We start from the raw sequence: 132,318 nt of genomic DNA on the forward strand, positions 1-132,318 counted from the left end.
TGAGAGTCGTTTGGTGATTTTTAGTTCTCTCAGAATGGACTCATTTGTTCTCATTGCGGTCCATGGGATTCATGGGATTCTCAGTCATAGCTAGACAGTTGAAATTTTCACAGATGATGTATTTCTGTTGCCGCTATAACAACAAATACTCATAAAAACAGAATAATATAAATATTTAAATAAGGCTCCCATACAACAAACGTGATTTTTTTGTTGTTTTTTCCGTAATGGTACGGAACCCACCGTGCGCGAGTCCGACTCGCACTTGGCCGGTTTTTTATTATTGTTATTTTATATTCCTTACAAAATTGAAATTCGTTTTTTTTATGAATCATTTAATGAAAACGCCCTATTCCTCAATATAAAAAACCCGGCCAAGTGCGATTCGGGCTCGCGCACCGAGGGTTCCGTACTTTTTAGTATTTGTTGGTGTAGCGGCAACAGAAATACCTACATCATCTGTGAAAATTTCAACTGTCTAGCTATCACGATTCATGAGATACGGCATGGTGACAGACAAACGGACAGCGGAGTCTTAGTAATAGGGTCCCGTTTTTACCCTTTGGGTACGGAACCCTAAAAAGTACTTACATGGTAGGTGTACAAACTCACAATTTCACTTACAATTTCATTGAAAGAAACAACGATGTGGTTTGAGCTATGTAATAGGTACCTATACTCTGTACCTTTAGGTATTTAAATAAAGGTAAACAAAATCTACCCTCAAATGGCTCCTTAAGCCAGTTAAGGGTAGTTGAAAACATTACATGATCAAATAATGTAGGTTAAAGCCAGGTTGTTCAGTGACAGATCCAAGCGGTTTTGTATTTGGTTGGTTAACCAATAAATAATTAATTAATTATTTGGCACATATGTAAATAATAATATGTATAATTTTAGATTAAATAAGTATGTTTCCCTATGTGGAACTATGTTGCCGTGCCCTAACAGGGCGTCACATGAACAGCTTATATTTAAGAACACGTGTACCTGCTATGTGATATGCAATAAATGATATCAATTTCAATTTCAATTTAAATGTTATAACTACCCAAAAATGTATACATTGTCTGTTTACTTTTATTTAAATACTGTTAAAGTAATAAACCAATCATCATCAAATAAAGGATTTAATACAATAAAAACAGACATAACTTGGGAAACTCCACTAGGCGCCGCCATTACGGCGATGCTAACTGCAACTCCAGAGGAGTTACATGCGCGTTGCCGACGCTAAACTCCTCTCCCTCGAGCTCTGGCAACCTTACTCACCGGCAGGAACAAAACACTATTAGTAGGGTCTAGTTATTTGGCTGCGGTTTTCTGTAAGGTGGAGGTACCTCCCCAGTTGGGCTCTGCTCTAGATCTGGAATGACATCCGCTGTCCTGTGCCCTACCACACAAAGCGAGATGTCATTCACAGTACCCATACCTCTCTTTTGGACGTAGTTTAAGGACATACCCGGGTCCAAATTAATAAAAATATGTTAAAAACATATTAACTTCAATTATTTTTTAGAGGACGGCTGCTTCTCCATACGAACGTAGTCCCCATTTTCCTCTGTGGATGAAAAATATTTTAACATAATTGGATGTATATTAACCATAGCTATGCCCCTACGTTTGATTTATATCTCTGGTCCACAGTTAATTTGTTATTCGATTTTTTTTTGGGGCTCCGTCAAATATTTTGCTTTCCAAAAGGGTTCCCTCGCCAAAAAAGTTTGAAAACCGCTGATGTAGAACAATAAGACTGATGTAGAAGAGAAGGAGACTTTAGAACGTGAACTGAAGAGACATAGACATCTAACGTTCGGAAAATAATTCCAGGATGGCAGTTACTTTTACAGCGTTGTTTCATCCGCACCTATAGGGCCCCTCCACACTCATGCGCAAATCACGGCGCGAAGCCGCGAACCCGAATGTGGAGCCTAGTTCGCTAATAATTCGCGCATGAGTGTGGAGGGCCCTTATTGCAAGAACATATCTATCTTTGCAAGAACCAAGCAAAAAAACCGGTCAAGTGCGAGTTCGTTTGACTCGCGCACCGAGGGTTCCGTACAAACTTAAAATTTTCTCATGTAACTATAAATATCTGGGAGAACGGGCTTTGCTTGGAAAACATAAAAACTCAATCATTCCATGTCCTAATTTACTATGTGCGCCTACATTATCAGATAACGGTAGAATTTTCTTTTAATTTAGTATTTTAGTAAAATGTATTTCTAAGACAAAGGCACTAAAAAGACATCAAAATAAGTAATATGCAGATTGGCTCTAACTTCCAGTAATCCACATTTTTTCAGCAATCCGGCTCTTTTGTGTCAGCAATGTCAGCATTAGTGCCGGATTAGTGAGATTGTACTGTATTTAATTACCTATTATAATACCATATTTTTTTAACAAACTTACTATTTTAATTAGGTACTTACTTATGTATAGTCATCAACCGAATATTAAGCATAGTCATTAAATTAGAGCATAGATAGATATAACTCCGTAATAGATGGATACAGTCATAGAGTAACTTATACTAGAGCGGTACTGTCATAGTAAATTTTGTAACCCCAGTAAATTCACTGCCATCTGTCGACACACTTTAAAACTAAAAATAAATATTTACAAAAATACGATAAAATGTATTTAAATATGGATCAATGATTTTTTTTATTTGCATTAATTATTTTTATGATTTTGACCCATGTTCTTTCACTGATATGCGTTAAAATTGTTAAATAACAAACGAAACCGTCAACGCCATCTATACGACAGTAAGCCAAAGCTAGTAGCGCCCTCTGAACGAGAATCAAATTTTCATGATTTTCGAGGCACGTTTTTTCCTTAGACTGTATCCATCTATTACGGAGTTATATCTATCTTTGATACAGTCTAAGGAAAAAACGTGCCTCGAAAATCATGAAAATTTGATTCTATATCAGTGAAAGAACATGAGTCAAAATCATAAAAATAATTAATGTAAATAAAAAAAATAATTTATCCATATTTAAATACATTTTATCGTATTTTTATAAATATTTATTTTTAGTTTTAGAGTGTGTCGACAGATGGCAGTGAATTTACTGGGGTTACAAAATTTACTATGACAGTACCGCTCTAGTATAAGTTACTCTATGATTAGAGTATCACCTTCGCGTGCTACCGCCGATACCTGATGTATCTTTCTAAAATCCAAAGATCATTCTCACTATTCTCAGTTAACGGACTTGTACGTATTATTTACTCGTCTGGGTATATATGTATGTTTAGAATATTTATTAACTTAATACATAAAAACTAACGACAGGTCTGTGATACATACTACCCTTTGCTGACACACTTTAAGACGAAAGTGGAGCTGGAGCCGCGCGAAATCGCCTTTTCATACAAACGTAGTCCTCATTTTCCTCTCTGGATATACACATTATTAAAAATATTTTGACACAATTTGTTGTATATTAACCACAGCTATGCCCCTACGTTTGATTTGATTTTTTTCGAATGTTTAATTATTATTATGAGTTAGCAGCTAGGAGGATTATATAACTCAGGGACCGGGCAACCCTTTCCGCGATAAAACCCTTTCAATGGGCGACACTTAAACACGGCTAACACATTGAAAGACTTTCCCTATTGAACTGCAAGCCCATTCATACCCTTACCTTTGACTAACCCTTACCGAAAAGCTAACCAAAAATAAGGCTAGCTCTTAATAAGGTTTACCCTTATCTTTAAGCGCTTTTTATAAAGGTTTCCCTTTGCGTGAAAGAGACAGGATTAGTATATATCTACGGTAGTGTATGAAAAGGAAAGAAAATACGTGTCTAGTCAAAGAACGCCGCCGTCGCCGCCGACGATCGCTCGGATTCGAAGTAATGTGTGCTTTATGAATAAGGTAGACGACTTAAATTAGCACGCTTATATGCTAAAAGGGAAGCCCTTTATAAGGCTAACCCTTATAAGCAATATGCAAGGTGTTGGTGAGCGGATGATAAGGGTTTTGTAAGGGTATTTGGGCTACCGATTACTCAAATGTGGTAGCTTTATATAAGGGTTTTTAAAACCAAAACAAGAGGTTTCGTCTGGCAAAGGGTATGGTGAGTTAAGCCTTATGCAATACCCTTATAAAACCCCGATAAGGGATAGCGGGCCGGTCCCTAATATAACTATAACCAAACGGAGTAGTTCCCCTCTGTCGAAAATAGTCGTCCAATCCAATGGTCATACACAAACAAAATGTGAGCTCGCTCCAGACTATGCGGCGCGAAGCCGCGAACGCGAGTGTGGAGTCGATTTCGCTGATTAGTGAACTAGGTTCCACACTCGCGTTCGCGGCTTCGCGCCGCGATTCGCGCACGAGTGTGGAGGGACCTTATGGACTGACGTTTATGTGACATGGCACATGGCTATTTTCATGGAGACTATATAAAGGAGCCAAATCTCTATGTATGAAAAGTGTCCATCAAAAAACAGTAATTAGGCAGCGCCACCATACACCGAAATACTACCAAAAACAACCTACGTAATTTGGTCGGATTATTTGTTGCCTTATATGGTTCATGTTATACTCATGTCCCAGAGCCTAACTAGCGCCATCGGAGAGATTAGGAACTATTATTTACAGCTGAAAGCTGGTCACTTTTGCAATAGTTCTGCCATAAGAGATTGTCGTCCTTTCTATACCGTCCATAGCTATTTTTACGTTACGTCATAAAGTAATCATATATGTAGTCTGTGGTTACGTATACATTTGACGTTCCCCTCCCCCGCAAAAATCGGCAGACTTTTTTGTACAGACAAATTCCAAACGCGGCGTCTCCGTTTGGTTATATCCTGATCCTGACCTAGACCATTTCATTTCATTATTATACCTCTATGGTTCATGTCATAGAGTCTCCTATATTACAATACTTTTTGGTCTCAGAGCCTACCTAGCGCCACTGGAGAGATTAGGAACTATTATTTAAAGCTGAAAGCGGTCACTTTTGCAACAATTCTGCCATAAGAGATAGCAGCATTGAAAAATTTTGTATAGCTCTCTCCACACTCGTGCGCGAATCGCGGCGAGAAGCCGAGAACGCGAGTGTGGAGTCGACTTCGCTGATTAGCGAACTAGACTCCACACTCGCCCACGTATCAGCCAAAAACTTACACGGCATAAGGCCTTGTCCGGTCATACAGGGTGAAACTTTAAGAGGCCGTAGTCGATTTTGGAGCAAAAATGAAAAATTGATAGATTTAGTCGTTGAAATTATACACGTTTTGTTACGTAATATCTAAATGACAAGTATTGGCTTCTATTAGCACGTCTTCTCATCTTGCCTTTTAATAATGAGGTCGCGAGCGTGCGTTACCGGTAATATATGAAGAGAAAGGGCAGTTTTAAAAAAATTATCAAATAATAATGGTGGTAAATCATACAACTTGACGTATAAGAATAGTTTCAGCAAATGATGTAGATTGTTTAAGTATCAAAATTACGTTGAAATTAAGTCGATTTTCAGAGAAATTGTCACTTGTTTTGAAGGAGTTTCTGGAGAAAATTGAATTTGTTTAACTTTCATTTCCTCGAACTCTAAGTAATTTAACAAAAATGTAATCTGATAAAGGTTCGCGGCTTTTGCGCAGCGTAGTCTGGAGGGCCCTTATGAAATCTGTTTTTCGCTCCTAATTTTTACCATAATCAAAAAATCTAAAGTGCGCTCCAGACTACGCGGCTAAGTTAGAGCGAGAAAGAGATGCTTTGACTGCACCAAGGTCGCGGTGCGGTGCGGTAGTCTGTTACGCTTTAAAAGTCGTATCTAGGCAAGACAATTTTTCGCACAATCTATTTAAATTGACAATTTAATTGTGTGGTCAGTATAAATGCTGGGAATGCGTGCGTGCAGCACTATTCGTTTCGCTATGTTGGCACTTACGTTGCTTGACTCAATTTTGACGTAGAGGGCCCTCCACACTCGTGCGCGAAACGCTCAGAATAATGACTAAAGCAAAGAAGCCGGGCAAAAATAAAAGCTTGGTAAAAGATATCGTATTCACAACACGTTATTACTTTTTGTCTATGAGTGAGTGAGACAACAATCCGCAAGTTCTTTCGTTTTTTTCAGTATTGTCATAAGATGAACTGTGGGAAATGTCAAATGGTCCTATGTGGTTCTATAATATAATCCAGCCAAATAAAATATAAGTTCGTTATTTCACAGGTAGGTGTCAACTGTAACAACTTGACATAGTCGTATTATTTTAGTTGAAATATTTCGGGATGTTTCAGCGGTCATCTTGGTTTATTTTAATTATATTCTTGCTATTCCTGAAAGATTGTTGGAAAACGTGTTGAGTTTTTATTTGTAATGGTTTGAAGTTCCCTTTGTGATAATGTCTTGTGTGATCGAGGGCTGTAAATCGCATACAGGAAGAAAATAAAATACGCACGAACCGATAACCTTTAATCGGTGAGTTTTGTTCAATTTTGAAGAAATTAATTTATAGGACCTGACCCTAAACATAGAAATCGATATATTGTTTATGTAATTATTACTTGCATTCAAGTCTATATAGATTTTTGCATAAATTTTCGAACTTTTCTGCTAAGTATGAAAGGTTATATTTTTGACATAGTGATGTATCGACCTCAGATCAATAACCTATCGACATTTACAGCTTTCTTATAGTTTGGCCCAGGACTGTCTCATTTTAATTGATGAGTACAGTCAAGGGCATAAATATATATACATTCCCAGTCTCAAAAATATGTGTACGCTCAGACAATAAAATCGTGTTCACATATTTTTAAGCCATTTGTCTGGATCGATATTTTTGCCTTCGACTGTACCTATAGTTTTCTTTGTTCTTACTTACTGACAGATTGTGTTTGCCAGACTATAGTTTAATACTAAAAACCGGTCAAGTGCGGGTCGGACGCGCGCACCAAGGGGACCGTACTTTTTAGTATTTGTTGTTATAGTGGCAACAGAAATACATCATCTGTGAAAATTTCAACTGTCTAGCTATCACGGTTCACATGAGATACAGCCTGGTGACAGACAGACGGACAGCGAAGTATTAGTAATAGGGTCCCGTCCTTACCCTTTGGGTACGGAACCCTAATAAAAAAGACATTAATGATCATTGATGAATGTTCCTTTTATTAATATTGTTGGTCACAAAACTCAACTTATTATTTCAGATTTCCAAAGGACGAGGAATAGGGGATATTACTGCGATGTTCTGCCACCAGAGTGCAGCACTAGCTTTTTTAGTGCACCGTAGAGTAACTTATTCATACTGTACCTTTAACAGGTTTTTGACAAGTTTTCAGGGGACCTACCGGAAAACTCGAATCCGAAATTTCGTTATCTAGCTGCCTCTTTATCGCTCGAATACGCAAGAGTGACAGAGATGTTAGATAACGAAAGTTCGATTTTCTTGTTTCGCGATAGACCCTCAGATTGTGATAGTGGCGCCACCTACGCCGAGTTTCGCGTAATATTCCCTATTATTAAATAAAAAAAAATATTACACGAACGTTTTTTTTTTTCATTTCCTATTTGGTACAGTCAGCTGCAGAGAAAAGGTACCCCACGTCCATACTAATTTACAGAACTTTGTATGCAGGGGGGGTGCCTTTTCTCTGCAGCTGACTGTACATGACTAGAAACTATACTTAGTCTTTTAGCATTAGAAAAAACGGTAAACCATTTCCACGTGTCTTTTTATTGACAAGTTTTTTTTATAAATATAGCAATATTTTACTTATGAAAGCAAAAGTATGTAAATGATCGTATATTATATTTGTTGTGACTTATTTTCAAAGTGTTTTGCGATAAAACGACACGTTAAGATCGCTCGCCTTCTTTCTAATGATAAAAAAACGAGAGGTATAGTTAGACGGTTCTGAGTGGTAGACTGCAAATGAGATAAAAGCTATATTAGGTACATGCATTAATCCTCATATCAGGCGGCTCTTTGATTCCAAGGATTGCATAATTTTTATACTTTTTAATGATTTTTAGAATATGAAAATTATAAAAAGTATAAAAGTTATGCAATCCTTGTATTCCACGCATTTCATTTCATTTCAACGAGCCGCCTGCTACAGATTTCTTGAAATTGCCGCGTTTTTTCAGGTTCAACTTTCATTAGCCAGACTATTATCAATTTGCCAATTTCGTGATTATTCTTTTACACGGCACATAAACTTATGCATAATTTATCGATATAAAAAGTCGACACAGTCACATCCCTAGCAAATTATCAAACTTATGACACCGTACGTAAATGAGAAATAACAAGCATATATGCATCTCTTTTCGGCACATTATCTAATTCGTAAGGAAGTAAAGTACGGGTATACATATTTGCGAAGCATTTTTGCCCGGCTTCTATGCTTTAGTCATTATTCTGAGGCGAAACGCGGCGCGAAGCCGCGAACGCGAGTGTGGAGTCTAGTTCGCTAATCAGCGAAATCGACTCCACACTCGCGTTCGCGGCTTCGCGCCGCGTAGTCTAGAGCGGCTTAGGATGTGTGTCACTAGACGACCTAGACGTGTGCATAATTGATTCCAGCGGCCAGTAAGGAAGTCCCGTCTCTTAACGTAGTGCTTCTGCATTGCTTCTGCATAAAGAGCTCTCCACACTCATGCGCGAATCACGGCGCGAAGCCGCGAACGCGAGTGTGGAGTCTAGTTCGCTAATTAGGGAAATCGACTCCACACTCGCGTTCTCAGCTTCGCGCCGCGTAGTCTGGCCTTAACATAGTCTATTAATTTTATCCTATCTGTGGTTCTGATCTGTAATGGCGAATAGCGCATCGCGTGTTTAATTTTGAGTTACTGTTTAGCTAATTCATGTTAATTAATTAATTGCCCCCAGAATAGTTTCCTGCCTTGCCTAGTGCGTTTTCAATATTGTGTATTAGCCGAAGTCAAGCCATGTCGTCCGACAACATCGAAAAACTGTATCAAAATTACGGTATTTTGGCCGACGCCAAAGAAGACATCTCCAAAGTAAGCCTTCATAATCTCATAATTTATAACACAAATACATAGTGTTTTTTGAATTCTAAAACGAATCTAATTTTTGTATTGTTTTAGCATGAAAAAGAGTACAAGGAAATTTTAGCCGCTGTCAAAGGTACAGATAAGGAGAAAAGACTGGCGTCACAATTTATTGCGAAATTCTTCAACAGCTTTCCTAACCTCGCGGATCAAGCTATAGAAGCTCAATTTGACCTCTGCGAAGACGATGATGTGGCTGTGAGTAATTGCTATTAATGTAACTTAAGATTTCGAGTTGAAAATTATTTTTTTGTAGTAACTATTTTTTAATTTGCGAGCACCCCGCCGGCGTCCGGTTGTTTGCTATAAATCCCCATGCTTTGATAAATACTTGTCTCAACAAAATTTTCAATAAACTGGCAAATATTACTATGACTAATACAATTTTTTTTTACTATTAAACATTTACAGATACGCAAACAAGCCATTAAAGATTTGCCCACACTTTGCAAAGACCATAAAGAGCACACTCAAAGAATTGCCGATATCTTGGCACAACTCCTTCAATCTGAGGATGCTACGGAGATCAATATCGTCCATAATTCTCTGGTAACAATAGTGAAGGGTGACCCTAAAGGTGCCTTAGTGGGACTCTTTTCCCAAATACACCAGAATACTGAGACGGAAGTGGTGAATGAAATCGTCCGAGAGAGATGCATTAAATTTTTGGCCACAAAAGTGAAACAGCTTGGAAGGGAAATTATAAACAAAGAAGTAGAAGAAATTATTATTACAGAATGCAAGAAAATACTTGAGGTATGTTGGTTTCTGTTAAAGAATATTTTTTAATGTTAATTGGCTCTGAATAGATAATGCAGTGGGACCTTTTTAACCCGGATCCCATTCCGGTGCTCTATAGCCCGGACAGATTCGGCACGGGCGACAGCAGAGTTGATCCCCGTGCAGCGCGGACGTCGGTTAGGATTTGTGGGATAGGAGAGGAAATATGTTAACCAATTTGTTAATATTAAATAAAAAAATTGTCAGATATACACAAATCATTTATATACTAATTAAACACTATAAAAAATTGGCATCTATACTCCGGAAACCTCTTTAATCTGTTTTCGGACAGTTTTTTTGCCCGTCCGGATTAAAGAGGTCCTACTGTATGACTATATAATGGAAGTACAATCAGAAAAGTTATTAGCTGCAGATCTCATATTTAACATGTATTAAGTTTATTATATGTCAGACCAAAACTCGGCTACTTCTTCAGAAGTATTATTAAGTCCCACCTTGGCCACTTTTTGGTGAAATGGCAGTGCTTGTGTGGGGAGCATTTCACTGCCCATATTTAACATGATTTTATGTTTAAATTAATGGATGTCAAAAAAAAAACCGTAATAGATGTCATATATTACGGTTTTTAATTTATATATAGTAGTGTGACTACTTAAAAAAACACAAATCAAAATATCTAATAAAATAATTTGATTTGTTCCCAAACTTGTTAATGGATGTCAGTTTGTAATTATATTAAATAACAAAATGCTCATAGCATGACCACTCTAGGGTTAAAAGAGTAGTATTATGTGTCCTCCAATCATCTTTGAGAAGAAAAAGTTTAATTTCAGGATATTTTTTTCATTTTCCACATCTCATTTTAGGATGTGGTGGCAGAAGAGTTTGAACACATCATGGATCTCTTGACATGGTCAAGGCTCGGTAAAACCGCAGCAGGCAAGAAGGAGCTGGTGCAAATTGTGGTGGCATTAGCCTTTTCCCCTGATGATTGGCACCCCGAAGATACGGAACATGTTGAAAGAATCATACAATGTACTCAGCATGCATTGCCACTGTTCTCAGTAAGTTTAATTGTAAACTGTAATAGATGTCATATAATAAAGAAAAAGTGACAATGTTACGATTTATATATAGTAGTGTGATTACTTAAAAAAAAAAACACGAATCAAAATATTTAATAAAATAATTTGATTTGTTCCCAAAAATTGAGTCAGTTTAATTCTATTTTCGTACAAAACCTAGAAATTCAGCAATATCATCAATCAACAGCAGAACATATCCGAGGTTGAAAAATTTCATCATCAAAATTTGGCTCTACTAAGCATAAGCATACTCTGGGGTTTTGGGTGTGGGATTGTTTGACACCAGCCAAAAAATAGTTATTTGTTATACAAGGGTGCAAAGTTGTATTTTACCCGCGAGTGTTTCAACACACGAGAAGTAAAATACATTTGCACCCGTGTGTAACACAAAACTTTTCACCTCACTAAAGCGAGGAAAGTGCAACATCCACTGGCGTTAGATCATGTTCATCACTGGAATCACTAATTTTTTTACGATATTATAACAGAACCTCTGGAAGTTGTGTATTGTTACGTAAGTCTGAGTAGGTGAGAAGTTTTAAAAGTAAAATGTTTTAAGTTGACAATGTTGACATTTCTGACAAATTGGGTCGACTCAACTTGTGCGTTTAGAATTATTTTCAACATCATTATTAAAAAAAACTTATGGAATTTTAAGGTTTATGACTTAAAATCATTAAATAAAGCTAAATTTGGTATTTTTTATTAAATTCTCAAACCATTTATTTATGATAATTAATATCGAACGAACCATTATTATGAGCGGTTTACGTTTTGTTATCTGTCAAAAGCTACTTAGACACGCTCCATCCAAGGTCAAATTACTTTCCCCACCAGTGGATAAAATGCGTTTTTACCCGCTTGTTTTAAAGGATAAAGGACGGCTTTCCGTGAGGAGAAAAGTATTTTAACATTTCTAAGCTCATATGGAGCTTATTCTAATTAATTCATAGATTGGTAACCATTTTACAATAAACTAAGTTATAATATAAATTCACGAAGTCATTCTCGCATCAAAAACTGGGTATGTTGATAAGATAAGCACCAGAATGTCAAATCTGGTAACAATTTTGTAGATGCTGATCTCCTAACCTTTATTTAATATGATGAGAAAACCACTTTCTGTCACAAAATCCATGAAAATTACATGCCTTAGTAACTTTTTAGAGGTTTATGTAGTGGGCACATACAGTCCTACAATGCGATTAATTTTAAAATCATGTCTCTACAGCCTCAAGTGGATTCCACACAGTTCGTGAACTTCTTCTGTGACTATGTGCTACCGAAGTGGAAAGAAATAGCTTCACCAGAAGGAGGCTCCGACTACAAGCTGGAGCTATTGAAGATATTTGCTGAAATTACTGAACATTGTGGAGAGCTGGAGAAGGCACAGGAGAAGATTGATGCAGTTCATGACTTGCTTATTGTAAGTAATGGTAATAAGAACAAAAAACCGGCCAAGTGCGTGTCGGACTCGCGCACCGAGGCTTCCGTACTTTTTAGTATTTGTTGTTATAGCGGCAACAGAAATACATCATCTGTGAAAATTTCAACTGTCTGGCTATCACGGTTCATGAGATACAGCCTGGTGACAGACAGATGGACAGCGGAGTCTTAGTAATAGGGTCCCGTTTTTACCCTTTGGGTAAGGAACCCTAAAAAATGACTTGCTTATTGCTTTTCCCAAGCTTAACTATAACCTGAGGACTGTTATATTATAATTGCATCTGAATAATAAAACTACGGGGAAACAAACGTAATAACAAAATTATCTAAAATTATTTACCAACTTAAGGCATTTGTTACTTTAAAATCGAACCAACCCATATTTGCAAGTAATTTATCAATTTCATGTGCTTTCTTCATATTTACAGAACTATTTACCTGAAGCGCCAGTCGAAGAAGAAGAAAAGACAGATACAGATAAAACAGAAACTTCCACGGCTAAACCTGAAGATAGCAAGCCTACCCCGTCACTCCAGTTCTCTCATGTGGAGTGCGCCTTGTTCGCCCTTCACTCTCTTTGCCGGAAAGCACCAGAGGCACTCGGCGCTGATGCGGCAAGGCTAAAGGCGCTTCGTTTGCGTCTACAATATACAGCACGTTTAACTCAAGGATACATCAAAAAGTTGAAGGAAGTTACTAAGGTATTGATATAAAACTTTTTAGATAGACACCACAGACCACTAACTACTAGACGTAGCGTATGACAATCGAGGTCACCAGTATGGCCAGGGGTGCGAAACTCCTCCTTTCGGGTATTCTCGGCTCCGTTCTGCTCAGCATTGCTCCGAGCAATTATTAGGGTTGACAAGACTTGACGTCCCTTTGCGTGCACGACCATAGATAAGACAATGACTTAAATTTTGACAACCCTAATATAGCCGAAAGGGATAGTGCCATATATTAATTCTGTACGGTAGTACTATAATTTATTCTGTGGTATGGAAGCGCGACCGCTTATTTCAAGTTATTTCTGTTGTGCTTACAATACAAGCAAAATTGCACTTATGTGTGGTGACCGCGTGCTCTTTGTAAACGCTTCATAATGCAGTGTCTATATTCTGTTTTTTTTATTCCGTAGACTAAAATTACATTTCATGTGGTACTAAGAAATGTCATCTCATACACATGAAACGTCATTTTAGTCTACGGAATAAAAAAACAGACCTTATGTAGTCTGTGGATAGACAGGTCATTCTTGCAATATGTAAACGCTTCATAATGCAGTGACTATGTAGTCTGTGGATAGACGGGTCATTCTTGCAATATGTAAACGCTTCATAATGCAGTGTCTATGTAGTCTGTGGATAGACAATTCTCGCAATACTCATCAGTGTACAACAAATGGCATTCTTTTAGTTTCTGGGAAATAAGTAATTTATTTATTATTCTCTTTATTTATTATTTTTCTTAAAGAGAATAATAAATAAATTACTTATTTATTATTATTATTTGTAATGCAGGCAGGCAGTTTAAACAACTGATAATGCCTGTATCCAGAGTCATAAAGCAAGTTCTCAGTGTTGAGTAGAATTTGCTTTGTGCTTATCTAATTTATTCTTAAACTCATTGACACTTTGGGCCGCTACTACATCCCCTAGGAGTTTGTTCCAAGCGTTGACCACTCTGTTGCTAAAGAAGTGTCTATGAGGATTATTGTAGGACCTGTGAGACACCAGCTTATACTGATGACCTCTCAGACGGTTGTTACTATTGCGTTCTAGCATCTTATGGAAATCTTTAAGGTCGTAGTGTTGGGTTAGTATTTTGTATGTCTCAATCAGATCTCCGCGTTCTCTGCGCTCCTTCAAGGTTGTGAGCTTTAAGAATTGTAGTCTTGTGTGTGTGAATTGTTTATTTGTTCTGTTACAGGGTAAGAAAGGAGATGACGCTAATTCTGAAGAAAATAAGCTCAAGGTTGTAGCGTTGAAGACTACGTCCAACATTAATACATTGATCCGCGACATATTCAGATCCCCGCCAAGCTTCAAGAGCAGAGTACAACTTTCCTTTTTGTCTAAAAAGACTGAAAAAGAGGTAAATAAGATAAATTGCTATTGTATAATATGATCGCTATTTCGATCAACATATATATATATATATGTATAAGTAAATTTAAAAACTTGTGAAGTAATAAACGTCGATAAAAGATTAATTTTTTTTCACAGGAAAAACGGTCAGAAACCCCGGCAGACAAACAACAGTCACCACCGAAAAGACATAGACCCATCACGTTCGACAACGGGGAAGAAAAGTCATCACCAGAAAAGCGGGCGCGAAGCGGCGAACGAAACCAAAAGATGTACACTCCGCCCTCCGGCAAGTACAGCTCCCGCCTCCAGCAGCGCGGGCGCTTCCACGGACCGCCCGCGCCCCGAGGCCGAGGCCGCCAGGACTTCCGCGCCGGGGGCGGGGGCGCGCCCTTCCGCAGGCGCAGCAATTACTAACCGCTCAGTGGGAGAGTGACTAAACACTTACATTATTTAAGTGTACGCAACCCACCACTATCAAAATGAAGAATGAGAGATTCAAACTATTAATACTTAAATTTTGAAAACGGACCTGCGACATATTTAACTGACGATTTTGGCAAAATGATTCAAATTGCCAAGCTACTCCGTAGAATTTGACTCTACGAAGAAACTGAGGATTTCTTGTGGCGCGTTGCGGGGTCATACATCTGTTCGTTTAGGATTGTCTTCCTTTCTTTGTAGTAGGCGGACTTCTCTACATTGGCCGGGTGGCGAGTTGGCGACGCGACGGCGCTGCTGTTCACTTACAGGTGCAGTGCGGTGTCCAGCGGGGGCGGCAGGTCTTTTCATTTATTTCGTAATATTGTTTCAGCTCTGATCGTCCGTTTTAAAAAGCGGTCAACGTTTATGATGGTATGTAATGAAAGTTCCGGAACTTGCTGATGTGTATCTTAGAGCTCCCGTGGAGATTGGAGTCGTGGTGGCCCCTGTATTTATGTAAGTATTATTTTAATTTGCACTCATTTAAGCTCTGCTGGTGATATTCAGTATTTGCACAGAATCGTAAGTACGTAACATAGTTTCAGTCATATTTTGAGCATTTTACTAAATTTTTTTGCAGTTAAAAATTAGTATATAATATAATCGGAGCTTATGTTGTATCTCAAAGGTAAGGCTCATATTTCTTCAGTTCAATTTGTGTAAGTCCATACATATATTCATGATAAATGACCTACAAGTCGTATAGGTGTTTATCATTACACTACGCTATTATAGAAGTGCCAGCGCAGTACAGCTACTTAGCATTACATTTAATTTGACATTGAAAGTAAGAAGTATGGACTGTTCTTAAGAAATTAACAGAAGGGAAGTGTAGTCAAATTCAATTCAACTGTCAAACCTAGTCTACATGGTTTGCCTTAGTTTTAGAACTCTATAATAATTAGGCGACGGTGCCTGCAGCATATTCGGAAGAACTTCTTTTGAGACATAGAAGCGTATGGCTCTATATAGGTGATTTACTTCAAAATAAAAATAAAACGTTTAATTTACTTGTTTTATTTATCAAATCGTTTGAATCCTATCCTATCTTACTTCTCAATGAGGTTGTTTTATTAACAATTCTTTTGACAAATTTCAACCCAATTGGAAACTGGGGAGTCTAATTAAACTCCACATTGACATAGTTTTGATGCATTTCATTTTCTACATATAAACATAATAAAATAGAAATTGGAAACATGCTCCTAGGTAGAACATAAAATGTCATCACACTGGAGATATCCAAGAAACAATGAGACTGTAAAATACACTTTCAACTTTGACTAACAGATCAGATACGGATGGGAAGAGGGTGACTGTAAAAAGGAATATGATATATTGAGACAGTACTCAAGTTTAGTGTATTGTTGTGATGTGTGAACTTACAATAAATAAAAAATGACAACCTTTCGTATGCCTTGTCCCATATACTACATCCCAACAATGAGGGCTAACGCGTATGAATTCGCCGCTAGGGGCGCTAGTGTGGACGGTGGTCTTCGCCACAGACCTAAAATTTATGCTTATGTCATCCTAGTTCTGTGGTCTTCGCAGTTCGAAATGTCACTTCAATGACTGACAGCTGTTCTTTAGTCTTTTGGACCACCATCAACAGAGGCGCCAACTGGTGAGCAAAAAAACGATAGCCCTCATTTGGACTGTAATAAGCTTTGGTAATAAGGCATAGGAAGGGTTAACCTAATTATCAGTTGTTATAATGTATCTTATGTATCAATACTAAATCAACTTAAACTATCTCATATTATCCACAACATTACACATAAGGCGATCAAGTTCATAACAGGGATCAGCATTTGCTCCATCACCAGAGCCCACAGTCATTTGATCCAGAATTTCTACAGGCACTTTGAAATTAGATTCAACTTCATTCTGATTTGGCAAGCCTTGAAGGGCATTCTGCAAAATATCCTGGACCTTGTCTAAATGCTTCTGAAATCTGAAAAGGAAAAATAACCAAATTTAACTATTTGAAAGGGGTTTATTGCATCCATGTTAGGTACACAGGTGTTACATAATAGTTGGTCTCACATGGGCCCTGGTAGGGCACGGCGTATACTTAACCCTTAAATGCATGATTTATTATTTTTGGAACCCATTTAATTTTTTTTGAATTTTTTATTTTTTGTTAAATCTGAAGTGAGCTGTCCAATGCTTTGTATACATTTGGCAACAATATGCGTTTAAGGGTTATATCTAGAGATTGTATGTATGTACAATGATTATCAATATCATTATTAATTAAAATTAAATACATTCATTGCCACCCATACACACAAGACATCCTCACCAGGCCACAAATATTTAGTCATATAAAGCTCAATACGACTATCCTCCTGTTGTCCGGCCTGGGAACGAAACCATATAATACCCGATTGTCGGCATTGAATGAGTTAATTTCATCACACAAAATTTCGATTTTTTTAGCCCCCCCCCTCTTGTCACACTTTTCTATACGAAAAAGGTAGGTCGTTAATAAGTACTGTCACAAGTGTCCCACTTGGCAAGACCCTCCCCCTGTTGCTGTGACGTAATATGTGGATGAACCCAAAGAGTAAAACCGGCCAAGTGGGAGTCGGACTCGCGCACGAAGGGTTCCGTACCATTACGCAAAAAACGGCAAAAAATCACGTTTGTTGTATGGGAGCCCTTTGGGTACAGAACCCTAAAAATTAACAATATTAAACAGAAATCGAACTAAAACTATTGTGAGACATATTTGAAAATATTTAGATCAGTACACAGTGTAGATCAGTAAGAATCCAAAACATGCCGCCAAAAGCGACTAAAAAAAAAATAGTGAGTGAAACCGTTATAATTAAACAGAAATATTGACTGATTAAATGGTTATTCATGAAATAAAACTATTTAACACATTTACTCTCAGCAACCCACTATGCGGGTTCTCAGTTTGTAGGCACTTTTTGCTACATACAGACTTTTCCATGTTATCCACTACACTTAACATTCGTACAGCGTAATCGCGCTGGCACTTAATGTGTTAAAGTGCTGAGCAGCCTACAAATAAAAAAAAGGCAGGTTCAATAATGAGTTGCAAGATACCTCAGTGTAGTTTCTACTCTTTGACGTTTTTGCAGCTCCATCATAACTCTTAAAGTCTCCCGAGCCTGGTGAGGCCTGAACTCATTGAGCAGGTGATGAATGTGTATGAACAACAGACTCAAGTCTTCAACCTTTTCTGCTCTCTTCGGTGAATCAGGACAGTGAACCAGCAGATCTAATAAGTCCAAGAAATTCACTAACAATGAGTGGTTGAGTTTTTTCAACTCTCTTCTTCTATCAAAATGCATTGGATACAATCTTCTGAAGCCCTGATGAAAAGATAGGTTCACTTTAGTTGCTATGTGTCACATTCTAGGCTCAAATTATTCTAAGGAGCCAAATTACATTTTAATAATAATAATAATAAGACGTTTATTCAAAGCAACTACACGATAAATTCTATGAAACTCACCTGACTTTCCAAGGATCTTATAATTGTATCATCAGCATTGAAGGGGTGGCCAAACATTGAATACGAGTCATGAATAGGCCTCGGTGGTAGAGGAGCCCTATTTCGTCTCACATTATCATCAGTGTAAAAATTAATGTATTGCATAGGGGGTAATGGCAAAGAGCTCACTTGAGCTGTTTCTGACGACATTTTGAACTAATTAAATATAATAAAAAGAAGAAGTTTTAATCTTGAAACAAGAAATTAAAATATAACACAATTTCTTGTGAATGAACTAAAACTATAAACGCAACAATCACGAATCAATGCCCACAATTTATACTTTTAGACAGTGACATTATATTAGAGTAGTGACAATCTAACTCAGAGGGTTTGACAGCGAAAGGGCTCTATAGTTGTGACAATTTATTATCCGTAACAGACTACCGCGTGTTTGCCGCTCCCGTATTGGCTTACACCAAGGGCCTGACACTCTTTGATAGAGAAAGATAGTCTTATTGCGATTCCTATAAGAGGAAAGAGAAAATAGTGCCATGCTTTGTCCTTATCACCGACCGGGTTTTTTTTCATGGTCGGGTTATGGCAGCATTCCTAGGTGCGATGGCGAAATACCAAAATTTATAAGTGAAAGAGAAAAAGGATTATGCTGCCATACATTAAACTGTCAATACATGAATATGTCTTTCTCTTACCCCTAGTCGCTCGTTTCATGTCCATAACTACTATACCACCTACTATACTATGTCTATGGCTTACACAGTGTTACACAGACACAGCCACGGAAAATGTTGTCGCCCTATCTGACACCATTGATTGATTGATTCAACAGACTACCGCACCGCACCAAGGTCACGGTGCGGTGTGGTAGTCTGTTGTCTACGGCACAGATTATATAATAGTTCTTACGAACAGATACTTATCTTGTATTTATCTCTCAAAGAAAACGCAAATATAGCTGGTCAAGCAAATCTTGTCAGTAGAAAAAGGCGGCAAATTTAAAAAATGTAGGCGCGAAGAGATATCGTCCCATAGATAATTTGAATTTTGCGCCTTTTTCTACGGACAAGATTTGCTTGACCAACTATACCTACCGTTTTGATACCTACACAAAAATACAATAGAGTAACCTTCAACGCGCCGCTCCACGCACCGCGCGCGCCGACACAACGCTAGGGTTGCCGACGCTTCTTTCAAATACTTAGGTATCTTCGGTAGATATCTAATTATAAATATCCCATAAAAAACATTACCTACATCTTTAAAACAATTAGTACCTACGTAGCTTGTTACTATCGTAAAAATAATAACAGTAGGTGTACCTATATTGAGAATGTCTACTTACTTTTCCTCATTTGTCGGAAGAGTAAAAAACGATAATTTATTATTATTATATTAGTATATTACATTGTTTTGGTATTCCTGCATCCACTCACACTACAAGCTGACCTATTTTTTCGTTGCGGAGACATTTCTTTCGTATGATCTCTGGCGTATTCGAGCGCGCGGTGACGTGCGTGCGTAGCGCGTGTGGCAACCAACCGGCTTCCTGGCTTGGTACTTGATGTCATCTCAGTACTACTTTGCGAAATTTGGCTTTTTAACCTGAGTTTTAACCTTTTTAACGCCGTGTCAAACACAAAAGCTGTCACTCAGACGTCACGTCACCGAAGTGTCAAAACTGAAATTGAACTGTATGCGTATGCGCGTACATAGTGCTCTGTGGTCTGTGACAGATTAATCCGTCGTTGGCGTTGGACCTGCGGTTCGGATATGTCCATCGTTGCCGTCGAAAAGGTGAAGGTTATAATATAATTTATAGTGAGTCAAGCCATTTCTGTCAGTAGAAAGAAGCGGCACATTTAAGAAATGTTGAAGCGAAGGACTATCGTCCCATAGAAATTTATTATTTTCTACTTACAAAGTTGTTTACAGACTGTATATCAAAGACTGTATATGGAGATGACACCTGTCACCGTACCCTTCAAGTTTAAAAACTATAGTCTATATAGTAGTGGCCGGCTTCTACGAATGTTTGCTATATATCTGCCCAACAGAGTGAGATGGAGCGATAGTTAGAATGAGACAACGTATCGCAGCCGCCCTTAAAGCCGCAAAAGGTATAACAGGCTGCCGCACCGCGACCTTGGTGCGCTCAAAATATTTCTTTTTTGCTCCAACATAGCTGCGTCCTTAAAGCACGTACGGCGACCACCTTACATACTATCACAGCACACTATCGATACGTGCGCCGCACCGCACCAAGGTCGTGGTCCGGTGCGATAAACTGTAGACACTGCTGTGGACACTTTTAAACCGTCCAGACGTTCCACATAGATAAAGGCAAATATTGTGACGTCTGTAGAGCCCATAAATTTTTATGACAAGACAAGACAGGTTTTGTCTATGCTCATATGCTGAGGGCCTACCGCGAACCACGTTCGACATGTTGCCTCTCTGTCGCACTTGTAAATTCGTGCGTAAGTGTGACAGCGAGCCAATACGTCCAACGTGTTTCGCGACTTTCGCGGTAGGCCCTCTGCTCTTGTTGTCCGTCTTTCTTGTTCATGCACTCTTCATGCAAAAAGCAAAGCAAAGGAAATCTATTCCTAAGCAGAGCAAGTAAGGAAAGGAAAGCTTTTAAGTATTATTTCTGGTGTATGACGAGGATTTAAGGAATTTGTTCAAGAAAGTGGTGTGGTGTGGTGAAAGAGGTGGAAGTGGTTATGGACTTCCACTAATTTTGGTAGGTTTCGATCCATTTTTATTTTCCCGAGTAATTTCGGTTCTTTCTATTATTTAAAACTAGCCGGTTTAATGTCTTGTGTTATTCTTATTTGGTAAGGATGACATCGTTAAGGAACTTGTTATGCTTAATATCTACTTAGTCTTAATCGGAGTGAGAAGTTTAAGCCTTCATAATATAATTAAAGTTTGGTTTTATTCTTTGTTGATCGAACAGTTCAAAGTAGGAATGTCGGTCTACGCTTCAACTATTTCTGTATCATATAAAGTACTTAACGTATTTCGTACTAATAAAATATTCTTAGTTTAAATTTCACTGAAACAAGTATAAAATTATTATCTATGATGAAGGAAATAGTTTTGACCGAAACAAATATGCAAATTAATTTTTATTGGGTATGGTTCCTGGTTCCATTATTGGTGTATATTATATAGGTAAAATACTGTATTTATTACAAATTTTTCAAAAATATAAATTACTTCCTAAAATTATCCTATCGTTTTGATAAAGATTGTTTATATATATTACAGAAAACAATGGAAAAGAATGATGACGATGAGGTTATTTGCGAGACATTTATGGTGAAGAGATCTCAAAACAAGAAGTATTTCACGCCCATTAACTACAAGGAGAGGTGGTTGGTGCTCACTCGTCGGTCTCTAGTTTACTATGACAATGCCAATGAGGTTAGTCTGTGCCATGATCACCATTATTTTAGCTGGCCTAGTGGGTAGTGACCCTGCCTGTGAAGCTGATGGTCCTGGGTTCGAATCCTGGTAAGGGCATTTATTTGTGTGATGAGCACAGATATTTGTTTCTGAGTCATGGGTGTTTTCTATGTATGTAAGTATTTATATATTATATATATCGTTGTCTGAGTGCCCATAACACAAGCCTCCTTAGGTTTACCGTGGGACTTGGTCAATCTGTGTAAGAATGTCCTATAATATTTATTTATTTATTGTCTATGACAACATATTCACTGCCAACATGTTCATAGCCGAATTCATCATTTTTCCGCTTTGAAGAGGCAAGTGACAACAGCCAGAGGACCCGGCCGCCAGTCTGATTCCTGGCACTCATGTGTTAATACAAGGGCGGATCCTGATTTATAACCTGGGGTGGGGACCTGACCAAAGTCAGAAGGGGGCGCCAGTTTAGAAAAATATCTACTGTTGTCCTAGACCCAGCCCTGGCCCAGGGGGGTCATGACCCCCATGACTCCGGGCTTGGATCCCCCCTTGTGTTAATCCACAAAGAATTAGTTAAAGATAACATTCAACCATTTAAAAATAACATGAAATTTGACATAAACATTCAAGTAACATCTTGAGATTTTGTATGTTTTCTGAGCAAAGCTCGTTCTCCCAGATATTGGTTATAATACTTATAATGTAGGAACAAACATCCAAATAAACTTTAACATTACTAGGATGATCTTATCCTATCATATGTAAAGTCGTCGTCAATAGAACTTGCAAATAATGTAAACAAATATGACAGATTTTGTTAGCGTTTGACATAACCTATTATTTTTACGAAGGTTTTTTTCCCTGAAATATTAATAATTAACGTTTAATTTAACTAAAAATTTATATACTTACTTACTTACTGCTGTGGTGCGACGACCCGAAGTGGATCTTGGCCTCCGACACCAAAGACCGCCATGCTACTCTGTCCAAAGCCGTACACTGCACGGTACGGGCACGTAGTCCGGATAGAGGGAAGATCGCGCAGTCTGGAGGGCGTACTCTGGAGTACCAAGTTGCCGAAGACCGTCTGGACGCCCTAGGTACCGCTGGAGAGACGAAGTGCAGAAAGACCTCAGCGAACTCGGCGCCGTCGACTGGACAGAAACGGCTTTGGACAGAAAAATTTATATAAATAAAGTATTTAACTATATACTGTTGATAAGGTCTATATGGTTATCCTTTTAAAGAGCAAGATTACGAAGGTAAAATGGTTTGTTTACATTATTTGCAAGATCTCTTGACAACGACTTTATATGGAAACAGAAGGAAAAACTTTATATAGAGTGCTATTTTGTATTGTGATATTTCACCTTTGTAGTATTAAAAATCAAATTAGCTTTCCACACTTAGCCCTTAACATGTATAGTCAGCTATACAATTCGCTTAGCACCTTTGCATACAAACTTCTTTGCAGGGGGTTCACTTTTCTCTGCAGCTGACTGTACCAGATTAATGTAGAGTATTGTAGAGAATACATTTTCATATGTATGTAAGTATTGTAACTTAACCCCTGGAGCCCCAGTTTCACAGTATTATGGAGGTCCTGTACTAACTACAGACACACATGTGACCGTAGGACGCTCCACGGGTTAATATAAAAAAATTATGTTGAGAACAAACATTCTTGTAAGATAGAGGAAGCACCCACCATAAACAAATGTGCCATTTTCAACCAAAAGGGTACTCATTGTCGCTTGTCAGTAAAGCGCTATTTCCATATAGCTTCAATTAGGAATCAACCTTATCGACAAGCGACAATGTGGTACCTTTTGGTTGAAAACGTCACAAATGACGGCAAAACAAATAACCTACTTGTAAAAGGTGGTACTCAATTAATTGTTTCTTTTTAATATGTACAGTCGAAGGCAAAAATATTGATCCAGACAAATGGCTCAAAAATATGTGTACACAACTTTATTGTCTGAGGTGTAAGAGCGTACACATATTTTTGAAACTTTGGGAATGTATATATATTTATGCCCTTGACTGTATGTTTCTCAAATATTTTATCACCGCATGCACTATTTGTTGAAAAAATGTTATTTTTCTGTTAATATTTAATTCAACTTTAAGGAGAATAATCACATTGTAGATGTACTAACTTACATCATTTCTTTATATGCTGCTCAGGAGATCTATTAACATACTATAAGGTAAGTGTATTGTTATTAATATTGATTAGCTATTGATTAGATATTATTAACCGCGCTGGTGGCCTAGCGGTAAGAGCGTGCGACTTGCAATCCGAAGGTCGCAGGTTCAAACCCTGGCTCGTACCAATGAGTTTTTCGGAACTTATGTACCAAATATCATTTGATATTTACCAGTCGCTTTTCGGTGAAGGAAAACATCGTGAGGAAACCGGACTAATCCCAACAAGGCCTAGTTTCCCCTCCGGGTTGGAAGGTCAGATGGCAGTCGCTTTCGTAAAAACTAGTGCCTACGCCAATTCTTGGGGTTAGTTGCCAAGCGGACCCCAGGCTCCCATGAGCCGTGGCAAAATGCCGGGACAACGCGAGGAAGATGGATATTAGATATTATTAATATTATTACAGATCTGAATATTATTAATATTATTAGCTATTGGCGGCGGTAATCGTTACCATCAGGTGATCCGTCTGCTCGTTTGCCTCCTATTTAAAAAAAAAAATCCTAATAGACATCTCTCTTCCTTGTCGTATCCTCGATGTCTGTGGGACGTGAAGTGTCGTGAGTGTGGACACTCTTCACCAGGGCTCTCCAAGTCGCTCTGTCTTGGGCCCGGTGCATGCTGGATAGCCTACAATGTAGCGTTCTTCTTTTTCGTGTTAGGGACTATTGTATTGTATTGTAATCGTTTATTGCAGACAAATAGTCCATATTATGTACTTACACACTATTTACAAGTAGAATTAAAAATAATTAAAAATAATCAATCACAAAATTCATAAACCAAGTCAAATAAATATAAATAAACGAACAATTAAATCATTAAAAAAAAAATTAAATTAAAATTGAAAAAAAAAAAAAAAAAAAAAAAAAAATCAAAATTACAAATTTAAAATGATTATACTACATATATGTATATGCATTTGTATTATATGATCTTTTATACAAATAAATATAATATGGAGTCAAGTAAGGACTATATACGGCTCCAAAGCCCTATGTATCACTGCGACCGTCTCTGATGTATTGTGATCGCCACCTACTACAACTCAATCCAAACCTGCAACTTCAAACAGCTGCAGGATCTTTTTGATCTCATCATCATCATATACTTAAGAGTAAGTCTCTTGTCGGTGGAGCAATTTCCATGTTTCGCGGTCCTCTGCCTTCTCTTTGACAGCCTGATACAACACGACGTTGAGTTTTTCCTTTATTTGATGCATGTACGCTCTCCTTGGTCTTCGCTCCTTCCTCTTTGCTTTAGCTTTCCCTTCTATGATGTTTTTGATAAATTCGTCGTGTCGTTCGTATCAGGTGCTCAAGCATCTTTCCTCTTCTATTATCTATAGTTCTTAACAAACGTATACGTAAAACCTCATCGTTGGTTTTGATCTCGAGAGACTTTAACTCTAGGGTTTGCTCCCGGGAAATACCGGTACCGAAAGTACTGGTAATTCCCGGGATTTCAAAATTAAAATCCCGGTTCTTTGCTTGCCTCTAAATCCCGGAGCAAACCCTAAGCAAAGATAGATATAACTCCGTAATAGATGGATACAGTCTATGGAAAAAACGTGGCTCGAAAATCAAGAAAATTTGATTATCGTACAGAGGGCGCTACTAGTTTTGGCCTACAGTCGTATAGATGGCGTTGACGGTTTCGTTTGTTTTTTAACAATTTTAACGCATATCAGTGAAAGAACATGGGTCAAAATAAAAAAAATAATTAATGCAAATAAAAAAATCATTTATCTATATTTAAATACATTCTATCGTATTTTTATAAATCTTCATTTTTAGTTTTAAAGTGTGTCGACAGATGGCAGTGAATTTACTGGGGTTACAAAATTTACTATGACAGTAACGCTCTAGTATCAGTTACTCTATGCCCTAAGTGTGGCCGATGGTACCGATGGTAAGCGGGAATTATAAGGGGCTGGTGGAGAGAACGGTCTGGCTAAATCAGATTTTGTGAAAGCGTTATTATACTTATTATTCACGGCTTTCTCTTCAGTATTCGCAACAGAATTTTTTGACCTTTCATTGCGTTTTCGGTTCGCGTTGAAATTATTGAAGATATAGGAATCGTACAAATTGTGTTATCGTATATCATTATGGTATCGTGAGCCGTAGTAACCCGATGTAGGGTTAGCTAGAGGGTGGGTCGGCTGGCGCATGCGCGAGCTGGGTGTGTCGCCGTGGTCGCCGTGCGCCCGGCAGTTCCGCACCGGCCTCCGTGGCGACGCCGCTACCCCACGCAGCTAATACTGGTAATTACAATTACATTATACACGCGAACACAACACTACCATTTTGACCCCTGCTTAACCCAGGCGCGATTAACCACGTATTGTGGGCATCCCTTTCACGGTATCCGCCAACGCCATGCCAATTTTGTAATCTTTTAGTAATCGTTTCTCTTATTTCATTGGTGCGACGATAATAAAAGTAAGTATAATTTTTCTCCTTCAAAACTCATTCACTGGTAATCATTGTATTTGTTAGATATGAATCAAGACGGCAATGTTTATATATTCACCGCACATTTCCTTAGGTATATGGCAATTGGCAAGGCGCACGGAAATTTCGTTCCCATTCATGATTTCTAGTGTGATAATACTGTGTATTTCGGTTTTTTAATCCAGATTTTTTTATTACATGTTTACTTATCGGATTCTCCTTGACATTTAAAATTGTTAGCGAAATGTAAGTGTAATCCACTTTTTCAACTCACTTTATATAATATGTACGTATTTTCCGAACATGAATAGAAAGAAAAGCTTACCAACTAAATCCAACACGCAGACCACACATCTCTGTAAAGCATTTGCATATTTGTGACGTTTTCAACCAAAAGGTACCACATTGTCGCTTGTCGATAAGGTTGATTTCGAATTGAAGGTATATGGAAATAGCGCCTTACAGACAACCGACAATAAGTACCCTTTTGGTTGAAAATGGCACATTTAATGGCTCCGTGTAAAAATTGCAATACAATACGATAGAGCACCATTCACGAAAACATGCAATAGGGCATATTTCCTCGGTACTTATGCGCAACCGTGTTTACTTAATCAAAAACTCGTTATAAAGCTTTAAAGATTTTTTTTACAATTAAATAAGTTTCTAAGTAAAATGGAAATGACATACGAACAGATTGACGCAATGAAACCAAGTGAACGCAAAGTATAAGTTACGGCACCCTAAAAATAAACTGAAGTGTTTTTAATATAATTCATCAAAATTTAGGTGTTTACGTGTCCCAAGCGTTATTCTTCTGATTCTTTCCGATGGCTTTTACGCAGTACTCCGGGGCCGTGAAGTGTACACTACAATCACTCTCACAGTGGAGGGAAACACCCTCACTGTTTAAGAGGCAAGGGGACGATCAGTTCTCCATACAAACAAACGTAGTCCCCATTTTCTTCTCTCGATATTGTCATTATGCAAGTCGGACTCGCGCACCGAGGGTTCCGTACTTTTTAGTATTTGATGTTATAGCGGCAACAGAAATAAATCATATGTGAAAATTTCAACTGTCTAGCTATCACGGATCATGAGATACAGCTTGGTGACAGACAGACAGACGGACAGCGGAGTCTTAGTAATAGGGTTTCGTTTTTACCCTTTGGGTACGGCTACGGAACCGTAAAAAGATGTTTATTACCTACCTACCATACCTATGCAACTCTGTATGAGATTAATAAAGTCTAAGGAAAAACGTGCCTCGGAAATTAGGAAAAAGTCATTCTCGAATAGATGGCGCTACACCTTTGGCCTATACTCGGCTAGATGGCGTTGACAATGTTGACATATCAGTTAAAGAACATGGGTCAAAGTCATATAAAAATAATAAATAAAAACATTACACTCTTTTCTTTGGGCAGTCGTGTAATAAAACATTTATCTTATAATCTTTTTGATATTTTTTTTTATATATTTTCATTTTTAGTTTTAATAGTGTGTCGATAGATGGCAGTTTACTTACTGTGACCAAAGATAAATATAACTCCGTAATAGATGGATACAGTCTAAGGAAAAAACGTGCCTCGAAAATCAAGAAAATTGGATTCTCGATCAGATGGCGCTACTACCTTAATTGTATGCACAAGCGGTCGTACACTATCGTTTTAATGTATGTGTAGTCACGGCACTGTACTCGCGCGTGAGCCGCCCCTTGTTATTCGAGCAATTTTAATGGAGGGCCCTCCGCGACTCGCGCGCTAATTGTTTCAAAAAGACTCGCGCTCTGTTGCTTTCGGCGTTTTTCTGTTGCGGGCCTTTTGAATAAGCAGAGGTTTCCAGTCTTTTGTTAGTTTTATGTCATGTGTTTGGAAAAATCTCTTTGTAGTTTGTCTCTAGACATGAATTTAAATAGTTTACAGGTTTTCTTGTAATTCCATGGACACAATCTACTAAGTACCACATTAAAATTGACCAATCAATCAAACAACCCACCAAACAACCGCCCACTGTTGAGCTTAGGCTTCTTCACTTTCTATTCACGTTGCATTCCGTGTTGCTTCTTTGTGCTTAATAATTTTGTAAATGTAGCTACATTTAACTTGAATCATTAGACGACCAGTCTGGCCTAGTGGGTAGTGACCCTGCCTGTGAAGCCGATGGTCCTGGGTTCGAATCCCGGTAAGGGCATTTATTTGTATGATGAGCACAGATATTTGTTCTTGAGTCATGGGTGTTTTTCTATGTATATATGTATTTTCTATATAAGTATGTATATCGTCGCCAAGCACCCATAGTACAAGCTTTGCTTAGTTTGAGGCTAGGTTGATAGTGGAAGCCGCTCGACCCCAATTTCAAAGAAAAACCGCAAATCAATGTACCTGTTAGCCGTTTGGCACACGCATACTAGAGGTCAAAACAAAATTTTTGATCCGCAGTTCCTAAAAAAAATTCCCTTAGAAGGGGTGCTGAAACATTAAAAAAATTGTATGGAATTTTTTTTTAAAAACCTATCGCGATTCTAAATATATATACCACATCATTGCATTTCAGCCATTTTTTTTAAATTAAAACAAAAAGAATTTTCAATACATACCAAGTTTGGGCTCCTCCAGCCAGATACGATATGGCCGATTTTTTTTGGACAATATACCACAAATGATACGTGATATCCTCATATCCAATCCAACCCCAAGAAAGCAATTTTGAAAATAATATCATTAACAATTTTTCGAATCGCCTCAAAAAGCCCTTTCGTATGATACCACACACGATAGGTTTTAGAATTTTTTTTTTTTCAAAACCTATCGATCGATTCGCGCATTCGGCATCGATTTGCGGTTTTTTTATGCCAACAGCTTACACTATGATCTGTGTAAGTTGTCTCCTAATAATCCCCTAATTTCTTTTTTATGGAATCTAACTACCTAATTGTTATATTAGTTTGCATTACCTCTATGACATTTTGAGCTCTGAATTATTTTATTGCCCGAACGAGTACAAAGCGCGAGTGAAGAGTCTGCGTTTCAGCTGGAGAAAAAAATGTTTCCGTATCACCTACCAAACTGCCCCGAATGCAATAAAATAGAAGATGTTCACCATGACGTGTTGATGGAATGTGTCCGCAACGAGGCGCTGAGTAGTGACCAGGGACCGGACAACCCTTTCCGCGATAAAACCCTTTCAATGGGCGACACTTAAACACGGCTAACACATTGAAAGACTTTCCCTTTTGAACTGCAAGCCCATTCATACCCTTACCTTTGACTAACCCTTACCGAAAAGCTAACCAAAAATAAGGCTAGCTCTTAATAAGGGTTACCCTTATCTTTAAGCGCTTTTTATAAAAGTTTCCCTTCGCGTGAAAGAGACAGGATTAGTATATATCTACGGTAGTGTATGAAAATGAAAGAAAATACGTGCCTAGTCAAAGAACGCCGCCGTCGATCGCTCGGATTCGAAGTATGTGTGCTTTATGAACAAGGTAGACGACTTAAATTAGCACGCTTATATGCTAAAAGGGAAGCCCTTTATAAGGCTAACCCTTATAAGCAATATGCAAGGTGTTGGTGAGCGGATGATAAGGGTTTTGTAAGGGTATTTGGGCTACCGATTACTCAAATGTGGTAGCTTTATATAAGGATTTTTAAAACCAAAACAAAGGGTTTCGTCTGGCAAAGGGTATGGTGAGTTAAGCCTTATGCAATACCCTTATAAAACCCCGATAAGGGATAGCGGGCCGGTCCCTGGTAGTGACATTACATGTATCAAAACTGCCAACATTGGTAGCTGCAACATCATCCTGGCATCGCCACTATCAGACGAGGCCATGATGATGTGCAATCTATACTTAAAAAATAATGTAGTAGCGTTGGTATTTGGTATACTGCATACTGCATTACTACATTATTACTATTAGGCCAAGCAATAAGAATGTATAGAGGGAAATGCTAGGAACACAATTTTTGACATCGTAGCTTTGTTTGGACTAGTTAGGAGATGAACATATCAAAGATCCCCGACCGTAACCCTGGTGCTGGGGGGGGGGGGGGGAGGGGGGGTTTGAAGGTTCAATTTTTCGGTTTTCGATTATATCTCGGAAACTATACGTCTGAGCGAGAGATAGCCGCTCTCGAAGGTTTATTTAGGGCTCTCATTTTTATTGTTATTATCTACATCAGTGAAGCTGCTAGGCCGGGTTTGGTTAAGTTTTCGTATAAATCGGGGGTGCTGAATTCATTTATGGTATCAACATTGACACCTTTCTGAAGTAAAAACATATAAACTTTAAACAAATAACTTTTTTTTAACTCCTCTTCACGCTTAAACCGCTGAACCGATTTAGTTGAAATTTGGTAAATAGATGTTTTAAGTCCCGAGACAGGATATAATATAATTTTTATATGTGTGAAATTTTGTTATAGCGGCTACAGAAATACATCATCTGTGAAAATTTCAACTGTCTAGCTATCATGGTTCATGAGATACAGCCTGGTGACAGACGGACAGACAGACGGACAGCGCAGTCTTAGTAATACCCTAAAAAAACAACTCCGCATACAGGGTGACCTTAGCCATTGGACAAACCCAGAAATCCTACGTAGGGTTACTTCTCAGGAATGCTCTAACGTTAATATTTTTTTAATTAGAACAAGAGTAAAAAAAAAAAAATTCAAACAAAAGATTTCTAATAATCGACAACAAAAAGAAGCATATTGTATTAATCATTGGCAGTGTTTTTGACAACTTATTCGAAAATGTGCGGCAATGATGACATTTGTCAAAAGTCAGAATATCATAAATAAAAAAGATAATCAACAAGGTCGAAGAAGGTTTCATACTATTTATTACCTCAGGAGCTATTAACACATACAGGCTGCTCCAAAGTAAAAAATCGTAATTTGTTCATTTCTTCTTAACCGCTACACCGGTTGTTATGATACTTGGTATAATGATTCTAAATACCCTAATGCATATGTACATTAAAAATCCTACCGTACCATCGCCCACACTGTTAACTGACAGTTCGTAAACCTTTTGCAATTTTGTAATAAAGCCATAAGGTCCACCGATGGACAGTTAAGTGTTGCTGTTTGTACTTGGATCGATTTGAACGGGGAATGGGATCGGTCGGTCCAGCCTCCCTGTCACAGACGCTTCACCTCCCGCAGGGAAATACTCTTAGCGACTTACTTTACTGCTCTCCGTGTTTGAGTAGGCAACCTCGTTACCGGCAAGTCAATATTACTTTGAGATCATATCGTTGGATGTTGGATAGACGAGTGACGATTTTTTTTAAGATTCAGAAAATACTCTTGCTTAGTTGATCGATTTTTACACCTCAGTCAAGCTTTTGTATGATGGTTTGATTTTGTTTAGTTTAGACGTAGATAGAAATCTGGAGTACGATCAAAATAAAAGGTCTTAGGTTTAATATGCTTACTTAAAACTTCTTCGTAACTATTACATATTTTGATTTTAAAATGCTTATTAAATCACATTTACAATCGGGTCTGTCGCGAATTTATTTTGTTACCTTTATTTACCGACGTTTCGACACAGGTTTCACTGGTCGTGTGGTCGCGGCTAACTGACGTCCCAGCAAATTGTCCGATTGTAAATGTCATTTAATATGTGTTCAAAACGCGAAAGTTTTAAATGTTTTAAATGCTTGTTCGTTACTATTTAAAAAATACATTATTGTATCAAAATACTTTTCCCCTTACTAGCTCGGAAAGCCGTCTTTTATCCTTTAAAACAAGCGGGGAAAAACGCATTTTATCCACTAGTGGGGAAAGTAATTTGACCTTGGATGGAGCGTGTTTAAGTAGCTTTTGACAGATAACAAAACGTAAAACGCTCATAAAAATGGTTCGTTCGATAATTATTATCATTAAATAAATGGTTTGAGAATTTAATAAAAAATACCAAATTTAGCTTTGTTTAATGATTTTAAATTATAAACCGTAAATTCCATAAGAAACATTTGTTTTTTAAATGATGTTGAATGTAATTCTGAACGCACAAGTTGAGTCGATGCAATTTCAAAACGCATCGTCAGAAATGTCAACATTGTCAACAAAAAATTTCTCACCTACTCCGACACGTAAAAATTCATAACTTCCAGTTTTCTGTTATAATATCGTATTATCGTAAAAAAATGAGTGATTCCAGTGATGAAGATGATCTAACGTCTGTGGATGTTACACTTTCCTCGCTATAGTGAGGGGAAAAGTTTTGTGTTACACACGGGAGCAAATGTATTTTACTTCTCATGTGTTGAAACACTCGCGGGTAAAATACAACTTTGCACCCTTGTATAACAAATAACTATTTCTTTAGGGTTCCGTACCCAAAGGGTAAAAACGGGACCCTTAAACCGTCGCTCTCTTCAGAGACGAAATCCAAATAAATTAAGATTCAATTTGATTCACGATTGCGACGTGATTGCGACACGGGTACTCCGCTACGTTACGTGGTAATAGTACCTAATTGATGTGATCTCTGTTACGGAGAGAGGTTTGCGGTTGGCGGGCGGCCAGCAATCGCTTACCTTATCATCCGAACTGCACATTGAGCATGCAAGTGATACAAAACTTGTAGGTTAAGTTCTGAGTGCGTTTTTAAGTGCTGTGTAATACCAATTGGATAACCACTGGCTGTTGGTGTGCTGAGGCCAAGACTTTTATTGGGGAAGTGGGCAGACGGTTGCGGGAGAGTGGTCATGACCCTCGCTCCGGGTCGTTCCTTTTGCAAAGATTGTCCATCGCTGTTCAACGTGGCAACGCGGCGAGCGTGATGGGTTCCTTTGCATCTGGAGGGGCGCGGGGCGCATTTTGTGAATAGTTTTTGTGTTTGTTAGGTTCTAGTTTAGGTTAAGATTTTTGTAATGTTTTATTTTGTATGACATGTATGTATCCTTGAAGTAACAATATTAATTAAGGTAACATTAACATAATAAAATTTGACTTTGCTGTCATTTGGATAAATGGAAATACTTGTGGAAACTGTATTGCGTAATTGATGTCATCTTTGTTACGGAGAGAGGCTTGCGATTGCTTAGCCGCAGTAGTCGCTCACTTTATCATCCAAACCGCACATTGAGCATGCAAGTGATACAAAGACTTGCACGTTGAGTGTTGCTGAGTGAGTTTTTAAGTAAAATCGTAGTAATCGAAAAAAAGTTTTACTTCTCAATGACCCTCATGCTTAAAATTAGATAAAGTTAGTTTATTTTTCAACAAGGATTTTCTAGCTTGGTCCGACCCTATCCGTTTAGAATAGTGGTTCTTAAGCTTTTGAGTTACGTGGTCATTATACGACAGCGAATTTCCTTTTGGAAGCGGATAAGTAAACAATTGGATGTTTGAACATTATGGGCGTAACAAGTAACAGTTTTGCATGAATGATTCACAGTTGGTTTCAGACTTATATCGACTATCGACAAAAGGTAAACAGTCCACATATCCCGGTTGATATAAGTCTAACTTAATAAGTACTCGAATCGAAACAAAAGTCTACTTCTCAATCACCCTCATGCTCGGAACCTCCAACGTTACATCAACTGATGCATCTATATTGACTACAGTTTCCCTCTCAATTACCCCAGCCCGGATCCGACCACATACGTCAACTATTCACTAACTGCTTACTCTGCATTCGAGTTTCGGTACTCCGCCAATTTATAAGCTGGGCTGCAAACTCGTTGCAGCGTGAATGTTTCACGCCGACGCCCGCCTGACTCATTTAAGGATTTAGATGTATCTTTTTTCCGCTCGTTTCCGCTGGAAGTTTTGCCATTTTGAATTGGCACGTTTTCAGCTTTTAAATTAGTAACAGGGGCCTTACTTAACCCTGGGAAACTTTAGATATTATATATGCCAAAAATTATTACCACATCATCATATTTTTGTATTCTTTTCTTATACCTACAGATTTTTGGCTTTTAGGAGGCGATGAGGCTTGAATCGTGTATTTGTTAAAGGCTTTTCTTTGTCAGGTCTGTCGGCTTATAAATTTCTACATGAAGAGGCCGGTGTCGATTTTAGTCTCAAAAATGTAAAATTGATTTTTTTATTTTTATTTTTATTTTTATTTTTGGGAAGCAGTCATCGTCGCCCATGGACGTAAGCAACATCACAGGAGCCACTTAAGCATTGCCGACTCTTGAGAACCCTAAATACCCGCTTCTTGAAGAATCCCATGTCGTAGCACAAAGGAAATACCTCAGGAGGCAACTCATTCCACATTCTGCACGTTCTGGGAAGAAACGAGCGGGATGCCCGCTTATTCATGGTGTGCCATGTGTCTAAGAAGTGAGGATGAGCTTTGCTCCTTTGGCGGGAGGTGCGGTGATAGAAACGAGACGATGGCACCAGATCAAAAAGTTCTTCGGAACATTCCCCATTGTACAGACGGTAGAACATGCAAAGAGAGCCAACGTCTCTCCGAAGACTAAGAGGTTCTAAGCCGTCAGTAAGTTCGGAATTGCCGACAATACGAACTGCCCGACGTTGGATGGAGTCAAGGGGAAGGAGCTGGTATTGTGGAGCGCCAGACCAGAGATGAGAACAGTACTCCATATGGGGTCGAACCTGCGCTTTATATAACAAAAGTCGGTGACCCGGTGTGAAGTACTGTTTGGCTCTGTTAAGCACCCCAAGCTTTTTGGAGGCCAGTTTGGCTTTTTGTTCCAGATGACTACGAAACTGGACTTCGTTCGTAATGTCGACACCAAGTATCCCGATACTTTTAGCGGTGGTAAGGGGAATGCCCTGAAACTTTGGCGCCGTGACAAATGGGGTTTTTTTGGCGGTTTTTTGATAGATTTAGTCCGAGAAATTTTACACCTTTTGTTACCTAATTGAAATAACAAGTACTGGTTTCTATTAGCACGTCTTCTTATCTTACGTTTTATCAGATCAGTTTTTTGAAAACAGACTCACTAAATTAGTAATGTTTGCTTGGACGTTTAGGTAAACGCGCGTAAAGCACTGATTTTGTCGCTCTTATTTGTAAATTTCGTAAAGTTTGGACTGCTAAACATGGTAATTTTGTATTACACATATCCTGTACTTGACGTTTATCAGACTACATTTTTATTATTATGACTTTGAAGTAGTGTAAATGAAAGTTAGACGAAATCAATTTTCTCCAGAAATTACTTCAAAACAAGTGACAATTTCTTTGAAAATCGACTTAGTTTCAACGTAACTTTGATACTTAAACAATCTACAACATTTGCTGAAACTATTCTTATACATCAATTTGTATAATTTACCACCATGATTTTTTGATGAATTTTTAAAAACTGCCCCTTCTCTTCATGCATTACCGGTGACGCACGCTCGCGACCTCATTATTAAAAGGCAAGATGAGAAGACGTGCTAATAGAAATCAATACTTGTTATTTAGATATTACGTAACAAAACGTGTATAATTTCAACGACTAAATCTATCAATTTTACATTTTTGCTCCAAAATCGACTACGGCCTCTGAATAGCAATATAAGCTCATTTCAGCAGAATTTACATTTCAGTTTCACATTCATTACATCGTGCCATTCACACAAAGGTTTTATCGTTTTACGTTTCGGGGTTGTAGGTTTGTACACAGTACAAAGTACAATCTATTCCCGGAACTATTACGATTTCGACTAATTATTAATTACCGTGATTTTGAGGTTTTAGTTGTTGTAAACACTAGTTAGGCTGCGTTTCCAGAGGTGCGAGGATTGTTTGTTAAGAACAAATAGTCTCACTTAATTTATCCTCGCTCAGTGTAGTGATTCTATTGGTTCTTAACAAACATCCCTCGCTACGTATCCTTACACATCTCTGGTGGAAACGCAGCATTAACCTAATCGTTACGTAGTTATTTGGGTGAAAGTACTTTTTCTTGTCACTCGTTACCGTACTTACGGTCGCCTGGGTGACTCTTAAACCCCTTTTTTGTGATGTTTAAAATAACATTCTTACGGCAGTTTGTAGCATCTCATACCTGGGTCCTAACTCCCAGTTCTTACTCCCACGGGCTGATGCTCTGGATTCTCCAATCGGCTATAATTCCTTAACGCTTTTGCCTTCTCTTCCTGTCTGATTCTCGTCGTCCAATTACTCCCTGAAACTTTTGATTTAAAATGTTTACTTTCTGGCTACCATTTCTAAATTCTCCCTGAACTCCTTCTACCCTATTACGGCTCTGACCCGTCCGGTTACTTACCTTGCTGTTTTTCTAATCACTTCATGTTTTTATTATAATTTCGAAGCTAATCGACCTAAAATTCACTATAAATTTTCCATTGACATATTTGTTTCTTTGTTTCGACATAATCCGTCAAACTATTAATTTACTCTAAATTCCTTAGCATGAAGTTTAGGTCGTATAGTTTTCAAGTAGTTTGTTCTAAATTTTATCTAAAAATTGTTACTGGTGAACAAATATTTTCAAATATTTTCAAAAATAATAACAAAGTAAACAATAATTCTAGAAAATGTTATCGCTAGCTATATAAGCGGCCCAGCGGACATCTGAATTCAGTTTGCTTCTAGTTCCCAACAAAGGAACATCAGTTGTAAGGGTCCGTGCGGGGCCAAGCCAGGCCCCGCACCATCAAGAAACCCTCGATCGCGCTCATTAAAAGGTTACCTGTGTTCCTGGCGAAGTCTGGCGCTCTCTGCACGCACCCAAGTCCGGTGGTGCTTTGCAGTTGCTCTAGCGGAGCGCCTCGTCTCCTAGGCGCGCGCTATCGGCGCGCCTCGCCTCAACAGGCGCGTGCTGTCACCGCGCCTCGCCCGCTATCGGCGCGCCTCGCCTCAACAGGCGCGTGTTGTCACTGCGCCTCGCCTCTTTGAAGAGCGTGCTTATCAGCGCGCCTTACCCAGCGCGCCTTACCGTGCGCGCGCTATCAGCGCGCCTTACCCAGCGAGCCTTACCGTGCGCGTGCTACCAGCGCGCCTTACTGTGCGCGTGCTGCCAGCACGCCTCACCTTTGCGCGTGCTATCTGCGCGCCTTACCTTTGCGCGTGCTATCTGCGTGCCTTACTCTTGCGCGTGCTATCTGCGCGCCTTACTGTGCGCGTGCTACCAGCGCGCCTCACCTTGCGCGTGCTATCTGCGCGCCTTACCTTTGCGCGTGCTATCTGCGCGCCTTACTGTGCGCGTGCTACCAGCGCGCCTCACCTTGCGCGTGCTATCAGCGCGCCTATCCGTGTGCGTGCTCCTGCCTTGCACGTGCTATTAGCGCGACTATAAACTTTATTTTATTCTTTTTGTAATTTAAACCATCTGTAGCGTGTCATATTTAGACAATAGCCGTTAAATAAAGAACCTACCCCTGTTATATCTATCTTTTCCTTTCTACCTCCTCACTCCCAGCTCCGTTACTCACTGCTCCAATATACGTGGAGGAGGGAGTAACGTGACAGTTTTGGCGCCCAACTTTTAAATTTACCGGCTTTCTTAACCCACTAAATTCTAAATTATAGACAGAATCCGTGTCTTTAAATCTTAAATAACTTTTCGGCCTCTTTCTGTTTAATTTTCTATTTCCTTAGTCAATATGGCACGTTTTTTAGATTATCTTATTATAGCAATCAGACTAGATAGCTACTTTTTTTATCACTTTTATTTCTAATGATGTATTTTTATAGGTCTTTAACTTTATAATAATTGTACTTCTTTTACTTTGCAGCTCAGCCCGTCCTCCTCCTCCCCTTTGTCCTTCTTCAAGCTCGTTTTCATTCTTCATTAACTGTCATTTTCCATTTCTTTCATTTTGTGTGATTGTATTCATCTGTAAATATTTCTTCATTCTCGGGTGGCTTAATAAGCCAGGTGCCCTTCTTTTTCTTTTCTTCACCCTGCAGAGCGGTAGTCCAACTCTGAAGAAAAAAATAAGCCTTATGGTCAAACACTACTTTTTTTTACTCTACTGTGGTAGGTCTACCCCTACCACAACCTAGAAGTAGGTTCTACCCCTACTCTCTATTCTCTCGTCGGCTCTAAACCGACTAGAACTTGTACATAAACTTATCTTCGCGGAGCGGCTGACTACTCCCTTAAAATAAGCCTTAGGTCGTTCATTATTATCTTATTATCTTTTCCAGTGGAGCGGCTGACTACTCCCTTCTATAAAGAAGCCTCAGGTCATAGCGAGGACTTCTTAGGAGTGTGCGTCATAGAGCGTGAACCACATCCCCTTCCTTTGCCAGAGACTTATGAATGCGTGATTATGACAGGAGATGTATGAGTGCAGGGAAGTTCCTCGATCTATTCATCTTCTTCTCCATTATATCACTCATCCTCTCGTTCCATTTATTCATCCCCATTAACGAGCTTGCTCTTTCTTTCTTCTGACTTACTGACTTACCTACCCACTTAATTACTTACCTACTTACTTACTTACTTACCTACTTACCTTACTTCCTTTACTTTCCCCTAAACTTAACTCTTCACAAAAAAAAACTGTAATGTAGCATCTCATACCTGGGTCCTAACTCCCAGTTCTTACTCCCACGGGCTGATGCTCTGGATTCTCCAATCGGCTATAATTCCTTAACGCTTTTGCCTTCTCTTCCTGTCTGATTCTCGTCGTCCAATTACTCCCTGAAACTTTTGATTTAAAATGTTTACTTTCTGGCTACCATTTCTAAATTCTCCCTGAACTCCTTCTACCCTATTACGGCTCTGACCCGTCCGGTTACTTACCTTGCTGTTTTTCTAATCACTTCATGTTTTTATTATAATTTCGAAGCTAATCGACCTAAAATTCACTATAAATTTTCCATTGACATATTTGTTTCTTTGTTTCGACATAATCCGTCAAACTATTAATTTACTCTAAATTCCTTAGCATGAAGTTTAGGTCGTATAGTTTTCAAGTAGTTTGTTCTAAATTTTATCTAAAAATTGTTACTGGTGAACAAATATTTTCAAATATTTTCAAAAATAATAACAAAGTAAACAATAATTCTAGAAAATGTTATCGCTAGCTATATAAGCGGCCCAGCGGACATCTGAATTCAGTTTGCTTCTAGTTCCCAACAAAGGAACATCAGTTGTAAGGGTCCGTGCGGGGCCAAGCCAGGCCCCGCACCATCAAGAAACCCTCGATCGCGCTCATTAAAAGGTTACCTGTGTTCCTGGCGAAGTCTGGCGCTCTCTGCACGCACCCAAGTCCGGTGGTGCTTTGCAGTTGCTCTAGCGGAGCGCCTCGTCTCCTAGGCGCGCGCTATCGGCGCGCCTCGCCTCAACAGGCGCGTGCTGTCACCGCGCCTCGCCCGCTATCGGCGCGCCTCGCCTCAACAGGCGCGTGTTGTCACTGCGCCTCGCCTCTTTGAAGAGCGTGCTTATCAGCGCGCCTTACCCAGCGCGCCTTACCGTGCGCGCGCTATCAGCGCGCCTTACCCAGCGAGCCTTACCGTGCGCGTGCTACCAGCGCGCCTTACTGTGCGCGTGCTGCCAGCACGCCTCACCTTTGCGCGTGCTATCTGCGCGCCTTACCTTTGCGCGTGCTATCTGCGTGCCTTACTCTTGCGCGTGCTATCTGCGCGCCTTACTGTGCGCGTGCTACCAGCGCGCCTCACCTTGCGCGTGCTATCTGCGCGCCTTACCTTTGCGCGTGCTATCTGCGCGCCTTACTGTGCGCGTGCTACCAGCGCGCCTCACCTTGCGCGTGCTATCAGCGCGCCTATCCGTGTGCGTGCTCCTGCCTTGCACGTGCTATTAGCGCGACTATAAACTTTATTTTATTCTTTTTGTAATTTAAACCATCTGTAGCGTGTCATATTTAGACAATAGCCGTTAAATAAAGAACCTACCCCTGTTATATCTATCTTTTCCTTTCTACCTCCTCACTCCCAGCTCCGTTACTCACTGCTCCAATATACGTGGAGGAGGGAGTAACGTGACAAGTTATATTATAAGCCCTTTCCATAATGGGTCATCTACTTAGCGTATTAGTATAACGTACAAAAATCAAACATGATTTACATGATCAATAATAACCTGTGATTACCGTTTTACCTTTACATACAACCTGGTTATCGGGAATCATTTATTTACACCCCAGTTATCGTTCGATGTGGAAATTCCACATTATTTCAGAGCGCCGAGCTTTTTCCGGTCGGTTGACAACTTCGTTCCCAGGCAAACCGTTCGCGCGCCGCTTCACTTTTACTCAATTAGTGGTTGCTGTACCATGCTACCGATGTTTTGGATACATTTTTATGCTATATGTGTTATGGGGATATGATATTTAAATTAAAGTAAAACCGCTTAAGAAAATTCTTACCAAGTCAATAACGCAGTTAATCAGGAAAGCGTACTAAGCATTGGTACTAAGCGGGTTTTGCACATACTTCTATTATCAAGGCTTTAGAATGTGTGTTCAAAGTGTTCAAACATTTTTTTAAACCTCGGCTGCGCCGATATATCTGATGGCAACATTGGCGACTTTACATTTTTAAATCGTGTGTATCGATTTTGATGCAGATTTAACCTTTTTAAAAATCTGATCAGATTATTTTACGAGCAAGTTGACATGTAGGTACAATTATGTCATACATATTAAACTTCTGTCTGTACCATCTGAGATTACTAGGTCATCTAGTGCTCTCTTATATATCCATAATTGTTCATTGTGTGTGTGTGTAGAAAGCGGGATAAATACCTGTTTTTTTTTCAGAAGCGCAAGGAGCGCGGGCGAATCGAGACGGAAGCGATACACACGGTGGAGCAAGCGGAGCTGGGCGAGCTCTGCAAGCAGCTCCCCGAGAGCGACGGCGACAGCGCGCTCTTCAGGTATCCCTTCCAGGTAATACACCTACTGGCCGAGTCGAGACGGACGCGAGCCACACCGTGGAGCAAGCGGAGCTAAGCGAGCTCTGCAAGCAGCTCCCCGAGAGCGACGGCGACAGCGCGCTCTTCAGGTATCCCTTCCAGGTAATACACATTTACTGGCCGAGTCGAGACGGACGCCGCGAGCCACACCGTGGAGCAAGCGGAGCTGGACGAGCTCTGCGAGCAGCTCCCCGAGAGCGACGGCGACAGCGCGCTCTTCAGGTATCCCTTCCAGGTAATACACACTTACTGGCCGAGTCGAGACGGACGCGAGCCACACCGTGGAGAAAGCGGAGCTGGGCGAGCTCTGCCAGCAGCTCCCCGAGAGCGACGGCGACAGCGCGCTCTTCAGGTATCCCTTCCAGGTAATACACACTTACTGGCCGAGTCGAGACGGACGCGAGCCACACCGTGGAGAAAGCGGAGCTGGGCGAGCTCTGCAAGCAGCTCCCCGAGAGCGACGGCGACAGCGCGCTCTTCAGGTATCCCTTCCAGGTAATACACACCTACTGGCCGAGTCGAGACGGACGCGAGCCACACCGTGGAACAAGCGGAGCTTAGCGAGCTCTGCAAGCAGCTCCCCGAGAGCGACGGCGACAGCGCGCTCTTCAGGTATCCCTTCCAGGTAATACACACCTACTGGCCGAGTCGAGACGGACGCGAGCCACACCGTGGAGCAAGCGGAGCTGAGCGAGCTCTGCAAGCAGCTCCCCGAGAGCGACGGCGACAGCGCGCTCTTCAGGTATCCCTTCCAGGTAATACACATTACACACCTACTGGCCGAGTCGAGACAGACGCGAGCCACACTATGACGTATACGGGACAAGACATTCGAAGGTTAACCCTTACACGTTAACAACGGTTGCCTTACATACTATATGGATTTCATGGTTTTAATTTGCATCACGTTCGGTAGGATTCTCTAAAGGTTTTCAGCTCGCTAATTTTATGAAGTGTTTCGTGTTCACGCTCTACGTTGGTGAAAACTAAACGTTGAACTTCTCGACTATAAAACTGCTCAGTTTTTAATTTAATGATTTAGTTAAAGTTCTACTTTTTTTCACTGTCGATTTAAGTTTTCAGTAGTCTCAAAGTCCTCTCTAGAGACGATTCACCGTCGTCTCTAAAGAAGCTGTGCTTCATTATAACTTAAGTTTTTGCACAGGATTTTTTTATAATTTTATTCACATGAGACTTATTGGACTATTTAAATGCAAACTTCACATTTCAAACAACTACCCAACCCTGAATGTAAGCAGCCATTACTGCAAGCAGCCATTATTAGCATGATATTGTTTACCACTTAATCGTTTGTAGTGGTTCACACGTTTCCCAAGTTTCGCTCATAAGTCCTTATAGTTGTCTATTTTATAGATGGCAACGCTAGATAGCATACGCTTCACATAAATTAGGTTGAGCATCAGTGGAGCCCCGGCATCGTTAGACGAAACGCTGATTCTACTGGATATTAATGAGCGTCGCCGTGACGGGTAATATGGCACGCCTTCACTTCAGATTACGACCTGATTATACCTAAGCTCTGTATCAGGTCGATTGCTCAATCTACTACCGTGAAACCACCCAAATATATTAATTCCAAAATCTCCCAACTATGGACCAAAATTTAGGGAAGCTCCGGCAAAATTGTAGTTTTTTAGAGTTCCGTACCCAAAGGTTAAAAACGGGACCCTATTACTAAGACTCCGCTGTCCGTCTGTCTGTCTGTCCATCCGTCTGTCACGAGGCTATATCTCATGAACCGTGATAGCTAGACAGTTGAAATTTTGAAGATTGAGTGATTCTTGAGGAAGGTTTTGTGTAACCCGTGCGAAGCCGGGGCGGCGGGTCGCTACTAGTTATTATGATATAATGATATAATGGGTATTGGATATCTTCTAGAGAATACAATACAACTGAGTTAGTTGTTACCAGATGCGAGCAAAGTCGAAAGAAAGTTAGAACTTGTATAATTGATTTGTCTGATCTAGTTGTTCCTTTACGCCTGACCTTTTGGCCTTACGTGATTAGTTGATTACCTACCTAACTTTTGATAATGGGTGTAGGTGTCAGCTTAAGTTCTTAGGAGAGAATACGCTGCTTTCTCAATTGCCTACCACCACTACACTTTATAAAACAACTAGCGACCCGCCCCGGCTTCGCACGGGTAGTTAATCTAATTTACACAAAACCTTTACAAATTATACATACACTACCACTCAAAAGTATTTAGGCACCCGCAATTTTCACCATACAATTGTATACAAAAATTATTTTCAAAATCATACTGTTCGATCGCAGGCAAATGACTCTTACATGTTGGATTGAATTTTTATTTAGGTAAATATATTGAGCCTCAAATTGTTGACAAAGACATCCTTTAAAATTTCGAGTTTACTTTATGCAACGATTTCAAAAACCCTTTTATGTACTTGATACAAAATAAAACAATTTTGTACTGGAAAAATGATTTATGGATTTTTTTACGTTTGCCATTTGATGTACACGAATATTCTGCACATCATCTTGAAGCTCGATATGTCTGTTAAATTAAAAAAGTAAACTCCACAAAAAACTGTTACCCGACTGCGACTTGGCGGGTTAATTCTGAAAGTCGATTTTGTATACAATTGTATGGAAAAAATTACGAGTGCCTAAATAGTTATGAGCGGTACTGTCCTGTCTGCGCGCGAATTCCGTGCACGGCTGAGGAATGTTAGGAATGTTGGGCGTCATGACAGAGTAGTGTCGTTTTGTACGTACGGGCGCGGCGCACACCCTCCCACTTCCTCGACCTCTGAATGCACGGAATTGGCGCGCGGACAGTAGTGTATAAACCTTCCTCTTGAATCACTCTTTCTATAAAAAAAACCGCATCAAAATCCGTTGATACAATGGACAGACATACAGACAGCGGAAAGCGACATTGTTTTGGTTTTATACTACGAGTAATATAGTGAAGTCCCCTGCCGCGTCTGGCTGTCTACACGGTGGCTAAAAAATAAGTGCATTCCCGTTGCCAGGGAGTTTTTGGGATTATACTGAGCATCTTTGGGACCAACACCGAAATCGCGAAAAAAAAAATTTTGGCTGTTTCATACATTTTGGCTGGTCATAATTACTTAGTATATTGTATAAGATTAATTTTAATAACAAAGCTATGAATATAAAAATACAAATAGGCTTAAAAATAATAATACAAACTAGGTATAAATAAACTTAAAATAAAGGCCCTATAAATAAAACACGTCCTCCAAGTCACTGCCGATGGGCAGTGTGCCCAGAAGGCTGGCTGCATTGCCACGTTGAATGGCAATGCTAATGCGTCCATTTGCTGGTCCATTTTCTTTGGGAGGGTAAATTTTTTTTTCGCGATTTCGTGGTTGGTCCTATAGTAAAAGTTGCTCAGTATAATCCCAAAACCTCCTTGGCAACGGGAATGCACTTATTTTTTAGTCATCCTGTATATTTATGTATGTTAGCGATAAATTAAAATACTGTAGAACCGATTTTCATGCGGTTTTCACCTATCAATAGAGTGATTCTTGAGAAAGGTTGAGGTGTATAATTTGTTAACTAGTGCAAAGCCGGGGCGGGTCGCTAGTGCTAAATATTGTATGACTTGAAAAAAGGCCCGGGTATGTCCTTAAACTACGTCCGGACCCGGGGGTATGTCCTTAAACTTCGTCCAAAAGAGAGGTATGGGCACTGTGAATGACCTTTCGCTTTGTATGGTAGGGCACAGGACAGCGGATGTCATTCCAGATCTAGAGCAGAGCCCAACTGGGGAAGTACCTCCACCTTACAGAAAACCGCAGCCAAATAACACTAGACCCTACTCATAGTGTTGTGTTCCTGCCGGTGAGTAAGGTTGCCAGAGCTCAACGAGGGAGAGGAGTGTTAGGGTCGGCAACGCGCATGTAACTCCTTTGGAGTTGGAGGCGTACATAGGCTACGGAGACTGCTTAACATTAGGCGGGCCGTATGCTTGTTTGCCACCGACGTAGTATAAAAAAAAGGCGATTCCATAGAATCTTATGTAAAATTGCCTGCATACGTAATACTGAATATACCTCTCGCGTCGAATGATTGTTCCCTTTGTTCTTTACCTAACTTTTGAACGACGACTGTGGGTGTCGGCTTAACCCTTAAATGCATAGTGTAGGATGCAGCCTACACAACAAAAACAATAACATCTATTTTTATACATAATTAGATAAAATCTATTTGTTCTGTATTATTTCAATAGTAAAACTAATCCGTTTTCCGATTTTTTTTTTACTTAAATTTACTAAGTATTTTAATTTATAAAAATAACAAACGTTTTAAGACGAAATGTCGGAAATCTTGGAAAAATCCAGAAGTTGATGATTTTTAGTATGTAATTTGATTTGAACGTTTTTTTTTCGGGATTTGTAATTATTTTATATTTAAAAACTTTATCATAGGTATATCACAAATAGTGTACCGTGTGCCTTTCTGATGGTAATAATTTTTAGGGTTCCGTACCTCAAAAGGAAAAAACCAGGGACCGGCCCGCTATCCCTTATCGGGGTTTTATAAGGGTATTGCATAAGGCTTAACTCACCATACCCTTTGCCAGACGAAACCCTTTGTTTTGCTTTTAAAAACCCTTATATAAAGCTACCACATTTGAGTAATCGGTAGCCCAAATACCCTTACAAAACCCTTATCATCCGCTCACCAACACCTTGCATATTGCTTATAAGGGTTAGCCTTATAAAGGGCTTCCCTTTTAGCATATAAGCGTGCTAATTTAAGTCGTCTACTGTTCATAAAGCACACATTACTTCGAATCCGAGCGATCGTCGGCGGCGACGGCGGCGTTCTTTGACTAGGCACGTCTTTCTTTCCTTTTCATACACTACCGTAGATATATACTAATCCTGTCTCTTTCACGCAAAGGGAAACCTTTATAAAAAGCGCTTAAAGATAAGGGTAACCCTTATTAAGAGCTAGCCTTATTTTTGGTTAGCTTTTCGGTAAGGGTTAGTCAAAGGTAAGGGTATGAATGGGCTTGCAGTTCAAAAGGGAAAGTCTTTCTATGTGTTAGCCGTGTTTAAGTGTCGCCCATTGAAAGGGTTTTATCGCGGAAAGGGTTGTCCGGTCCCTGGAAAAAACGGAACCCTTATAGGATCACTCGTGCGTCTGTCTGTATTTTCCCCGAAACTACTGGACCAATTAAGTTGAAATTTGGTACACATATGTAAGTTTGTGACCCAAAGACGGTCATGTAACGTAAACAAATTAATTTTAAACATGGAGACCACTTTTAGGGGGGTGAATGAGAAAATTAAAAAATAAAGTTTTTCAAACTATATCGTGTTACATATCACATGAAAGAGCTCATTGTGAGAATCTCAAATATATATACCAGTCCATGTCAAAAATTGCACGCCTTAAAAAACGGTGATTCCAGAGAATCTTATTGTAAAACGGCCTGCATACCTACTAAATATTAATCTATAGGTACTACCTAGGTATCTTCATACATGTCCATCGCTTTGAATTCACGCGACGTTCGATATGCCAGTGTTCAGTCCCTTTTGTTAAACTCTGTGTGTTACGAGAGTATACACGTGTTGACATGTGTGCAGGTGGGGTACACTGAGCGTTGCACCGACTATACGTTGTACCTCGTCGCCGGCAGCAACGCCGAGCGTGTGCAGTGGATTAACTCTATCAGATCAGGTACGCAATTTTTTAATTACTTTTTTACCAGCCAAAGAGTACGAGTATGCTATAATCTTCAATTAAATGATTCTAAGTTTTTATAAAACGTTTTTAACCCTTAAGTTGCCATCATGCTTAAAACAAAAACGCATCTCTACAATAAGTATTACGGTTCGAAATTGAATGACTAGAAAGGAATCTCATATGGTTTAAGGGTTATATTTATTAGCTCTAACGACTCCTCTCTGGATGGCCAATGAAGGCAAGCCAGAGCCGAGAGTCCTGCGGGTCCCCTTGGGGTCCACTCCGACCGACGAAGACACGCCGGAGACGGAGACCCTGACCGACTCTCGGGAGCACTCGGGTCCGTGTCCGTGGAGTCGTTACTCCCCAACAGCTCGCCTGCTGCACAAGCTGCCCTGCCTTATTATTATTACAATAGTCTTTTAATAATGTTCACAGGTAAACAGTATACAATCAAAAACCCTCATATAAGTCCGTGAACGCCCCTCCGCGTGACGTCACTTCCTGTAGGGTTACTTATTTAGAAGGGGACGCTCACAAATTTCTGAGTAGTCAGGTCAGGTACCTAACTATGCAATTTACACCTCGGTGTTGGTGAGAGTCACAATTGTCTAAATTAAAAGTTTTATTGTGTTTGTTATTTTAGCATATAAGCCAACGGACCGCCCGAGGTAACTCTGCATGGTATTTGCAATGACAAAGTGTGACAATGTTTTAAATTCTGATTCTGATTCTGAAATGCAAAGTTAGCTTGGACAGACTGCAACCTTAACGTCTGCATTTCTCAAAGCCTCCTTATTCTACTGACAAAATTGGTCTACCAGACTATTTATAATCTGGCAAATCCACTTTATCAGTAGAAAAAGTTGCGAAATTTGAATTTTGCATTTGTATTATGCACATTATTTAAATTTCCCGCCTTATTCTACTGACAAAATTGGCCAGACTATTTGCTAATGATAACTACTGCCGGAAATGGCTCGCCAAACTACATACCTAGGTTTGTATATTATGGCTCCTCTACACTATCGGCGCTGATAGACGTTGACTGGCGTGCACGATAGTGCAGAGGGCGTACTCGGCAGTCCCCGCCAGTCATCGTCTATCATCGCCTGCGACCCGTGAGTTGTCGGTTACTACAGGCGATAGTGTGGATGCTTGCACGATGATAGACGATGGCACTATCAGCGATCATCGCGGATAGTGTAGAGGAGGAGGAGGAGGAGGATTATATGAATGACGTGTTCCACCAGTGTGCATATCGAACGGGCGGGCGCGCTCCCGCTACCACCCGGCCGCGTGGTCGCGCAGCTGGTCGTGCTGCGACGCGGAGCGGCGGGCGGCGCCGGGCTGCGCGCTCGCCGCCTTCTGGGCGCCGGAGCCCGAACCCGACCTGCTGCAGCATAAGGAGAACAAGAACACTAGTAACTTACAACGTGAGTATACCTTTGAGTATCTACTAGTCTTTTTGACGTTAATTGATTTAAACGCTTTACTACATCTGTCTTTCCGTCATGTGTGAGTCTTTCGTCTCGACGTTCGTTAAGGGTCCAGCGGTGTTGACCGCCCTGGCTGAGGAGTTTCATATTTAGTGGAGGTGAGTTCCTTGGATACGTTTAACAAATTAACAGTCTGCTGAAACTAAAGACGATATTAATATGGAATAATGTAGCATTCATCAATGTAGGTAATTTCACAATTTGAGATTTAGGTATTATGACACTACGTTGATTTAAAGTTTAGGTATTTTGGGAAAACACACAGAATTCTGCAATTCTGGAATTCAGGCATTTTGACATTTCATTTCGAAATCTAGGAATATTAGTAAAATGGTTAAACGGGAAATAAAACTAAAGCGGACAGGATAATGTATAGATATGTCGAGGCAAATTCTTAGATTTTGATCATTTTATGAAATACCATTTTATAATTGATCATACTATATGTTTAGATTAGGTTTGACTTTCGGTGGACGGTGTGGCCAACCTAACATTTCATGAAATGATTGGAGAGAGAGAGAGAGGAATGCAAGAGATATAAATCATATGAAATGTATGAGAGACGAAGCAGGAAAGATTTTGACGGATAACAAGAGCATACAAGAACGCTGGAAGAACTACTTTAGTAAACTTATGAACGAAGAGAATGATTGGAGTGGAGTGCTAGAAAATGCTAGAAATAACATTGGTATGGTGAAAGAGATCACTATAGAAGAAGTAAAAATGGCCGTGCAAGGTATGAAGAATGGGAAAGCGGTTGGGCCAGATGGTATACCTGTGGAAGTATGGAAGTTTCTGAAAGCGGATGGATGGAAGTGGCTGACTTTATTCTTTAATAAGTTGTTGCAAGAAGAGGAAATCCCTGATGAATGGTGCAACAGTTCACTGGTGCCCGTTTTTAAGAATAAGGGTGATGTACAGGATTGCAACAACTATCGAGGAATAAAGCTCATGTCACATAGTATGAAGATATGGGAAAAAGTGGTAGCGAGACGAATGAGAGAAGAAAGTGAGGTAACACAGAACCAATTTGGGTTTATGCCGGGCCGGGGAGCTACGGACGCCATATTTGCACTTCGCCAACTGTGCGAAAAATACAGACTTGCGCAAAAGAACTTGCACATGGTGTTCGTGGACCTGGAAAAGGCATACGATAGAGTCCCCCGTAAGGTTCTGTGGTGGTCTATGAGAGAGAAAGGAATGCCAGAGAAGTATGTGAGGCTTGTTCAGGCGATGTATGATAGAGCCAGTACTCACGTCAGGTCTGAAGCTGGAGTAACCGACAAGTTCAATGTGGCGGTAGGTTTACACCAGGGATCGGCTTTAAGTCCATATTTGTTCCTCCTGGTTATGGATGCTCTGACATCGAACATACAGGAGGAGGCACCCTGGTGTATGCTGTTTGCCGATGACATTGTTCTTGTCGGAGATAATGCACTTGAGGTCCAGAGCAGGCTGGTAAAATGGCAAGAAAAGCTGGAAAATGTGGGACTGAAAATAAGCAGAACCAAAACGGAGCACATGTTCTGCGATGTCGGTGGTCTATCCAGTTTTTCCCATATTACCTTAGATGGTGTATCCCTACCAGTCTGCCCCGACTTCCGGTACCTTGGGTCATTGATCCAGGGCGACGGACGCATAGACCGTGACGTGAAAAATAGAATAAATGCGGGATGGATGAAATGGCGACAGGTCTCTGGAACAACTTGCGATCCACGAATGCCTCTTAAACTTAAGGGGAAAATTTACAGGACGATCGTGAGACCTGTTGTAATGTATGGATCAGAATGCTGGGCGATGAAAGTGACGGATGAAAGAAGAGTGCACGCAGCGGAAATGAGAATGTTGAGATGGATGTGTGGAGTGACGAGAAAGGATCGGATTAAAAATGAGTATATTAGGGGAAGTTTCAAAGTAGCACCAGTAACGGAGAAGATAAGAAGTAGTAGGTTAGCGTGGTATGGGCATGTGATGAGGAGGGATGAATGCCATATAGGCAAAAGAATGTTAGGGATGAATGTTGATGGACGGAGAGCGTATGGTAGACCCAAAAAGCGATGGATGGATTGTGTGAAAGAGGATATGAGAAAGAAAGGAGTGAGTGCTGAGGTGACGAAAGAGAAGAGAATGGAAGAGAAAAACATGTTGTGCCGACCCCACATAACGTAGGAAGAAGAAGAAGAAGATTGCCACATCATTAAATTATCATTTTTTAGATCTGGGGCCCGTTTCTCAAAAGCCTGTAGCTTGTAATACAAGTGGAAATGATTTTTATCATAAATAATAAAAATCATAAATCATTTATTTCGTGATAAACTTAAATAATAGCATTACAAGGAAAATTATAAAACCAAACACAACAAACAAAACAAACAAACAACAAAAACAAAACAAAACAAAACAAACAAAACACAACAACTAACAAAAGCTGTCAAAAAGTGACATCCGCTTGTATTACAAGTTACAAGCTTTTGGGAAACGGGCCCAAAACATTTCTTTGTTCACGAAAGATACATTATATTACTATGTAATGACTGTAGTACTTACATCTATCTAAATTCTGTTCAGTCGATGTCGCGAGATAAGTCTGTGTAGGCAAAGATCTCAGCAACACGAGTAATCCGCGATAAGCTGCTTTAGGTTTCTTGCTTACCACTTGTGGTTTTTTCTACAAAATAGGGACCTTATTGTCGATGGCGCTTACGCCATTATTAACGATGCTCCGATATTAATACAATGCCGCGCGACGCTGTGCGCCGTAAGCGCCATCGACAGGTCCCTTTTCATAGATAATGCCTCATTTACGTATTTTAGCCCCAAGACTCAGTCGCACGAGAAAACTTATAGCTGAAATAACATTTCCATCATTATTAGGGTTCATTCATTAATTACGTCACACGAATTTCGAGGTTTTTTGACCCCTCCCCCTCCTTGTCAAACTTGGTCACATTTGGCAAACCACTCCCCCCCTGGTGTGACGTCACATTTTTTCAATGAAATCGACAAATAGAATTGAGTAGGTATTATTTATTTTGATAAAAGAAATATTAGTAATTTTATAACCCAAAACAGATTAGGAAAGAAAATTGAACGATTAAGAAACGATTATCGTTCCAAAAACTTGTTATTTAACTGTACAGCGAATAAAATAATTTAAATGAGTTAATGTGACGTCACAAAGTTTGCGACTCCCCCCTCCCCCTTGTCACAACATGTCACATTTTCTTGATATTTTGAGCACCTCGGGCGCTCCGATATATCTGATGGTGACTGTACAGTAAACTGAGATAAAGTTCGTGTGTTTCAGGAAGCAATGAAACAATAGAAATATTACTTTATTTGAGTTCATGCTGTCCTTTAGAAAAATTGTAAAATTTGTGACCGGGTTGTGAGGTTGTGACAGGGAATTCAAAAGGGAAAATATGAAACGGGAAAACGGTATAGAGAGTTCTATTAAATGTTATCCTATTCAACGTTATTTATAGTAATAGGATTAATAATTTTAGTCAACAATTGTACTTTTATTGATAGATTTGTCTAAGAAATTTAACTTAAGCGCATTTGTCGTCATCTCGATCGTTTGATTGTTGAATTTACAGTATTGTCGATTTATTATATTTTACCCCAAGGCAAACTAGTCTCCGTGATCACATACTTCCTTCCTTGTTGCACCCGAGGTTGATACTTTATCAGATTAATTGTCTTAATTGTCCATCTTTTAAGGAAAATATTCTACACCACTATCAATTTGTGATGCGTCTGTAGATCTCGCAGAAGGCTGTATACCATATGCTCTATAGTCTATAATATGTTATAAGAGACCAGCCAGTCGATTAGCTGATGACGTACGTTATCTAATCCGTCTCTTTCTATCTAGTTGAGTGTAAACAAGTGAAAGCGAGACCGAGCGCCGCCTGCGCCCGCGTCGAATGGTGAATGTAGGACGCGACCATCTTTTGAAGCCTCGCTACGTAGCTTCGGAGAATATAAAGCCTCGTCTCTCTTTGTAATCGATTTTCTACTTTTACTTGCATTATTGTGGGAACTGGTATTATTTTCATTGTAAATATTGTAAATAAAATAAATAAATTTAAACCATCGAATTTAAACTGTTGTGAGACATACTAACATTAAATAATTTTACGGTTTATACTCAGTTGTTTTTACTGTGAGTTTTGTGTGGTCTAGGCTCTCCGAAATATGTCGTGCGAGTGACTAAAAACAAGTGAGTCTAAACCGTAAAATTATTTAAAATAAATTTATAACAAGTTAAATATAATTGATTATTGATTTTTGTCAATTTTAATTGTAGTTACATTAGTATTGTGATTAGAGTTGTTGTGTTATGTGAGAAAGACCCGCTCTGCTAAGCAATCTTAAATTCCACTCTACACTAAACGAAATGTCAATTAATTAACAATTATTGTGTAATTTGTGTATAAAGCCCTGTACTTATTGTTGGTTCTGCAATGGTAAAAATGTAAATAAATATGAAATACGTATTCATAAATTATATGTACTCGCTTCTTAGTTATAAGACATTGACGTGTAAACTTTATTAATGTATGTTTATAAATAAAAAATCTGAATCACAATCTGAAATACAAAAAGGAATATATCGCTTGTGTAGAAAAAGGCAGCGAGCCGCCAGACATGATTAGGGTCAGTGTGACGCGCGCCTTACCGCGGATACGGTATACGGTACATTGACACGTTAGTCGGCAGTCGCAGCTCGGTGTCGCGCGGACGTCCGGCGTCGCTCCCGTCCCCGTCCCCATGCTGCAGAACAAGACCGAGCCAGAAGCCATGGTCACCAAGAAAAAGTCCAAGATTCCGTGCCTATCGCTGTCGTCGTTCCTGCCCGCGCTCGAGGGTACGAATCCGTGACCTCTATTCGACGGCCTCGTCAACTGTTGCGTTTGCGTTCACCCGTCTTGTTGCACTCACTTTCTTGTCTCGATCAGGTGTAATGTAACCAAGTTTGTGTAATTCATGCAAAAGTGTTTGTGGTTTTAAGTGTTTTCGGCTGTGTTTAATGACGTCCTCATTTATTACTCGTTTAGCTTCAGAAGACTTTAACATATTGCCAGTCACTTTTTTTACATATTTTTACCTCTACTTCGTTGATGATTGGTTTGTCCACGGATACGTGTCTGGAAAGTGCTAAAGTATTGTTGTGAATCTGTTTCTTTGGATTGCCGTCTGTGCTTGCGTCATTACCACCGGGTGGTGTATGGTGTGTTTGTGTCTTTAACCTGTATCCTGTATGTATGCCTTAATATTATTATTATGTTCTTGCGTCATATTGATGAAATCGTTTCATTTAAGTATTTAGCTTTTATAAATATTTTCATTTTGTTTAGATAGTCAAAATAACATTCGATTCACGACGACCTGTCTGTCTGGTGTAGTCGGTAGTGATCCTGCCTATGAAGCTGATAGTTCTGGGTTATGAATTAGAATCCCGGTAAGGGCTGAGATGAGCACGGATAATTGTTTCTGAATCATGGGTGTTTTCTCCGTGTTAAACGATACATAAATATTTATATTATATACCTATATCACTGTCTAAGTACCTACAACACTTTGTGTAAGAATGTCCTATAATATGTATTTAATTATTTATTCAAGTAATATTCCAATCAAATACAACACCGAGTTATATTAATACGGGTTACTCTCAGTATAAAAAAATATTCTCGTAATTTAGCATAGGTACACAAATCAAGGTTAGCGACTAAGTGTATATGATTGTTTACAAGTGCATAATACCACAACTGCCACACGAGTATATACTTCATCGCCAGATAATTGTAGGTGAGGATTAACAGACGTAGTTATATTTGCACAAATTACCGTATATATGTATCTAAGTCCCAGTATAGGTAATATTACGTAACCATGTCGAAAATTTAAAGGTCCATATGTACTGTAAACAGACTGTAAAACGTTGTATTTACGATACATATGCGAATAGGTAATTCGCAACTCGTGTAGATTTAAAACACTCCCTTCGGCCGGGTTTAAACTATCGCTACTCGTTGTAAATTTCCTATTTTTGGCACTTGTATCGTAATGTACTATATATAGCACTGTTGCTACATAACTGGAAAATGAAATGAGTCTGAAGTCTAAATGACCGTGGAAAGTGTGTTCAATTTATATTCACATTTTATGTCGCGCATTCATCAGCAAATACGACTTTTAAGTAATGACATGCGGCGTTTCTTGTAGCTTGCGTCAATTTAATTGTCGTACAGATTAAGTACCACATAACATAACCGGTGCGGTTCGGTATAGGCCACCTTTTTGAATTTTGATAGTTGCCTGTTCTCGTTGCACTTTTATGCATTCCGAAATCAATTACGTGATCGTTACATAATTATCGTATATCGTCTCAGATTTTATGTATATAAAAATTTGCTAATCAGTTATCACATTTCCTCCCGCGGACGCTTCGGCTGTGGAATGAGCTCCCTGCCGAGGTTTTCCCGAGGGGCTACAGTATGGGGTTCTTCAAAAAAGGAGTGTGCAGGTTTTTAAAGGCTCGGCAACGCGCGTGTAATATCTCTGGTGTTGCAGGCGTCCATAGGCTACGGTAACTGCTTACCGTATGCTGTATGCTTGATTGCCACCGACGTGGTATAAAAAAAACATACCTAAATAGAATCGAGAAAAAAAATAACGACACCTAGCTATAGCAAACTAACTAAGAATGTTAAAATATTTTGAATTAGAAAATATTATATAGGTACTACATATTAATAAATAGCTAAATACAAACTTAGGGAGCTGCGCTATATATACACGGTGTTTTTTTTTAAAGTCCGTTAATTTCAAGGGTGCATTCCTTAGCTTAAATTAAGTCACTTCTATTTATCTCCATTTGGAGATAATCAATGATTTATTTTTATCTGATAAGGCCCCTACGAGCGTGTACCTTAGGGCCTGTTTACATATTGATTCGTGTTTAGTACGAGTTTATAGATTTGCTTCTAAAAGCAAGCAGCACTGTCTCGGCCGATCGATATTCGAAACTTCATTGATATGTCATAGTTTTCAATTGTTTGGTTGATTTAAATATAATGTCGGTGTTACAACAACGCTATTAAGGGGCTACCTGAGGTTTTCATCGATTTTTGACAAGTTTTGAATCGTATCTCCTACTTTTGCACTACATATAGAATTATAAGACAAGCGGCTATCGGTTCTTCAATCTTTTATCTCCATTTTTGTCTACCGGATTGTGAAAAAAAAATGAATACTTATTTATTTATGATTGTTTTAAACATTGTCTAAAAAAACACTTTTTTCGTATCTCGATTGCTGTGAAAGATCCTACTTATACGAAATCTACATATTTGGGTTCGTCTTAGACGTCCCTAAAAATTTGTCTAAGGTTTTAATTTTAAACTAATTAACACAAAAGTTATGGCCAGAAAACCAGTTTTTTGGCCTAAAATTGTTCAACTTTGATGCCAAATATTTCGAAAACAATGAACTTTGAAGTAAATATGGGATACTATATTGCTAAAATCCGTTGCTGTTAATATGATAAGTTACAAAAAACATTAGAAAACTAAGGGATTCAAATCGAAGGTCATTGGGGCATGGGATCCCCTTAATTACATTTTATAGTATTTTTCAAACTGGAAGGGTACGCTGATATATGTCAATTCAATACAATTTTATAAATTGCATGTAAATGACACCTGTCAGCGTACCCTTCCAGATTGAAAAATACTTTAGCCATACCCCGAACTTAACGGAGTTTTAAAAACCGGCCACGTACGTACGTACTTTTTAGTATTTGTTCTTATAGCGGCAACAGAAATACATCATTTGTGAAATTTTCAACTGTCTATCACGGTTCATGAGATACAGCCTGGCGACAGACAGACAGACGGACAGACGGACGGACAGCGGAGTCTTAGTAATAGGGTCCCGTTTTTACCCTTTGGGTACGGAACCCTAAAAACACCGTGTGGGTAATATCAAAACTCTAAATGTCTATGTAGGTATCTAATGTAGTTTATAAAGACAATATTTGATTACAGCCTTACTTTTAAGGTACGAATTAAAAAACTTGGCCTTTGCCATTTATGTCATTGCAAAAAGGCATATTGCTTTAATATTGATCCCACCAAAAACATAAAATTGAAAGATTGCCAAGTTCATCAACGGATTCGCTAATAAAAGAAATGAGATTGAGATCTAACGGGAAACCAAGTTCTTTCAAAGCCACTTACTAGACGACATTTTCTGTCATGCATAACGTTCTTAAATTGCTTAAAATTATTTATTTGCTACTCAATAGCCAGATTTTAACTTTAATACTTATTTAATTGTAGGTATACGTAATTGATATACTTATCCATTGGACAGTTGACCGCACTTAAACTATCGTGAGACATATTTCAAAATATTTATCAGTACGGTTTTTACTCACTATTATTTTTAGTCGCTTTTGGCGACATGTTTCGGATTCTTTGGGAATCCTTCCTCAGGCACGAGTGTCCGCGGCGGTTGTACGTCGTGCACTGCCCGCGCCGTCCGCCTCGTCGTCGTCGTAGCATATTTTGGACAGTTGACCTTTAGGAAAATTATTGTATTGTCAAAATCCTATTCGCATCCCATTAGACTGAATTTCGAGCCGAGTGCAATTGTTACTTATACTTGCAGTTGCATATGCTATCAAAATGGCTGCCAGCTTAGCTTGGGCTGACGGCTGACTCTGGTTAACACTTAGGTACTATTATGTACTTATCATAATATGTAATGTGTTGTTATATTTGCAGCGGTGACTGCAGCGGTCACCATGCCCGGGGGAGGCGGCGCGCCTCCCGGCACTCCGTCAGCTAAACTTAAAGTGAGTTATTACAAGCCTCTTTCAGCCAATAAACATTAACCCGGACCCAGGTATGTCATTGGACCCGGGTATGTCCTTAAACTACGTCCAAAAGAGAGGTATGGGCACTGTGAATGACATCTCGCTTTGTGTGGTAGGGCACAGGACTCCAGATCTAGAGCAGAGCCCAACTGGGGAAGTACCTCCACCTAACAGAAAACCGCAGCCAAATAACACTAGACCCTACTCATAGTGTTGTGTTCCTGCCGGTGAGTAAGGTTAATGCCAGAGCTCATCGAGGGAGAGGAGTGTTAGGGTCGGCAACGCGCATGTAACTCCTCTGGAGTTGCAGGCGTACATAGGCTACGGAGACTGCTTAACATTTGCCACCGACGTAAAATAAAAAATAAAAAATTAATATTAACCATCATAAAAACAACTACAAAGTGGGGTTCAATAGAAATTGCAAATAATGTCAACAAACCGATTTACCTTTATTAGGTACTTCGTTATCTTACACTTTTTAAGGACAATCATTATCTTGTCAACAGTTTATACTTATTTTTTTTTATACTACGTCGGTGGCAAACAAGCATACGGCCCGCCTGATGTTAAGCAGTCTCCATAGCCTATGTACGCCTGCAACTCCAGAGGAGTAACATGCGCGTTGCCGACCCTAACACTCCTCTCCCTCGGGCTCTGGCAACCTTACTCACCGGCAGGAACACAACACTATTAGTAGGGTCTAGTGTTATTATTTTATTTATTTAAAATTATAGGTAAAATACCTATTAATATTTAGTTAACACAACTTTCGTTAAAATGTTAGGTTATATGTCCTAATTAAATGCTAACAAAATCTGTCATATTTGTTTACATTATTTGCAGTTGCTGTTAAACTACACAGAATGGAGTTCCAATTAGCTCCATGCATGAATTTATTTTTATTTTTGGATTCATAATTTATATCGTTGGAACACAGGAAATGATAAAAATACTTTTGTAAACCTTAACATTATTTTATTAAAAAAATATTTAAAATGTTGAAAATTTTTGAGCGGTTGAAACGCTCATAATTTTTGGCGCGAATTCGACAGAGCGTGATGACGTCACACGTTGGGCGGCCCAACTGACGTTTGCTACTAATGACACTAATCTGTCGAACGCGTGACGTCACGTGGCGTTTCGAGCGTTTCGCTCACTAGCTTTTCGCGGGCAAATTTTTGTACTTTTTATTTATAATTTTAAGTAATTAAATGGTAATTTAAAAACGGAAATGCATTTGTAACATGATATAACGGTAACAAACATCCGAATAAAACATATTTCGTTCAAATATAAACTTCATGCACGATGCTAATTGCGTCATTCGAGCTTATGGTTATTATACAATAACGAAGAGTTATGGTTATTATACAATATATTCTGTAATAATATTTTCTATAATGTTAATATCCAGGGTGGAAAATGGGGACTATGTTTGTGAGGAGAAGCGGTCGTCCCCTTGCCTCTTAAATAAAAAATAAAATAAAAAAAAACATTTATTTCGGGCCACAGAAATAAATAAATACTGACTTTGTTTAATTTGGTCGCTGCGGCAGTCGTTAAGAGTCCCCGGCAAGCTCGGCCGAATTTCACCTTCACATACAAACGGAGTTTCGTTCTCATTTTAAAATTACGTGTTGGATTGTAATGAAACTTTGCACATACAATGACATGAGGTATATCTAGGTCTGAAATTAGTTTATATAGCTCCAGATTATAAAACAAACGAAATAGAGCAAAGACAAGCTTTGTATGAAAAACTTAAATACGCTGTATTTTTTTAACTATGGTAACTGAAGCTACCTAAACTAATTACAGACATAGATATACCTTATCCTATTATAAGTACATACAAAGTTTCAGAGCAAACTAGCTACTCGTTTGAAAGCGTAACTACGTTTGTATGGAGAACCGAGCTTGCCGGGGACCCTTAAGTTTCGGGAATGGTCGTGTTGACGTATTTTTTATATAACAGGGAGAAAGCCATTATTAATCGAAGGGAGAGAAAGATTGCCGGGGCATTTTAATAAATGTAAAATTACTGTAATAATTAGCCTCATGCATGAAGCTTATATTTGAACGAAATATGTTTTATTCGGATGTTTGTTACCGTTATATCATGTTACAAATGCATTTCCGTTTTTAAATTACCATTTAATCACTTAAAATTATAAATAAAAAGTACAAAAATTTGCCCGCGAAAAGCTAGTGAGCGAAACGCTCGAAACGCCACGTGACGTCACGCGTTCGACAGATTAGTGTCATTAGTAGCAAACGTCAGTTGGGCCGCCCAACGTGTGACGTCATCACGCTCTGTCGAATTCGCGCCAAAAATTATGAGCGTTTCAACCGCTCAAAAATTTTCCAACATTTTAAATATTTTTTAATAAAATAATGTTAAGGTTTACAAAAGTATTTTTATCATTTCCGTTGTTCCAACGATATAAATTATGAATCCAAAAATAAAAATAAATTCATGCATTGAGCTAATTGTCCAAAATGTTGTCTCGGCAGATTGAAGCATACACTGTTAAATGTTGTGATTGTGAATGTTACTTATTATGCTTATGCTTGTTTTAGGAAAAACAAAGAAAAGTCGTGGTTGCTCTTTACCCGTTTAAGGCGATTGAAAGCGGAGACCTCTCCTTAGAAAAGGTAATTAATATGTTATTTGTCTAATAGTCCTTTCCTTTATAAGGCACAAGGTTTTATATTAAAGGAAAAATGGAAAAAGTTACACTTCCGGCAGGATTTGAACCCGCAACCTCCGCAATCCGTGCGTTGCTCTTAACCAATTGAGCTACGGAAGCCTACCAGAACCTTGCAAATCTTTCCATTCCTTCCCTTATGTATGCACGCCTTTGGGGTGGTTTTTTCCTTTAATATAAAATTTGGAGTATCGCTCGCAGACGTATCTGCATGTTAAAAAAATTGAGGCATAAGGTTGTCAGGAATAATGCAAAATTGAATCCTATCACTGTAACAAAGTTATGTATTGTAAGAAATATATTATATCTGCCTTATAAAGGCTTAACTAATTGGTAGAATAGTCATAGCATAAACTTAAATGGCAATGGTATTTCAACACCATCGATAACTGACACAAAACCATATATACCATATATAATTATATAAAATATAATCCTAATTTTATGTATTAATAATAAACTCTACGAAATATACTTAAAACGTACAGTCAGCACACGGGATTGTTATGCCATTTAGGGTTTTTACTATATTGGAAATTCTATAGCGTTACTTATCGAAAAACCAATTTAGCTAGGACCCTAAATGGCAGAACAATCGCGGAGCGTGATAGTAAATTTTATATAGGAGAAAAATCTATAATTGTAATAAGGTCAAGGTGGCGAAGACGGGATATAAAATGTTTAGTTGGACACGATCTCTCGTATTTGTATACGTACTTCGCTCAGACACAACTTCGCTTCGCTCTTGCACTACCGATCTTTTGTAACGTAAGAGTTATAAGCGACAAAAGAGCTTTGACATTGACATAAAATTCAGAGAAAAAACTCTTACTCTACTATTATTGTTTTGTTTAAAGGGAGCGGAGTATGAAGTTATCGATGACTCGCAAGAACACTGGTGGAAAGTCAAAGACGAAAATGGGTAAGTAAATATCACTGAAAGTAATCAAATGGGATATAATAATATAAAAAAGCCATTTATTTCGTATAGGACGAATGTTACAATATATAACATAAAACAGATTAAACAACACTATATTATGATGTTAATAAAGTATTATTATATGATGTAACTAAAAATTTACGGTTTTCGCAATTTTTCCTTTATCTGTGCCAACCAAAACCAACCCACCAAACCCGCCCAAATACCAAACCACCAAATCGTATCAAATTTCAAGATTCTGAGTTCACGGAAAGTGCCTTGTAGGTTTTGATTCACTTGCGAGTGTCGAAAATTTGCGGCATAAACGGTTGTACTTATCTTTTGATTGCGTTGGCTTAGAAGTTTGATTTTTTCACAGCTCCAAGGGACAGTAGACCTGAGTATTTGATATAAATTCCAGCTTGATACCTCCACGCGTTCCCAAGAAAAAAGGGTCTTGACAGACAGACAGACGGACGGACAACAAAGTGATCCTATATTCCGTTCCTTGCGAGGTACGAAACCCTAAAAAACACGAAATGTAATTTTTTCGCGCCATATCTAGGTATTGTTCCTTTCTAATAACTTTTTTGTTATGGCTTTACTTTCTAAGAGTTTTTTTTTAATTTATTTTAGGTCCGTTGGATTCATCCCTAGCAATTACGTAAAAGAAAAGGAAACCTTAGGACTCCAGAAGTACGAGTAAGTATTTCTTTTTTTATGAAAACGTACCTAATACCTCACATAGCTGCTCTTTAACCGATGGTTTTTGACCAGGTTTGGGTCTGATTCTTGAAGATCCTGTTTTTTTTTTAAATCGCTTAATAATTCGAAGATATGAACCTAACATTAATATCGAAATGTTTATAGCTTCTTAAATATCTCGCACGGTCGGAATTTTTGCTTGTATACATTTACAACGAACTGACTTTCGCGTCCATGTTCAAAACAATATATATCAAGCTCACATCTAGAAATCATAAAGATGCATATATTGTAGACGCATATATTTACGTAAAATGGCATTATAAAACTAGGACACTTAATCTGCCCAACCCTGTACAGAGGAGGGAAATACAATAGTTAAGGCGGTTCCCTGAGCCAGAAGGCGAAAAATCTCCTTATATGATCCTGTTTTTCTAAGAGGCGTTGATATTCGTAGACGTGAATAAAATATATGTAGTTCTTGACTATATTATCTTTAATATCATAGCTTCCGATACACGAATTATGATACTTCGCTCGATACAATTAATTCCCAAAATAACCTCTAACTAGGACTTTTAATCCAACTTTACTCGGTTATTTATTATGTGATACTATAAACAAAAATAGAAGAAAAAACAATCTTAACTTAAATAATAATTTCATAGCTTTCGAATTTCGATATTATAGGGTAATGTTTTTAAAATAAATAAAAATCGACAAAATTCGATCAAAATTGACACTTGGTGCGCATGATCTTTCCCGTTCTTTCTAGGAATAGGATTACACAGGAAAATCCATAAATATCATATACCTACATATTTTTAATATTCAGTCAGCTGCACATAAATCTGTTATAGATAATTCACTATTAAAGTGTGTGCCTATCCCCAGAGTACAGTTGTTAGTATTAAATAGATCGTGACTACCGAAGTCGCCAAATATATCTTAACACCATTGTTAACATAGAAATAAGAGCGTGTTCCGATATATTCCGAATGTACCTACGCCTACGTGAAATGAATAGAAAAAATCTCGATTGCCTGCCAACCTCATACTCTCATTTTTTTTGCATTTGGTGACCGTTTCGGTGAACGACCCGGTGTGATTGTGCCATAATTTTGTACACGCAATGAACACAACACGGCAAAGTACCGGAGTACTTTAGATGTGACCTATCCAACGAACCTTTTTTGTATAGTTTTTTGTTTTGTTTTACTACTTTACTATAATTACTACTTTGTATGAGACTCAAGAGGGAAGGGGACGGCCGCTTCCCCATACAAACGTAGTCCCCATTTTCCTCTCTGGATATTGACTTTATGGAAAATCTTTTTTTAATACAGTTGCTCAAAAAGTGCTACTTTACGTAGCTTTTTAAATTTATTCTTGTTCCAATTTTAAATTTGAATTTAATTTAATTTATTTTAATTTAATTTTAATTTAATTTAATTTTAAGATTTGTTTGATGTACCTATTTATTGTTATTTTAATTGTGCTCGTGATTTTATTGTAATATGGATCTTGTTATCTGCAATAAAGAAATACAATACAATACAATACAATATGCTAAAAGGGAAGCCCTTTATAAGGCTAACCCTTATAAGCAATATGCAAGGTGTTGGTGAGCGGATGATAAGGGTTTTGTAAGGGTATTTGGGCTACCGATTACGCAAATGTGTGTACACAAATATAAGGGTTTTTAATAGCAAAATGAAGGGTTTCGTCTGGCAAAGGGTATGGGGAGTTAAGCCTTATGCAATACCCTTATAAAACCCGGATAAGGTATAGCGGGCCGGTCCCTGCAGTGTTGCCACTTTTTTTTCTACTCTTTTTTGCCAGACTGTATGTTTCTTGAAAATGTTCATTGTTCAGATTTCAAAGGCCGATATACTGTAAAGTGCCATGCTGTGCTTTTTTTTCATCAGGTTTCTCTTCGAAATTGGGGGCATAATATGAGTCATGTAAAGTGGCAAGAGTGAATGATTAAGCTTTGCCTCTGTATGAGTCATTAGTAAAAGTGCTCGTATGGCCCACTTACATAATAAAGTTCATAATTACCTACAGTCTGGCAAAAAAGAGTAGAAATTAAAAAGTGGCAACACTGTAGTGTGTCGTCCCTTTCTAATCAATTTAAGAAAAACGGGACATTCACGCATTACCATTTAATTACTTAAAATTATAAATAAAAAGTACAAAAATTTGCCCGCGAAAAGCTAGTGAGCGAAACGCTCGAAACGACACGTGACGTCACGCGTTCGACAGATTAGTGTCATTAGTAGCAAACGTCAGTTGGGCCGCCCAACGTGTGACGTCATCACGCTCTGTCGAATTCGCGCCAAATATTATGAGCGTTTCAACCGCTCAAAAATTTTCAACATTTTAAATATTTTTTAATAAAATAATGTTAAGGTTTACAAAAGTATTTTTATCATTTCCGGTGTTCCAACGATATAAATTATGAATCCAAAAATAAAAATAAATTCATGCATGGAGCTAATTATGTGGCATTTACGTCACAATAGGATTTGGGGCAGAGGAAGGAGAAAGCTAACCTGGATAGACAACAGCAAGCTGGTCCAATATTAATGCTACTGCCAGTTTGTCTAGACTGGCACAGGATAGAACCAAGTTCCGTAAGATGGTCGCCGACATCCGCTGAGGATATGGCACAACAACAAGAAGAAGGATTTGGGAATACAACACACAACAGCTTATACCAAAAATGTTATTCGACATAAAATTAAATTTAAATATTTCAACATTGTCTTCGAATGGTGCTCTACTTTGAGGCAACTTACTGGTACTGGAAGTACCTACTTTCTCCTTAAACTACAATCCCGGCTTTTCGGAACTTATGTACAAACCAGCATTTGATTTCTACCAATCCCTTTTCGGGGAAGGAAAACATCGTAGGAAACTGAACTAATCCCAATAAGACGTAGTTTACCCTCTGGGTTGGAGGTCACTTTCGTAAAAACGATTGCCAGTTCATGGGATTAGGTCGCTGAGCGGATCCAAGGCTCGCCAAGTGACTGGGACCACGCTAGGAAGATGATGATATTTATTTAACATAGTCACTGCCAACAACCCGCTAGGGTTCATTATGTATCGGAAATGGTGCGCTTATCACTGAAAATGTTAATACTAATAGCTTCTACCCGCGACTTCGTCTGCGTAGGTTATGATTTCCGTGATTAAAACTATTCTATGTAAGGTAAGTTAGTAAGGAACCGTCACGCGGAAGACTGTGGCTCAAACAATCTCCATACCAAATTTCATTAAGATAAAAGATAAAATTCATTTTATTGCAAAATATCTAAAACCTTGTTTTTTTATTCCGTAGACTAAAATGACGTTTCATGTGTAAGACATGACATTTCTTAGTACCACATGAAATGTCATTTTAGTCTACGGAATAAAAAAACAGAATATAAAACAATCATAATACGCTTATACAGGGTGACCTTAGCCATTGGACAAACCCTGAAATCCCACGTAGGGTTACTTCTCAGGAATGCGCTAACGTTAATATTTTTTTTATTAGAACAAAAGATAAAAAAATAAATTTTTAAACAAAAGTTATTTCCAATAATCGACGACCAAAAGAAACATACTGTATTAATAATTGGCAGTGCTTTTGACAATTTGTTCGAAAATGTGCGGCAATGATGACATTTGTCAAAAGTCAGAATCGTATTAGTGTCATAAATAAAAAAAGATAATCCAAAAGGTCTAAGAAGATTTCATACTATTTATTGCCTCAGGAGCTACTAACACATACAGGCTGCTCCAAAGTAAAAAAATCGTAATTTGTTAATTTCTTCGTAACCGCTACACCGGTTGTTATGATATTTTGTATACTGGTTCTAAATACCCTAATGCATATGTACATTTCGGCTGTGTCCAATGGCTAGGGACACCTTGTATAGTAGTATTTATTCAGTATTCATCTTTATTTGCAAATATCGACATAAGCCATGCAAAAACAGTTTAAATACTGTAAATAGGTATAAGTACACACATAGAGTAACTTATACTAGAGCGGTATTGTCATAGTAAATTTTGTAACCACAGTAAATTCACTGCCATCTGTCGACACACTTTAAAACTAAAAATGAAGATTTATAAAAATACGATAAAATGTATTTAAATATGGATAAATGTTTTTTTTTTATTTGCATTAATTATTTTTATGATTTTGACCCATGTTCTTTCACTGATATGCGTTAAAATTGTTAAATAACAAACGAAACCGTCAACGCCATCTATACGACAGTAGGCCAAAGCTAGTAGCGCCCTCTGAACGAGAATCAAATTTTCTTGATTTTCGAGGCACGTTTTTTCCTTAGACTGTATCCATGTATTACGGAGTTATATCTATCTTTGGTACACATAACATTAAATCGGTTCAGCAATTTAAGCGTGAAGAGATTACAGACAGAGTTACTTTTGCATTTATACTATTAATAAGCATAAATTAAAAGAAATAAAGTAAACCGTCTTTGCTGATCCCCCAACTGCATTACTGATCCGTATACGCTGAATTATTATTATTTGTGTCTCCATTTAAAACTACAAACGTAGGTATTGTAAAGCGAGGCTTAGACTAGCAAGAAATAGCATACAATTTACGTTACATTGCCGACTACTAAGGTACAGTGCATTCAAAAGGTTGATCAGATACCGCAATGTAATGAAAATTGCAATTGCTAGTCTAAACCTCGCTTATTGTTCCGTGTGTCCGCAGATGGTACGTGGGCGAGATGTCGCGGCAGCGGGCCGAGTCGCTCCTCAAGCAGGAGGACAAGGAGGGCTGCTTCGTGGTGCGCAACTCCTCCACCAAGGGCATGTACACACTCTCGCTCTTCACCAAAGTGTAAGTTACTGACACGATATTCTGACGACCGTCTTAGTAATAATATTGTTATACTTAGTCTAACTGTTTGACCGGAGTCCCTATTTTCCCGGCCTCTAAATACTGTTAACTTTTATTTTTTATATATATTTTTTTCTCGATAAAACGTGTCAATATAAAAATGTGCCTACTATTTTTCATTGCTCCATCTCAGAAACCACGCGCAAACAAAACACTACCACATAAAGCAGAACAGCCGCGGCGAGTTCTACTTGTCGGACAAGCACTGCTGCGCCTCCATCCCCGAGCTCATCAACTACCACAAGCACAACAGCGGCGGGCTGTGCTCGCGGCTCAAGGCCACGCCCTGCGACCGCCCCGCCCCGCCCACCGCCGGCCTCAGCCATGGTCAGTGACGTCACTTACAGGAGACGAGCACTGCCGCCTCCATCCCCGAGCTCATCAACTACCACAAGCACAACAGCGGCGGGCTGTGCTCGCGGCTCAAGGCCACGCCCTGCGACCGCCCCGCCCCGCCCACCGCCGGCCTCAGCCACGGTCAGTGACGTCACTTACAGGAGACGAGCACTGCCGCCTCCATCCCCGAGCTCATCAACTACCACAAGCACAACAGCGGCGGGCTGTGCTCGCGGCTCAAGGCCACGCCCTGCGACCGCCCCGCCCCGCCCACCGCCGGCCTCAGCCACGGTCAGTGACGTCACTTACAGGAGACGAGCACTGCCGCCTCCATCCCCGAGCTCATCAACTACCACAAGCACAACAGCGGCGGGCTGTGCTCGCGGCTCAAGGCCACGCCCTGCGACCGCCCCGCCCCGCCCACCGCCGGCCTCAGCCACGGTCAGTGACGTCACTTACAGGAGACGAGCACTGCCGCCTCAATCCCCGAGCTCATCAACTACCACAAGCACAACAGCGGCGGGCTGTGCTCGCGGCTCAAGGCCACGCCCTGCGACCGGCCCGCCCCGCCCACCGCCGGCCTCAGCCACGGTCAGTGACGTCACTTACAGGAGACGAGCACTGCCGCCTCAATCCCCGAGCTCATCAACTACCACAAGCACAACAGCGGCGGGCTGTGCTCGCGGCTCAAGGCCACGCCCTGCGACCGCCCCGCCCCGCCCACCGCCGGCCTCAGCCACGGTCAGTGACGTCACTTACAGGAGACGAGCACTGCCGCCTCCATCCCCGAGCTCATCAACTACCACAAGCACAACAGCGGCGGGCTGTGCTCGCGGCTCAAGGCCACGCCCTGCGACCGCCCCGCCCCGCCCACCGCCGGCCTCAGCCACGGTCAGTGACGTCACTTACAGGAGACGAGCACTGCCGCCTCCATCCCCGAGCTCATCAACTACCACAAGCACAACAGCGGCGGGCTGTGCTCGCGGCTCAAGGCCACGCCCTGCGACCGCCCCGCCCCGCCCACCGCCGGCCTCAGCCACGGTCAGTGACGTCACTTACAGGAGACGAGCACTGCCGCCTCCATCCCCGAGCTCATCAACTACCACAAGCACAACAGCGGCGGGCTGTGCTCGCGGCTCAAGGCCACGCCCTGCGACCGCCCCGCCCCGCCCACCGCCGGCCTCAGCCACGGTCAGTGACGTCACTTACAGGAGACGAGCACTGCCGCCTCCATCCCCGAGCTCATCAACTACCACAAGCACAACAGCGGCGGGCTGTGCTCGCGGCTCAAGGCCACGCCCTGCGTCCGGCCCGCCCCGCCCACCGCCGGCCTCAGCCACGGTCAGTGACGTCACTTACAGGAGACGAGCACTGCCGCCTCAATCCCCGAGCTCATCAACTACCACAAGCACAACAGCGGCGGGCTGTGCTCGCGGCTCAAGGCCACGCCCTGCGACCGCCCCGCCCCGCCCACCGCCGGCCTCAGCCACGGTCAGTGACGTCACTTACAGGAGACGAGCACTGCCGCCTCCATCCCCGAGCTCATCAACTACCACAAGCACAACAGCGGCGGGCTGTGCTCGCGGCTCAAGGCCACGCCCTGCGACCGCCCCGCCCCGCCCACCGCCGGCCTCAGCCACGGTCAGTGACGTCACTTACAGGAGACGAGCACTGCCGCCTCCATCCCCGAGCTCATCAACTACCACAAGCACAACAGCGGCGGGCTGTGCTCGCGGCTCAAGGCCACGCCCTGCGACCGCCCCGCCCCGCCCACCGCCGGCCTCAGCCACGGTCAGTGACGTCACTTACAGGAGACGAGCACTGCCGCCTCCATCCCCGAGCTCATCAACTACCACAAGCACAACAGCGGCGGGCTGTGCTCGCGGCTCAAGGCCACGCCCTGCGACCGCCCCGCCCCGCCCACCGCCGGCCTCAGCCACGGTCAGTGACGTCACTTACAGGAGACGAGCACTGCCGCCTCCATCCCCGAGCTCATCAACTACCACAAGCACAACAGCGGCGGGCTGTGCTCGCGGCTCAAGGCCACGCCCTGCGTCCGGCCCGCCCCGCCCACCGCCGGCCTCAGCCACGGTCAGTGACGTCACTTACAGGAGACGAGCACTGCCGCCTCCATCCCCGAGCTCATCAACTACCACAAGCACAACAGCGGCGGGCTGTGCTCGCGGCTCAAGGCCACGCCCTGCGACCGCCCCGCCCCGCCCACCGCCGGCCTCAGCCACGGTCAGTGACGTCACTTACAGGAGACGAGCACTGCCGCCTCCATCCCCGAGCTCATCAACTACCACAAGCACAACAGCGGCGGGCTGTGCTCGCGGCTCAAGGCCACGCCCTGCGACCGCCCCGCCCCGCCCACCGCCGGCCTCAGCCACGGTCAGTGACGTCACTTACAGGAGACGAGCACTGCCGCCTCCATCCCCGAGCTCATCAACTACCACAAGCACAACAGCGGCGGGCTGTGCTCGCGGCTCAAGGCCACGCCCTGCGACCGAGGCCTTAAAATGGCATTCAAATTTCGAATACCACATAAAAACAACTGAATTTTCTCACCTCATTTCTAGTACTTGTAATTAGCTCCATGCATGAATTTATTTTTATTTTTGGATTCATAATTTATATCGTTGGAACACCGGAAATGATAAAAATACTTTTGTAAACCTTAACATTATTTTATTAAAAAATATTTAAAATGTTGAAAATTTTTGAGCGGTTGATACGCTCATAATTTTTGGCGCGAATTCGATAGAGCGTGATGACGTCACACGTTGGGCGGCCCAACTGACGTTTGCTACTAATGACACTAATCTGTCGAACGCGTGACGTCACGTGGCGTTTCGAGCGTTTCGCTCACTAGCTTTTCGCGGGCAAATTTTTGTACTTTTTATTTATAATTTTAAGTAATTAAATGGTAATTTAAAAACGGAAATGCATTTGTAACATGATATAACGGTAACAAACAACCGAATAAAACATATTTCGTTCAAATATAAACTTCATGCATGAGGCTAATTAGTGAGAATAGTGAGTATTGGCTGTCACCTAACGATATCACAGAATAAGTAATAGTATTATCATACAGAACGGCCACGCACCGCCCCGCCCCGACTCGAATTACCTCGCCCCGCGACAGAAATCTGGCGGACTTCTGGCGTACTCCCAGTACTATTTTTAAGCAACTTACTCACACTATGACGCACGACGCGTGTACAGACGTGCCGTTCACGCATAGAAACGCAAGTGATTTTTGACGTATAGCGTGTCCGCCCTGTGCTGTGACGACATAGTCAGTCTGTCAGTTGACAGTGTCGGTTGACGTTGGTTGCAGACAAGTGGGAGATCGACCCGTCGGAGCTGGTGCTGCTGGAGGAGCTGGGCGCGGGGCAGTTCGGCGTGGTGCGGCGCGGCAAGTGGCGCGGCCGCATCGACACCGCCGTCAAGATGATGAAGGAGGGGACCATGTCCGAGGACGACTTCATCGAGGAGGCCAAGGTCATGACGTGAGTCTACTACCACTACACGAACATACTGCGACTATTACTGCCACTGCGACTACCTTTTATACTGTTCCTATATAGCTTCTGTCTAATTCCTTCGACATCTACCTACCTTCCTACCTCCTCCTTCTTTTTCTTTCTACCTTTCTTTTTTTTTTCTTTTTTTAGGGTTCCGCACCCAAAGGGTAAAAACGGGACCCTATTACTAAGACTCCGCTGTCCGTCTGTCACCAGGCTGTATCTCATGAACCGTCATAGCTAGACAGTTGAAATTTTCACAGATGATGTATTTCTGTTGCCGCTATAACAACAAATACTAAAAAGTACCCTCGGTGCGCGAGTCCGACTCGCACTTGGCCGTTTTTTTTTTGTTTTTTTTTTTAATTTTTGTTTATTGATTGTACGAGTGATGTAGCGTGAGAAATAGAAGCTGTGATCCATGCTCTAGGTCGTATTTGGTGCAAAGGATTTCGTTGGCTATACAGCGTGGAAACGCTGCTAGAGTTAACGTTACACGCATACTAGCGGTCGTCGGTACATCGCGACGTTTTTAAACAGTGTGCACATTACGATGTGCGACGCGAAAGAATAGCGACATCTCTACAAACAATCGCACGATAGTATTCAAAATACCTCTTAGATCACTAAGGTCTCGCTAAAGTCTAACTAATTTTTGTTCCCCAGCAAACTGCAACACCAGAATCTGGTTCAGCTATACGGGGTGTGCTCCAAACGGCGGCCCATCTACATCGTGACGGAGTACATGCGGCACGGCTCACTGTTCAACTACCTGCGCCGCACCGCACCCGACCAGCTGCCTGCCGCCGTGCTGCTCGACATGTGCATACAGGTGGGCACGTGTCTACATACATCTACACGTGACGGAGCACATGCGGCACGGCTCACTGTTCAACTACCTGCGCCGCACCGCACCCGACCAGCTGCCCGCCGCCGTGCTGCTCGACATGTGCATACAGGTGGGCACGTGTCTACATACATCTACACGTGACGGAGCACATGCGGCACGGCTCACTGTTCAACTACCTGCGCCGCACCGCCCCCGACCAGCTGCCCGCCGCCGTGCTGCTCGACATGTGCATACAGGTGGGCACGTGTCTACATACATCTACACGTGACGGAGCACATGCGGCACGGCTCACTGTTCAACTACCTGCGCCGCACCGCACCCCACCAGCTGCCCGCCGCCGTGCTGCTCGACATGTGCATACAGGTGGGCACGTGTCTACATACATCTACACGTGACGGAGTACATGCGGCACGGCTCACTGTTCAACTACCTGCGCCGCACCGCACCCGACCAGCTGCCCGCCGCCGTGCTGCTCGACATGTGCATACAGGTGGGCACGTGTCTACATACATCTACACGTGACGGAGCACATGCGGCACGGCTCACTGTTCAACTACCTGCGCCGCACCGCACCCGACCAGCTGCCCGCCGCCGTGCTGCTCGACATGTGCATACAGGTGGGCACGTGTCTACATACATCTACACGTGACGGAGTACATGCGGCACGGCTCACTGTTCAACTACCTGCGCCGCACCGCACCCGACCAGCTGCCCGCCGCCGTGCTGCTCGACATGTGCATACAGGTGGGCACGTGTCTACATACATCTACACGTGACGGAGCACATGCGGCACGGCTCACTGTTCAACTACCTGCGCCGCACCGCACCCGACCAGCTGCCCGCCGCCGTGCTGCTCGACATGTGCATACAGGTGGGCACGTGTCTACATACATCTACACGTGACGGAGCACATGCGGCACGGCTCACTGTTCAACTACCTGCGCCGCACCGCACCCGACCAGCTGCCCGCCGCCGTGCTGCTCGACATGTGCATACAGGTGGGCACGTGTCTACATACATCTACACGTGACGGAGCACATGCGGCACGGCTCACTGTTCAACTACCTGCGCCGCACCGCACCCGACCAGCTGCCCGCCGCCGTGCTGCTCGACATGTGCATACAGGTGGGCACGTGTCTACATACATCTACACGTGACGGAGTACATGCGGCACGGCTCACTGTTCAACTACCTGCGCCGCACCGCACCCGACCAGCTGCCCGCCGCCGTGCTGCTCGACATGTGCATACAGGTGGGCACGTGTCTACATACATCTACACGTGACGGAGCACATGCGGCACGGCTCACTGTTCAACTACCTGCGCCGCACCGCACCCGACCAGCTGCCCGCCGCCGTGCTGCTCGACATGTGCATACAGGTGGGCACGTGTCTACATACATCTACACGTGACGGAGCACATGCGGCACGGCTCACTGTTCAACTACCTGCGCCGCACCGCACCCCACCAGCTGCCCGCCGCCGTGCTGCTCGACATGTGCATACAGGTGGGCACGTGTCTACATACATCTACACGTGACGGAGCACATGCGGCACGGCTCACTGTTCAACTACCTGCGCCGCACCGCACCCGACCAGCTGCCCGCCGCCGTGCTGCTCGACATGTGCATACAGGTGGGCACGTGTCTACATACATCTACACGTGACGGAGCACATGCGGCACGGCTCACTGTTCAACTACCTGCGCCGCACCGCACCCGACCAGCTGCCCGCCGCCGTGCTGCTCGACATGTGCATACAGGTGGGCACGTGTCTACATACATCTACACGTGACGGAGCACATGCGGCACGGCTCACTGTTCAACTACCTGCGCCGCACCGCACCCGACCAGCTGCCCGCCGCCGTGCTGCTCGACATGTGCATACAGGTGGGCACGTGTCTACATACATCTACACGTGACGGAGCACATGCGGCACGGCTCACTGTTCAACTACCTGCGCCGCACCGCACCCGACCAGCTGCCCGCCGCCGTGCTGCTCGACATGTGCATACAGGTGGGCACGTGTCTACATACATCTACACGTGACGGAGCACATGCGGCACGGCTCACTGTTCAACTACCTGCGCCGCACCGCACCCGACCAGCTGCCTGCCGCCGTGCTGCTCGACATGTGCATACAGGTGGGCACGTGTCTACATACATCTACACGTGACGGAGTACATGCGGCACGGCTCACTGTTCAACTACCTGCGCCGCACCGCACCCGACCAGCTGCCCGCCGCCGTGCTGCTCGACATGTGCATACAGGTGGGCACGTGTCTACATACATCTACACGTGACGGAGCACATGCGGCACGGCTCACTGTTCAACTACCTGCGCCGCACCGCACCCGACCAGCTGCCCGCCGCCGTGCTGCTCGACATGTGCATACAGGTGGGCACGTGTCTACATACATCTACACGTGACGGAGCACATGCGGCACGGCTCACTGTTCAACTACCTGCGCCGCACCGCACCCCACCAGCTGCCCGCCGCCGTGCTGCTCGACATGTGCATACAGGTGGGCACGTGTCTACATACATCTACACGTGACGGAGCACATGCGGCACGGCTCACTGTTCAACTACCTGCGCCGCACCGCACCCGACCAGCTGCCCGCCGCCGTGCTGCTCGACATGTGCATACAGGTGGGCACGTGTCTACATACATCTACACGTGACGGAGCACATGCGGCACGGCTCACTGTTCAACTACCTGCAAATATAGGTGTTTCTTTGTTCATATGTCTAAATATAGGCCACCGACATTCTTTTCAACGATTTTAAGTTTAACTCGGTTATAAAAGTTTCAGTTTCGGCTGAAATTGAGTCAAAACAAAACTGAACTTTTTGGTTTTGGCAAAAATACCAATTTCAGTCGGACATCAATAAAAACCCTATTGTCAAACACTCAAATACCTTTAATACAATTTATTAGGTATTTAACGTACATTATGTATTAACATACAATAATACCCTGTTTGTATACTTTCAGGTGTGCAAAGGAATGGCGTATTTGGAGAGGCATAACTACATCCATCGAGATTTAGCTGCAAGAAATTGCTTAGTAGGCGACGAAAACGTAGTAAAAGTAAGTTGAAATGTTAGAGACGTGAAAATACGAGTAATTAGCTCAAATGCGGCTCTATTTTTACAAGCTTTTATTTAGTTTCACCTGTCCCGTCCGCCAAAAGAACCCGTATTATTAAATTCAAGCCTCAGCGCTCGGACCGCGGCGCGAGCGTGTTGCAAATTTTTGCCGTGGCGCCACTTCCGCGCCAAACAAATCAATCGAAAGATATGCTCATCTATACTGCTCGCACTTGCCGGCTTGCAACCGGGCTTGCTTTTTCGTCCCGCTCTAGGCGCTCTAGCTAGTATTTTTCATTAATTGATTGTTTACCATCGTATTTAAGTAAATAAGACAAAAAAAAATTGTGCTTTTAAACTTTTTGTTGTAAAGTTTTACTTCTCTACAACTACAATAATGGTCACCCTACACCGCCAAATCTATAAAGATGGAACGTGTTGACCTGTGCAGGTGGCGGACTTCGGTCTGGCGCGGTACGTGCTGGACGACCAGTACACCAGCTCGGGCGGCACCAAGTTCCCCATCAAGTGGGCGCCACCCGAGGTGCTCAACTACACGCGCTTCTCCTCCAAGTCCGACGTGTGGGCCTTCGGTGAGTCTGCATCTAGTACACCGGTACACCAGTGTACGACCGGTACACCAGTGTACGACCGGTACACCAGTGTACGACCGGTACACCAGTGTACGACCGGTACACCAGTGTACGACCGGTACACCAGTGTACGACCGGTACACCAGTGTACGACCGGTACACCAGTGTACGATCAGTACACCAGTGTACGACCAGTACACCAGTGTACGACCAGTACACCAGTGTACGACCAATACACCAGTGTACGACTAGTACACCAGTGTACGACCAGTAGACCAGTGTACGACCAGTAGATCAGTGTACGACCAGTACACCAGTGTTCGTTCGTTGATTTCACCGTACGATTGTGTTATTCCCACTAGTTATCACCGTTTTGTTACTCGGGGTAACGACTGAGAAAAATAAAGTCAAATAATAGAAGGCCCATGCACCGCCACGCGTCGGTTCGATTATCTGAAAATGGTTGGACGAGTGGCGGCGCATGGGTGGCATTTGACACGTAATCATAGAGTTCATAGAGATAGAGTCGTTAATCCGTTGGGACTATCAATGTGTTATTTGGATGGGCAATTGCTTTACGCTGTTATTTGGATGGGACAAAAATAAAGCCGAAACGATCAAAATCAAAATTTCGAGGGATTTTTGTGAGTCTGTGAGAAACTAAGAATTGGCATGTTTTTAACTTGTACTCTCTCTGCAGGTGTTCTGATGTGGGAAGTGTTCACGTGCGGCCAAGTGCCGTACGGGCGGATGAAGAACACGCAAGTGGTAGAGATGGTGCAGAGAGGACATCTGCTGGAGATGCCCGATGGCTGTTCACCCGTCATTTATAATGTGAGTATCCTGCGTTTTTGTTAACCCTTAAATGCATGATTTTTTGTATAACTTTTTAATAAATTGAAATAGATGTGTCATGTTGTATAGATTGAGGGAATAATATTTTGGATAGCTGCATATTGAGCCACGGACCATCAAATATACGATGCATATATACATCATTATGCATTTAAGGGTTAAGGCACAGCGAGAACGGGTGCAGACGTTCCGATGTGAGAAGTGTTCACGTGCGACCGAGTGCCGTTTGAAATTAACGGTTTTTCGGACGATACCGTAATTAAAACGGTTTCCAAACCATATCGCGCAACAGAAATAGTACATTTTACAATTAGTGTGAAAAGACATTTCACACGTGTTGTAAACGACGTTTTTTAATACAATTGCGAAAAAATAATAAATTAATATATCATTAGTAGAATCATACCACCAAACCAAACCAAAACCAAAAGTACCTATACAGCCCTTGATAGTTGAGCTGCCGCAGCCCGCGATACCTTCATACTCGTGCGCGCCCCGGCCGCGGCCGCCGCGGGCCCGGCGCGGGTTGCTCAACGACACCGAGGAGTAACGAGTGAGGCCCCAGTACCTGCTCAAGCTAAATTACATAAAAACTGCGTTTCGAAACTATAGTTTGGAACTGAAAAGTAAAAAGCACTAGTTCGAGAAATTGAGCTTCTCGCACGCTACGCAGCCACAAAAAGTACCACTTTTTGAGCAACTGTATTAAAAACGAAGTTTCGTTCATCAGGTTCGTTTATAATGGTTCTCTCCCTCAGGTGATGCGCGCGTGCTGGCGCGGCACGCCGGACGAGCGGCCGTCGTTCCGCGCGCTCAAGGAGGAGCTGGCGGGCGTGGCGCAGGCCGTGCTGGCCGACTGACTGCGCCTGCTGCTCGCGCTGCTGCGCTCCACCCCCGCCCCCTCCACCACCACCACCACCACCACCACACCCGCACCACCACCACCCGCCACCTCCTCCGCGCCCGCAGTATGACCACCCCCCCGCCACCCGCACGGAGCGCGAGCCTGAACAATATCCGAACTTAGCGAATCTAAAGTGTCTGTGAACTTCAAAGATTCGCTGGCCGGATCGTGGTCGTTTTTGTTCTGAACCGTCACCTTTTCGTGCACCCGGAGATCGAGGGACTTGTCCTCCCGCCGGGGCTCGGAAACGGTAAAAAGAGAGAACGTAATTTTATAATTCGCGGGGAACGATATAATACCGATTAAACTCGGACGTTTCAAAGACATAGCAACACTTGTACATTCTATCTTGTTTCTATATTTTTAATTCAGCTGGTTAATTTCATTCTACAAAAACGAAAAACGAACGAATTTCACATAAGATGATATCTCAATGTACAAACGGAAACGAAATCAGTTTTCGTTTCTGGGTGAACGAAAACGGTTTGAAATTATAAAACGGTTTCCGAGCCCCGTTTCCACCAATACTTACGTTATAAGTTTTAAAAAGTTGACGATCCGAAACAAAAATATAACAATATGTTTGACTCGACCGTACTTAAACTTTTTGTGTATGATGTGTATCCATTAATCATTACGTATTTGAGTTTCGACTACATATAACCCGCTGACGTTATGTTTACGTTCTAGAATACTTCTGATCTCACCCGCCGAGGGCCCCTAGAAGTATAACGTATTTGGAAACATCCGACAGCGAACAAAGACAATAAACTAACGATTTGATACGGGGAAAGGGAGGAATTGATTACAAAATTGACAATTATGAATTTATAAATTGCACAGAGCTCATTTTTATCGCCGTCCACTGCCAATTAAAGAGATTTGCGCCCGCACCCGTGCCCCACTAAACTAAGCTGCGATTACTCATTTTCGTACTCATCAATATAATCATATCATTGTTAGTTAATAATCTACTGTAAATAAAAAGACTAATTATACACGTATTTAAGTTAGTTTGTAGATAATATAGTGACATTTTGTACATGTAGTCATTATTTTACGCGTAAACCAGTATTTATGATTATCTTAGTGTTGTCATACCTATATGTGGTATTTTCTATAAAAAGGGACTTTATTGTCGATGGCGCTTACGCCATTATTAACGATGCTCCGATTTAAATACAATGCCGCGCGACGCTGTGCGGCGTAAGCGCCATCGACAATAAGGTCCCTTTTCATAGAAAATGCCCCATATGTTCCAGCATCATTTAACTTAAGGCCGTGAATAGTATTTAATGAGACGTTCTTTTGTGTATTTATATTATAAATAGTATACGGTACGTAGAAGATACGTTCTTAAACTAGAGTCGTGAGGGGTTAGAGAAACAGTGTGGCATTCCCAACAAATGTTTGTCTTGTCCCAGCGTTTCTCTTACCCCGCAATCTTAATTATTTTAGATAAAAGTATAACATTCTGGTTTTGTAAAGATTCTGCTGCAGTATATTTTTGGCAGTTTGAGTAAAGTTTGGCTATCGAATCGTGAATGATCTTCAGGATAATTATTTTGTATGGAAACTGATTCATTGTATTTCATGTTCAATGGCATGTTTTTAATATTGGGTGTACAATATTGTTCGTTTCTTTTCCAAAACATTAAAAAATGATCTCAAAAAATCGAGAACATTTGACTAAATGCGCCTCACTTTATTTATTTATGACTTTATTGATAAGATTGCAAATTTACACATGTCAATGACAACCTACTGTACCATCGTCCACACTGTTAACTGTTCATCGATGGACCTTATCACAAAAGCCATAAAGTCCACCGGTGGACAGTTGAGTGTATACCATTGTTAAATAGTTTTATTCTATTTTTATTCGTCAAGTTGTTTTATTTTTTTACAGTACATATGGTGCTACTTTCTCGCACTAGTGCGGAAAGTGCACTTTTTGTGCATATGTCGAAAGTTTAAAGGGCCATATCGTGTCGATTTAAAACACTTCCTGCGGTCGTGTTTTAATTTATCGCCACACGTTTCGAATTTCCTCTTTTCCGCACTTGTATCGAAAATAACTATATTTTTTGAAATTGAAATCACTTACTTAAGTAGTAAGGAATAACTTTGATACAGTATAAAGGCGAAGGCAAAAATATCGATACAGACAAATGGCTCAAAAATATGTCAACACTACTTTATTGTCTAAGCCCTAAGGTGTAAGAGCGTACACACATTTTTGAAACTTTGGGAATGTATAAATATTTATGCCCTTGACTGTACCTACATCATTCGTCTACCTAGACTTTATTTCGCCTTGCGATGTGCTGAAACGAGGATATGCAAAAAATATTTAATATTTCGGCATTTTTTTTGTGGAAATTTCCAGTATAATGTTTCCTTGGCCAGACTATAACTCAGGTGCTTTCACAGCCGAATAAGGGGTCGTCCATTAATTACATCACACAAAATTTCGTTTTTTTTAGACCCCTCCCCCTCCTTCCCACGTCACACTTTTTCATAGGAAAAAGATAGGTTATTAATGGGTGAATCAACTTTTACAACACTGATTTCGACACACTTTTTAGACAGCCAAGCAAAGAAAAATCGATTTTTGAAAAACCATGTTGATTTTTCCATTTTTTTATTACACGGGCATTATTAGACACATAATATTTAATTAATACATTAAAATTACAAATCGATCAGATAAAAGTTACATTTTGAACGGTAACGCAGCAGAAAAGTACGAAAACGGCGTGTCCCTGATTTATGTATGGGAGAAAACTTTTTTTCTGCTGCGTTACCGTACAAAATGTAACTTTTATCTGATCAAGTTGTTAATTATAATGTGTTAATTAAATACTTATGGATCTAATTATGCTCGAGTACACAAAAAAGTAAAAAAAATCAACATGGTTTTTGAAAAATCGATTTTTCTTTGCTAGGCAGTCTTTGCTAGGGACACGAAATCAAGTGTTCTAAAAGTTGATTCAGCCTACGAACTGTCACACTTGGCATGACCCCCCCCCCCCTGTTGTTGTGACGTAATATGTGGACGGACCCTAAGCTATGACCTATACGACATAACACTGTACGACACTGTAGTTGATTAGATGTTTTTATTTTTAAAATGGGATTTTTGTAAATAAAGTACGTACATCAAAAGACGCCACAAAACATTCCATGGTGTGTTGTAAATGTTGTAATGAAAGATTTGAGAAAACTAACCAATTTTTTGTAAATTCAATTATTATTACATGAACTAGTCAAAATAAGCAAACAAAGCGCAAACAAGATGTGTGATAATTTGTCTGTAAACATTTATTAAACAGATGTACCTAATCCTCCATTTGTAAACTTTATTGTAAGGACTTTTCACGGAAAACTATTAACTTTTGGGTTATTTATACGAATGACGAGGACTATCGATTTAAAAAGGAAAAAAAAATATGATCACTATTGTGGCAAATTTTCACACACATTTTGTAAGGACCGTCACAAAAGTGACACCTGAAATTTGTATGAAAAACTGGACACTCTTTTTCTTTTTTTTTAATCAATATCTTACCTCTGACTATTCTGACTCGAAATAGTCCAAAAGTTGATAGCTTTCGAAAAAAGTTAATGATACACTTTTTTCTGTAAACTCCCGCAAAGGCAAGGTCTACCCCTAGGCCATAATTAAACCGCGAAAATCGAAGTTCGCAAATTGCGGGCATCTTTCTCTGATTATGCCTCCATTGGAGTAAAAGAGAAAGATCCCCGCAATTTGCGACTTCTGGTTTTTGCGGTATGCCCTTTACCCCTCTAGCAAGTGAGGGGTGTTGCTGTTATTAAAATTGCAATTGTTTCTTGTCCATTGAAAGGGAAGACACTAACGCTGCGTCTTACGTAAGCTGTATGCGAACAACTCGCGAATGCGAAGCGTAGCGATCGCCCACGTAGGACACTTCTATAGGTAAAGTATTGATTCACCCCGCGCCGCCCCGCTTCGCGTTGGCGTGTTGTTCGCCTACGTATCAATTCCACAATTTTATATATAACGAAACAATAAAACGACTCGATTTTAACCAATTCTAAACATTGTGCCAATATTATTGTTACATTTATTACTTTTAGGAACATTACAAAGTACAGGTACACGTGAGACTTAAAATTTGATATAAACATTATTGTAATTTCGAAGTTTAATGTTGTTTATGAACTGAAACGCTATACCCACATAGAAGAAATTTCTCAGGCTTTTTACCAATCACATTCCACCTATAAATTGTGTTCGTAGATTCCTTTATATTCTAAAAATGAGATGATTGTAGTGCTGTCAATTCATTTAAAATAAAGTTGAGGATGATTAGTTGAATATTATTGCACATGATTTTACCGCGAGGCATACAAAACAAATGTAACAGTACAATATAATAGGAATATTTGTGCAAAATGGATGACTCCATTTAGTGGTTTTTCGCTTAGGATTGTACAGTGATTAATTTGTATAACTGTTTTGTAATATTAGTAAGTCAAATAAAATAATTGAAATCATACAACTTTTTATTTACAGTATCCGTTATTTAGTTTGACACCTTGCCTTTAGTCGTAACACTAGTACGTATTATATTCTTTTCTTTCGGTTAAATTATCTATCTAGATATTTCGACGCCACCTGAGGGCCTTCCGCCATCATTGAAAAAAGGTATTGCCTCTCTGTTGCTCGAATATGCAAGTGATAGAGAGGCAAATAACGATTTTCTCACTTTTCAAGGTCTTCTGATATTCGCGATAGAGCAACGATGCCGCAATGCCACATGCGGTTCTTGAACCCTGAACACATCGCATCGCATCGAAAAGGGTTTGTATTATAGAGTTAGACCAAGAAGTCTTCAGAGATTTTGACAACACGCAGTGCCGGTATGGTGCCAGTGTTATTTATACGTCATAAATCCATAGAAGTTTGACGTTTAAAATAACACCTGCGGTGGCAGCATGGTTCCATTTTTATCGCCTGTCACTTTCGCACTTACATACTTGTTAGAAAGTGACAGGCATGGTGACAGGTGATAAAAGTGTGACCGTGCTACGGAACTGCACTGCGTGCTGTCAAAATCTGCAGACTTTTCGTGGTTTAACTCTAGCAGTTTACTGCAGACAGAGACCGGGAGGGGAAGGTACCCACCATCCACACTGCTGGCTACCTAACTAACCCCCACTCCTCCTACCTCGCGAACTCCCACACCTCCGTCATATTGAAAAAATTCCGAAAACTGAATGGACAAAGAATCTATAATTATTATAATTATCGAACCTGCTTGCCAAATTTTACGAGAAACAGTTGAAAAATGCGACCTGCAGAGAACATCAGGACATACGAAATAATCTTTGCCCAAGCTGGAACGGAGACCTTCGCTTTCGTTCGGTCAACTAAATAATAGCTTGTAATATCAGTAGTCACAGCCTGCACCTCCGTCACAGAATAAATAATAGTACTATGTACAGAAGATTCACTCTCTAACAAAACGCGTCTATTACGACAGATATGACCGCTAGGTGGCGCAAGCGCGAGCAGGCGTCCGTTCCGTAGCGGTGCGTGGCAACCACTATGGCTAGACACCAAAATTGGTGTGGGCCGCATGTATTTGTAGCGACGGGACGAAATCGCGGAGTGAGCCACGCCTGCCTTCGTTGACCGTCGTCTTGTCAGGTCACCGATGGGATTGGCAATTGTCAAAGGCCCCAGCATATTTTACCAGTCTCTAGTTTGATTCTATGAGATTTAGCTTAAAAGATCTAGGCCATAAAATTCGCAAAAAAAAGAATTTGGCACTAATTCATACGATTGACAGGTGAAACCTATGCTGGCGCAATCTGTAAAATTCTTCGACCGGCCGACCCCGTGAGTTAAGGGGCCCACTGAATATCAGTGCGCCGGACGATATCGGCCTGTCAGTTGTTCGGAACTGTCAAATTTTTGTTCTAACTGACAGGCCGAAATCGTCCGGTGGACTGATAGTCAGTGGGCCCCCTTAGGGCTCATTTAAGACGGCACGTGAACTCGCATGCGATTTTAGATATCTACATTGCGGACTTTTGAGGTTACATCAATTTTATCCGACCGATAAAACACCGCAATGTAACGAAACTCTCATACGAGTTCTCGCACCGTTTAAATGAGCCCTAAGCTTAGAAAGGGTCTAAGCATCATGATCTAAGGGTCATGTAACTTCGACCACAGCATTCTTATAAAACTGATGGCTCAAAACTGTGATGTTAAGAAAAAACGATCAACATTTTTTTTTTATACTACGTCGGTGGCAAACAAGCATACGGCCCGCCTGATGTTAAGCAGTCTCCGTAGCCTATGTACGCCTGCAACTCCAGAGGAGTTACATGCGCGTTGCCGACCCTAACACTCCTCTCCCTCGAGCTCTGGCAACCTTACTCACCGGCAGGAACACAACACTATGAGTAGGGTCTAGTGTTATTTGGCTGCGGTTTTCTGTAAGGTAGAGGTACTTCCCCAGTTGGGCTCTGCTCTAGATCTGGAATGACATCCGCTGTCCTGTGCCCTACCACACAAAGCGAGATGTCATTCGCAGTGCCCATACCTCTCTTTTGGACATAGTTTAAGGACATACCCGGGTCCGGACGTAGTTTATGGACATACCCGGGTCCAACATTTTAAGGTTCTTGCTTTATTGGTATAATATAAATTGGTATTGGTATATATATTGGTAAATAGTATTTTACTTAAATGGTAGGTAGCAGTGCTGGGCAAAAAGTAATTTAATTACTAATTAACAATTGCAATTTTGAGGCCACAGGTGACCCTCGCGCGGGCGGCTTTCTCGCGCAAAGATTGGCCATAGCAATCCAGCGCGGGAATGCCGCCTGCGTGATGGGCACCTTGCCTAGGGGGCAAAATTTAGAAAGCCATTTTATGTAAGTATTTTTCAGTTTATTTTTACTTTAGTATAATTTAGTATTATTATTTGTAGTTTTAAATATTATTATTTTTAAGTTTATTTATAATTAGGTACCTGTATTATGATATTTTATTTAGTTTGTAATTTGTTTATTGTTTAAGTATCTTTTAGTTTTTTATTCTTACTGTAATTTATTTTAGTTAAATAAATATATATTACTATGTATTACAATTAGTAATGGAAATTATAAAAAAAAATACATGTAAAAAGTAGTTGCGCCTTCAATTTTCAATTACAATTGCAAAAAGTATTTTTTTTTATATTACATTTTGAAATTGAAATTAGAGTATTACTCAATTACAAATTACTTTTATTCAATACAAGTCTTCGATCATCTTTATTCCCACAATCATATTAAAATTATGGATGAGCTTTAAATTTGACCAACCTTACAATATTTGACTTTTTGTATTAAAAAAACATAAAGGAGTAAATTTGCAAGTTTTTGTACAAGCGGAAATAATACATAAATAAAAAACAGTTTTATGTATGGGAAATTCCAGGATTAAAATGTTAGATTTTTATACCATCGGGTTTAAGTTAATGTATAAAATAAATGACAGTAAGAGTGAATGTAATACATTTGTTCATCTTTGTAAATTAGAAAAAAGTTATCATTCAGTAATTGAGTAATTGAGCATTTTCAAATTACATAGGAAATGGAATTGCATGTAATTAAATTACAAACAATTAAATTACATGCAATTAAATTTGTAATTAAATTACACAAGTAATTAATTGCGCCCAACTCTGGTACGTAGGAAGTTTAATCTCGATGCAAATAAGAAGATGAAGTGGTAATTTATAATTTACAATTAATAATACAATTATAAGTTAAGTATATATTTAACAACAATAACAAAACAATCATTTCGCAGACTAAAGATAAACTATAACACTTTAAACTCTCGCGTTTTGTACACATAATTAATGTCATTAATGGGTCTAACGCGATTAAATTTCATTATTTTACCTTTTTTCTGACATTTTAATCAAATCAATCAAACAAGCAATCAATCAGTTTCAATTTAATCGCGGTAGACCCATTAATGACATTAATTATAAAGATAAACTAGATTCTTCTACCTACGTTATAATACCTTTAAGGGCCCACTGCATGTGTAGCCGATGATTGCAGCCACAGGCGGAGAGGAGCTAAATTAGAACACTAGGGATACTTTTTGAGGTAAGTGTTAGAGCGCATGGACATGCGTGTATCGCTCGGAGGCGTATAGGGAACTGACTCATGATTGGTCGATAGCCGCGAGGCTCGTTGCACACATATGCATGCTCTCGCGCACACTTTATTTACACATAGAAGACAACAATGGTAAGTAAGGTAAGTACCTACATTTTTATAATATTAAACTAGAATGTATATTAATTACTAAGTTTTATGTTTCAGGTTATTCATTTCAGGTCCAGTTTATTGCGTCGTCTACAGCATGACTATCAGTCCGCCGGACGATATCGGCCTGTCAGTTGTTCGGAACTGAAATTTTTGTTCTAACTTGACAGGCGGATTTTGTCCGGCGCACTGATAGTCAGTGGACCCCTTAATAGGTAATAAAACAAAACGGAATGTTGGTATGCAACTTTTTTAAGAGGGACAAGAACAGTTATTACCAGAGCCTGGAAATTTCGCGGCAAAACAAAAGACTGTCGCATTCTTGCTAGAGTTAGAAACATTTTTTTATCGATATCGATAGTTGGGTAATGGAAGAAAAAGACGGCCAACCAAATAAAAATAATATTTCAAAAAAAAAATTGTGAGGTTTGAATAAAATTATCACAAACAGATACAATTAGTATACATAAGTCTTTGCCCTTATCACTACTTGCTTCAACCATGTACCTAATCATGCTTTGCTTGGCTTTGACTGAACTTAATTATCAAGAATTCAAGAAAAAATTGCATTGCCAATTTATGAATTCATTAAGGTGTCCATGCACTTTTGCAGCTTTAAACAAAATGCGGTATTTTCTATAAAAAAGGACCTTATTGTCGATGGCGCTTACGCCATTATTAACGATGCTCCGATATAAATACAATGCCGCGCGACGCTGTGCGGCGTAAGCGCCATCGACAATAAGGTCCCTTATCATAGAAAATGCCTCAAATATCAGTATGTAAAAGAGCAGTGTATCGAAAGCTTTATTTTTACTTAATTAATAAATATCAAGTTATTAAAATTCTTTGAAATAATTGCGAATATTAACTCAAAAACATCCTGTAGACAGGAATACAGATCATCAATATGCCTACTTTTTCGGACAACCTTTAATAAAAGATCCATCAAACTGTATATAATAGGGAATATTACGCAAAACTCTGCGTAGAGCGCGTCACTAGCACAATCACAGGGCCTACCGCGAAACACGAAAATCGAAAGTTCGGTTTCTGCCTCTCTATCACTCTTGCTTATTCGATCGATAGAGGCAGTTAACGAAATTTCGATTTACGCATTTCGCGGTAGGCCACCTGTAAACAAACCGCCTTGATATGCATCAGTCATAGAGAAAACTTGTCAAAAAACTGTTTAAGGTTTAGTATGTATAAATTAGTCTATGGTTTAGTATGTGCACTAGTGCTGCACTCTGGCGGCAGAACATTGTAGTAATATTCCCTATTGCCAAACTTTTGTAGTAAAATAAAATATTGATGTGAATGTTCTTCAAGTTTCCACTTTCCACTAAATCCTATTCTATTTAAAGCTAATAAATTAGTTTTATATAATTAATTATGATTATTACAAGTCATAACATAACAATAACCTACTCCAATTTCAAGTAACAAATTGACAATTTGGTGTTATATGGTTGACTAAATGTGGCTTTCCACCACAGAAGGGTCCTTATGCTTCAAGTACAATAAGGACCTTTATATCTGAAATTCCAACAGAAATTCTGATAGAAAGGAAGCATTAAGGACCCCTTTCTGATGGAAAGTCACAAATATACTTGACATTTGTATATAATAAGTGACAATCATAATATAAATTCGTATAGATTAAGTTAAAATAATTTATAATGTAATTTAATATTATGAAATAAATAAATCTAAATCTAACATTGTCATAAACTTCTAAATCCTTAAATTAACAATATAGTTATAGTTAATAGGCAAACTGTGAGTCTTCACTAACCTAACAGAAATAAAATGTATGTTTAATTCAACACTCTTAGGATACGTAATTTAATAAAATATTTTGGTCCTAAGATATTTCACCCCTTTGCTTTAAAGCTTCAGTGTAAGACATAAAATCAGCTTCTTGGTATTTTCGGAAAGAGTAGGTACCTTGGGACTTGCCAAGATCTTGTTTGTAGAAAACGAAGCGAAACGCTATTGTTTCTCTATCACTCTTCCACATTAGTGCGATAGAGACAGATAACAAAAAAATAATAAATAAATATTATAGCACATTCTTACACAGATTGACTAAGTCCCACGGTAAGCCTAAGGAGGCTTGTGTTATGGGTACTCAGGCAACGATATATATAATATATAAATACTTAAATACATAGAAAACACCCATGACTCAGGAACAAATATCTGTGCTCATCACACAAATAAATGCCCTTACCCGGATTCGAACCCAGGACCATCGGCTTCACAGGCAGGGTCACTACCCGCTAGGCCAAACCGGTTGTCAAAACAGATAGCATATCGTTTCTCTGCGAACAATTGTCATTTTGACTAGGCCATGTCTTTGGTAAGTGACAGTGACACACGGGTGGAGAATAGAACTTACAATTATCAGCACTATAACCTAGACCTTAATAAGTATTCAAACAAAGCTACAGTTCAAAATATTTAGATCACCACGGTTTCACTCACTATTATTTTTAGTCGCTTTTGGCGACATGTTTCGGACTCTTCGGGAGTCCTTCCTCAGGTATGAGTGTCCGCGGCGGTTTCAATCAGGACGGAGGCTGGATGTTGCCACCTGCATAGAAGTCTATACGATTGCGTGGACATAGTGAGTGCAGTGTGCTTGACTTCGGTCGATACAGCCGCCCTACCAGACCTTCACTTCACGACTCCAGCTGCAGACTGCCCCGCGCCCCCCGCCCCCGCCCCATCAGCGCGCGCGCAACGAGCGTCGAGGCGGGCGACGCGGGCAGTGCACGGAGTACAGCCGCCGCGGGCACGAGCGCCTGAGGAAGGACTCCCGAAGAGTCCGAAACGTGTCGCCAAACGCGAATAAAAATAATAGTGAGTGTAACCATTATGATCCAAATATTTTCGATTAAAGCTACAGTTCAAACATAAATCTACCTTTACCTTAATTCATGTATGTACCATGTCCTGTATGTGCCTTGTCGTTATTTGAATAATATTATCAAAAGGGATGGTGTTGATACCATCTAACTATCCGTTAGGCGTCAGTTGGCAAGATGTCTGGTATCAAATATTTACAGAGATCCATCTCCGAGTTAACAAATGTTACTTTGCTTGAGGTGTTGTCATCCAACCTGTAACAAAATTACAAGTTTTTATTTAAGTGTAATGTGGGAAAGCAATGGATGGCAATAGCTTCAAACAGAAGCAAATGGATTGAGTTGGAGGAGGCCTTCACCCAAAGAGGGGTTCACCACTAAGCAAATTAAGATAGATTCAACCTACAAATGTAACCTAAACTTAGTGTGAATAAACGGCTTTTTTTTTTTTTTTTTTATTTAAGTGTAATGTGAAGAGAGAATCTGAGAGTCCTAACCAGTTTCCAGGGCCGTATTGCATAATAAACTACAACAAATATTACAAGCAGAACTCCTTTTCTAATTAAGTGAAATTAGAAAAGGAGCCGCTTGTAATATTAGTTGTAGTTTATTATGCAATACGATCCAATCTAGAAGGTTTTCCCAATAAATCCAAATATATTCCTAATAGTCACATTTTGGTGATTCATTATAAATACAAATAACTTTATTTTGCATGAAATATGGTACATTTGAATTTGAAAACAAGTCACATTTCCAGAAAGACCAATGTAATTAGAACCTTAAATCTAATTGCTCCGGTTCGGTTGTGGGTTATGTTTATAAACTAACATTAATAATAATATTTTAACCTTTTAAGTGTAATTCAAACATTATTATTTAATATACATGTTTTAGGTTTATTTTAGTTTATAAGTAATTTGTATGTTAACTTTATTGTTGCATTTCCTTAACAGGATTAGTTTGTAATTTTAATAACAAAACTTCCGTGAGACAGACATATTAAATATATTAATAACGGGTCACGGGTTTGTTTGTAATACTCACAATTATACTTATATTATACATGTAGGTTTAACATCCACACTCACTATGCATAGATAAAAAATACCGACCACAAAAATTCCGGACTCCGTTTAAAAGTAAGAAATTTATTTGGATGTTTTGGGTATATTTAAAATACTAACCATCCTTTTATAACTGCCCAGCACCCTGAAAATAATGTGGGTGCATTGATGATGAGACAAACCCCGAGTCTCTCCGGATAATGTCTACTTAGCAGCCAAATCAGGTTCTTTAGAACTTGGTAATCCATGCAAGACAGGGTGAATCCATTCAGGTCAAACACTATGCATAGATTGTCTATTACTTCCTCAAAACATCTTTTACTGGCATCTTCCTGAAAATGAAATAAATACAATTTGTATTTTATTTTTAACTATGATTAACCTTTCATGTGCTTAGTAGCAGATCTGCTCCATATATAATCAACTTAAACGTGAAGTTGTCACGGTTGCTATTTATATGGCAATTTTTTGACATGCGCATACGAAAGGTTAAAAATTAAAATATGTTCATTCAGGAAACACTTAGAAACATATTAGATTAGTACATCTGTCAAATCACAATACAAAAACCCTTTGTTTCGCAAACTTCCGCAGTGGGAATGTTTATTTTAAATTTACGTAATTGACAGAAAGCTAAAATTCCAACAAATTTAAAGTAATGTCTGCCACTTGACATGCTATTAAAAATGTAATTTACGGTATGAAATGGAGGAGAGGAAAACATTACTTAATAAATAGTTTTTGTGCCTGTATAAGCTACATGTACAAAAGATTCATGACTGGCTTTAATGGAAAATATTTATCAATGATTTTAAGCTTAGCAGCTACACTATAAAGAAAACTTTTTATTAAAGACATTTACCAAACAGTAAACAATAAATTTGGTGAGTTCATCAATGTTGCGGTCATTGGAGCTGTGGTTCTTCGCCGGAATGTAGACAATGGGCCGCCCCGTGATGTCCCGGTGCTTTAGAACTCTAGCTTTGTTTGAATACTTCTCTATTAGTTCTGCATCCTTGTGTAATTCAGTCACACCATATTCTGCACGCCATTTGTTAGTTTTTATTATTGCCTGAAATTAAGTACACAATTTTTATAAAAGGACTAGTGATTAGTATATTGGCAAAATTGATAAATAGGTGATAACTAGGAAAAAATCGATAAATTGAAATGAATGTTGTTAAGAATGCTGAGCAGCTAGGTTAGATACCTGGAAAGCGTTATCGACAGTTCTAAAGGCACGAAGATACCGTCGTAGAGAGTAATCGTTGTGGTACTGTGCCGGGTCAGCGCTAACTATTATATTCATTCGTTCCTTCAACTGCCTCAAGTCGTCTTCGTTAACCGGTTTCAGTTTCTCGGCCATGATTCAGGAACAAGATATTTATCTTTACGTAAAGTGGACTATAACCCAAATTGGTCAGAATATAATACGTATAATCCTAGTCTCCCTAAGAAGTTAGATAACTGTGTAAACTAATTCTTTCAAAACATTTTCCCTTCCCTTATCAGTCACTCAGTCACAAGTGTCATAACACACCACAGACAAACCATAGATAAACTATGCTATCTAATCAAATGAGTATAGAACAAAGATATTAAGGGTTCTATCACACTGGAGATTTGCGATCGAGTTGAAAGCGAGGCGAGTAGATTTCAGGCACATCGATTTAACTGCGTGATAAGATACTGGGATTCTTTGAAAATACGTTACGTTCTCGCGGCGAAATCGTTACGCGAACTCGCTGTTAAATCGCTAGTGTGATAGGGGCCCTAATAGTCAAAGTCAGCTGAGAGCATGGACTTGGCATGGACTAAAAGCCGTAACAGACTACTGCACCGCACTCTATGACGACTTGGCGGAACAACTGCGTCGAACGCCACTCAAGGAGGGCTAACGCGTATGAATTCGCCGCTAGGGGCGCTAGTGTAGATGGTGGTCTTTTCCATAGTTCGAAATGTCAAATGTCACTTGTCACTTCAATGACTGACAGATGTTCTATAGTCTTTTGGACCACCATCAACAGAGGCGCCAACTGGTGAGCAAAAAAACGATAGCCTGTAATATATAATGTGTACTGTAACACCCTAGTTTGCTCTATCTGTCAAAGATTGCGCGACAACGCCTATGAAAGGCGATAGATGGCACAATTCAGTCATTCTCCGACATATATATATACTTAACACGTTTTGATCTTTAAGGTTGTTTAAAGAATTAAAAACATGTAAGGTATAAGACGCTTTACACACTTAATTCAGTCGGCCTAACTAGGATCCTGAAAAAAGTTCTTGTGCAGTCAAAATCTTGCTAAACGCGGTTACACCTTTAGGTACGGGGGTACGATTTAGGATTCTGAATTAAGTAAGATGTGTGATTTGTGTGAAGCGCTTAAGCCTTATTAATAATGATTTATAGCTAAATAAAATGAAAGTCTCATAAACAAGCTTAAACACTTCAAAAGTATATTTAAGGAAAGGTAAGAACGCCAGATTTTCCACGACATGGGATATGGGATCAAAGTTGTCGAAAAGTGTGTGATCGGAGTTCGGAGTGTCGACACATTTGCCAAGTTGGCTGCAACGGCGAGGCGAGTCCCGCGGGTGTGATCGGTGCTCTTACACGGTAAGGAATTGTGTGGATCGCGGTTTCTCTCACTTATTTTACCCCAGACTGAAGCACGGCGAAAGCACTTGGGTACATTTGACAATTTTCTTAACTCGTTCGCGTCTTTCCTGTAGACATCGCTAAGATAATCTAAAGCTAATTATTACGCTAAACACCCTTACAGGTGGGAACTGGGGGAACCCCAATACGGCAACACAGTCACTGTGCAGCTGCTACACAGTGCATCCTACCCTTTTATTATCTTAGATTAATAATTCTATTAGTGTCGGGTACTGGTTCCCTGTCGGTCGCTGGTGCCACTACACTACGTTACTGTACTGTAGTTATAGTTGGGTCCCAGGTAGCAAAGGGACGTCAGCGACGTCATAATGACTTAATGAGGGCTATCGTTTTTTTGCTCACCAGTTGGCGCCTCTGTTCAATCAATCTTTGGGTATTATGGCTCCATCGATATTGTCGATGATTCCGCCAACGTCAAGGTTTAGGAAGGCACGTGCTTTATGAAGACAATTGGCCGGTGAATATCCACGACGCAGTTCACTCAGATGAGAATCGAATGTAGATCTACCAGGACAAAACAAACATATATTATTAAAACTAACTACTACAAATACAGGTTATTGTTTTTAATGTGTTTAGCTAAAACGTTCACAAAAGGGGAGGTAACTAATGTAAGGAGGAAATTAATGTTAACAGGACGGGGAATTTTAGGGGGGAGGATGTCATACAAGGGGGTGACGAGACGATTACAATTCCAAAATACGTGTTCGAGAGTACCCTCCGCCAGACCACATTCACATAGAGTGGTCTCGAACACGCATTTTTTTCAAGCGAACAGGGGTGCAAACGTGGCCCAGTCGGAGGCGAACGATCGTTGAAGTAATGTTCTTTGGCAAGGACTTCCGAGTACCAGAGAACCACGGTTTATGGGGAATATTTGGTTGGATTCCGCGATAATGCTTAGCGATCTGTAGTTGAGTAGTATGCCATCGGGTGTTCCAGGTATCTCGCAAGTGGGTTAGAGCTTGGGCCTTAATGTCACGAGGAAAGCATCGATCATACCTGTAGCTGCCAATCGTTATTGCTTCCTTGGCGCACTGGTCGGCCATCTCATTACCTGATATTCCGCTATGACTCGGAATCCAAGCCAATATTACCTGAATATTCTCCAAATGACATTTGTAAAGCAGGTCTTTGATTTTTAAAGTAATGCTGAAGTTTTCTTTAGCATGAAAAGGCCTTTTAACTATATCTTGTAAGCAGCTCAACGAATCAGTTAAAATAATGGATTTATTAAGGTGGTGGTGGTGGGTGGTGGTGGGTGGGTTTTTTGCTCACCAGTTGGCGCCTCTGTTGATGGTGGTCCAAAAGACTAAAGAACAGCTGTCAGTCATTGAAGTGACAAGTGACATTTGACATTTCGAACTATGGAAAAGACCACCATCTACACTAGCGCCCCTAGCGGCGAATTCATACGCGTTAGCCCTCATTATGGCGTCATTATGACGTCGCTGACGTCATAATGACGTATAAATGCTGTTAGGGGTTGTTTTACGGTACCTACTGTTCATTTAGACCCTTAAATCCATCAAGTTTCTTAATCTAACAATAATCATTAGATACCATTAAGATAAACTATGTACTTACTTAAATAATCTCCCATGATCCACAGTCAGCAGAACGCGTCGTTATCACAACTTGTTTGCCGAAGCCGAACCCGCGGCAAGAATTGCAAATGGCGATAATTCCAACTACACCGATAAATCAGCTACACACGCTAAACTTTTTTCCTCGAGGGTGCCTTCCGGTTCCCATTGTTGGTGATTGATCGTCTATACCTCAGGAGCATGTGCGAAAGAGTTCCATCTTGACATGTACGGAATTGTAGAATTTATTGATTCTTAATTTGTGATCAAATACTTATTTTAGAGAACTATGACGGTAGCCACGTACATAACTAACACTGGTAGCCATAGCTAGGACTAGGTCCTCATAAGTAGTAGCCACATCACTTTCTGTCAATTTTCTCGAGACAAAAAAGCCTCTTTAGGGTTCCGTACCCAAAGGACGAAAATCGGAACACTTTTGGCTATTACCAAAGATAGATATAACTCCGTAATAGATGGATACAGTCTAAGGAAAAAACGTGCCTCGAAAATCACGAAAATTTTATTCTCGATCAGAGGGCGCCACTAGTTTTGGCCTACTCTCGTATAGAGGGCGTTGACGGTTTCGTTTGTTATTCATAATTTTAACGCATATCAGTGAAAGAACATGGGTCGAAATCATATAAAAATAATTAATGCAAATAAAAAACTCATTTATCCATATTTAAATACATTTTAACGTATTTTTATAAATCTTCATTTTTAGTTTTAAAGTATGTCGATAGATGGCAGTGAATTTACAGTGGTTACAAAGTTTACTATGACAGTACCGCTCTATCTATTACTAAGCTACATAACGTTGTCGGTAGGTTCGTCTGAATGATACAAACGCGTTAAGGGTAACGCGTAAATTGTGTGATGGTACGCAACTTTCAGAGCGCGATTCCAACTGGCACTGGCTTTTAACTAGAGTTAGACCAAACTACGTTTGCAGCGAGTTTGATAGCCCAGACTGTGCGTTATTTAAACGTCATAATTTCATAGAAGTTTGACGTTTAAAATAACACTTGCACAGTCTGGACTATCAAAATCGCTGCCAACTTAGCTCTTGTCACAGGGCGGACACGCTATACATCAAAAATCACTTGCGTTTCTATGTGTGAACGCACGTCTGTACACGCGGCATGCGTCATAGTGTAATAGTACCGAGCGGCCGGCAAACGGCCGTCAATCTGCTGTCGCGGGGCGAGGTAATTAGAGTCGGGGCGGGGCAGTGCGTGGCCGTTCTGTATGATAATACTATTACTTATTCTGTGCTCTTGTTCTAACTGTACCTCCGTGTATCATGCCTAATGCTTATCTGCACTACTAACTGTACCGTTCGCATGTATTAATATGTTTAATTTATGTATATCGTTGTCGAATGTCATTTTAGTCATTTATTGTGTACTCCGGTTTCTTTGTAAAGGTACAAAGGTTACCCATTTTTAGGGTTCCGTACCCAAAAGGTAAAAACGGGACCATATTACTAAGACTCCGCTGTCCGTCTGTCTGTCACCAGGCTGTATCTCATGATCCGTGATAGATAGACATTTGAAATTTTGACAGATGATGTATTTCTGTTGCCGCTATAACAACAAATACTAAAAAGTACGGAACAATCGGTGCGCGAGTTCGACTCGCACTTGGCCGGTTTTTTTTTCTGATTACCATCAACGGAACGGGAGACTTTGGGACTTAGGACACCTCTTAATAGTTTTGGTATTACAAAGATTAGATTAGATTAGATATATTTATTTCACAACATATGATTACAGTACAAATTACATTAATGTCAATTTATAAGAATCTACATTGTGATCGCCAGAAATAAATTTAAATAATAGCAAAAGCTACATTATGCAGCGGTCACAATATATATTTTTTTTTAATTTATTTCATGACCATGTCACAATATATATTTGCGGTGTGGCAAGTTCAAAAACAATGTGAAGTCCTAATTAGCTTTTTACCAGTAAACTTGCCTGAATCAGACCATATAGCAACAAGACATGACGTTGCATATTTCTTCGAATTTCAAGCTTCTAATTCACCAATAACAATAAAACTCGTCACCATATTTGGTGTCAGTAGATTGCAGCATGTTGTGTGTGTCGTCACATAATGAGCAGGATAAAAAGTTGGTCGGTACGAAGCATGATCGTTATTTTAAGTAAAAAAGGAATATCTGCGTATAACATCGTTTGTCCGCGTGTGATTCCCTTCAATTAATGCTATAAATGTTGTATTGTGTCCTAACGAGCTGTGTTAAATTACTGGGGGTTTATTCTGTCTTTTTGCGTGCGTTTGCGTTCGTTTTAAGTATATCTAGTTTTCTATTGTTATATACAGGCTGATCAATCCTAATAGGTCAGTAGGGAGAAGTCAGAAACTATGAGAGATAGCGACATCTACGACATCTGTTGTTAGGAACCATGGCTTCGATTTTAGATTCAAAAATAATGGCATTCAGTATTTTTTTTTCAAAGCGCTGGTGGCCTAGTGGCAAGGGCGTGCGACTTGCAATCTGGAGGTCGCGGGTTCAAACCCCGGCTTCGTACCAATGAGTTTTTCGAAACTTATGTACGAAATATCTTTGATATTTACCAGTCGCTTTTCGGTGAAGGAAAACATCATGAGGAAACCGGACTAATCCCAATAAGGCCTAGTTTCCCCTCTGGATTGGAAGGGTAAATTGCAGTCGCTTTCGTAAAAATTAGTGCCCACGTCAATTCTTGGGACTGGTTGCCAAGCGGACCCCAGGCTCCCATGAGCCGAGGCAAAATGCCGGGACAAGATGATGATGGCATTCAATTTATTCTACTTTTTAGTGTTCCGTGCAAAACTTGGTTTTGACGTACCTACGGTGTACAAAAGTAACCACAAAATATTCAATAAAATCAAAAAATATAAACTTATTTCCGGCGGCTAAAATTGCTTTAAATCATTTAAAAACAACCTAAATATGGGAGCCTTTAACTGGCATATATGGCTGTTAGCCGTTGCTCGAAGTACAAATAAAACAATATATTACTTTCAACCCTAGGGTGGATAATGCAATTTTCCACCCGGCTATCAGCCTATGAAAGGTGAACTTTCCGAATAGGAAAGAAGATCAATAAAGTTGCCACTTAATACAAATGAACGTTGCTACATTATAAAAGAGTAAGTACCTACTTAATAATAATTGCATAATTAGTCTTAATAGGTAAAGTCTGCGCTGCGCTTAAGCATTCTGAGGCTGTCGACACACATATTGTTACCCAAAAACTATATTTGCAATTAAACAATTGTAATAGTAGCCAACATATCGCTTTATCGCGTTATCGGGCCGCTGCAGTCGCATATTTACATGAATAGCCCTCGGTGCGTAAGAAAAGCGATAAATTATCGTTCGATGACGCCCTCGGGAGCCGGCGATTTATCGCTGTCGCTAATTGCCCTTAATTTATGTTCGTCGGTACCTATACTATACAAAACATGTATCTACAGTCAGGGCCTAAATGGTGGTCAAAGTGGGACAGGGAATTATCTGATATTGATATTAATGTAATTGTTTTACGTATGTCTGCTATGTATTGCAAGTAAAACGTATGATATAGACAAGTACTTACCTATTTTGCGATAGGCTTGCTAAGTTAGAAATAAGAATACGTGTGTAAAATACGCTTAAAAAAGGAAACGCAGGAAAAATCTAACCGGGAAAAAATATAAGTAAATGTAAAACATTAGAAAACTAGTTGCAGGGACCAGGGTAAAATGGCGTATATCGGTAAATCGTATTAATCGGGTTCTACTGTATCATTAACGAAATATAATTCCCGGATAACTCTAGTCTTGATATTCCCTACGTATTCTACGTAACCATATCAGTCCTCTAAACAAGTTTAGAGACTCGAACCGACGATAATTCTTACATTCTAAAGGAACCTTCGAGTTGCCAATCATCTCCTAAAATAGAAATACGAATGTTAATTACCTTTTCACCGAGACCACTAATTGTGTCGTCGTCTCAAAGAAGTGGAATAGCTAGTGTAGGAACATAATGTTGCTAAGTACTATGTTGCCAACATTGCACTCATCAGTGTCGAGACTGTTGGGCGAATCCTGCGAGTACCAACTCATTTTTAGGGTTCCGTACCCAAAGGGTAAAAACGGGACCCTATTACTAAGACTCCACTGTCCGTCTGTCTGTCACCAGGCTGTATCTCATGAACCGTGATAGCTAAACAGTTGAAATTTCCACAGATGATGTATTTCTGTTGCCGCTATAACAACAAATACTAAAAACATAATAATATAAATATTTAAATGGGGCTCCCATACAACAAACGTGATTTTTTTGCTGTTTCTTTCCGTAATGGTACGGAACCCTTCGTGCGCGAGTCCGACTCGCACTTGGCCGGTTTTTTTTAGAGAGTTTTCCTCAAGTAGATATTATTTTATTACATATTGTCAATTGTCATATAGTTAATAAATAAGTACCAAATAGACTAAACATTTAAATATTAGGGTTTCTTGATAAGACGATAACTTTGGCAAAGGAGTCTCACAAAAAGAGGCAATATTTTCATTACATTTAGGAAGCTAACTAGTTAACTTTCTAGTGATTTTTCCCACTTTTTCAGATTGTATTGTATAGACCGTACTTGTGTAAATATGGGATAGAGACCGTTAACAAAAAACCTTGTATACATGTATAAAATGAGTCAATATTACCTACAGAAATATTATAAATAATAATTTTCTTTTACTATTAATTCAGTTTTTTTCCACCTCAATTGAGGTAACAGAACCTTAAGAATATTGTGCCATCCGTAGCCTATAGGTAATGATACCCATCTGTGCTATAATTCGATCGAGGACACAATTAGTTATAAAACCCCTTTTCCGTAATAGCTTCACTATGAAGTTTCTGTTTCTTCATTATTTTGCTTCCGGACCACTTCGAAATCAATTTACTGCTCCGCGGAAAATGTAAGATCGAGTCGGCGACATTACGTTAACGACAAACTTCATTGTCGAAGACATAATAGTTAGACCAAGATAAGTTTGCAACGATTTTGATAGCACACGCAGTGCGTTAGTTTAAACGTCAAACTTCTATGAAATGTCACGTGCATCTTTATACGAAAAACCTGTCAAAGCGTCCTTATGACAAGCGACAATGTGGTACCTTTTGCTTGAAAACAACACAAATAATGACGTATAAAAATATAACACTTGGACTGCGTATGCTATCAAAATCATTGTAGAATTTTCTTGGTCTAACTCTTTATGCTACAATAAATAAAAATTTGCCTGAAATGATTACAGTAAAACATTTTTATACCTAGTGTTAATTTTTAATTGTAAATAACAGTTTTTAAATATGATAAATATCGCGCCAGACGCTTTGATATTGAAGATCCGATCAAAATAGCCCATTTTTAAACGAGAAGTTTAATATCGAAAGTTTCCGCAAACCACTTAATTAACTAGTTACTGGGTTACTTACACCCAGTGACCCAGCACCCTCTACACCATCAGCATCACTAATCATCTGAGTGTGAACCTTACTTTACTCCATGGATACTATATAAAGGAGCCAAATCCCTATGTATGAACAGTGTCCATCAAAAAACAGTAATTAGGCGGCGCCACCATACACCGAAATATTACCAAAAACAACCTACGTAATTTGGTCGGGTTATTTTTTGGTTCATGTTATACGTAAAAATTTTCAATTATGCGTAAAAAAATCACGTCGCTAATGGGTCGCGTAAGGGAAAGTCGAAACAGCATTCTGAAGGTGATTGCTAACAGATTTAGCTGCCCCATAATGTGGCACTGGATGGAGCAGGTTAGGTCTACTTTGACCTATATCAAGTGACCTAGGTGTATATAAAAAAAAATGTAATTAAAAATAATTAGTGTAGGTAACTAACATAGCTTTTAAGTAAATGTAACTAACCATATATGGACTTGTTGGTCTGAAATAAAGATATATTTAATTTAATTTAATTTATACTCATGTCCCAGAGCCTAACTAGCGCCACCGGAGAGATTAGGAACTATTATTTAAAGTTGAAAGCGGTCACTTTTGCAACAATTCTGCCATAAGAGATTGGCATCCTTTCTATACCATCCATACTTTACTCTTTGGTGTGAACCCTACTCGACTTCAAAATCGTTTACGTTTCGATACACGGAGAAAATGCTCCAATGACACACACGTACGTAATAACAATCGCTACATTGCATACGCGACTCGCTCCGGTTTTAATAATCGATTTAATTGAGCCAATGAACAATTTAATTAAAATTCTAAAGACACGACTCACGATCGTGGGATGCGGAGGGGTAAGTGGGAATTGGGGAGTTTGGATAATGACTGGAAATAATGATATCGGAAATACCGTAAATATAATTATTATAACTGTATATGTAAATATTTATGCAGTATTATGTTTTTATGTTGTATTTTAGGAAGAAAGAAAACAATTGTAATTTATAAAGCAATGTGCCTAATTGTTTTAGTTTGAGTTTCTTTTATTAACTCGTTCGTTAAAAAAGTATAAATAAATCGAGTTTAAATATTGTTCCGGTGCCAATGTTCAGATTGGTCAGTGCCTAAGTTTTATCGTGGTTTTTAATATCCATATTTAGCGAAAAGAATTGCCGTTATATTACGGACAGACAATAATTCGCTAAGTAGGTACGGAAATATCAGATTTATTAGGCCGTTAGGCCTCAATTAAAATCTTTCTGTCTCTCTATCACTCTTACATACTCATACTCATACTCATTTATTAATAATATTGTGTTGCATATTAGTGCGATAGAGGATACAGAGACATAGCTCGTTTGTCGTAGCGCAAAAGATTGGCATCTTGGTTAGGCACCCAGTACCTCCGTGATACGACAGACAGGGCGATAAATGTCGCTACCTTCTGGTCCTGCACAAGCCTGAAACCATCGACACGAGAAGAAAAAAAAGAATTATAGGTTTAGACACTTCCAATAAAGCTCAACTTTTATATATTGCCGTGTCTTCTCTAAAAATATGCCATTATTAAAATGTCGGGAGTACAAATGAGCGCGGGGGCTCGCGCGCTATGCAATGCAGGTATGTATTTACGGGTTATTGAGGGGCGGCGCGGGGCCCCATTCCACCTGTGTTATTGTTTGTGTTTGTTCTGCCTCATAAGAACATAATTAGGTACTAATACTAGAACTAAAAGAACAATAGAATTTTGACTATAGTTCGTTTTTTTAGCATTAGAAATAAGGTAAGCGATCTGGAAGTGTCTTTTTACTAGTGGCTCTGTTAGCTGTAGACCTCGCGAGCATAAGATGGATGTGTAGGACTGTATAGATTAATTACCCAAAATGTTTGTTCCCCAATAGCTTTCCTTCCATTCGCGTTTTTCCCCATTCTGCTTTTTAACCAGGCGTTAATTTTTTCAGTAGTTAATTTAATCACACGCGTATGTCCCAGTCGCTTTTTTCCCCAAAGAGTAATATTTCCGAGAACAAGCTCTTCTTACCCTGAGCCGACGGAGCCCCGCTACGCGGGGCTCCTATTTCTGGGCGGTTTGCCCTTCGGGCATCTGAAGCTACCTAACGAACCTAACCTACCTATCTATCGACGTAATGTGACTATCGTGAAAACATTAAAACTTTGGGGAAAAAAGCGACTGGGACATACGCGTGTGATTAAATTAACTACTGAAAAAATTAACGCCTGGTTAAAAAGCAGAATGGAGAAAAACGCGAATGGAACAAAAGCTATTGGGGAACAAAAATTTTGGGTAGCTAATCTAAACAGTCTTGGGCTTTACCTAACCTACAGTGAAAAAGTTGTAGGTAAGGGAAAAAGGAGCCGCAGGCGCCCTGTACGTAATCTTTACAGTGTAAAAGGCGCCGCAGGCGTCCTTTACGTAAGGCGCGCTTTTGATTGTCGGGCTTCGCTCGACCCTACAGTGTAAAGCCTGTGTGTAAAAGCGCGCTACGCGCGCTTGAATGTCGGACTTCGTCCCACCCTACAGTGTGAAGCCTGTGTGAAAGAGCGCGCTTCGTACGCCTGAATGTCGGGTTATCCCGACCTTACAGTGTAAAGGGCGCCACAGGCGCCCTGTATGTAATCTTTACAATATTAAAGTCGCCCCAGGAGCCATGTATAAAAAGCGCGCTACACGCGCATGAATACCAGACTTTACCCGACCCTATATTGTAAAGCCTGTAGGTAAGAGCGCATTTGAGCTTTTTATTCCTTAATTTTCGCACACGGTGGCCTCAAACAAACGCAGTCGTGATATTCCTGTAAAAATGCCACATTTTAAATCTTTTCCAGCTTTTTAATATTTATAATATTTCAAAAAGATCTATCAAATGAACTCAATTGTATCGAAATCGGTTAACGGACTGATGAGTAATTATTAAATAAACACTGCAAATAGGGGTCATTTTAGTTCCGAATGCGTCGTTTCTAGCGCAGAATCAGCGCCATATATGTCAGCAGCACATGCAGTTCCGAGTAATGGCTACTTTCGATGATACACTGATATCAAAACCATTCATAATATTCCGCCACCGCGCCATAACACTTTTTCGTTAATATGGGTTTTCGATCCGAGCCCCTCTACGGGTTTTTACGTTTCACGTCAAAAAAAGTTTGTCAAAAATGACCTTTTTCTCGCACCCTGTGGGTACCTATGTTTTTTTCCAAAATCTGTAAACCCCAAAATGCTTTATTTTGAAATTGAGGGAAGGTTTTCTAAGACCAAGCGTAGCAGCACGGGATCTGGTAGCTGCCCTCACTGACCCAAACCAACCTGTATACCTAACTGATTTTTGAATTTCTAAAAGTATTGAAATGAAAACTCTAAAAACCGCACAAGTGCGGGTCGGACTCACCTACCGAGGGTTCCGTACGACAGAAATACATCATTTGTGAAAATTTCGGTTTATTAGATACAGCCTGGTGACAGACAGACGGACAGAGGAGTCTTAAGTAATAGGGTCTCGTTTTTACTCTAAAAATCAGCCCGTTTCGACCTGACGATGTCACCACCTGTCGAACAAATTAGGTACTACTTAGTTAGGTCACCTGTGTTAAAGTGACATCTTTGTTAGTTATTATTAAACAAGTTGTTTGACATGTATAGTGTAAAGGTCACTTACACAAACAAGCGTTGAGTAATATTTTCTTAATTTTTTATTGAATTATTCAATAATATTATTGAATAATTGGCTCCATACACCCGCTCAGATAAACGAATCTATACTACATAAACCTCAAAGTTTATGGTGCAAGAAATCTACGTATTTTAAAAGAAAAACTGTAATTAAAATTGTATGAAATTCGGAAAAAGGAGAGGACCACTTAAAGCTAACTAAATGTATGCCTCCGCCGTTCAAAACACTTTAGAAAATTAAAATAACAAAAATAAAACATATTTTTAGGGCTAGTTAAATAAAAGCTTGTAAAAATGAAACGAATACGCTAAGCCCGCGCTTGATCAATTACTATCAAAATAGAAAAATAAAAAACAAATAAAAAAACAATACTTTAAGCGTAAAACACAAAATACAAAAAGTTATGTAGCAGCATACAATTACTGGGGATCGAACCGGGGACCACCCGGTGCAAACGAAAAAAGCGAATGTTTGCAAAACACGCCATGATAGTGCTTACCTAAGCTGACGAAATTCAGCTACTCATTCTCGACTAAAAACTAAATATCTAAATACCGCCAAAGCCAGCGATACAAACTTCCTGCATTTTTCGACATTTAATCTGTAAACATATCTTGAAAAGAAAATACTGTTATGATATCGATACGACTATTTGTTTAGGCGCGAGCTATTACGACTCCGCCATTTTGAAAAATTTCCAAAAACCGGATCGACAAAAAAATTCTATTTAGTCATAGAATTTGGTCACAAAATTTCACGAGAATCGGTTTAGAATTGCGACCTGTAGAGGAGAACATCCGGACATACAAAAGCAAAATGCGCGAGTCAAACCGTAGACCTTCGCTACGCTTCGGTCAATTAAAAATCACTTTTGAAAAATAAGTATACACACAGCAAATATGTTACAATTATAATTCATATACGACCTTAACATTCTTTAATATAAACTAATTTTTTTAAAGCAGGCGTTTGACCACGAACCCACCTTATGGTAAGTGATGATGTGGTCTACGGTGGAACACGCTTACCTATGAGATACCTATTAACTCTTGCCTTGAAGAGCCCAAGATTGTACTCGTGGAAACACAGACTCGGGCAGGGCGTTCCACTCTTTGGCAGTTCGCATAAGAAATGTGGAAGCAAAAAGTAAAAAATCTGAAAAGTGTGGTATGTTTCAAGTAACTACGACGGTCAATCAATCAACAGTTAGGTACTGAGTGTGCAGGATTAGTCCTGCTCACGTCTCATAAATTACCCTGCGAGCGAAATGCACGATAACTGAGTGACATCGGTCAGATGTCATTCTAATATCAGTGTATTTATATACGTTCGAATTGGTCTGACAGTTACAACACTGTTTTCCACCCGAATAAGCTATCCAGTTAGAATACCCGTATCAATGCAATGCGCTTATCAAGTTATTTTCAATTCAAATTGAAATGTATAGACATAGAGGAGAGGTATCTTTATTAGTGCTTAATTAAAATACTCGCCGGTCTGTAACTTCGCTCCATTTTTAGGGTTCCGTAGCCAAATGGCCGTCCGTCCGTATGTCACAGCCACTTTTTTCCGAAACTATAAGAACTATACTGTTGAATCTTGGTAAGTAGATGTATTCTTTGAACCGCATTAAGATTTTCACACAAAAATAGAAAAAAAACAATACATTTTGGGGGTTCCCCATACTTTGAACTAAAACTCATTTTTTTTTCATTAAACCCATACGTGTGGGGTATCTATGGATAGGTCTTCAAAAATGATATTGAGGTTTCTAATATATTTTTTTTAAAACTGAATTTTTTGCGCGAAAGACACTTCCAAAGTGGTAAAATGTCCCCCCCCCCCCTGTAACTTCTAAAATAAGAGAATGATAAAACTAAAAAAAAATGTGATGTACATTACCATGCAAATTTCCACCGAAAATTGGTTTGAACGAGATCTAGTAAGTAGTTTTTTTTTAATACGTCATAAATCGTAAACCGCAATTTACCTTTCATTCAATCAACTCAAATATAAAAGTTCCCATACAACAAACGTGATTTTTTTTGCCTTTTTTTGCGTATTGGTACGGAACCCTTAGTGCGCGAGTCCGACTCGCACTTGGCCGGTTTTTTATTTTTTAACTGTTAATCATTGCCAAAAGTCGAACTTTATTGAATACGGCCAATTAGCTTAAAAAACGCAACTGATTTTTTATGATAGAAGTTTTAAAATGTCGTTTCAATCCTGAAGGATAAAGAATTTTAACACAACATCTTAAGGGCTATATTCCGCTGAGTAACCGGTGCTTAGCCTAAAGATTATAAATGGTCATAAATTGCGCTTTAGGTAAGTGTTCTGTTAGTGTGACCAGTTGTGGGGGAGATATCTGCGGCCGCGTGGCCGGCGCGTGCGGCGGTCCCCGGTAATGGATAGATCTCGTGTATGTGGGTCTGGGACTGGGACCATGTTTGATATTCTTTGGCTAGGCAATCAACGGAGCATTCAATCAATATGGTATTCGATTCGTAGAAGTAGTCATATCAACTTATGCCAAAAAATACGGTTTAACTCACGTAATTTTAGTCACTCGCGCGACATGTTTCGGAGAGATGTTTCTCCATTTTCAAGCACTAACAGTGAAATTGGATTGGGAGTGATGCGTGCTTAAGTTAGTATGACCAAAGATCAATGAGTGTATAAGATAAATAAAGTCTAAGAAAAAAACGTGCCTCGAAAAATCAAGAAAAAATTATACTCGAAGAGATGGCGATATACCTTTGGCCTATACTCGAGTAGATGGCGACACCGTTTGATATTTAACAGCGAAGAACATGGGTCAAGTAGCCATATGTTATTCTAAGAATTTTAGTCCTGTGTCGAAAAATGGCAGTAAAAATTCAAAATTACCCTGGATAACTTTTCCTAATAGAGATCAATCTCTACAATTCGCGTTTAAAAGTATGTTTCTGTTACAGTCGCGCCGTCTAATTGTTCTACATAGAGAGATACAGTCTGGTAAAAAAGAGTAGAAATTTAATAAGTGGCAACCTTTTAAATCAATCCAAGAAAAACCGGCCAAGTGCGAGTCGGACTCGCGTTCCAAGGGCGGAACCCGTACATTACACAAATTTAAACAATGTATTTTTTATGTGAAACGTCGTAGGGGTCGGATCAAAAATGAAGTAATTAAGTGACACACGTTTGACTGCACATTTCTAATAGATTTTCCTGTGATCTATAGGTAAAAATCTATTTTGTGTATTTTTTTCAAAATTTTAGACCAAGTAGTTTCGGAGATAAAGGGGGAATAGTCATTTATTACCTATTTTCTTAAATAACTTCTGAACTGTTTATCCTAAAATTATAAAAAATATATACATATTTGAGATTCTTACAATGAGCTCTTTCATTTGATATGTAACACGATATAGTTTGAAAAACTAAATTTGTTTAAAATTCATTTGTTTACGTTACATTTCCGTCTTTGGGTCACAAACTTATAGGTACATATGTATAACAAATTTCAACTTAATTGGTCCAGTAGTTTCGGAGAAAATAGGCTGTGACAGGCGGACAGACAGTCGCACGAGTGATCCTATAAGGGTTCCGTTTTTTCCTTTCGAGGTACGGAACCCTAAAAATGGGACGACACTGTAGTGTTGCCACTTTTTAATTTCTACTCTTTTTTGCCAGACTGTAGGTAGGACTTTTAACGTGTAGTCTAATCCGCTACTTTTGATACTGGCTGTACCAACGCCTTATTGTTTTTATAATGTAAAGCCCTTGCTCAGTGGCGTAACTAGGGGGGGGGGGGGCAGAGGGGCAAGTGCCCGGGGCGCCATCCAAGGGGGGGGGCGCCAAAATGGGTAAAAGGCAGCAGCAGGGAAACTTTTGTCAGTCGTCAGGGGGCGCAAATTTGGTGAGTGCCCCGGGCGCGATATCCTTTAGCTACGCCCCTGCCCTTGCTAGACGGTCGCCGACAAGCCCCTCGGACCGCGTAGCCTTGGTCTGGACGGACCGTCTAGACAGCTTCCAATAAAATTTCATACAAACATTACCAAGGTCAGACGGTCTGAAGGTTTGTCAGCGACCGTCTAGCACACGCTTTAATCATAAAATGCAACAGACTCTCAGTCTGAGAGTAATCCTGAGTGTGTATGCTTGTGGGCACTGATCTGGCACGTGTCGACTTATCTGCGGGCTGGGGCACGACCGACACGCCGCGGACTGGATGCAAGCAGCGCGGCGCATAGAGCGATAAATCAAGGCAGTTCACACATTTGACTGAGAGCAATGTATGGATGGCCTTGATTGGCCGCGTTCCGCTTGCGCTGCACCAAGTGCCTAATGACCGATGCTTTTGATAACACTCGCCTTTTGGAATTAGGAGAATGGTTTCCCATAAAAGTGATGCTAAGTCCGAATTTGATAGTCTGCCACGGCGGAACTTGCCGAAAGTACAAAAAAGATAGCCACTTCCGGTGCGAAAAAGGGGGGGTCATTTAACCCATCTGATACTGAAATAATAGATATGGCATCAGTTAGAAATTTACTGGTAGATAGTTATAGCAAACACACATTATCAGATAAAACTTAATTCTAAATATTACAAACCCCGGTTTGACAGTAGAAAATGCACTTCTGCTAGTGATAAATATCGACTCTTCTATCGATATATGAAATATTTTTTGAATGGTCTTAATTATAAAATAAGGTCAATTCTATATGGGAACTTTACCTATGAGATTTAGGTACTTGAAAAGGAAAAGAAAAAAAAACGAGACACGTTAACATTCATATCAGTTCGTTCGTTCGTTGTATATCAGTGAAATATTCGGTCCTTGATTGTTGATAAGTATTTCGGACTTTTTGTTACAATGTCGATAAGCATAAATGAAAATGGGAAAAGTACCTATATAGAATTGACACTGTTATTTCATAACATTCAAAAATTGCTTCATATGGATGTTGATAGAAGAGTCAATATTTAATCAACCACTAGCAGTAGTGCATTTTTGTTTATCCGGGATTTATAAATAACACATTTGCAAAATGACTTACTAATTCATATTTTTCTATCCCTCGCAATACATTACTGTCATTCTCACGGCACTCACCCACCAGTTACATTGCTATAATCCTTATTTATTCTAACCGCTAAATAAAACCCAAACTTAATGGAGTGTAATCCCGATTTGGTGTTAACACCCCGTGGGTAGGAAATCATAATGGGGCTTATAGTTTCCGATTTGTGATAGTGGTCTAAGGGTGACAAAGACACACCATTACGAAGCGTTTAAAAAGAACACGAGGTCACCACACATAGGTGTAATTTGAGCAGCGCAACTGAGATGTATTTTATACTATTTAATATTATATAATATCCCAATACATTTAATTTAACGGAGCCACGCCGTTCTGAAGTTCTTAATCATTGTACAACTATTTTGCCTTCATTGGAATTGGAACTAGACATAAGCGAATAACTGACTATTGGATCATTGTATAACTTAAAAGCTGAATTACAGTATCTTTCTGGTTTCTACTTTCTACCTATAGGTTAAAAGGTACATGAATTCTAAAGATTATGGTACAGTCAAATATTTTAAATTGAGTACCATGAAAGTCGCTAGCGGGCCAGTCATTTTAAGCCTAAAAAGGGGGTCAACCTCGGAATGAGAGATAATAAGCTGAAACCCGTATACACCTTCGTTATGACGTATTAAAGGTTCTCTTAAAAAATTTGATATCCGCAAAAAACCGATTTGTATGACATTTGACCTTGAATAACTTTTGACGCGCATACGATCTATGCGTAGATTTTCAAGAGAACCTTTAATACGTCATAACGAAGGTGTATACGAGTTTCCAGCTTATTATCTCTCATTCCGAGGTGAAACCTTTAATTTAACTAGGTCATAGGGACCTCATACATTCCTGACCGCACCTATGAGTGTTTGTAAATCTCGAGAATTCAACACCAGTATCGTGAGTGCAAAGGTTTCATGCTCTAACTACATCAACTAAACAAAAACTTAAACACAACTAACCTCGAACTACGCAAATCTACGCTAATTGTCAGATTACACACCAAATTACAGACAGACTAATTAAATTCTCTCTGAGCGGACGACGCAATTACGAAGAGCAAATAATTCTTATTAGCCAAATCTTAATTATCTCGAGGTCTAGATGCAAACAAAATATTAAGTCCCGATCTCGGTGGAACATTAATCTAAGATCGCACTTATCATTTAATTAGATCCGTGTCGAGCGCCCTTGTGACTTCAATTTTATTTTATAACGTCATACACACGTTCCTACGTTTCCCCTGCTTACTATAATGCAAATTAATGTTACTTTTGCAAGCGCATATCTATTATCTATCTGCTGTTGTAAAGTAATACTTGATACCACGCGATAAAGTTTGAATTTCTATAAAAGAGAACCGATATTACAAATACAACTGAAGTAACCCCTCGAGGACCTAAACAATAATAAAGTTACGGTTGTGAAAATATTAAATAAAAGTACAGTGAATTATGTATTTGGATATAAGGGCGAAATTGCAACGAGTTTTGATTTAGAAACAGCAAAGTGTGCATCATTGTTTGGCGCGCGTCCCTATACTGTTACGGTGGTCGTGCTCTATTCGCTACTGACCAGTTGATGTGTGCAAATTACTAGGGTTGCCACTTTACTGTATTATTTATTTATAAATTAAGACAAAATATATTGTCTGGTAAACTCCTAGGACTTAGAACCGATACGACGCTATTTATTTATCAATTCTATTGCTACGGAATAAATAATACGATAAGTACCAAAATAAATTAATACTGTCTAATGTCATCATACAAATCTTACATACCTTTACACCCCAATTTATTTAATATGACTGTGAATTACGAGGGCGGTGATAAATCAGATAAAACTAAAGACTAGGTCTCAAAAGGACGTCCAGCATCATTTGTATATACTATATACTTGTATGACCATATCCAAAAAAGTAAACCACTTCTAAATCATTTTATCCGTTTTTGTATCCGTAATGGTATTTTTAAGGCGAAAATAATGTTTAAACAAAACTCGAAACTCGCTTCTCTCCATGATCATGATTCCAAGAAAAGACAGGATCGATTTTTCATAGCTGTAATTTTTTTAAATACTTATTATAAGTATTATACCTACTTAACATGCTGGCTGAAAATACGTATTCAGCCTTCTAAAAGGTTGAACTATAAATAAAAAATCTAAAAAATTATAAAATGCTAACTCTAACCAAATTTTTACCAGACATCATATCACTCGGTCCTCGTACGGCGGCAGGTCAGGAAATGTATTTTGAAAGGAAGTAACCACTTATGGGCATTGTGAAAAAAACCTTTGACATAGGACAGAAATTTAATTAGACGATAATGTCATTTGCTAGCTTGTGTCCCTCTAAGTGCATCAAATAAACGAACTAGCAGCAACCCTACCAGTTCAAACTGCATTATAGTCTTGCGCATCCCCGGCATAAACCCCAAACTTAATCACGTCCCTCGATATTAAACAGAAAGAGCGTTTTTTACACAACTCATTACACATCGTGATTCCCACGATATCGGACGTTTTTTAAACTAGCTCCAACTTTAATAGACATTCGTTTTTTACGAATGCTTGCATCTTGCGTTATTTTTACAATTAGTAATGTGTTCACGCTGCATAATTTCTCGTTCCATTTTTGAATTGAATGAACGCGGTATTGTGTCGGTTACAAAGATCGTAACGCGCATTTAATTTATCTTTTGCTTGTTAATTTAGGGGATGGGATGTGCTAGGAATGTTAATTGTTTATCTACTATGGTTAGATAGCCAAGTTTGTATCAGGGTTTTAAGTATTTACTGTTTACACAAATATATAATTGTAATGGGTGTCTGTGTTTAGAATAAATGTAATTATAAATATCAGTTTAGTATCCGTTTGTTACTTATTTATTTTTATTTATTTATTTATTTAAACTTTATTGCACGATATAAAATTGTACAAAAGGCGGACTTAATGCCTTAAGGCATTCTCTACCAGTCAACCATTGGGTCAAACAGAAACGTGTAGTTAGTGCAGGATTGTAGAAAGCGAGAGGAAATATGAAACACAAATCAAATTATTCTAAACAATATATATTTTGTTTATACACTTACACATATAAGAATAATAACAATATATACCTATATATATACAAACATGCATACATACATACATATATAAATAAATATTGTATTATGTACCCAAGTATACAAGTAACATGCGGATCATTTATTTTTAAGCGAGTTAGAGAGGTGCTTACGTAATTTTCTTTTAAAAGAAAATTTGCTCTGTGCTTGCCTTAAAGGAAGAGGGAGATCGTTCCAAAGACGAATTGCCTGAAGGGCGAAAGAGTTGGAAACAAAGCCAGTGCGGTGATGGGGAATGGTCAGTTTCAGACTTCGAGATGTACGCAACTCGCAACCGGGACGTAGTGCTACAAAATTGAATTTAGATTTAAGGTAATCAGGAGCGGCAGGATCAAATAATATAGAGTAAAGGGTACAGAGAATTTTAGTATTACTTAGTATTTAACAAAAAATTACAGAAACGTAGTTTGTCCACGAGATCATTTTGCATTAAGACTCAGAATCTCAATAAATGTAAATACTTAATTTGATCATCAATTATGATTGTCCGTACATAATGCACTGTTGTGGACTTCACAAGCCCAGTAACAGTGTATAGTAATTGTAAATTTAGTTAAGATATTTATTGTCACTAACATAGTTTTTAAGTTTTATTGTAAGTACTAACATTTTATGAGCCATGAGCTCGAAATAAACGTTAATTTAATTTAATCAAATTTAAAAGTCGGTCAAAATAAGCTTAGCTAATCTAATACGAGTACGAGTAGTAAGTTCAAACAAAAATTAGAGAAGGGCATAACGTGGGTACAAATTGGAATACAAAAGCCGGCATCAACATACAAACAGGCAAAACGGACCAACTGCCGCCAGAGCGTTTAAAAATTACCTCTCGGTAAAAACTGGAGTTTAAACTGTATTTAAATTTACATCAGCGCTAGCGATGCAGATGAGTGACGTCACGTGTTGCCCGTGGGGGCCTAATTGACGTCTCCCTGTGGAGGTTCTGTTTTTAAAATTATATTTTAGCCACCCGATTTTGTCTTTACCTGTACTGCTTGAATTTATGGGGTACAAACACTGGCACAGATTATATAATAGTTCTTACGAATTACGAACAGATGCTTATCTCTAAAAGAAAACGCAAATACCTACCGTTTTGATACCTACACAAAAATACAATGGAGTGACCTTCAATGCGCCGCTCCCCGCACCGCGCGCGCCGACACAACGCTAGGGTTGCCGACGCTTCTTTCAAATACTTAGGTGTCTTAGGCAGGGGGGTGTCACTGCGCAGTTTAGGTATATTTGGCCGGCGCACCGCCCGGGACGGTGTATGGCAGTGGGCTGCCGCTCGGCTCGCACGATAGTCGTGTCACGTGGCGCTCGCGCAAAATTGTAAATACGCAATGGCTTCGAAACCTAAATCGCGATCTAATCTGTATAAAAGATAATGTTCTGTTTACGGATGTCTGAATAAACGGAAGAACAAGGAAGCAGAAAAAACATTTTTTTTTAAATTCCTGACTATATTGACCGACATATTTTCAAAGGAATAAGTACTTTTAGGGATCCCTTATAGGTATAAGTCCGCCTTTGTACATTGTATATATTTTTGTTCTTTTATTGTGTTTGTAATCTGTCTTAATATGTACAATAAAGTGTTTACATACATACATACATACATACTTCTGTGGCATACCTACTTCCGTGAGAATCAGACATACTATTTCCGGCTAAAAATTTTATGTTTACAGAATCAACGTTTGTAATTCCTACATATTTATCTTAAAAATAATAAATCAGTAGGTATAGGTACAAAAACTTGTCAAGTGACAACCCCGTGCCGACACTCGCAGCTCGGTCATAAAACTGCGGCGCGCAAAGAAGATTCACGGTTCGTGCGCGGTTATAAGTTTCAATTTTGCTTGCAGGCGGCGAGTGTAGGTATAATTTTATACCTAAATCTGGCTTTTGTGAAGGAGTGAATTTTCTGTACGGTAGTACTATTAGTTATTCTGTGTCTTAGGTCCCGCCGGCCGGAAGCGAGTCGTAGGTATAAATCCGAGCTCGCGCGAATAGGCCTGTCACTGGGGACTTTATGCCTTTTGTAATAAGGTTTACCGATGGATAGTTAACTGTGTGGGCGAATGGTACCTAACTATTATTTTTCCAAAAGATTTAAGATGACACGACAGTGGACGGCCGCGCGAAATCGCCTTTCCATACAAAAGTAGGTTTCATTTTGACACAGTTTGATGTACGTATAATAAAATTATCCACAGCTGCTATGCCCATTCGTTTGATTTTTTTCGAATTTTTAATTATTATAAGAGTTAGGAGCATTTCAACATTTGAATGGAATTTGTTTTTCGCTCCTAATTCTAATAAAAAAATCTAAAGAAATCAAACGAAGGGGCATAGCTAAGCTATATGGTCAATATACATCAAAATATGTAAAAATAGTTTTCCATTATTTCAATATCCAGAGAGAAAAACGTCCCTACTTTTATATGGAGAAGTGGTCGTCCTCTTTCCTCTTCACTGCGGGTTGTATTTACTAAAATTTGGACTACGTCGGTAAATAATTTGGAGTTAGGATTCTACTATCTACCATTCATGGGTTAGAAACAAACACATAGTATTTCAATAGCGACGATTACTCTTATTTAGACAGAACTTCGTTGCTCAATATTGCTACTCGATGAGGTACCATTTTCTCAAAGAAATCGACGGGATGATCAAATAGACAATTTGATCAGAAAAAAAATTGCAGTCAATCTCATCTAGCGTTCACACGACGTACCTCTACACAATTTCATAGCGGACTCAGCGACCCAATGTCCTACAATTTCATTATTGCGTCCACACAACCTGATCAAATTGACAATTTAATCTCATTGGGCGAAAAATTGTCCTATCTGCGGGCTGAGCACGGTCGCATTTTTGTCGCATGTCACCATACCTGTAGGCCGAGCACATGATTGGCGCAACAGTATCTCGCCGCGAGATAGACTACCCGTCTTTTACTAACTGTATGAATTAAAGGGGGACGGGTAGTCTATGTCGCGTCGAGATACTCTCGCGCCAATCATTTGCTAGCCCGGCTGTCACGTTCTAACAAGTATGTAATTACGAAAGTGACCGGTATAGTGACAGGCGATAAAAATACAACCATGCTGCCACCGTGCACCGTTGAACGGCCTTTAATTGTGGTATTTTCTATAAAAAGGGACTTTATTGTCGATGGCGCTTACGCTATTATAAACGATGCTCCGATATAAATACAATGCCGCGCGACGCTGCGCGGCGTAAGCGCCATCGACAATAAGGTCCCTTTTCATAGAAAATGCCCCAATTGTATTTGTTTTTAGGTAAAATATGCTGCACTAAGAGTTGAGATGTTGCACTATAATACCTGTTTTTTTTTACAAATATTAGGGTGAAAAAAAAAACCATAGGTATTATTTATCCTTTATCAGTCTTAATCATAAGCACCCCCGGTAGCTACACCGACGTGCACCTAATCAAGGTCGGCTAAACACGTATTTGTCAAGGCGGCCGGCGGGGACCGATCTTAGAATCAATTTCCATTTATTCGCGGCTTATCCGCGCTCGTGCGTGCCCGCTGCTGCAAAATGTACTGGCTGTGACCGCAGAGCAGTGCGCGCAACAGAGAAGTTCAAAGAAAAGCAGATATTACTTTTGTTCAATTATGTCCAATATTAGCTTGACCTGGAATTGTGTCAATTTTTTTTTAAGGAATTTCTAAAATTACAATTACACGTATACAAAAGGTAATGAAGCAATATTGACACTGACAGTTGTTGTTTTATTTTTCTGTCACGGCGCACGCTGCAATCCTTTACTTCAATAAAGTGATATTTAGATTGAGAGCAGCGGTATTGTTGCAAGTTGCAACGTTACCACTGGCGATATCACTGTCAATCTCCTTGATAAAATATGTAACCGATCAAACGTTCTATTTGTGACAGCAGTGCTGTAACGACTGTAACATAATTTATCAAGGATATTGACAGTGACATCGCTTGTGTCAACTCGGCACCAGCAATGCTGAAACAGAAATCGGAATGTCACCTTTAGTACCAACATGGTGCTTGCAACCTAGCTGATAAATTGAAAGCGATATGAATAATATGAATAGTAATTGTTAGCGTCACTTGCAAAGATATAACACGTTCGCGCACGCCTAGTGACGTCATGTGTCATAGACCAAATGAAACAAAACACTACGCGACTGCTATAGCATTCGTGTCCACGAATGTGTTAATGTGTTTTTTTTATGTGTGTTAGCATAGAGTAACTTATACTAGAGCGGTACTGTCATAGTAAATTTTGTAACCCCAGTCACTGCCATCTGTCGACACACTTTAAAACTAAAAATGAAGATTTATAAAAATACGATAAAATGTATTTAAATATAGATAAATGATTTTTTAATTTGCATTAATTATTTTTATGATTTTGACCCATGTTCTGTCACTGATATGCGTTAAAATTGTTAAATAACAAACGAAACCGTCAACGTCATCTATACGACAGTTGGCCAAAACTAGTAGCGCCCTCTAAACGAGAATCAAATTTTCTTGATTTTCGAGGCACGTTTTTTCCTAAGACTGTATCCATCTATTACGGAGTTATATCTATCTTTGGTGTTAGTATAGTGTTTAACTCTAGTGTTCAAGTGTTCTGTTCCAAATTAATATGAGTCATTATGTTACTCGAAATACACGAATTTTAATTTAATTTCATTTAAATAAACAAAAGTTTCGTTCGAGTGAAAATAATGAAGCGTCTCTCTGAACTCGTTTTAACTCTGTACTAACGTATGGCCACGAGGCGCCCGAATAGTCTTTGTACGGCCACAAAATCTTTACAAATGCGGGGTGTTATCGCCCGGCCGACTGACCGCCTAGGCTTGAAAAATACCGGATTTATTTAATTTTATGGCCCCGCGGCGTGCTGAATGGCCGATCGGACGGGGGTAGTTATGTTCATTTGTTTCATTGTGACTCATTTTGTTTCGTTTAGGGTTCCATAACTCCTGAAATCCCTCTTCTTTATTTTGTACAAAAATGGAAGTGCAGCTATAAAAAGATAGACGTGACGTAATACACTAACGTATGACGGCAGAACTTACGTTTATAACAAAAATAAAACAGTATCACGGATCTGAAACTTTAAAGTCTGGTAAAAACAAAAATGCTCGGGGTTTCTCTGCGTGATAGAGTCAGAAAGAAATGATGATATCCGCAGTAGAACTAGGGTCACCAACATAGCTCGCAGAATTGCAACCCTTAAGTGGCAGTGGGCGGGGCACATTGCTCGCAGAACTGATGGCCGGTGGGGCCGGAAGGTTCTGGAGTGGCGTCCGCGTACCGGAAGACGAACTGCCGGTAGGCCTCCAACAAGATGGAGCGACGACCTGGTGAAGGTCGCGGGAATTCGGTGGTTGCGAGCGGCACAGGATCGGTCGGAGTGGCGAGCCTTGGGGGAGGCCTATGTCCAGCAGTGGACGTCTATCGGCTGACATGATGATGATGATGATGATGAAAAACAAAAAATACCAAATAAACAGAATGCATCCAAGGCGTTGGTAGGTAGATAGATTCGTTGATATGAGATATTATTTATGGCTAGGCACACATCTAATATGAATAGTGTTTAAATGTACAAAAAAAAACCGGCCAAGTGCGAGTCGGACTCGCGCACGAAGGGTACCGTACCATTACGGAAAAAAAACAGCAAAAAAATCACGTTTGTTGTATGGGAGCCCCATATAAATATTTATATTATTCCGTTTTTAGTATTTGTTGTTATAGCGGCAATAGAAATACATCATCTGTGAAAATTTCAACTGTCTAGCTATCACGGTTCATGAGATACAGCCTGGTGACAGACAGACAGACGGACAGCGGTGTCTTAGTAATAGGGTCCCGTTTTTACCCTTTGGGTACGGAACCCTAAAAAACTGCCTAAATCATCGTCAATGAATCGAGTTAAACGAGACGTCATTATACTGACTTAAAATCATCTTTTATCAAAAATTTACCCAAAAAAACTTACTTAGTAAACGCACCGCCGTTAAAAGAATCAGGGGGTTATTTTCAGAGCGCTCGACTGTTTATCGACTAATTTGGAGATTAGTATAATGCAGATACCCCTGTTTACATTTCCCAGGCCCTGTTAGGGGCCGATCTCGTTATTTAAATCCCCATAGATAATTTCACGATTTGTCACGTTGAGAACTAATTTGTTTTGCACGAATTCTTAGGAAATAAGTGTCGAACATTTTATCGATCTTGTCATGTCTTTCCTCGGGCCTCAAACTATCTTCATACAAAAATTACATCTAAATTGGTGCAGCGTGAAGAGGTAACAGACAGACAGATAGTTACTTTCGCATTTATAATATTAGTGGGGTTTGAACTGTTGCAGATACCTTTGAACGCGAACTATCGAGATCGAGATATAGGTACAGTCGCCATCAGATATATCGGAGCGGCCGAGGTGCTCAAAAATATGTGAACACGCACCTAGCGCCTTGACAATAGAGGCGTGTTCAGATATTTGTGAGCACCTTGGCCGCTCTGATGGCGACTGTACATACCTATTATTATCTGTATAAAAGTAATCAAGGGTAGCAGTTAGTTATGGCGCGTTGTTTCATGGTACTATTGTTGCTGGCTGTATTTTTAAGTCTAAATCAAAATAAATAGAAATTAAGACTGTAAATAGAAATTAAGATTAATTAATGGAAAGCTAAGCAGAAAATGGAAGCTACGGGAAACTGTTATGTTTCTCTCGTGTCACTTATTAATAACACTTACACACTTATGGATATAATTATAATCCGAAATAAAAGCTTTTTAATTTTAATTTAATTAACTCGCATACGGTCAGTAAAAAAAAAAACACATCAAAATCTGTTATTTATTGATAATATGATTGATAAATTGATAATACCTATTATTGTTTGTCGCTCGCACCATATACATTTGAAGGGTACACGGAAAGAACATGTCTAGTCACTTTTTTCGGAAAATGAGATTTTCATTTCAAAATGTAGAGCTCTTAATGAACTATTAGTTATATCTTTTACTACCACTGTATAATAATATATGTAACACAACTTTTTTTTAAGTTAAAAAACCTGGTCGCGGAATTACCATACATTTTGACGTGGTTCCAAATTTTAAAACCGCGATTACTCAGAATGTTACTAAAGTGACTAGACATGTTCTTTCCGTGTACCCTTCATATACAAGTGCGGGCTTAACGGCCTCTTAGCCTAGGGGCTAGTCGAAACGAAAGTGACCCTGCCTACGAAGCTAGAGGTCCCGGGTTCGAATCCCGGTAGGGCATTGATTTGTGTGTTCATCACTAATATCTATACCGGGTGTTTCCTGTAACAGGACCATTAAATTAAGCTGTAGGCTGTACACCTCAAACTGACCAACATTTGTTTAGCAACTTATAAAAATAACTTGCGTGTTGATTTTCATTACACTTTAAAGTTTATTCTAAGACGCAATGTAGATGTTGCAAAATTTGTTATGTTTAAAGGGTGACCAGACTGACAAGCAATGTCAAACACACAGATGGCAGCGTACATTGAAAATAATATTTTCACCTCACTATAGCGAGGAAAGTGCAACATCCGCAGGCGTTAGATCATCTTTATCACTGGAATCACTCATTTTTTTTACGATATTATAACGAAAACTGGAAATTCTGTATTTTTACGTGAGAAGTTCTTCTTCTTCTTCTTCTTTTAAAATTATTGCTTCAGCCCAGTGGGACTATTTCGCCAGTATCAAGGTATTGAGAGGTTTACAAACGACAAAAATTGTACGGTTGTACAAGACAGTGTACGGTGATTTGTTAGCTCTTGTAAATCGATAGCTAGTCTTTACAAGAAGCACGTGGACTACCGGCCGTTGACTCCAAGATGGTGGTTAAACGCGCTTCAAAATTAATTCTCCATTCACTGCACACTACCACATTAGTTTACTGTATAATAAGCTATCGATATTACACTTTAAACAATATTAATAAGCAAAAAACAAAGTAATTAATCACGATGCTAACTATCAAGATGGCGCTCGAACCGGAAGTCCGTTAAGTAAAATTGTTGACAATGTTGACATTTCTGACGTATGAAATGTCAATGATGCGTTTTGAAATTGCATCGACTCAACTTGTGCGTGCAGAATTATATTTAACATCATTATTAAAAAACAAACGTTTCTTATGGAACTTTAAGGTTTATGACATAAAATCATTAAATAAAGCTAAATTTGGTATTTTTTATTAGATTCTCAAACCATTTGTTTAATGATAATTAATATCGAACGAACCATTATTATGAGCGTTTTACGTTTTGTTATCTGTCAAGCTACTTAAACACGCTCCACCCAAGGTCAAATTACTTTCCCCACTAGTGGATAAAATGCGTTTTTCCCCGCTTGTTTTAAAGGATAAAAGACAACTTTCCGAGCTAGTGAGGGGAAAATAATATTTAATTAGTATGAAATAGGTATAATCTAAAACTTTCATAATTTTAAAAAGTTGCTGAACAAATGTTGGTCAGTTTGAGGCGTACAACCTCCAGTTTAATTTATTGTTCGTGTTACAGGAAACACCGTGTATATTATAATATTTGTTCCTAAGTTATGGTTGTTATCTATGTATCTAAGTATGAATTTCTCCATAATCTTTACTTAGTTTGGGGCTAGGTTTTGTGTAAGATTGTCCCCAAATATTAAAAATACTTAAATGGCCTCAATATTATGCTCTTATTTAAGAATAAAAATCGAGATAGAACGTTACATCAATGTTTCGCAATAGTGGTATAAATTGCGTTTACATAAATGAAGTCGTTATTTTTGACAGTAATTTGGTGACAATATTTCACGGTCTGCGCTTGCATTGCATCGCTCCAATGATTCCGCTAGTATGTTTTTTGCCAAGTATCGCAATGATTAATTTTCTTTCCAAAGCTCTTATCTCGCCAGAAAGAAGGCATTCAAAAACCAACTCTGCTACAATTAATTAAAGTTGTATTTAATAATGAAAATATTAGCGTAATAAGAGTTAGTGTTTTTTCGCATGATACGCTGAAATTAGGATATTGTACGCGAACCGTTAATTCTTTTTTTTTCTGTAATTTTATATTGACCTCATTGCTTAATTGTGACTTTCGATATTTTTTGCCTTTTAGTTATAATTGGATTAAAGACAATGAACTTGACAAAATAAATTGGTTTAGTTTTTTTGTCGAATTCTTTTTTCAATTTTAAATCGAATCAAGAAGTATTAAGCTTATTCGTGGTATTTAATCTGCAAAATGGAAGTCTTTCAATAGATTGGTTACATTTGGGTCGGTTGCTAAAATAAGCCATAGTTTACACTTAAACTTTGGAAAAATGTATGTACTAGGTATTTAACTAGTTAAATATATATTTACTCAAATTATTAACATACTCTAGACTATTTGCCTACTAAATTAGGTTCCATAAGTTATTTGTGGTCAATTATTATACTAATTGTCAATAATATTTCAAATTATTTACATTTATTTATTTGCTAAACCACTTCAAAAATTTGCCTCAATTTGGGCGCAACAGTGACTCGTGACTGTTCTATATTTAAATGTTCATTGAAACCCGTTATTTTGTCTCTTTCTGGCTAACTAAAAGTAAACGGGACAGTATGATTTTATCGTATATCTTAATCATCGTTGAAGGCTGAAGATCCTCGCGTGAGAGCCTTAAAGCCGTCATTAACACACTTTAATTCCAAAAGGAAAAAGTACGTACAGAAGGTGCGCTGTTCACATAAGTAACATTTTTTTTAATGAATACATCGTTTTACTATTAATTGCTGGTACAGTCAGCACCACAAATAGTATTGCTATATGAAACAAGGCGCTAAAAGTAGGTATCTGTCACTCTCTATTACTTTTCCAAACCGATATATATTATGTATTGGTATATAAAATAATAATTAAATAAATTGTTTAAATTGTATGCATACTGTATATTGTTAATTGCCATTTATTGCAGAGGTAGGTACATGTACATTATTAGTTTTTATAGCTCCAGTTTATAAAACAAACGAAATAGAGCAAATTAAATTAGCCGTATTTATTTTACTATGGTATCTGAAGCTGCATAAATGGTGAATAATTATTTTTAGGTATAGTTTAGTTTTAATGTAAATTAAATAAATTGTAAGACAGCTTCAATCATATTGTAACACCCTCACAGGAGTCACAGGGTAACATGTACGCTTCCTAACAATACGTATAACACCATGTATTTCTATGCATCTATATGTACATGTACCTACCTCTGCAGTAATGGCAATTAACAATATACAGTATGCATAATTTAGTTTATATAGCTCCAGTTTATAAAACAAACGAAATAGAGCAAAAACAAGTTTTGTATGAAATTTAAATTAGCCGTATTTATTTTACTATGGTATCTGAAGCTACATCATCATTCGCTTGCCCTTATCCCATTCATTTGGGGTCGGCGCAGCATGTCTTTTTCTTCCATATCTCTCTCGCTCGTCATCTCATCACTCACTCGCATTCGTTTCATATCGAAGCTACATACCTAATCTAAATCTAATTACAGACCTAGATATACCTTATCTTATTGTAAGTACAAAGTTTCAGAGCAATCTAGCTAGTCTTTTTAAAATGAGAGTATATAACTACGTTTGTATGGAGAACCGAGCTGGCCGGGGACTCTTAAATGTTCATGCCAATTTTTAATATGTAGGTATTTCAGAATGTCGTTTCAAAATGAAATCGTAACTTGTGTAATCGTGATTGTATGGGAGAGTCTTTTTGGCGGCAGGTTCTTGTGACTCCCTAAACACACAAAGCGGGCCGTGTGCCAAGTGTTATGTGCCCCGAGCAAAAGGTGCCTCGGTTAATTTATGCAAATTCCAGTTTCGTTGTTTTCTACGAAGACGGGGGAAGGAGGGTAACTGTTAAGTAATCTGGCGACACGATTTCACTCATTAAAGTTTATTTATTATGTAAAATTGTGTCAGCTGTCACCTGTCTGTATTTTAACGAGTATGTATCCACAACCATATATTACTAGTTCATTTCGATTAGGTTGACTTCTTTCTTTAGCCCATTTGAGTGTCCCACTGCTGGGCAAAGGCCTCCTCATTGGTTTTCCATAATTTCCGATTTTGTAGTGTTTCTTCCGGCCAGTTGTAAAGGAAGGTACCTGTCAAAGTCGTCTCGCAATCTCCGCTTTATCCGGACGCGGTTGGTCCTCTTAGCACCTAAAATGTATGTATAGTCAGCTGCTGAGCACTCTGGCCCCCCACTGCATAAAAAATTGTTTGCAGGTGGGTCAACTATCTTTACAGCTGACTGTACCTATGTAGGTTAATTACCTAACTGTAATTACGCATATTAAAATGATGCTGTATCTGTATGTGGCGTATAAAAAACTGTAATTTGGGCAGTGTAGAATATATACGTATACAGATCATTTCATTGCGTACACGATTTAAAAAGAGTATTAGTATGGTACAATAAATAAATTGCCGTCTCTAATCAAAAACAATGTAATTGATTACATAGTTAGATGATGACGTCGCACACAATAGTATCAATAAACAGGCAAAGCTCTCCATCACCGCAAGACTAATAGTCCGTTTGCAGTCCGGCCATCAACCGGCACAATAGCCACAATGGCCCCAAATAGCCCACAATGCCCCGTTTACCACTCAATGCCCAGAACCCGAAAAACTTGGGGAACCCGATAAGAGTGATTAATTGGTTTAAGTCGTATTCAATGAAACGCCGCCATTTTTCCAGTTGCGAGGATAAGGCGGCTTAGTGCCCTGAAGATTAATTCCGTTTGGTAGGTTTGCTTTTAAAAGTAGGACGTTAAAATGTGGCGTTTAGGTATTATGGTTGAGAATATGGCGGCTCTTGCAGTAAGTGCTAATAAATATTGAGTACCTTTAAGATATAAAAAGATGTTGCAAGAATTTAAGAGGCCCTACTTAACTTGAGAGGTATATTTTATAGCTGTTTGGTTATATACAATATAACATTTTTGTGGAGGTTTCATGTTTAATTCTTTGAATTGGCAAACTTGACCTGACCGGTTTTTAGGGTTCCGTACCTCAAAAGGAAAAAACGGAACCCTTATAGGATCACTCGTGCGTCTGTCTGTCTGTCCGTCTGTCACAGCCTATTTTCTCCGAAACTACTGGACCAATTAAGTTGAAATTTGGTACACATATGTAAGTTTGTGACCCAAAGATGGACATGTAACGTAAACAAATTAATTTTAAACATAGGGGCCACTTTTGGGGGGTAAATGAGAAAATTAAAAAAAATATAGTTTTTCAAACTACATCGTGTTACATATCAAATAAAAGTGCTCATTATGAGGATCTCAAATATATTTTTTAAATAATTTTAGGATTAACAGCTTAGAAGTTATTCAAGAAAATAGGCAATAAATGACCATTCCCCCCTTTATCTCCGAAACTACTGGGTCTAAAATTTTGAAAAAAATACACTAAATAGATCTTTACCTGTAGATTACAGGAAAACTTATAAAAATGTGCAGTCAAGCGTGAGTCGGACTTAATTAGTTAGTGTTTGATCCGACCCCTACGGGTTTTTGTACGGGACCCTTGGAACGCGAGTCCGACTCGCACGGCCGTTTTTTTTTTAGATACGATTTAATAAATGGAGCGTTAAATTATGTGAGCACACAAAGAAGAATTATACGGTCTCGAATAATAATTAATAAGGAATATAAGTTGCTTTAATTGTATAGCCCATTCAGCTCGTCATTCATTGTAACATCCTTTCATTAGACGCGATTGAAACACGCGAGTGTTTCAAATGATTTAATAAAGAGCGCAACAAGTATAAACTGGTTTGTTTGTACTAACATATAATACCTACCAAATGGAAATTATAGACTATTCAGTGAAATACGAGTATAGCAATTTTATTAGCATCTTAACAGAATAGAAAATATTTCAAATTATGCTGTATGGTGTACGAAATAAGGTGTACTAAGTTTTTTGTTAGCAGCAAATGTGTCATTGTAAGAATATAAAGGTCCTTTCACAGTAACCCTTCCGCGGCTGGGGCAAGGGTTCCAATAAAGAAGCTGACATTGCGACAAAACACCACAGAAATTACTTAATGGTTAATAACCAGGTCACTCTTCTTAGACAGCCATAAATACACTCATCAACTCTGTCTATTAATCGGTCGTACAAATACAAATTAATCATAGAAGCTACCTCTAGCAACCTCTTATGAGTAAGAGTAAGACACTAGGGGCCCGTTTATCAAAACCGTGTAGCTTGTAATACAAGTGGAAGTCCCTTTCTAACAAAAGCTGTCAAAAAGGGACTTCCGCTTGTGTTACAAGCTACAAGCTTTTGATAAACGGGCCCCAGTCTTATTTTTACTTCATAAAATACACGCGTTACAAATCTGTAATGCCACTTGTAAAGACTTGTGTTTTCAAAGGTTCAAAATAGGTAGACCAAGAAAAGACTGCAGAGATTTTGACATCACATGCAGTGCCAGTGTTATATATACGTCTAAATTTAATAGAAGTTTGACGTTTAAAATAACACCTGCATTGCATGTGCTGGCAAAATCTCTGCAGACTTAAGTACCTATTCTTTATTCAAGTAGGCCTAACAAGCACTTTTAAATTAAATAGTAATAAGAGACACCTATTTTTTACAACATAATATAATACCATAAATAGCCAATAAACACCAACGCAGCGCCAGGAAATGCAATTAACTGAGGAACTAATTAGGGTTGACAAGCTACGTCATAATTTGAGAGGTCGTGTCAGTTTAAATATTTTCGAAGCAATTTAAATGTTTGGTGGCAATATGCGTCGAGTTACTTCATTAGCGCAGCAAATCATCGCGCGACCGACGCCGACGGTGTTGTGTTTGGATGTTTGAAATGAAATGAAAGTCATTGAGCTATTATTATAGATAGAATCATTTCAACTGAGCTCATGCACTTACCTGTACTAACAACGGCATTGTATTATTACAATACTATTATCTGCTTTAGTTCTCATAGCCGCCAACCAGTTACTTACAAAATAAGTTAGAAGTGCATTGCATGTATATTGTATTTTTAACCTTATTCCTTGTTGAATGGGGTTAAAATGGTCTAAAAAGATAATATCAAATTCAATATTTTGTGAAATCATATCCACCTTAGCCACTTTGAGTGTCGACGGTTGTAAAATGCACAAAAAGTTATGTTAGCCATTATTTAGTTAGTATATTTTGTAGTCTATTTAAAAAAAATAGAGTCGTTATTCTATACTAACATTTCAAGGCGGTTATAATCTGCTTTTACTGCGACGTAGTTATCCTAATTTGTGGTTTACCACTCAATGATATTGTATTCTTGAGACTCTTTGAGTAAACAGGTAAGTGCATGAGCTCAGTTGATATGATTTTATCTATACTATGTAAGTACATTATGCTCAAATTACTTATACCTACTCTATTACAAATGTATATCATTGAGATATTCTTGAATAGTATAATATGCCTTAGAGGCTAAAAAGGTATACAATGCAGTTTTAAATTCTTTAATGTTTTCTAGTTTTAGGATGCTTAATGGTAAGTTATTAAATATTCGGGGCGTCATACCAATTATGCTTTTAGACACAAAGGCGGTTCTGGATGACTTATAATTAATTTTTTCCTGATGACGCAGGCTATTGTATTTTGTAAATTTATTCATATTACATTTGACATAGGTTGCTATTTCATTTCATACACATATAAACAAGGGACTGTCAGTATTTTTAATTCTATAAAATGAGGTTTACATGAATCCATGGTTGTAATACCGCATACTGATCGTAGACATTTCTTTTGACTCATAAAAACCGCTTCACGATCAGTGGCATTTCCCCAAAACATTATCCCATACCTTAAAGTAGCCGTTACATGTGCATGATAGACTGTCAGTACAGCTGATTAATTAACTACTTTCCTTAAATTATACAATGCATAACTAAATTGATTAAGTTTTGTACATATAATGTCAATTTGATTTTTCCATGTCAGACTACTATCTAAGCTTAAACCTAAAAATTTTGTAGAGTCAGTTTCATTAATTATTTGGTCTTGGTAAGTAACAACTAGATTAGGTGTATTTTTGGTCCGCAAATTAAAGTTCATAAAATAAGTTTTTTCAAGATTTACATGTAGGTTATTCTTATTAAGCCAATCAATAATACTATGTAGGGCTTGATTGATATTGTCCTGATGGACCTGCATGTCTGTCTCCGTAAATACAATTGTGCTATCATCGGCATCATTATATTTCAATGATTAAAGTTTATTCACAATCATCAGGTGATCCGTCTGCTCGTTTGCCTCCTATTTCATAAAAAAAAAACATATGGTACAGTACAGTAGATGTTATAAAATTTACATATATTGTTGGCCCTTAATATGTTCTGATATAAGGCATGTGAAAATGATTAGAGTTTTGAATGATTCACGGTTAGTTTCACTAGATTTATATTGACCGGGATATATACCGTGATTACCTTTTGTATTATTTATGAGTTCCCGATATTGCGACGCAGTTACATGCATCATGTAGGTAATTAATTCAAAAGGTAATCCCGGTCAATATAAGTATGTGGAAATGATTTTTCCATGACATGATAAAGCCATGCATGTGAATATTATTGCAATGGTAATATAACCCTTAATACCTAATAGTAAAGGTTGCAAGCTATGAATATTATTATTACATTAAATTTCAAGTTACAATTGTTGAATGTCACAGGTATAAAATTATATGGGTAATTACTAAAACTTTTAACTAAAATATTCGTCAATCGTGTAAAAGCATGCGTTACATAATATGTTTTAAATTTATTCTTAAACTCGGCATCTGGAAGTGCCTTAATAGATGCGGGAATATTATTGTTTTTTAAGTGTCGATGCGAATAAAAAAATTGTACGTTTTTTGGTTGACATTAGATTAATCAGTTGCCCAAACCAAAGATATAATAAGATAGAGCGGTACTGTCATAGTAAATTTTGTAACCACTGTAAATTCACTGTCATCTATCGACATACTTTAAAACTAAAAATGAAGAGAAAGGGTTCGAAACGTCGGGATGTATTATAAATTCAATATACGCGATATAATCCGTTTTCATAGTTTTATTTCATAAAAATGAATATTTATAAAAATACGTTAAAATGTATTTAAATATGGATAAATGATTTTTTTATTTGCATTAATTATTTTTATATGATTTTGACCCATGTTCTTTAACGGATACGCGTTAAAATTATAAATACCAAACGAAACCGTCAACGCCCTCTATACGAGAGTAGGCCAAAACTAGTGGCGCCATCTGATCGAGAATCAGATTTTCGTGATCTTCGTGTGTTTGCCCAAACTTATTTTTTTATTTAAAAAGATTTATTTTCATCTTTTAATAAATACTCAATACTCAATATCTTTATTGCTAATAAGGACGAATCCATGCAGTAGCCACTAGTACTTTACAAAAACATAGTGAAATTATCTTACGAAGCGTTGTAGTTGATATTTCTTTTGTACTAGATATTTCACTTGCTGGAGTCAGGTTAGGCTAAGCCACTCAGCACCCTGTTTTATAGCACGGAGTGTGCAAGTGTTACTTTAAACGTCATAATTTCATAGAAGCTTGACGTTTATGATAACACTTCCACACTGCGTTATACACGGTGCAGAGTTAGCTTATTCTGACTCTACCCTTAATTCCTGAGCACAGCAACGTCATCAACGTAAGCTCTGGTCAATAAACTACTCATAGCCATAAAGCATAAATAACTACTAGCACGCACTAATTAAAACCATTATGGTCACAAGTCATAAATCATTCTTTATAGGTACCCCTTTTGGAGCTAAATTGATCCAAGCCCGCATAAGATGGATGACAACTGTAACAAGACAACTTTTATACTGCGAGCGAACCCTTTTCTACTTTTTATTCACGCTTTAATTCAATTATACATTATAATATGTTTTTTGAGGTTAGAAGGGTAAGACACCTAGCATCGGAAACTTGGCCGTTATTTGGGGCATTTTCTATGAAAAGGGAGCTTATTGCCGATGGCGCTTACGCCGCACAGCGTCGCGCGGCATTGTATTTATATCGGAGCATCGTTAATAACGGTGTAAGCACCATCGACAATAAGGTTCCTTTTCATAGAAAATGCCCCAAATGTGGTAACATTTAGACCTGGAGGCTAATTCTGTGGCCCTAGTGTTTAGGCTGGCGTCCACTAGACTCGCCGAGGCGAATCGAATCGAATAGCAATAACTCGCCTCCTATATTTTCTAATGCAACTGCGTCCATTGACGAAAAGCTGCGGCGCGCCCGTCAATGGACGCAGTTGCATTAGAAAATATAGGAGGCGAATTATTGCGTTGCGATTCGATTCGCCTCGGCGAGTCTAGTGGACGCCAGCCTTATTTTTGTTATAATGTCTGTGGCTGAGGTGAAAAAGGGTGTATGTATTTAAGGAACGTTGGAACTTATACTCTTTCATTTGCGCTGCGCGAGCCTTGTACCCCTTTTGCACACAGATTTGCCGGTGCGTCTCTCTCGCGCCAATACATGTAAGTACGAAACAAGTGCCAGCGAAATGCACGCGAGAAAGATAACAAAATGATATCATTTTGATATCAAAATGTCTACGAATTCGCCTCATGTGAAGGGAATGCTGTGGAGATTGTGTACAGGCTGATTGGTAATTTGACCTAGAGGAAGGAGTTATTCTAAAGCTCATTTGCAATGATGTAAACCTAGTCAACTAGATGTGGTATTTTCTATAAAAAGGGACCTTCTTGTCGATGGCTCTTACGCCATTATAAACGATGCTCCGATATAAATACAATGCCGCGCGACGCTGTACGGCGTAAGCGCCATCGACAATAAGGTCCCTTTTCATAGAAAATGCCCCAGATTTTCATTTGCCCGTGCGTCTCGGTCGTGCCAACAAATGTAGGTAGGTATGGAAACCTACCTACGAACGAAATGCACGCATACATGATATCTAAATGACATCATTTTGATGTCGAATGTACGTTCAAATTACACCGTTAATCAATTACCTGACAGGTTTTCTTGACATTGGATAATTAACGGCTTATGACTCGTTATTAGATCTATTACCCCAGATTCCCGATTAAGTGTTTTAAGAAAGATACTTAACCGGCTTCGGGTTATTTTTATGTCAACTTGGTGCGAGTTAGCGTTAATTAAGAGAAAATTAATAGGTACCGCTAAGTAGGTACCGATAGTATATATATATATATATATATCCATATATGCAGAGCCCGGAATTTTGATCGATATCGATAGTGTTGTAATAGAAGAAAAAGACAGTCAACCAAATAAAAACAATAATTCCAAAAAAATTAATTGTGAGGTTTTTATAAAATTATATAGAAATAGATACAATTACTATACATATTATAATAGTATACATAAGTGGCTTTATAGTGATAAACTAAACTGTTTACTCCCAGAGAAGGTTGAGAAATTACCGATTATATTCTCATGTTGTGACAAATATTCTCATCATATCAGAGCAAATGAACAAATAATATAATAGGCCTTATAGTTGGCCTTGCTACTAATAGGGTAAATAATACAATTGATTTTGATAGTTTACTATTGTAAAATTAAGTTAAATTAATGCATGTCACGTTTGTGGTTTCAAATTCGCATTGTTTAGTTCTTTAGCACTAGATCTAGATATAGTTTAATTGAATTGTACAAACAAGTCTTGTCTGAGCAACCATAATTATCTAATTTCAGTAGTGGAAACTGTTTTGGCTTATGTATGTATTTAAGTGTAATTATCTATGTGTCATCTTTTGCTGTTTGTTTCCCATTATCAATAAATAAAAATAAAATTATCTACTATCTATCAATATCACAAACTAAATATAATGTCATGTGCTGCTATGTGTGCTGTAGATTTCGAAGAAGAAATTGCATCTGTTTCAATATAATGTAATTTTATAAAAACCTCACGTAAATCTTATTAAATATTTTTTTATTTGGTGGATCTTTTTATCTTCCATTACCCAACTATCGATATCGATAAAAAATGTTTCTAACTCTAGCAAGTTTGCGACAGTCTTTTGCTTTGCCGCAAAAATTTCGGGCTCTGCATATATTTAGAATTTAGGTATTATTTGTATATTTTTCAGTCAAATTTATAAAAAAATATAAATAATTTAGTATCCAAAAGTTATTTTTTATAGCCATATGGTGTTGTAAACGTTTTCATAAATACTACATTTAAGTATGTTATGTAAATTTAAAAGTGGAAAAATTACTGCCTTGGGTGAGACTTGAACTCACGGCCTCTGGATAGATACTCCAGCGCTCTGCCAACTGAGCCACCAAGACCTCATCCATAGCATCGATCGCAGACGTTTCTGCTTGTTAAAAATTAATTTATGTTATGTAAGTTGTGTAAGATGGTTTAGATACTGATCCAACAAATTAATTTAGAACATACGCGCTTAAAATACGCCATTAGGCCATTACCAAACTAATTCTAACTGTGTCTATAGGAATTTTAGTTAAAAAAATATGAACGATGTATTTTTGCATGTGCATTATATTCTCACAAATAGTGTAATTATATTTTCTAATATTTCAGTAAAAGATATTTTCAATAATTGGTTCTGTCGATGAGTGTTCTCGAATAACCCCATTATTGAATGAAATTAATATTGGATTATTTTGCTATTATTTAAATTTATTTCTGACGATCACAGTGTAGATTCTTATAAATTGACATTAATGTAATTTGTACTGTAATCATATGTTGTGAAATAAATATATCTAATCTAATCTATTCATAAAACTTTACGGCCCTGATTTAGTTCAATTATGTACCCTTTCTTACAAATACATAAGTCAAAATGACAGATAAAAACAAACGATTCGTAACTAATTCAGGCCAGTAACGCGTTTATGAATAACACCATAAGACGATACCTCCATTGCGACAAGTACGGAGTACCCTTCGAACTCATGATACCCTGAAATAATTATATACGCCCTATTTCTCCAACCTGTTTTTTTCATCGAATGTACTCAATCCATTGAACATACGGAGGCAGCCGTTGGTGGACGATGTGTCGTCGACTAGTTTTAAAAAATCGGCCAAGTGCGAGTCGGACTCGCGCACCGAGGGTTCCGTACTTTTTAGTATTTGTTGTTATACCGGCAACAGAAATACATCATCTGTGAAAATTTCAACTGTCTAGCTATGACGGTTCATGAGATACAGCCTGGTGACAGACAGACGGACAGACGGACCGACGGACAGTCGGACAGCGGAGTCTTAGTAAGAGGGTCTTGTTTTTACCCTTTGGGTACGGAACCCTAAAAATGATCAATGTATTCGTACACACCCTTGTATTCGGCACAATGCATCCTGGCGAGCAAGACTGCATTCATAGATCCGCACCGTTTCAATAGAATTATTTTATTTCTTTTGTGACATGATGAAAAATTAATATGTGTAGGTATTTAGGTAATACCTATTCAATTTAGATAACTTAGTAGTTTGAAAAAATAAAAGCGTTTTTTTGAATTAATAAGTTACTTGCTTAAATATAGATAATGAATAATTTTATGATACTATTCAATTATTCCATTATAGTGTCAACAAATTGGTATTCAATTAGGTAATTAATTATGAGATAACATTATTGAGTATCATATGTCATAAATTCTTGGTAGGAATAAAATGTTTTATTAAGTAGCCACGATTTTAGGTTATTTCGAAATATATTAAAGGTTTCGGCTTGTTTGATGGAGTCGGGGATTTTATTATATATTTTAATTGATTGGTAATAGGGCCCGTTTTTATATAATGTTAATTTAGGCTCTGGAAGAGCTAGCTGATTATTTCGACGCGCGCTTGTAACATACTGGAAGTCAGATATGTGTTTTCTTACAAATAGTCCAACCTCTAGTATGTATATGCATGGTAAGGTAAGAAGCTTCAGGTTAATAAAATGTGGTCGGCAGCTTTCTGGTTGTCGGATGTTAGCTATAACGCGTACGCATTTTTTTTGTGCTATAAATAAATCTTCGACGTCTGTGCTATTCCCCCATAAGACTACTCCGTACCGCAGCCATGCATAGGCATATGCGTAATATGCAGAAAGTGCACATTCTACGTTTGTGTTCCTTTTTAGAACACTTAACGCAAACAATTGTGTAGGTATCTGTATTTTTAATCGATCAAGTAAGAAAGTTAAGTTCCAGTAATTGATTTTTTTTCCCCAAAAGTTTATTTTCTCTTTTTTAGGGTTCCGTACCCAAAGGTTAAAAACGGGACCCTATTACTAAGAGCCCGCTGTCCGTCTGTCACCAGGCTGTATCTCATGAACCGTGATAGCTAGACAGTTGAAATTTTCACAGATGATGTATTTCTGTTGCCGCTATAACAACAAA

The 132,318-nt window shown here is 39.3% G+C and overlaps 4 protein-coding genes across 4 annotated transcripts; 2 read left to right on the plus strand and 2 right to left on the minus strand.

The window, feature by feature from the left end:
- The first annotated feature begins 8,785 nt into the window (after positions 1 to 8,785).
- LOC134741618 (apoptosis inhibitor 5) lies at positions 8,786 to 15,851 on the plus strand. The gene is made up of 8 exons (XM_063674469.1): positions 8,786 to 9,002; positions 9,090 to 9,251; positions 9,465 to 9,809; positions 10,664 to 10,861; positions 12,114 to 12,308; positions 12,757 to 13,029; positions 14,258 to 14,422; positions 14,554 to 15,851. Exons 1-8 carry the CDS (start codon positions 8,928 to 8,930, stop codon positions 14,830 to 14,832), a joined length of 1,692 nt encoding a protein of 563 aa, XP_063530539.1. The 5' UTR covers positions 8,786 to 8,927; the 3' UTR covers positions 14,833 to 15,851.
- A 52-nt stretch (positions 15,852 to 15,903) lies between these two features.
- On the minus strand, positions 15,904 to 18,719 carry LOC134741633 (mediator of RNA polymerase II transcription subunit 7). Its single transcript, XM_063674487.1, has 3 exons — positions 18,392 to 18,719; positions 17,980 to 18,248; positions 15,904 to 16,855 (listed from the first exon to the last, which is right to left on the minus strand). The coding sequence occupies exons 1-3, from the start codon at positions 18,578 to 18,580 to the stop codon at positions 16,651 to 16,653; spliced, it is 663 nt and encodes a 220-aa protein (XP_063530557.1). The 5' UTR covers positions 18,581 to 18,719; the 3' UTR covers positions 15,904 to 16,650.
- Positions 18,720 to 20,992: 2,273 nt separating this feature from the next.
- LOC134741640 (tyrosine-protein kinase Btk) lies at positions 20,993 to 77,055 on the plus strand. Its single transcript, XM_063674494.1, has 17 exons — positions 20,993 to 21,134; positions 21,665 to 21,820; positions 41,182 to 41,310; positions 46,952 to 47,045; positions 48,305 to 48,487; positions 57,349 to 57,419; positions 60,024 to 60,098; positions 61,009 to 61,073; positions 61,710 to 61,775; positions 66,529 to 66,657; positions 66,851 to 67,044; positions 70,397 to 70,568; positions 71,250 to 71,415; positions 74,429 to 74,524; positions 74,975 to 75,116; positions 75,817 to 75,950; positions 76,730 to 77,055. The coding sequence occupies exons 2-17, from the start codon at positions 21,671 to 21,673 to the stop codon at positions 76,829 to 76,831; spliced, it is 1,968 nt and encodes a 655-aa protein (XP_063530564.1). The 5' UTR covers positions 20,993 to 21,134; positions 21,665 to 21,670; the 3' UTR covers positions 76,832 to 77,055.
- Positions 77,056 to 87,886: 10,831 nt separating this feature from the next.
- On the minus strand, positions 87,887 to 90,635 carry LOC134741632 (uncharacterized). Its single transcript, XM_063674485.1, has 4 exons — positions 90,354 to 90,635; positions 90,006 to 90,215; positions 89,264 to 89,475; positions 87,887 to 88,331 (listed from the first exon to the last, which is right to left on the minus strand). The coding sequence occupies exons 1-4, from the start codon at positions 90,507 to 90,509 to the stop codon at positions 88,235 to 88,237; spliced, it is 675 nt and encodes a 224-aa protein (XP_063530555.1). The 5' UTR covers positions 90,510 to 90,635; the 3' UTR covers positions 87,887 to 88,234.
- Positions 90,636 to 132,318: the final 41,683 nt, after the last annotated feature.

The sequence above is a fragment of the Cydia strobilella genome, chromosome 5 (assembly GCF_947568885.1).
Source record: "Cydia strobilella chromosome 5, ilCydStro3.1, whole genome shotgun sequence".
Taxonomy (NCBI): domain Eukaryota; kingdom Metazoa; phylum Arthropoda; class Insecta; order Lepidoptera; family Tortricidae; genus Cydia; species Cydia strobilella.

What these genes read in the sequence shown, in the direction of transcription:
- LOC134741632 (XM_063674485.1), bottom strand. Translation starts at nt 90,509, where the DNA reads ATGGCCGAGAAACTGAAACCGGTTAACGAAGACGACTTGAGGCAGTTG. An exon ending in CTGTCGATAACGCTTTCCAG is followed by an intron (nt 90,216 to 90,353) that starts GTATCTAACCTA and finishes ACTTAATTTCAG; the next exon opens with GCAATAATAAAAACTAACAA. An exon ending in TGGGCAGTTATAAAAGGATG is followed by an intron (nt 88,332 to 89,263) that starts GTTAGTATTTTA and finishes ATTTTGTTACAG; the next exon opens with GTTGGATGACAACACCTCAA.
- LOC134741640 (XM_063674494.1), top strand. Translation starts at nt 21,671, where the DNA reads ATGGAAAAGAATGATGACGATGAGGTTATTTGCGAGACATTTATGGTG. An exon ending in TCTTCAGGTATCCCTTCCAG is followed by an intron (nt 41,311 to 46,951) that starts GTAATACACCTA and finishes ACATGTGTGCAG; the next exon opens with GTGGGGTACACTGAGCGTTG. An exon ending in GAACACTAGTAACTTACAAC is followed by an intron (nt 48,488 to 57,348) that starts GTGAGTATACCT and finishes TTATATTTGCAG; the next exon opens with CGGTGACTGCAGCGGTCACC.
- LOC134741633 (XM_063674487.1), bottom strand. Translation starts at nt 18,580, where the DNA reads ATGTCGTCAGAAACAGCTCAAGTGAGCTCTTTGCCATTACCCCCTATG. An exon ending in TAAGATCCTTGGAAAGTCAG is followed by an intron (nt 18,249 to 18,391) that starts GTGAGTTTCATA and finishes TCTTTTCATCAG; the next exon opens with GGCTTCAGAAGATTGTATCC. An exon ending in AGAGTAGAAACTACACTGAG is followed by an intron (nt 16,856 to 17,979) that starts GTATCTTGCAAC and finishes TTTCCTTTTCAG; the next exon opens with ATTTCAGAAGCATTTAGACA.
- LOC134741618 (XM_063674469.1), top strand. Translation starts at nt 8,928, where the DNA reads ATGTCGTCCGACAACATCGAAAAACTGTATCAAAATTACGGTATTTTG. An exon ending in ATGCATTGCCACTGTTCTCA is followed by an intron (nt 10,862 to 12,113) that starts GTAAGTTTAATT and finishes ATGTCTCTACAG; the next exon opens with CCTCAAGTGGATTCCACACA. An exon ending in AGTTGAAGGAAGTTACTAAG is followed by an intron (nt 13,030 to 14,257) that starts GTATTGATATAA and finishes GTTCTGTTACAG; the next exon opens with GGTAAGAAAGGAGATGACGC.